The sequence below is a fragment of the Camelus dromedarius genome, chromosome 29 (genome assembly GCF_036321535.1).
Source record: "Camelus dromedarius isolate mCamDro1 chromosome 29, mCamDro1.pat, whole genome shotgun sequence".
Lineage (NCBI taxonomy): Eukaryota > Metazoa > Chordata > Mammalia > Artiodactyla > Camelidae > Camelus > Camelus dromedarius.
The window spans coordinates 26,846,408-26,959,412 of NC_087464.1; the positions used below are offsets into that span (position 1 = coordinate 26,846,408).

General features: G+C 52.5%; 2 protein-coding genes and 3 long non-coding RNA genes across 11 annotated transcripts; 3 read left to right on the forward strand and 2 right to left on the reverse strand.

Moving 5' to 3' along the window:
• The first annotated feature begins 38,452 nt into the window (after positions 1 to 38,452).
• On the forward strand, positions 38,453 to 68,622 carry LOC105087303 (uncharacterized). The gene is made up of 3 exons (XR_837004.3): positions 38,453 to 38,580; positions 55,751 to 55,881; positions 67,806 to 68,622. It is a non-coding gene; the product is annotated as an uncharacterized LOC105087303 (long non-coding RNA).
• Positions 68,623 to 70,676: 2,054 nt separating this feature from the next.
• On the forward strand, positions 70,677 to 72,762 carry LOC135319585 (uncharacterized). Its single transcript, XR_010378362.1, has 2 exons — positions 70,677 to 71,110; positions 71,896 to 72,762. It is a non-coding gene; the product is annotated as an uncharacterized LOC135319585 (long non-coding RNA).
• A 1,984-nt stretch (positions 72,763 to 74,746) lies between these two features.
• Positions 74,747 to 76,692, reverse strand: RPLP1 (ribosomal protein lateral stalk subunit P1). Its single transcript, XM_031440930.2, has 3 exons — positions 76,490 to 76,692; positions 75,927 to 76,001; positions 74,747 to 74,987 (listed from the first exon to the last, which is right to left on the reverse strand). Exons 1-3 carry the CDS (start codon positions 76,559 to 76,561, stop codon positions 74,787 to 74,789), a joined length of 348 nt encoding a protein of 115 aa, XP_031296790.1. The 5' UTR covers positions 76,562 to 76,692; the 3' UTR covers positions 74,747 to 74,786.
• A 367-nt stretch (positions 76,693 to 77,059) lies between these two features.
• LOC116149404 (uncharacterized) lies at positions 77,060 to 93,768 on the forward strand. Its single transcript, XR_004133018.2, has 3 exons — positions 77,060 to 77,198; positions 88,607 to 91,500; positions 93,641 to 93,768. It is a non-coding gene; the product is annotated as an uncharacterized LOC116149404 (long non-coding RNA).
• On the reverse strand, positions 84,788 to 112,023 carry KIF23 (kinesin family member 23). 7 transcript variants are annotated; one of them, XM_031440927.2, is made up of 24 exons: positions 111,875 to 112,007; positions 110,218 to 110,287; positions 109,086 to 109,214; positions 105,394 to 105,499; positions 105,021 to 105,157; positions 104,695 to 104,804; positions 104,113 to 104,283; positions 102,781 to 102,822; positions 101,981 to 102,093; positions 101,701 to 101,822; positions 100,376 to 100,478; positions 97,158 to 97,237; positions 96,956 to 97,075; positions 96,611 to 96,737; positions 96,126 to 96,284; positions 94,950 to 95,107; positions 94,162 to 94,335; positions 93,705 to 93,884; positions 93,110 to 93,421; positions 90,108 to 90,338; positions 89,085 to 89,167; positions 88,820 to 88,898; positions 88,135 to 88,205; positions 84,788 to 87,534 (listed from the first exon to the last, which is right to left on the reverse strand). In XM_031440927.2, the coding sequence occupies exons 1-24, from the start codon at positions 111,883 to 111,885 to the stop codon at positions 87,519 to 87,521; spliced, it is 2,904 nt and encodes a 967-aa protein (XP_031296787.2). In that variant the 5' UTR covers positions 111,886 to 112,007; the 3' UTR covers positions 84,788 to 87,518. The 7 variants fall into 7 exon arrangements, with proteins under 7 accessions (XP_031296787.2, XP_064336841.1, XP_064336840.1 ...); XM_064480771.1 differs by lacking the exon at positions 90,108 to 90,338 and having other exon boundaries at positions 111,875 to 112,023; XM_064480770.1 differs by lacking the exon at positions 109,086 to 109,214.
• Between the last annotated feature and the right edge of the window lie 982 nt (positions 112,024 to 113,005).

Here is a 113,005-nt window from a genome sequence, read left to right on the forward strand (position 1 = left end):
GGAACGGCGCCTGGGAAGCGGAGCAGAGGCAGATTCCAGGGCCGAGGCGGGGGCGAGCCGCTCCTTTCCACAGAAGCTGCTGAGTGCTGAGCGCCGGAGTCAGGCTCAGCGTCAGCAATCTGACAGTCACGGACAGTTCTGCCGCCAGCACCGCTGTGCAAAGCCACAGGGAAACTGAAATTTAAAAAACAAATCCACAGTCCTACGGCAAATGAGTCGTTCAGCGAATTGATCATTTGGCAAATTGGCTTTTAGCAAATTGATTTGGGGCGTCCAGGCCTGCTCCCGGAAGGCTGTCCACTAGCCAGCAGAGTGTGCAGAGTCTGGTGAATGAGAACACAGGTCCCGGCCAGCAGGCCTCTCCCCTCCGCCCCGCAATGAGAAGAGCCCCGGCCACAGCAGGGGTCCAGCAAGGAGCCGCAGGGAAGACTTTCAGGGCTGCCTTAGGTCTGAGTCCACGGGAAGCACGTCTCCGCCCACATAATGGACCTTGAAGTCATTTATGGGTAGTTAAACCTCGAAGCTTAATCTGTAAAACCCAAAGATCCTCCTTTCATCTGCTGGCCCACCCAGATCTGAACTCTGCATGGATGCCTGCTGATGGATGGGGTGCATCTGTGCGGGCCCTGCACTTTAACCCCTCCGGGCCTGGCCGCCAGATTCGCTGCAGGGCAGAGGGCTGGCAGGGTCGCCCTCACACCGGCGGGCGCCATCTGGGTGATTTTTTATCCACCTGTTCTTTCCAGCCAGAACGCACGCTCCCCAAGGCCTCCTCCTGCTCTGATGTTTGATTCTGAGGTCCAGAATCCTTTGGGTTACGACCTCCATAAATTGTAATAAAATGGAGTCACGACAGTAAGTCGGCAAATCCTGACCAGCAAGCCAGACACTCCGCGGTCATTTAGAGCCACAGGAGGATAAGCAGGGACACACTTTGGTGGATGCCCTACAGTTTGAGACACGTTACAGTGGGCCCCTCAGAAGAAGGGAGGGTAGGATGGAGCCCAGAATGGTGGGCTGACGATGGTGACGTTGAGACACAATTCATATCCCATGCAACGGTGATGGCTTGGGTGTCCACCTGCTTGACTTTCTGGAAGACAGGCCTGACCAGGGCTCCAAGGACCTGGCCAGACCCCCTGCCCAGGTGGGAGGGAGCCAGCGCTGGGAGGCTCAGGAGGCTGAGAGCAGCGCCCAGAGGAGGCGGGAGGGATGGGGCGGGAGACTCGGGTACCCTGGCAGCCTCTTCTGTTTGACTCTGGGCCATCCAAGCTCGGGTGTAACGGTCTGACCTGACCTCAGTCTTTCTGGATCTGGAGCACCGTGAACGCTGAAGCACACGCCAGCACCAAAGACCGAGGGCTGCAGCATCCAGCCGTTCCCGGCAAATGTCCCATCAGCTAGTGACCCTCGGGGGCCCCAGTGCCCCCTGGCCTGCACCCTTCTCCCTTCTGGTAGCCCCCCCCCCGGGCCCGGCTGTCCCCCAATTCCTGAGTAGCAAAACCTGCTCCCGAAAGCCTTGCTCCTGAAGCTGGAAAGGGCTCAGGCTTGGCGGGCCCAACCCTCGCTTTCGAGGGGAGGAAACTGAGGCCCAGGGAGGGAAGGGGGCTTGGAAGCGTCACACGGCCGCCGGCCTCCCAGGACCACGCTCTTGGTGCGCTGTGACGTCAGTCGAGGGGACAGCTGCTGGGAACCCTGCCCCCGCCAATCTCCCTCCCACCCTCCCCTCAAGAAGAGAAACGGGGCTGCATTTAAACACAAACAAAAGCTTGTGCTAAATGGATGGAAGTCGGATGGGGGATGTGAGACATGAGGAGCAGAAGCCTTGGGGAGGCCTGAGCTCACCTGCCCTGGGCCGGTGTGAGCGGCGCCCATTATGCTCTGTCCTGGCTCCCAGCTGTCCCTTCCAGCCCTACCCCGGGTCTGACGGATGACAACTGAAGAAAAAGTGAAAGGCAGGCCTGCTCTTTGGTGGGGCCCCTCAGCTCCTGGTCCCCGACGTCCCCTGAAGCCTACTGAGGGGTGAGGCTGCATCTTACAGACACTTGCCCACAGCTGCAGTGACACCAAAGAGGAAGAGGACAGGCCCTGAGGTCCCTCCCTGCTCAAAGCCCGAGTGCCACCCTCCTCCAGCACCGCTCCACCAGCACGGGGTGACGGCACCACGGTGGGTCCAGAGACGCAGGCCTCTGGTGCCCTCTGCTGTTCGGCGCTCCTGTCCCACGGCCTGAGGGACGGCGCTGAGCCTGGCGGGGAAACGCAAGGAACGTCACCTGGCTAGTTGCAGCCCCTCCACTTTCCCAAAGGAGCCATCCCCTTCTTCCACTCACCCCTTTTTTCCTCTCAGGCCCCCATTGGACACAATCCCAGGTCCTGATTGCCTGAGCTGGATCACAGTCCAGACTTACCTGTTGCCTCTCCCTGGAAAATTTGCATTTGTAATAGAGAACTCTTGGAGTCTGGACAACCAAAGAAATAAATCTCTAATCGTGAAATGTAAGGCAGGAAGAGAGAAGAAAGGGGGAAGTGTTTTGGTGGAAGGGAGGGAGGAGAGACAGGACACCTGAGATCACCTAGCTATGCAGCCTGCTCTCTGTTGCTGACTCCATTTCCTCCTTCGTGGGAGGAGCGGGTCAAGGCCTAACCTGAACGACAGCTCTTGTTACCAGAGGCCTCGGGTCATTCTCGGTGGTAGACGTGCCTTTGAGCTGTGTGCAGGCGTGGTGCCCACATAGCTGTGTACTCTACCACCCTGTCCCCTGTCTTCTAAATTCCACCCAGAATGATTCAGGCGCAGTTTTGATGATGGCAAAACTATTACAGCCCGCATCTCTCAGCCTCAGGGAGTGAGGTCCTGGGGTTTCCCTCCAGAAACCTCTGCCTTTCCTCCATCTGTGGGAGTCCAATGATCTGATGAGTATGTTTATTTCACCCTGTTTCCAAAGCAGAAGTCACGTGGCAGCAATGACTTACCCGATCCGTGTGTCCTTGCACTCAAAGCCCCAACACGGATTTTGGTAAACATCTTTTTAGGGTATATAAAAAAAAATAGCTAATGTTGGTACAATGCTTTTCAGTCTATAAAACATAGCCACATTTATTATTTCATTTAAAATTACTGAGAGCTCCATAAGGGTAATAATTTTACAGAAGTAGAAACTGGGGCTCAGAGAGGTTAAGTGACTTGGCAAAGGGCACACAGCGAGTAAAAAAATAACAATTGAGATTAAAATTCAGATATTCAGACCATGTGCCCCTTCCACCTAACCAGACGGTGTCTCTCCTGCACCCCTGGCTGATGACCACATTCCATATCCCCCAGTGAGAGCACCTTTCATGCCGGAGTCAGCAAGAACAGATTTAGGGTGTAACCCTCCCCTCACTTCCCTGGGAAAGGGGACAGAGGGTCACAGAGAATCACCACGAAATGAGTTGCCTTGGACCTTAGTGAACTGTAAGAAAAGGGGAAAAAACGATTTGAAAGCCTGTCCCATCCCTGGCCGGGGTCTCTGTGGAGCAGCTGGGCAGATTCTAATTTGCAAGGCCAATGAGTGGCTCCCTGCCCCCACACAGGGACAGACCATGGCCCCCTGGGGCCGATGCCTGCAGGTCTCTCCTCCCAGCGCTCCGTTCCTGATTGGCCACAGTCAGAAGCTAGTTGCACCCGTCTCTGCACCTCGGTTTCTCTCTCTGTAAAACGGGAACCATCTCCGCTTTCCTGTCACCAGTCTCCAGTAGGAGTGGTGAGGAGGACCCGAGGGCACGAGCCGCTGTTGCTTCCAGGGCTTTGGTCTTTTTATACAGGGGACATTTGAGTAAATGACCAGAGCAAGAGTGGCCTCCATGCTACCTGGTAAGAGGGGTCCAGAGGAGAACCTGAGCCCGGCACGCTCTGGGGAACAGCACTTCCTAGGCGATCAGAAGCTCCTTTGATTCCAACTCTTGTGGCTGCAAACCCTTCTGCTACTACAGAGAGAGAGCCTTGCAGGGCCATGGCTGGAGGTGGCTCTGCTGCCGTGGGTCCTGCCCGGGGCCACGCTGCCCGGGGCGGGCCCAGGGGTGGCCCTGGAGCCCGGACGGACTGGGAGCAGCGCAGCTGAGTCCACAGTTCCTTCACTCTTTGGTTCTTTCTCAAAGGGTCAGGTATGGTTAAAAGAAAACCCCAGCTATGCGGGGCAGTAATTCATTTTATCACGGCCACAGAAACTGTGCTGAAAAGTGTGTGAATAACGGCTGTTATTTCCATGGGTGACTCTTCCTGGTCACCGCGATCCAGCACCTCTGCCACTTTGATGCAAAGCTCTCAGAGACGTGCTTTCCCCGCCTGTACAATCAAAGCGCTGCTGCGCTTCCTGGTCCTGGAGGTCCCTTCCACAGCGAATGCTTGCTTGGAATAATCAAACAAAGACTTCGGGGAAAGAGGTTCCAGGCTTAGCGGGAGGAGGTGATGCAGTCTGGCTGAACCATCCCCCACCCCGTCCCCTGCCCTCTTGACCCCTTTGGGAGTCCTCACCGTTGCCACTGCTCACACAGAAACTGGTTCCCGCATTGGCACCCCTCTCCGTTCATCGTCGGCTCCCGTGCTGTCATCCCCAGTAACATGCTAACATGTGAGCTTCCTGAAGGAAGGGACCTCATCTCCAACTGTACTAGCCAGAGTTCTCTAGACAAACAAATGAATAGGCAATAGGATGGAAAGATGACAGATAGACAGACAGACAGACAGACACATATACATGTAAATATGTATGTCTGTATGTATACTGGGGGCTGGGGAAGCAAGGGAGGGACAAAGTGAGAGAGAGAATTAGATTTACTTTAAGGAATCGTTTCATACAATTGGTTCATACAGTTGCAAGTCCAAAATCTATAGGGAAGGCTGACAGGCTGGAAACGTAGGTACGAGTTAATGCTGCAGCCTCGAGTTTAAGTTCCACAGGGTAGCAGGCTGGAAACTCATTTCTGTGGTGCAGTCTTGAGGAGAATTCTCTCTTCTTTGAGAAACATAATCTTTGCTCTGTCGGCCTTCAACTGATTGGATAAGGCCCACCCACCTAATGGGAGCGTTTAATCCCTGAGAGTGAGTTCCGTGGCTGTGAAGTGGGGGTTTTGTGAGACCGATGGGGCGGAGCACGCGACGTGCGCAGCTCAGTGTCTGCTGTGAATGAAGCCCCCATCATCTTAGTAATGGTTATTTTATTGCTTCTTTACACACAATTAAAACTCACTAACTCAGACCTATCAGAGAGGGCAGTCAGTGGCTGGAAAGTCCACATTAAAAAATCATTTAAAAATAATGTCATTTTATTACTTTAAAATATATTACTCAATCCGGGCTAATAAAGTGGTGCATGGCGAGCCCTTAGGGAACTTATGTTAATGAACAAATAGGAACAATTTGAGGTTAGTCTATCAATTATTGGTGTGGAAAAGGGTGTCTTGGAAAGTCCTTGAAAATGCCTGCAAACAGCATATTCTCTGTACATTGTCTCCCCTGCGAGCATCTTAATGCATTTTGTCAATTCAGTAGCTTCTCACCACCTTGAGACTGAGAGTGCCCCAGGCAGCGTGGGCACCGGCTGCCTGGGCTTCCTCATGTTCTGACTCGGCGGTGACTGAGTGCGAGACGTTTCACTGGGTCAGGTCGGGACCTTTACTTTACATTCCTTCCTTTTCTTAGAAGCCTGTTTCGGGGTGGCCACCTTGGCCGGAAACTCCCAGACGTAGAACTGTTTCCATCAAAGAGCAAAGATGCTGGTCTTTGGAGCCTGGGCTCTGGACTCAGGTAGAGCTGGGTTCAAATCCCAGCTTTCGCTCTTTCAAGCTGTGTGACCTCGGGCAAGCCACTTACCTTCTCTGAGCCCCAGTAAAGTGGAGATAAGGCGACCTCCCTCACAGGATTGCTGTGGGGTTCAGTTAGGTGACACGTGGAAAGGAGCTGGTACAGCCGCCGCTCGAGATGAACCAGGAGGTCACGGGCGTGGTCCGAACCAGGCTCTGTGGGCAGGGGTGCCGAAACGATTGCTCCACGTGCCCGCCAGTCCTTGGGAGAGTGACTGAGGCTGCCTATACACAGACTAAGCTCTCAGGGCAGGAGCCCAGGAAGCACTGTCATTATTACCAGCACCAAAGATGACAGTTTACAGTTTACAAGAGCTATCTGGCACCTCTCAAAAGCGCCACCGAGACAATTTATATTAGAGAAAGTTCGTGCAAGGGCCACGGAATTCGCTCCTCTAGGCATCCGGAGTCTGGACTGCGTTCACTCACCAGAGAACCACGTCCCCGAATGAGCCGCGCCCTCAGAGGGCCTTCCCTGAGTGGGGGTGCGTGCTAGGCCCTTGGCTGCACCGTGCGTCAGGGCCAAGAACCACCAAGGAAGGGGAGTCTCGGGGGAGCCCCCAGGGGCACAACGTTGGCCACCATCTATTAAGCACTTCGTCTGGGAGGGGCAGGAGCTCTACGGTCACCTCTCTGTCCTCACTCCACCTGGTTGGACTAGTGCCCCCCACCCCAGTCCCTCAGAGTGAGGAGCTGAGTCCCAGGGCCAGGAGGACCAGCTCAAGGTCACAGAGGACTTGCTCAAGGTCACAGAGCTGGTGAGTGGCGGTTCTAGGGTAGGTGCACAGCCTGCTGCCTCACAGAACGTTCCCTCTCTTCCCGTCTCAGATCCTACAAAGGCCCCCAGCCTTCTGGAGACCCCCGGGGCATAGTTCCCCCGGCTCCTTTAACTGCCCGGAGAGCAACCCTCCTGCCTCTCTTCCAGCTGCCTCTGCCCTTCCTCCAAATCGCTCAGGGATGTCATGGCCCCCGTCCACCCTCGTGAGGGCAGCCTGGGTCTTGTCTGATCTTGCTGCCACGTGGCGGCCAGCACAAGGCCTGGGCCTAATGATGGCACTTAATACGCATTTGTTGACGGTGTTGACAGAATTAATGAGAAACCCCCAGCAGGCCTGTGGAGACACTTGGGGCCCATTTGCCTCTTTTAGGTGACCCCACTCTAACAGCTGCCAGAAAACAGGTGCAGGGGCCGCTGGGCAACCCCAGGGACTGGTGACACTCCCCGGGTCCCCCTGTCCCCTCGGGGCCAGGCCTCGGGAGAGGATGGGACACCCAGTGGACAGGACACCGGGCAGCCCGGCACCACCGACTTGAGTCAGGCTACATGGGTGCTGCTCCTCACAACCGAAGAGCCCAGAGGTCCCCTCTCAGGGGAGTGGGAGGCAGTTAAGGAAGAGGGTCTGGGGGGAGGGTGTAGCCCAGCGGTGGAGCGCATGGTCAGCACGCAAGAGGTGCCAGGTTCAGTCCCCGGCACCTCCATTAAAATACATCAACCAACCAACCAACCAAACAACCAACCAACCAAATTACCTTCCCCCTAAAAATATAAAAAATAAATTTAAAAACAAAAAAAGGAAGAAGGTCTGATGGTAACTGACTTTGCCCCAGCGTGGCCCTGACCGAGCCCCCACCCAGCCCGCCCGGCCCGAGGTGGCAAACCAGGGGTGCAACTAGGCTGCCTGAACGCGGGAGATGTGTTTTTTAGCTCGCGCCTCCTTCCACACCACGAGATTCCTTTCTGCAAACATCAGGAACGGCAGCGCAGAGCCGCAGCAGGGCAGAGCCGCAGCAGGGCGCCCGGCCGCGCGACGCCACGTGCCTCCGGGAGCGGCGCCCTGCGCTCCGCCGCGGCCCTCCCCGCCGCCGCCTCGCGCTTCCCGGTCAGGCTCCGTGGGGCCGCGTCGGCTCGGCGGCCCGGCTGCCCCGCCTGGAACCTCTCCAGACCTTCAGGAAAATCACGGCCCCGCTGCCGTTTCCGCAGTGACGCCAGGCACTGCGCGTGGCTCCGGATTCCTACACGACAACGAGGCACAGTTATTTGCACAGTGGTTTTCACACGTGCCTCATCGGTCGAACTTTGGTCCTTTCGCGTGTTATCTGACATAATAATAATAATTATGTAAATAATTACCCAGTAACCAATAAGATTTTAAGACAACCGACGTGTCAGCAAGCTCCGGTTTATTGATAAGTCCGCTTTGGGAATGTTGCTCTGTCTTTTTAAAACAAAAGATAAGCTTCCATTTAAAAAATCGTAAAATTCACTAAAATATTTCCAGTGCGAACAAAAACATGCACTTACTGAAAAAAATATTACACATCGCAGTCCAGCCTCTGGCACCGTTTTAAATTTCAAACAAAAATAAACGCCAGTGGTCACCCCGAACGGCGGACTCAGAGAACTCAGGTTAGCTTTTTCCGCCTTGACGATCACCGCACTAACATTGTTCATTTCAGATCTACTTTTTTAAGCGCAAGAACGTGCGCTCCCACAGGGCGGTGAGACCCACCTGCACGGGAGAGAGCGCAGACCCTTCCGCAGCCCGACGAATCACGCTGAGAGCAGACGCGTGGGGGAGGTAGGTCCTCGCTGGGGAAGCCAGCTCTATTCCTAGTTCTCCAAGTTAACGTCCGTGCACGGTGGAATGTTTATTCAAAGCTAAGTAATAAAAGTGTCCTAATGTGGAGCATATAATAATCATAATTATTATTATTGTTGTTATTATTATTAAACTCCATGGCATGACCACAGCTGTTTACACCTTAGGCCAGGGAAAGATTTTTCATGGAGGAGAACTTTGTTTGGTTGCTGACACTGTCACAGCTTCCAGCACGCGGTTGTGGTGAAAGCAGACCAATCTCAGTCAGATGTGTTGTTTTTTAACCCCCCTGCACCTGCGTGTTGCCCGCACCAGAGGACGGTGCCCACAGCCCGACCCTCAGTACACAGGTCACGGTGCCCTAAATGCAGCCCCGAAAGGACATGTGCTGGGTGTGATTCTCTGCTGGCGCCATCTTGGAGTTCTTTTTAATTCCTTTCAACAAGTCACCTAGACTATCAGGTGACAGTGGCGAGATGGCCACTGCAGGCTCCCTGTTCACGGTGCCTTTGGTGTGCAGGGGACGCCTTGCGCCGGCAAGTCTCCGGGAGGCGCCAGGCACAGACCCCGGGTCCTCCTCCCAGACCCTTAGCAGCAGAGGGCTCTGGTGTCACTGATGCCCTAGGCGGCCTGAGCTCTGCTCTGGATGGTCACCACAGCAACCAGAGGCTGGCCTCAGCCACTGAATGAATCGGCAAATATTTATCAAGCACTGTGCTGGCAACTGTGGGGGAGAATGAGCCACTCTGCTGGACAGTCCAGTTTTTAAATATTTTTTTTTAGAAATAAATGCTCTAGAGAAGGGGGAGGTAGCATTCGTCAGACCCTTTCTCTCCCGTCCTGGAAGCCACTTAGACACAACGGGCAGTTTCACACGCACAGACGTCGACGCGAGAGACTCTGGGGCTCAAGCCCCAGCACTGTCACCGCCAGCTGCACGTCCTCCCCAGGCCTCAGTTTCTCTATAACACGAGGCCCCCCAACCCGCCCACCACGTACTAGGGCTCTTGCTTCCAGGACAAAGGGAGCTCGTGTGTAACAAAGAGCTTTGTTGACTGTGCAAATGTTAGGTTGTTCTCTCAATAAACATTTATTAAGCGTTTGCTCTGAGCCAGAGCCTGAGTTGGGCACCAGAGCCTCTCAGTGTGAGCGTCCTGGGCGCTTGGGGGATTCACCTTCTTTTCTCCAACGAGGTGAAAGTCATACAAGATAAAAGTAACATTATAAAGCGAACACCCCGGTGGCATTTAGCGCGTTCACAGTGCGGTGAGCCACGCCTCCACCGAGCTGCAGAACAGGACGAGCCTGTCCCGTTACAGCCCCTCTTTCCAGAGTGTGTTTTCTCTCGCCACCGTTTCGTCCTTCCCGGAAGTTGACTTCCTGAACTCAATAATACCCTGGTGTCCCTCTGATCACTATGGCTCCAACCTCAAGCTTCACAAGGTGAAACCCAGTTTCCTTTGCCAGCCTGGGGAGACCAGAGCCCCACGCCTGCCGTTTGCAGTGACCCGGGGCTGGCTGAGCAGGGAATCGCTGTGTGCTTCAGTAAGTCACCGCTCACAAAGGAGCTATCGTGTCTGCTCGTGTGCCCGTCTGTCCCGGAATCAGCTCCCTGTCCGCTGCCATTGTCTCTTCCCAGCATCCCACGCGCTTGGCGAACGCCTGTCCTGTCAAACTGGGGAGAGTCAGGTGCAGGGGGAGGGGGCAGCATTCGGGCAAATATCGGACTTGGCCACACTTGCCGTCCGTATCAGGACCCCGATTGGTGTTATTGATTGACAGATGTGGGGACCAACTGTTTGGAAAGCTGAGCCCCCTCAGATTGGGGTAGGTGTTTCGGCAAACAGCCCTAATGCTGGGCAAACAGGCCTGCTGGAAGAAGTACCCGGCATGTTAGCAGAGCAAACCAAGCGCTGAGCAAACAGCTTAAAAGAATGTGGCCACCTCCACGTAACCTCAGCCGAGGTATTGATCCCGCTGGAGGCGGGAGAGGGGCTGAGCAGGGAACAGAGAGATACAGACCCCGGCAGAATGTAAATGTTATCTTTAAGCTGCGGCTGTCAGGGCCCTAATGGGCATCTGTTTGGAATTTGTCTTCTTGCAAATCTTTAAATCCAGGTCAGGGCCATGCACAGAATTTAATAACAACTTTTCAAAGAGCTCAGGGCTTGGAACTGATTTCATTTTTCATAAGCCCAGCAGGGACTTTGCATTCTTCTTGGAGGCAGCAACTTCACACGGAAACTTTCTAGGTGCACATCCCAAGCTAGGAAGAGGCAGATCTTCTGAACGTTAGTCAGAAAGTTACTGGAGAGAAGGAAATCCAGAAATAAAGGTTCTCTCTCTGACCCCTGAGCTGGCCATGCATGAGAGCTGGTCGCGCGGAAAGAACCCTGGACTTGGCGCCAAGAAGCTGGGCCTTGTTGCAGCTGCCAGCCCCACCTGGCCAGGTCTTCCGTCACCACCTCCCCAGGCCTCAGCTTCTGCGTCTCCCAAGCGGAGGAAGCAGACCAGGCCAGGCACACGCATGGGCTCGGCGCAGACACGCCCACTGAGGGGCGGGAGTGCACTCCCGCCAGGGTCAGGGGGTGGGCTGCTTGCAGGGAGAGCCTGAGGAGGGCCCCTCCTGGGCCTTGGGCCCGCTGACGCCACCATGCGGCAGTGCCACCGGCCGCAGCTGTTCTAGACAAGCGGCCACCTGATTCTGGGCATCTTTTCCTAGAAGCTGGACGGGAGGGAGAGAACACACGACGCCGCACGTTTCTTGAACATCTGAAACCCCATGCTTGCGTGCCTTATAATATTTCTGTCAAAGAACAGAGTGAAAAACACTGGCTTCTCAGTGTCCAAATAGCGCTAAGAAGGTAGTGATCAGATGTCCCCGCTCGCCCAAGACTTCTCCCTGAGAAAAGCCCTGGAAAGGAAGGAGCCTTGCCCTCGCCCCCTTCCCCAGCCTGGCCGGGCCCCCGGAGGCCGGGCGCGTCTCAGCCACGCAGCCCTCGGAAGGAGGGGCAAACCCGTGCTGGGTCTTGGCCTGTTCAGAGGACCGAGTCCCGCCTGCGGCGGAGGCTGTGAGTGAGCGGTGTGGGCAGCCCCGTGGTACTGCTTTGCCCTGGGTTCTGTAAGAGTACAGGGAGCTCGTAAGCCGTCTGGCCATCTCTGACTTTGAGCGTTTGGTCTTGTGGTGCCGAGGCAGCGAAGGCTGTGGCTCAGAGAAGGGGGTGTTCCTGAGCTCCAGGGCTCTCCAACAGGCACTTCCTAGAAAGACGCAGGCAAAGTGGTTCAGCGTGCACGTGGGCTTCAGAGCCGAGCGCCCGGGGGACTCCCAGCCCTGCCGCCCACTAGCCGTGTGACCTTGAGCAAGTTAACCTAGCTCCTCTGAACGTAGCCCTCCTCCCTGTAGAACGGAAACAGTGATGCGCTCCAAAAGGACTGTCTTGAGGGTGAAATGGCTTCTGTGTGTTGGGCCCTCAGTCCAGCCCCTCGTCCGTGGCAACCCCTCGGGAAATAGTAGAGACCCCTTACTTCCGAGGGACGGGCATGAGAGACCCCGGTGAGAGCACATTGTCCCTGCCCGCATGTGGCCGTCGAGGGACGCCCCGCTCCCAGCGAGGAAGCCCAGCGGTCTGGCCTAGAAAACCGACTGTCGGGCCGGGATCAGCACGGAGGTTTTGCCAGGAAAGCCGGGAAAGGCCCTGAGTTTCTAAGAGCCCAGCCTGTGCACACTCTTCAGGTGGACCTCCCCCCAGAGGGCACACCAAGGCCTCCCGCTCCCGTGCCCTCCGCCGGGCCTGGGCGCCAGGCGGCCAGAAGGTGGCACGCAGCAGACACAGAGTTTCCCCAGGAGAGGTGGGCCGCTCTTTTGCCCCCCGCAGAGATGGGGCAGAGGGAGCCCTAAGAATGGGGAGGACCTGGCCAAGGTCGCAGAGGTCAGCTGCCCAGCAGGTTGTGGCAATGAGGAAACGGGTGGTGAGACTGAGCCTGCTACCTCACGAGCACTGACAGGCCGTCAGGGAGGAGCTACAGCCGGCCTGGGGGGAGGAGTGCACGGTGACCTGCGTCAGTCCCCTCCCCAGAAGGTTCTTAATTCATTAGGGCTCCTGGGCTGCAGTTAGAAACACAGAGGTAAACTATCCCTGGGCTGGCCCTCCTGCCCTCAGCCTGGTGACTGACCCGCCCTCAGCGGCCCGTCCGTCCCCACGCAGGCTGTCTCCAAGCCATCTGCTCTGGGGACAGGAGAGTGGACACGCAGACACTCTAACGCCGGGGTGACCCCGACGCGCGTCTAGCACAGATAAGTACATCCCCACAGCTGCAAGGCCTGCCATCTGGACGAGTACAGAAGCCCCCTCAAGGAGAAGGCTCTTAGCCAAAGGCATGCATTGGTCAGAGTCCCCACAGCCATCCTACCTCCTGGGTCTTGGGCGCCCCCACTGCCCTGGGGGCCCCAGAGCTCAGGCTGGGGCCCCTGCTGGACCCCTGCCTTCCCTCCTGGCTCTCCCCTCAGCTCCTTAGAACCATGACATGGTTAAAAGTGAAAAGGGGAAACTTGTTAAATAAAGCCATTGCTGTTTTCCAAGGTCCAGGCAGCCTGCCCTCACCGGCCTAGGGGTCGGAAAGCAGGGCACATGCCTGCCACCCCCTTCTCTGACCATCCTTGGCTCCAGACCTTACTCCCACTTCTGCTGGACAAAGTCCTCTTTTCTTGCCTGGGGAGATGCCAGCTTCTCTCAGACCTGGCGGAGATCCTGCCTGGGGGCAGGAGTGGGCATGGCAGCCCCTGGACCGGGCGTCCCTCAGGTGGAGGGTTCGGGAGGCAGAAGCCCCGCGAGCATGCACTTGGTGAGGGTTTCCGGGCGCCTTGGCCTGGAGAGGGTTCAGGAGAAGGCGGAGACGGCTCAGAGGGTCTCCAACCCCTCTTCCACCCATGCTGGGGCGTGGAAACCCAGAAAGCCTTTATCAAGACCCGCTTTGCCTCACCTGCAGGGACCACCCCCTCCAGAAGCCTGGACCACGAGGTAGTGACACCCTCCACCCTGACCCTGCTGGGGCCACAGCGCCCTGCACGAGCCAGGGTCCGGCCGTTGCAGGAGACGCAGGCCTGGGAACAGGAGCCTCATGCCCTCCCACACCCCCACCTTCTCCCTGCAGCGCTGGGAGACCGAGTGTTCACAGCAAAGACAATGAGACTGAATCTCCGATGGAAGGGGTAATTATAACAAGCCGGGAAGAGAGGGACTTACTGCGACCTGACCCCCGTCAACCTGGATGCGTGGTAACTGGCACTGATTTTGAAAACACTCAGGTTAGAGGAAGGGTTTTCACTTGAGAAGCCCCAGCTAATTACAGCCATGACGGGCCCCACACAGCAGTGCTGCTGATGAATCACGGAGAAGGCTGAGTGGCGCTGAGAAGGCTCAGCCGGTGACCCACCTCCGCACGCACACACCTGCACGGCCCGGCGCCCGGCTCCGGCCACGGCGCTGAAACGCCGCCCTGCTTGAACTGCTGGCTCCTCCCCACAGGCTCTGAGCGTCTTCAGAACCAGGACCTGCCTCCCGGGTCCCATGATCCCCGCAGCCACTCGGGCCCGCGCTGAGAAGGGCCCCTCACGTGGTTTAATGCTCTGCCGTCACTCTCCTGACATTTGTAGCAACTTCTGAGCCGGGGCCCCCCCATGTTTTCTGACTTTGCCCAGAGACCTGCAAATGATGTCACCAGTCTTTCACCAAACTCTGAAAGAAAAAACAAAGTGATGCTAATAAGCGAGTGAAACACGGGAATCCATAGGTCAAGCCTCTTTGCCCTCATTTGAATCAAAACGTTCCATTCTTCAAAAATTCTGGGGGTGGGGTAATAGCTCAGAGGTGGAGCACATGCTTAGCATGCATGGGGTTCTGGGTTCAATCTCCAGTACCTCTGTTAAAAAAAAAATGAACATATAAACAAATGAAATAAAATTACTTCCTTTAAACAACAACAAAAAAAGAAATTTAAAAAATATATAAATTTTTAAAATTCTGAGCAAGAGAAGCCCTGAGATGCAGAAGCTTTCGAGAACGACGGATCCAGTAGAAATCTGTAATGCGTGGGCCTGACCCTGGCCTCTAAGCTAAGCCCTCCCTCCCAACCAGCAGTGGTCAGAAAAGCACCTTTCTGATCTATTGTAGCTGCAAATTGAGGTCAGGGAGAGTCAGGCTTTCCTAGTCTGCTTCCCAGTTGTTCAAAAACGTTCGCCCAGAGTCTTTATAGCAAAAACAAGTTTGGGAAACTCTAGGTCAAATAAAGTTAGTGTTCTGATGTGCAGGACTTCTCAGAACCTTCACGGAGTTCCTGGGAGCGCGACTCCCCAAGACTGTGCTGGCAGCACTCCCCTACTTATTTGACTGCATCACCCACCCGCCCACCTCAGGGGAGTTGTAATCGGCAGACTCGTGGAACTTAAACTTCCGAGCCTCTCACCTGCCTGGATCATTCTAAGGCTCAAGAAGGCCCCTATCAAAGCATTCATCTGGCCGTATGTTTGTGCAGCCTTTGGAAAAGTAAGGTCTGGCTGTGTCTTTATTCTTAAAGAGTGCCCCAGAAATCGCACGAGCTTTGGACCCACAAGACGTGCACCCTCCACTGTCCCCACTCCCACACCTGAGGCCCCACCCCCACATTATGCCAAATGCACCCACAAACCCCTCCGCGTTTACTGTGATTTATAAATGACTCTCGCAGTCGAGTTGGAGCCACAAAAAGTCATTTGTTTAGGAGACTTTTAATTAAACATTCTTTCATGTTGGTTTTTCTCAGCTGCAAGGAACGTTAATATCAGAGGCAACGTTCTTTACATTTCCACGTGGTGACGCGTTTCCTAGCCCTGGGCACCAGACCAGGACTCCTGCACGGCGGCGAAGGTGGGGCTGCACTCCCCAGCCCCGACAGTCCGAGGAACACTGCCCCAAGTTATTTTCTTAGTCCTTTCCGATTCGGAGGAAGTGTCTGCCTCACACCTCGTTCAGGCTAAAGAGACACTGGAGGGGTGAGGACGAGGGTCCGGATGACAGACGCCGAACAGCTCGAACAGGACTCGAGCTGGGTTAACAAGGCGCTGCCTAACAGGGCCCGAGGGGCTGCTCAGACGGCAGGAGGAGGTCGCTGTGCAGTTAGCCGCTCACCTCTGTGTGCGGGAATGAAGGCTTTTAAAGCCCTCGAAACCGGCTCTGTGCCCCCCGCCCCATGCTCTTCAGTCTCTCCTGCTTGGACACGGCTTCCTTTAACTAAGCGTGAATAGAAGTTCACCTCGTGTGAAGCACCGGGCCCAGCGGGTGAGATCTGAGTAAGACCCAGGCCCTGCCCTCCGTCAGCCTGCTGTCAGACCAGGAGGCGGCAGCCTTTTTCTGCAAAGGGCCAGGTAGGTAACTATTTCCGGCTTCACAGACCATCTCTGCAAGAAGCCAGCTGCGGCCTTCTGGCACGAAAGCAGCCAGAGACAAGGGACAGATGAGTGAGCGCGGCCACGTTCCAATAAACTATCATTTACGAAGACCCCCCCGGGCACGGGGCGCTGAGCCCTGGTCTAACAGGAGACCGATGCATAAGGAATTTACTGCGAAGGCAAAGCCTAGTTCTGGGGACGGACGACAGAAGGGCTGGCCACGGGCTGTGGGCTGCAGAGAGGACGGGAGATCAACTGATTGCCCGGGGAAGGAGAGAGGGCTTCCCGGAAGAGGTGCCCGAGCTAATGAAGCCACGGGGTCTCGGTTCAGAGCTTTGTTGGCCCCTGGCTGCTGCGTTCTTGCCTGAGTTCCTCCTGGCACTTCTGAGACCTGGCATCCTCTTGCATCATTCCCGGGGCTTAGCTAAAATAGGGGCGTGTGTCCCGCCTACAGATTCTAAGTCAGCAACCTGTCAAGGACAGTGAACGTTGTAAGAGGGAAACTCCGACGCCAGGCTCTCTCCCCCAGGCTTCGGGTAACCATTTCTGGTTTGGGAAACCAAACCGCGTGCGCCTTGGGGGAGGAATTAGGCAAGCTGCTCCTGCCCGACACCTCGGCTGTGGTTCCTCTACTACTCCCGAGACACCTTCTCTGTGTTTGCTCGATGTCCAGAGCCATGCAGTTTGCGGTGACTTGTTTGCTGGAGGCTGGGCAAGCCAAAGAACAGAGCAGGCTGTGAGCCTCGCCCCAGCCTCTGCTCTCTCCTGCTCTCACTGTGAGCCCGGCGGCCGTCCGCATCCCGTCCCCTTTCAGGCCGAGGCCCAAGGTGGCTTGAGATGTGGGACGAGGACAATGAGGCAGGAGACCAGGCCCTTTCTGAAAGGGACCTCTCGGCTCCACCAGGAACTGGGAAATGGTGACCCCCGGCAACAACGGCAGGTGAACGGCCGACTCTCCCCATAAGAGGGACGGGGACCCAGAGTCTCACCAAGACATGGCCGAGGAGGGCTAGTCCCTGCAGCCTCTCCATCAGCCCCTCCGAAGCCTCTGCAAGTCACTTCAGACCTACCTGGGGGTGCAGTGTGCCGGCTGCACCCCAGACCAGGACCACCCTGAGCTCCTTCTCTAGGGACACTCTGGAGCCGCGCCGTCCAGGTGTACGCCTGGGGGAAGCAATGCTCACCTGTGTGGCTCCCCCTCCAACGCATGTGTGATTCCCCAGGAAGTCAGAGGAGGTCACACCAGAAAATGCTGGATCCCAAGTGTGCCTCCTTTCAGCATATCAAATGCAGTTAGCACCTGCAAGCCCCCTGCTGGCCCCCAGAGCTGCAGCCTCTCATCTGCAAATGAGGAACGGTCCTCCAGCTTCTCCTCCAGTTTCGAGCCCGGCCCCCAGGCTGTGGTGAGATGTTAACTGAGCGGCCAGCACAGGTCAGGACTGAAGGGGACTCCCTCTCCCATCAAACCCTGCGCGTGGTCAGCTTTCCACAGAGAAATCTCCCTGCCTGGACTGCCCCCTGCTTCCTCGCCCCCTGTGCAGGCGCTGCCCACCTTCAAGTTCCGGCTGCAGGCTGACTCTTCCAGGAAGCCTTCCCCCATCACCCTAACTCTCCCACACCGTCCCCTTCTTCGCACCCCTCCCCCTCTCCGCACCCCTCCCCTGCTTTCAGGCAGGCTCACACCAGTCGAGTTCAATAACACACTGTCCAGTCCGGCAGCCTCGCGCCTCTGCACGCGTTCGTTATCCCCCACAGCGCGAGCTCGCTGGCTGGAGAACGTGCCTTCACTTTCACCCCTGTGTGCGCCGCACAGGGCTGGACGGGGCAGCGGGCGCCCAGTAAAGACCTGCTGATATAAATTCCGAAGATTCAGAGGGCCCCAGTCCAGCTTCCTCCTCTTTTGAAAGGCACAACCACAGCCGTAACCAGGACCTGCAAGGCGCTGCGTGTGTGAAAGACGTGCCATGCTCATTATCTCGGTCAGCCACCCAGGGAGGTGGGTGGCATTGAGCCCATAAGGCAGATGTGGAAACTGACAGCCAGTGCGAGTCGGGGACTGGCCTGAGAGCCCAGCTAGTGAGTGGTGGAGTCACAGTTTGAACTTAGGTCTTATGACCCCAAGCCCATTCTGGGTTTTTCCCATCATATGGGGCTGTGAGCCTTAAGGACCCAGAGAGGACTCCAGGGATGGCTGGCAGTTCTGCTATAAAGAGAACGGCAGCCCTCATGACAGGGAGCAGAGAGGGCGAGGTTCCACCAGACCTTGAGGAAGAGATAGACTGGATAGAAAGAGTCGGGGGCGAAGCAGCCGGAGCTCAGGCGCAGAGCGGGGAGAGAAGAGGCAGCCGGCGCAGAGCGGGGCGGACGGGGGAGCTGTAACGAGAAGGCAAAGCCAGAAGCGAGCCAAACTGTAGCAATGCCTCGATTCCCAGGAAGAAGTTTGTGCGGACAATGTGAGCAGAGGAGACGCAGGGTGGGAGGCACCCGTGAGCGACCTCTCTGCAGGACCCGGGAGGGACTCGATGGGGAGCGGGGGCGAGTGAGAATCCGCAAGGTCATTCCCCGCCCCGGAGCCTGGGAGATGGCTAAAATGCAGGTGCCTTAACCGACACGGGGGGCGGGGGGAGGGGGGCGTGCCGGTACCCGATGCGGGGGTGGGGGGGGCGAGACACCCACTGACTCTGACTGGGAAGGAAGCAGGCAGCACCACGCAATGTCAGGTTTAATAACGTCCTGTCGCCGGGCACTGTGTCATCGTCCACACATGTCCATTACCTCCCCAGACTGGGTGCTCACTGGCTTTTGGAAACCATGTCGTCTCTTTCAGCCTCCACAGCAGCCTGGGCAGGGCTTTCCTGCAAGCTCCCGGCCGCAGCAGCCGGAGGCCCCCACACAGCCCGATCATGGAGCGCTGCCCCTCAAGGCGGAGAGCGCCCCGCCACGCGAGGTATCCAAGCGGAAACCAGGCAGTCGTCAGAGGCTCCGTGAAAGGAGTCCCTGCCTGGGGAGGGACACCAGACAGACAGCTCCTCAGCCCCCTCCGTCTCCCAGACGCTATGGTTCAAACACGCTGTGAATTCGATCTCCGGTTCCCTTGGCATGTCCCATTCAGAAATAGCCAGACTGGCTTAAAAAAAGAACTCTCCATGCCTCTTTCTATTTCTTTCAAACCCTTTAAATGTCAAGTTCCAGACCACTGCTCTGCATTGCCGGGTGGTTGGATACCAAACCCATGAGCCTGGGTTTAGAATAGCAGGCCCGGCGTGGCCAGAGGAGGGGTCTGACTTCACGCATTCCTAACGCACGTCTATTTTTACAGCCATGAGACATGTCGCCTTCCTTCGCTGTTCACATCAATATCACACAGGGACGCTGACACAGGGCCATCTGTCCCCGCAGACGCATTTTGGGGGGAGAGGAGGAAGGGAGAACTGGAGGGAGGCAGATATGCATTTTTGTTCAAGTCTGAACGTTGAACTGGAATATGGTAGCTCCCAGACTCAAGCTGGCCAGAGACACCTTTTGCCAATACCTCTTGGGAACAGAGTGTCTTATTTTGTTACCTCCTTCTGAAGTTCAGTACGGCCAGACCCCCAACACTGACCTATTCATTCGCCCGAGCAGGCCAGCTCTGGGCCCCATAGGCTTGACTCCCGGTTAGGGGACGCTGCAGGGAGAGTGTATTCCTGGTGCCACGTGTGAGTCGGCTGTTCTGGTCCCGCTGTCCTCAATGGGAACTCTGTTGTACCTTCTGAATGAAATTTGTGAAAATGAAGCACAATTGGAAATGGAAAAATCCCTGGCCAGAGCAGCTCAGTTTCCAACAGCTCAGGACATCCAAGCGGCCCCAGTACCTGGGGACTGCGAAAGCACTCTAAATAAAACAGACATCCAACTCCAGCAGTTCATTTCCTTAACAGAGATTAGAGCAAGCCGAGAAATGACACTGAGAAATCTATTTTCCAGACAAAGATTGGAAAACTAAGAGAAAATGAATTTCCATCCCTTCAATCTGCAAATTGAAGCTTTTCAACGGCCTGGCCAAATGCAATGGCACTTGAGTCCGCACATCCCACAGCCAGGTCAGGTTAGCTGAGCTCCCCTCCAGAGCAGTCAGCCTGCCCCGGGAGTCCCCAGGCTCTTGCTGGCCCAAGGAGGGTCTGGGGTGCTTTGATTCACAAAAGATAGTTCTCTGGGACAATCCTTTGGAGTTTCTCTGGAAATGCTGGCCCCTGTCACAGACCTTTCTCTCCCAATAGCATCCACAGAGTCTGACACCACTCCAGGGCCTTCTGCCAAGGGGAAGCCACTCACCACCTCCTATCAGATGAAGAAGGGCTGGACACATAATAACCAACTCCACTCTAGTTTTTAAAACATATTGATTCTCTAAACTATGCACATGATCTTACTCAGCCACATCCCAAGAGCCAGCAACACCCTCCTGGGTTTTGTTAGTTTGTATTAGCTAGGCACCACTGCATAACAAAAAGCCTCAAATTATAATAAACGTCCATGATCTCAGGTGCTGTACCTCAGGGGTTTGGGAGCAGTTTTGCTGGGTGCTTCTGGCTTGCATGAGTTTGTTGGGAAGACATTACTTAGGGCTCAGTCATCTGAAGGCTGAAGGACTTGGCTCCAAGGCAACCCCCTACAGGGAGAGCAAGGCTGCGCTAGTTGCTGAGGGGATGCCTGCTTCTCCCCACGTGGATCTGGAGCCATAGGGTTGCTGGAGGGCACTCCCAACATGGCAGCTGCTGTCCCCAGAGTGAGGATGTCTGAAATCGCATTTATGACCTCACCTTGGAAGTCCTATTCCAGCCTTTCTGCAATATCCTTCTGGTTACCCAGCCCTGTTCAGCGAGGGAGGGTGTGAATTCCAGGGGAGAAGAAATACTGGGCTGTCCTGTAGGTTGATGATGACATAGGCCCACATCCCACAGAAATCCTCAGCTGACGCAGGCAAGGATGCTCACCACACGGCTACACGGGGTGGCCAGGAGCGGAAGTGCTCCCGGCAGAGGGGGCATGGGGGACACCCACAAAGGAGGCTGCACTGCAGGGAAAGCAAAGGGATTGAATGAACACGCGGCAACACGGAGGCATCTTAAAAAGCCAAGTGCTTTGTGAAGAACGTGAACTATAGAGTGAGTTCTGAGCACCTTCTCCTTTACATCAGTTAAAGATACATGCACGTAAAACAGCAAAACGTTTTGCAGGAACACATGAAAACAGCAAGGCACCTGCTAAACCCAGTAGGATGGCTGCCTGGGGCACAGTGTGGGAAAGGGGGATGGAGATCAACGGGAATAAATAACAAACGTAAACGAATGCATGGAGACCAGTAAGACTGGAGCACCACGGCCTGTGGCGTAAAGTAACTCAATTCTCTGTACCTGAGACTCAAAAGCATGCTTGCACAAGGAAGCAGGCCCCTTCCCCTACAGCTGGGCCACCTGCAGTGACCACCTGCCGCACAGCTCCCTTGTGGCTGGCTCCTTGTGGTGGCTGGTTGGCTGGTTTCGTTTTGCATCTAAACCCTTGTCTCCAACTCTCTTTTGTCTGGAATTCCAGGCTCCGTTCCCACCTGGGTGTTGCACAAACTGAATTCACTGCCTACCCTCCAGATCGACCCTCCTGTGGCTTCTGTCTCCAGGCAGGGCCGCCCCACCCCCCACAGCCATGCCGTCAGAAACTGCCTTATCCACCACCCTCCCGCCCCCTCGCTCAGCCCCACATCGGGTGCAGCGCCCTGTGGATGCCAGCTCAACCTGCCAGCATCCCCTGCTTACCAGACAGGCTGTCCTGGCTGCACCGTGAGAATGAGCCCTTGCACCAGCTAGGACACTCTGAGCCGCAAGTAGCACGCGGGCAGACAGCGCAGACTGGTTCCAGCAAAAATAAGCAGGCATGTCACCAGGCCCTGCTTTCTACCTTCAGGCTCAGCTCTGCTCTCCACCCTGGGAACATCACCTACCCACGGCTCTGAGAGGCCCCCTCTCCTGGTCACAAGCTGGAGACAGCGACTCCTGCTCCTACATCCCCTCGCTTCACAGCCCTGGGGGAGCAGTAAGCTCTCGTCCCCAGGCCTGACCGGCTCTCCCTGGGTCACGTGGCCAGCCCACAGCCAACCACCAGGGCAGGGAAGGACTCTGACGGGGCAGGCCTGGGTCACATGTCACACCTCTGCCCGGTGGGGGGGGGGGGCTCACCCACAGAAGCACAAGGAACGAGAATGGGGCAAGGGCGGGTCCCTGGTGGGAACAAGGTGACCAGCTGAAGGGCGAATGGAACGCGGGTGGCTGCATGTTTGATGAGCACGAGACCTCACGGGGTGTCACGAGGATGCAGTGAGAGGCTGCGTCTGGCTCTTGCTGGCACCTGTGTCAGTACCATTATTAACCTGGGTTCATCTATGAGCAGACTGGTAGTTTTAAAAGCTAGAAATTCCAAAACTTGGCCGCACAGAGACATGCAAACCCTTACAACCTTTAAGACTTCTTAGCAACCTCAGATGAGGGCCAGTCAGGACCACCCACAATTTTATTTTGCTTCTGGAAATTAAAAGCTTTTACATGTCACCACTTTCTAAAGAGTGCATGCGCTATCGCAGGGAGCAATCTGTGATCTCAACTTAAACATGCTATCCGGGGAATCAAAGTCCTGGGGAGAAGCAGCAGCCCCACTTATCAGCGCTCCTGCCACTCTTCTGGCTGGTTCCGCAGACACAGCTCGGGCCCAGGATCTCATCTCACTCGTCAAGTCTTTTCTATGTCGCAGTCTTCCCACCTCAACTAACATGTGGGCTTCTAGGAGCTGAGAGCTTCCGTACATCTCCCCAAGGCCCCTAAAACCGCCTCTTCGGGTGAAGACTCTGAGCGGGCTGGCGGGCTGGCGGGCGGGCCGGCCCGCTGTCTGGCCGTCGGGCTGACTGACAGGGCAGCCTGGATCCCGGGAGCTGGCAGAATTCCCATCTGTCTGCACAGCCCACACACCCCCGGCCCCGCTGCCAGCCAGGGCTTAGGCCCCGGCCATTAGAGGCTCCATTTGTGCCATTAACGGGAACTTCAGCAACAGCTGCCGGCAGCAGGTGCAAAGCCAAACAGAGCCCGGCTCTGGAGAGAAATCTTTGCTCGTCAAGCCAGCTGTAGAGTCAGTGAGGAGAAGTGGGAGGGGGGACGGTTCTTTCTGAAAGCCAGCTCAGAGCAGGGAAAGTTTGGTCCAGGCCACTTCCATGACTGAGTCAATCAGTTGGCTGGGCCAGCTGGATGGCCGCCCAGTCACACCAGAGCTGAGTGCCCCCCGTCACGGACACTGGGATCGGCCCACCTGCTCCTCTCACTTCCAAGGACTCCTTGCCCCACCTCCAAATCCAGACAAGAGAGGAGGGGGCATGTGGGGGAGAAGCCAAGGGACCGCCGTGTGGCACCTCTAGCCCTGGACCAGCGGAGCCCCGGACATGTGCCCCTGAGAAGTGCAGCCACTCAGTCCCCACCCCAGACCTCCTGGGGCAGAGTCTGCAGTTCACCATTGCCCCAGGGGACTCGCGGGCGCATCCAAGTCTGAGAAGCTGGCTGGCTTGAGCACTCATTTAGCCCTGCAATAATTTTCACCGAGCGTCCCCTCTGTGCCTGGCAGTGCTGTAGGTTCCGGGGCACCTCAGTGACCAAGGAGAGAAGACAGCCCACTTTCCAGTGGAGAGAAACACGGTGACTGAGATCCGTAAAGCAGACAGGGTGCCAGTGGGCGACAGCTTCTGAGAGGAAAGACTAAATGGGGAGGGGAATGAGGTGTGAGCTGAGGAGGGAGCAGCTGCAAAGAGGGCGACTTGCTGAGAGGTGAGGACCCAGGAGGAAGTGGACCTGAGGGCCTGGAGGGGGCAGGGGCGGGGCACACAGGACTGCCAATTTTAAAGCCAGGGCAAACAGGGACAGCCGGTCACCCTGGAAGGAGGGCAAAGGTGGAAGCAGCGGCACCACCCTGGACCCTCACTGCTCGCAGCGTGGTCCTCAGCTCCGCGGTGCCACATGGGGGGAGGTACAGGGGTGGAGGGAGGGAGGTTGTGAGGAATGCAGACTCTCAGGCCCTGCCCCGGACCTCCTGAATCAGAATCTGCATTTTCATAAGATCCCGCAGGGGTCCAGGTGCATATCTGCTCCTTCTAGACCTTTATAAGGACTCTGGCCTTTCTGTTACCAACCCAGGTCCTCGGACTCCTTAATCAATAGAAATTGATAAGAGGCCAGGCAGGGAATTTAGGCAAGACTCTACTGGGACTCGTGCAGCACGAAGGAGCAAAAATGAGTAACAGCTTCCCCTGCTTGCTCCGGGAGGGCAGGGGTGGTGTGGGTGGGGGGCAGCTGGTTCCTTAAATGGGGCGGGCCCATGGGGTGGGCAGGAGGGGCAGCTTAGGTGGTCCGCCCACCCCCTTGGTGGTGCTGTGTGCAGGGATCATGCCCAGTACCCTGCTTTTGCTCAGAGCACCTCAGAAGTGGTGGTGGGTTTGTGGCTTTTTTGTACCTTATTGTTCGTAACTGCCCCAACTGCGCGTGCGTGCAGTTATTTTCAGTCCCTTACAGTTTCCTTGTAGTCTGTTGCCCAACAAGACAGTTTGTCCAGGTGCATGCACTCCAGCAAAGGGTCCCAGGTCCCAGCCTCTCTCATTTTCTTTGCGTGAGATGGGAAACCATCACAGATGACCTGATCTAGCGCTTAACAGGCTGCTGGGCTGAAAACAGACTGCGAGGGGAGGGGAACCAATCAGGAGAGGCCTGAAATGGTACAGGTGAGCAAAGGTGGAGCAAAGGTGGAGGCTGCTGGCCTCGGGCTGGTTCCGAGAGAGGCTGTGAAAGCGGTCAGATTCCAGATGTATTTTTAAAGGTGAGGCGGGGTTGAAGCGTGGAAACCAAGCCTCTGCGAGGTGAGTGCATGAGCTACTTTTCACAACATGCTTTCTCTTAGGTCCGCCTCCCTGGGATTTCTTGCAGTAACTTCCTTCCCTCCACCAGCATTCTTGGTGCCTGGTTTCTGGAAGTCCGTGTGCTGGAGGAATGAGACCTGGTCCCTGTGATGAAGAAAACCCCAGGGGATCCGGGTACCAAGGGAAGAAACACTCCATCTAGGTGGGGGTGGGGGTTCCAGGAAAGGTTACCCCAAAGGACTTGTCCTCACAGCAAGGCTAGATCTCAAGGGGCCTGAGATGAGGCCTGTTGCAGACTCGGGAAGCAGCTCCTGCGAGTACCTGAGGGCGGGCGAGGGAGCATTCCCGGATGCGGGAATCAGTGGGGTCACTGTGGACCTGGGTCCTCCGATCCCCCAGGGCTCCACATGGCCCACAGGAACAAGCCCACACTCTGTAGCCTGAAGTTCAATGCCATCATCATTCAAGCCCAAATATGCTTTCAATTTTATTTCCCAGCTCTCCCCTCCAAATCTGAGTCTCCTCTGCCACCCCAGCAGGGCTCGTCCGCTCCTGGCTCCCCACCACTACCAGCCCCAGATCTGGGCAAGAAGGCTGCTGCTCTGGACCCAGCTCTTTCTGGGGCCCCTCTTCTGGCCACACCCCCGTCCTGGGAGTGAGCAGTCTGGGCCACAAGGAAGTGCCCGCGCGGAACCCGCACGCCCCCTCAACACGGTCACCAGCCCGGGAGCTTGGACTTCCGGTCAATAGAAATTGATAAGCGCTCCTGCTGTGTCCTCCCCCCCAGTAACCACAGGTTCGTTTTCTGTGTCTGGGAGTCTGTTTCTCTTTTGCATAGAAGTTCATTTGTGTCATTCTTTGTAGATTTCGCAAGTAAGTGGTATCGAAAGGAGCTTGTCTTTCTCTTTCTGACTTCACTTCCTGTGACTGACCACTACATAAAATAGATTTAAAAAGGTCCCACTGTGAGGCACAGGGCGCTGTCATGGAACAGCGCATGAAATGGAACGAACATGCACAGCTGAGTCACCGTGCTGGACGACGGAAACCAGCACAGTGCTGGAAATCTTAAAAATGGAAAAGAGGCTAGACAAGCAGTTCAGACGAGGCCTGACCGGGACCCGGGAGGTAGCACGAGGGAGCGAAAACACGGCAGCCGTGCCCTGGCCACCGAGGGGCGGGCTGCTGGCTTTAGCGGAGCGAACGGGGCGGGGGAGGGGGGCTGGCTTCAGTGGCCCGCCCACCCCCACGGGGCTGCTGTGCGCAGGGCCCTGCTTTTGCTCGCGGCGCCTCAGAAATGGCCGCTGGTTTGTGGCCTCTTGTGTCTCACTCATAATTTGCCCCAACTGCACATGCGTGCTGTCAGTTTTGTCCCTTAGAGGTTTTTGTATTCTGTTGCTGGAGGAGGCATTTGTCCACGGGCAAGCACTCGGGTAAAGGTCTCAGGTCCCAGCCTGTCCCAATGCTGCGCTCCAGCAACTGGAACCACAGAATTCACTGCTCAGACGGCCCAGCCCCCTTCCACGCCGGCACAGCCCTCCTCCAGGCCGGTCCCCCTGAAGGTGAACAGGGCCAGCATGTGCACCCCAGGCCAGTGGTTGGCAAGGGCTCTGAGGCTGGACATGTGTGCTGAGGTGTCCACGAGGAAGGGTCAGGCTGCAGGCTCTCCCCGCTCCACCTCATTCCAGCGCAAAATTCCAAGGATGCTGAAAATTCTGAATGGGAACCTGCCATCAGGTCATTACGAAGACTCATGCGTCCAGACGAGCAGAGAAACGTATTTTACTGAACAGATTGCTAGTGTGAGTTGCAGCTCTTTAATGTTCAGACACGTGGTCTGTGGCCTCCGTTTGGGCTCTTGCCCTCAGCTCCGTAGAGGTTCTGGCCAGGCCGGTGGCGCAGCTTCGACCCTGCAGTTCTCCTTGGAGTGGTCCTCCCCTCCTCCGGTCTGAACTTAAAACGCAGTCAAGGCCCCTGTGAAGGTCGTTTGTCATTTCTGCCTGCCACGGCTCCTACCTCCTTCAGCTGGTGCCTGTGAGATGGGCTGGGACCTGGGACCCTTCACCTCTGTGCTTAATCCTGGACTAAGGTCCCTCTGAGCAACAGACCACAAAGAAACCTGAGGGGTTAAACATAACTGCACACGTGCGTAGTTGGAGCAATTATGAGCAGTAAGGTACAAAAAGCCCACTAACCTGCTGCCACTTCTGAGGTGCCAGGAGCAAACCCTTTGAGGGAGGAATGTCACCTCCCTCACCGTGAAGCCCTGCGCGGTGGGCGGGGCACCACTCCCAGCACGTGGCGGGCACGGGATGAGCCCCTGCTAATTTACCAGTCAGAGGCCTTGACGCTCGATTGGCTAAACCCAGCCTCCTTTTCCACCCAACGTGCCGGCCGGCTCTGAGTCGATGTTTCTCCCCGGCAAGACTTTTTCAATTCGACAGGCTACTTCCCAGGCCATTAGGAGGAACTGCAACCAGAGCAGGAATATTTTGCTGCTTTTTTTCCCCCTCCATTTCCTTTTGTTTTCAATTTTCTGCCTGTGGAGGTTTTTTCTTCCTCCCTTCTTCTCTAACAGCCCGAGTTGCTAAATTGCACATCGCCAGCAGCTCCTGTGAGTTTAGTCCCTAAGTGTTAAATTTCTGTAACAGATACTCCAAAAAGCAGCACTTATCTTCAGGAGGGGGCTGGTGAGCCCGCTAAAATTACATTTCCATTTCTGTTCCTATGTTTTTAAGCTGTTATTTTAGCATTTCTGACTAGTTCACAGTTGACACCTACTGATGGAAAATTAAATGAAACTTAGCCAAGGAGCCTTCCCTCTCCCCCCGAGGCTGAGAACCAGCTCCTTTTTATAACGAGACGCAGCTGCGGAGGCGCAGGAAGGCTCCTCAATTCGGAAATGGGAGACCTGCTGTGCGGCCCCAGCTCTGCGGCCACCTAGCTCCTGGACGGGGGGAAAGCCACCGAAGCCCTCGGAAGCTCCTCCGTCTTCTCTGTCAAACAGGAATCATTCCTGCAGGATGTGGGGTTACTGCAGGTTTTATATTGTGTAAAAACGTCTGGCCAGACGCTGGCCACACGAATCCTAGGCCATGACAGTTCTTGGCACATAGTAGGTGAGTTGTGAGCTCTTAGTCCTTCTTTCTCAGCTGTTCGATAGCCTTTGGATTGGTTTGTGCTCCAAACCGGTTAAGTGATTTAAATATGGGAATTATGGGATTCCGCGCCTTCTCAGTGAAATTAGCAGACCATGCCCCCAAGTACAGGCTACACTAAGGCCCTGGGGTCCGCTCTCCACTCTCCCTTCAGCAGCGCCCTATTTAAAAAAAAATTGGAAGGGGGAGGAGACGAGGTTTGTTTATTTATTTATTTTAATGGAGGTGCCAGGGACTGAACCCAGGACCTCGTGCGTGCTAAGCGCACGCTCTTCCCCTGAGCCGCACCCTCCCCACCAGCAGCACCCCATTGTTCTGGGCCCTCCCCAAGCCTAGACTCCACAGCACTACTTACTGCACGAGGCGGCTCCCACCTTCCTCTTCATCTCCTGCCGTGTCCCCACCTGGAATCCCTGGCCATACACTTCCATCTGCCTGGAGAACTCCCCTTCAAACCGCGAGGCAGCTTCATCACATCCTGTCTTTGGGCTGCCTCCATCACGCAGCCCAGACTCGTTCTGCTCACCGCACGACAGGCCAGTAAATGGGAGAGGAGGTGATGGGGCAAGGAGGTACGACTGTATTCGGAAAGCTGGCACACCCAGAAGATAGCAGACGAGTGTCCTGGAGAACCATCTTCCCTGGGTCAGAACTCACGCTCCTTTTAGACTAAAGAGGGGAGGGGGTGCGGTTGGTTGTTGCAGACTTCTTGGTGTCAGAATCCTTTGTTCCTGCATCTGTCCACGGGGGTCAGGTCACGATGAGCCTGCAAACCTCCAGCAAGACGAGTGGCATTTTCTCTTCCGCAGCTCCTACCTCTATATGAAAGGGAACGTGCCACACCCTTACAGGGAGGAGCCCGGAGCACAGGCTCTCCTGTGTCTTTCAGGCTCTGGGCAACATGCTTTCGCAAAAGGTACAGAAGCAGCGTGACCGAGCCCAGGGTTAGAGCCAGAGGAACAGCTCCAACATGGAGTCAGGTCTGCGCTTCCCGTTACTTCGCCGGGCCTGCGACACCCGCTGGGACCGCGACCAGTGGTCTTGTTCGTCTCCCACTAGACTGGGAGCCTGGCTGGCACGGACAGTGCCCTGTTATCTCTGATCTTTAGGGCGAGCAAAAATACGGAAGGAGCTCAAAATCTATTTCTTAAAAGTAAAAGAGGATTAATCCATGAAAAGTCTACAAGAGGAGGTTTCCAGGTGTCAAGTCAGAAATCCTCCTTCAATTAAAATAGAACTTCAGTGTAATTCCAACCCATATTCCGATGGGATTTTTCGGAAACTTGAGCAACTAGTTCTAAAGTTTGTCTAAAGAGTAAATTCGTCTGGAAAAGCAGATTAAGCTTGAAAACCTGCTCTACAAAACATCAAAATATGTCCTAAAGCTTTATCAATTAAAATAGGGATTTGGGTCCAACAGGCCCATGGTTTGATGGATGGGACTCAAGATACACACCTGTGTATATAATGGGGATTGGACAGTGACAAGTGCAGCATCTTATATCAGCAGGGAAAGATGGGCCATTTCAAAAAAATGGAAAGTCAATCACCAGCTGCCCACATGGAAAAAAGCAAAGGTCTCAGCCAGGACAGGCGATGCTGTGCTGTGGCGATAAACTGCCCCCGAACAAAAGGCTGACTTCTGGCTCCGGGCACACGTGCGTTAGCAGGTTGGTGGGGTGGCTCTGCTCATTCAGGTCACACAGGAACCAGTGACGGAGCAGCCACCATCTCAGACGTTGCCATGGAAGGTCTGGGCATGGACTGGAAGGTCTTGTGTTAGAAGTAAATGCTTGGTCCTGAAGCGACCTCATCAGTTCCGCTCACAATTCAGGCTACAGCCAGCTGCATGGCCCACTGGACCATGAAGCTACAGGAGGTGAGATCCTACCACACGCTGTGAGTGGAGAGGACCACAGGGTGTCGGGGCAGCGAGCACTGTGCCTGCCCTCCCCAGGTCATGCCCTGACCCCCCAAAAGGCAGCTTTCACTTTTTTCAAGCCAAAAGAAAATATCAGGTAAACTTTTTTTTATAATCTTCGAGAAGATGGCTTCCTAGTCAAGGCATTAAACCCAGAACCCATAAAAGAAAAGAATTACAGATTTAATTGGATAAAAATGCAAACATGTTTTGCACAGCAAAGTAATCTGTAAGTGAAGAGATGAGTAACAGACCGGAGGAAATAGTTGCGCCGCCATGCATGGCCGGCAGCGAGCGAACGTCCACGGAAGAGACTGCAGAGGGCTCCTGGAAGTCGGGAGGAAGAGCCGGTGCGGGGACTGACGGCGCAGGACAGGCAGGCTTGCGTAGAGGGTTTGGGGAAGCAGACCTGTTCGTACACTCGTGAGGAGTAAGCTGATTTTCCCTTTTTTTATTTTTTGAGAGTAATTTGAAAGTACCTCTCACCAGGGCAAACGCAAACACAAAAGCAGTTCCTCCAAGCCTTCATGCGAAATACCGTCCGCGGTGGGAGCGCGCAGCCGAGTCGCAGAGTGCCTGTTTGGCACGCCCGAGGCCCCGGGTCGACCCCCGGAACCAATAAAATAAATAAATAAAAACAACCCTGATTGCCTCCTCTCCCAAGAAATTAAAGGAAAAAAGAATTTTAATATAAAAATAATCTTAAGAAAGAAATACTGTCTGTAAATGTACGATGCACAGTGTTATCACGCAAAATATCACCTGCGAGTGCGTGTGCGCCATGTTAGTCGTTACAGAATTACTGGTAATGGCCAAAAACAGTGTTGCTTTTAAAGAGAAAAAAGGACTACTGTATCGCTTTCACACAAATGTGGCTCGTGTGTGCTTTGGCATCTACGCCGTCATTACGAAGGGTGAGGTGGCGCCACAAGCACGGATGGACGTGAGAGATGCTCAGGACGCTCCTGTGTGCGGCTGCGGCGCTGCCTGGGCCCCGCCCTGCCCTCCGATTTCTAACGTGCTTATAATGACCCCCAAGAACCAAGTCAGGTCAGCGTCATCGACGACGAGCAGGACGAGGGGCATCAGTGAAAAGTCCGCCACGTCCGCGGGCCCAGACCGGACTCTTCACAAGGTAGAAGTCCATTTGGCTTTTTGTGAAGTCTGTGTAATTGCAGTACTAATTCTCCTGGGATTTTTAAGCAGAGAAAGAAAAGCGCTCCAGGAGCCACTCGGCCTGGGTATGCAATGACACAGTTAGCCAGCTGGCCCGGGGCGCCCACCAGGGGGTGGCGGGCAGGTGACAGCAGGACAGCGCTGTGGAGGTACCCCGGCATTAAGCCGAGTCGCCAGGGAGCTGCGTTCCTGGGGTCAAGCCTTGAGTGTCCACCCTCCAAGCGCATCTCTGATTCTAACACTGCGACTGGCCTTCAGCACTGTTACCTCTGCTCTTGGTCTAAAAACCGAAGCCAAAGAGGTCCCTCGTGCCGGTCCGCGTGCCCCCTGGGGAGACGGCGCCACGGCCCTGGACTCGTCCCTGCTGCGCAGGCGGGCCCTTCCCCACGGTAGTAAGAATGCCGGGACCCCCGGTGTCCTCCCCCGACTGCCTCCTTCCTTAGGAAGCGCAGAAGCACATTTTGCCTTTCCCAGCCGAACTTCCCCACGGTCAGTTATGCGACGCAGTCCCCTCTCAACTGCCTCTTGCTCACTACGTGCTGCTCTTTCCTCCGCCTGTGAGCGCCAAGCCCACGGTCCCTGTATTTCATGGCTCCCCCACGTGGCCTAGGCAGCCGGGGCTGAAGCCCAGCTCACGAGACCTGGGAAAGTTCAGTTCTCTTTGCCTCAGTTTCCCTGTCTGTTCAGTGGGAGTGGGAGTCCCTGATCTCACGTGGGTTCATACTGCGCATAAACTGCGCCTGTGCACAGAAGGCGCTCCACAGAGGTCAAACGTCACCGTTTTATTCCAGAATGGCTGAATATGACAGTTTCACGTGGTTCAACCTAACAGGTTTTCGGCAAAAGTCAGCGGGCTGTAAATAACTGTGACGCCCTTTCTCACCCCATCCGTCCACCGTTGGACATTGGGACGGTTTCCTATTTGGTAACTCTGGAGCCCTGGCACGCCTTGCAGTGGCCTGGGGTGGGAAGCAGGGGCAGCCAGAGGGCCGCTGAGAGCCCAGGGACAGGAGAGAGGAGCCTCTGGAGGGACACTGGGGAGTGGCAGAGGACAACTTTCTGGGCTCAGGTTTTGCCCAAACACAGCCCAGACCCTGGGCCTCCCTCTGCTCCAGCTGTTCCCAAAGCCTGCCCGAATCCCACCTGGTCTTCAAAAGGTGGCCTGCCAGGCCACGATCAGCCTTGCCACTCACCAGACGTGTGCCACGCTCCTCTCTGCATGGCTTTGCAAGGAGCCCTGGTGTCAGGCCCCTGACAAACGCGCCTGCCTCCCCGTGATGGTGAACTAGGCCAGGCAGGCCCTGTCTGCAGCCCATGCAGCCCCGTAAGGCTTAGCGCGGTGCCTGGGACCGGGCAAGGTCTTAGGAAATGATTGCTGAAATGAAACTTCACTGAGCTCACAGCCTCCCCTGGGGGCCAGTCTCATCCTCCTTGTGGGATATTAATCTTGTAAAGCTGTTCTGCTTGGGAGGAAGGGAGGGAGCGGGGAAGGGGGGATGAAAGAACTCCTGTAGGCAGGCGCCAGGGGCAGCTCAGAAATTTCTTCCCAGAGGAGCTGCGGGGCACTCCAAGCCAGGAAGCGGGTTGCTTAGAACTTGTCTTAAAGCAGCACTGACACAGCAAGCTGACTGATTTAACTTAGATGGTGGGTTTATTTGGGGTAGCTTGGAGGCCAGCTGGAGCCCCCAACCCTTCCCCCAGCCACCCAAGCTCACCACCTGAATAGCCCTCTTTCCCTACCAGATATAAATACAAATTTAAATATAATCCATTCCCAGGTACAGGCCTCTGCTTGATTTCAGATCACCAGCAGCCATCTTCAGTGGTAAACTGGGCTTTGTCTCAGCCCCGCAGTGCTGGGTGACCTTGGCAAACCCACCTCACCCCTGGGAGCTCAATTTCCCCAGCTAGAAATTAGCTCAACTTCCCTGCCCCCCCCACCCCTCCCTTCTCCGCATCTTGAGCCCCGGAATCCTGCAGCCCACCTCCCTGGAAGCATCACAAAAGGCAGCGATTTAGAACTGGAGCCCTGGTCTGAGGTATCAGGGACGGGAGGCAGCCTCCCGTCCCCGCAAGCGAGCGAGCAGGCGCAGGCTGCAGCTGGGGATTACAGGGCCGCCTCCGGGCCACCACCCCAGCGCCGCCTGCCTGCCCGAGAGGCCCCACTCTTGTCGGAATATTAACACCCTGGATGCATTTGTGTGTTACTCTTGATTGCGACCGTGGTTCCAAAAGGATTATGCGGCATGCATATTTATGAGGCAAGCCCAGACAAAGACGACCACGTTTTAAAAGACGCAATTATCTCTAAAAAGTTCAGCTTTATTTTCATGCTAATGAATACAATGTTTTTAAGCAAACCTAATTGGTTTGCCTGGGCTCGCATAAAAGCGCTCAACTCTTTAGAGCTCGAGGTCCCCTTCAGAAGGGGCCTCAGAGGGAGCCTGGGGGCCGGGGAGGGGCTGGCACCCAGGCAGCCTGTTTTCAGAACTTTTCAGCCCATGCGTGCTGCTGTCCCCGCCCTCTCCCCTTCCAAGCCCTCGGCTGGATGACGGGGAGGCCTTTCAAGAGAGGCCACCCCAGGAGTCCGGGCCCTGGGAATGTGGGGGCATCCGGGGAAACCGAGGGCCAAGGGGGGTGTCCTCCCTTCTCTCTGCAGTGGAAGCAAGGCCAGTGTCCCCACCCCACCGTGCCCCCAGCACTCACCAGTGTCACAAAAGCTCTGGCTTCCTGATGGATGCTGGAGTTCCACCCAGAAACAGGGTCTTCAGCCAGGCCGCCAGCCCTGGCCTTGGGCTCGGGGCGGAGGGGAGGGGCTCCTTGGACCCTAAGCCCCCCTCCCAGGTACCCCTGCGCTCTGACGTCTGGTCATTCGCTCTGACATCACAGCTCTCGGATTTCGCCTTCTGCTTCTGAAGCACATCCACACCTGTTTCCTCATGAGCTGCCCTTGTAAGTTGCATGTTGTTTTCACCGTCTTACAAATGAGGGAACTGAGGCCGGAAGCTACAAAGTGGGTTTGTGCCCCTGTGCAGGCTCCAGAGGCCGCCCCCAGCCGCCGCCGCCAGGACAAGCCGGACACGGGGCTCTCTGGGGGGAGGGCTGTCCTCTTTCCTGCCTGAGCTCTTGCTCTGATTCTGTCTCCACCACCTCCCTGCAGCTTAAGCTGGGTCTTTATTTCACATGCCAGCGTACCCTCTGGTTCCTGGCCCCAGGGCACAGTGAGCAGCTGTGTGGGCTGTGCACTGTGCAATACCAGGGGACGGTGCGGTCTATGAATGGCGCCCCCTGGAGTTGCGCAGCACTGCGCCCGCCTCAGCGTCCTTACCTCCCACTGGCTTCCCGCGGGGCCATCTGGGCATCTTGGGCCTGCAAGTAGCACAGGAAAGATTTGGGGATACAATGAGCTTTTCTGCTTGAAAATCTTCCCTCGATTGCCTCCTCGGGGCTGAAGTCCAGGCAGCTGGATTCCAGAGTGTTGTTCAGGAAATGACCAGCAGACTCAGTGGGGGGCAAAGGACAGTACAGGCTGGGGTGAGTTCCAGCCTGGAAGCGAGGAGACGAGGGACAGGCCTGGCCCCGCCACTAAGGGTCTCTGGGCTTCCGTGTCCCCGTCCGTGAGCGAGGACGGGAACTGCTGGGCTCTGAGGGCCCATCCAGAGGAGGCGTCTTTTGATCCTCCTGCAGGTTTTTCAAAGACTCACTACAAGAAGCGATGGCATAATATTCACGTTTCAAGTCTTGTAAGCTACACACGGGAGGTGTGATTCCACGGACCTACCCCCACTCCTGGCTGGGGACACAGCCCCCAGGCCAGGCTCGGGGATAAGGCTCGGGGCCAGCAGAGCGAGTGGGACAAGCATATGGGAAGGAGGGCGTGGGCTGAGACTTACAGCCCAGCCAGCCAGCGGGAGAGGGGCGGCAGGGTGTTCCAGAAAGGGCTTGCGGCTCCAGCAGCAAGGGAGCCCAGAATGGTGGTGAGCTGAGTGGCCAGGCTGCAGAAGCCGGCCAGCTGGTCAGGAGGGGAGAGGGCAGAGGGAGGCCTCAGCGGGGTCTGCGGTTTACAGAGCACAGGAGTCCTCCTCTCCTGCCATCCTCACAGCCCCCGAGAAGGAAACGACTGTTTCCCACTTTCTCGGGGAGTAAATGGAAGCCCCAACAGGTGAAGGTGTCCGCTGAAAGCACCCAGCCTGGGCCTGAGACCTCAGTCTCCTGACCCCTGATTTGGTTACCAGTTCCCCCAAGTGACCACGAGGTCAGATTCGCAGGGCCTTGAACAATAAGGTTAAGGTTTGGGATAGTGGGTTGTGGGTGACAGGGAGGCCCTGAAAGCCTTTGAGGGAGAAATGACCTGGATACCCCGAGTCCAGGAGTGAGCGTGCAGGGCTGGACGGGTGAGGCTGGAGAGAAATGGCGGCGGGCCTCCTTAGGAGGAGCAATGCTTCGGACTTAGCGGGAGGTCCACCCACGGCCCTGCGCGTCTTGTCTTGGAGAGGCGGAGCTCCACGCTCTCCACTGGGCCTTCAAGAGGTCCCCGGGGGCATGGCCCAGAGGGCTCGGGAACTGAGCTCCCGCCCCAGGACATCACTGCAGGGACCCAAGCCAAGCTCAGAGCCAAACCCCTGCAGCCCAGTCTCTATGCCACCTAATTGGCTTAGATTTATCAAACTAATTTTTAAGGGGGAATTTTATATGAAGGTAATTACGCTCAGCTGAACTAATTTTATTAAACAATGCTGCCTTAATGACTAACAAATCCGTTATTAATTTGTAACCAAGCAGCTATTTCATTCAATTTGTAGCATCAGTAATGGGTCCTGTGGCCAGAACAGCCCAGGAGCACCCCCTCCTGAGGGAGGCAGCCTGACCTCAGGCCAGCGTCCGAGACCCGGCGCGGCTCTGCCGTGGCCCTGGTGTGACTCCGGCCGGCCCGCTCCTCTCTGGGCTGCGTCTCTCCGTGACGTCTTCCTCTGGGGCTGGGCACGTTTCTGCCCTAACACACGTGCGTTTCCAGGGGCCATGAATTCGAGGAGGGGCTGCTGGGCCAGCAGGCGGGGGTGTCTATGTCTTGTTTGATGAAACGGGCGAAGAGGGAGAGGAAGACGGCGAGGCCCGGCCACTGTGTTAACTGCTTACCTCATCGTCAGCCAAACACGCGTCAGTCCCAGATGCGCCCTAAGGAGGAGTTACTTACTTTGGTCCAGGTTTTGCCCCTGGGGGCGGCGTGGCCTCAGGTGCAGAGGGCCTGGCATGGAGCCCCCGCTCCACTACAGGGGCTGCGCGAGCAGGGACACAGGGCTCCTGCGGGCCCGGGGCGGGCCCTGTCACCCTCCTGGTGCCTTGGTTTCCCACTCTGTGCGAAGGGATGAACGCTCTGCTTCCCGGTGTTCCAGGGACTCGCCAAATGTGCCTTGTCACCTGTCAGGTGTCAGGCCTGTGAACGTTCTGATCGCTGCCATTTGCCCCAGGTTTGGGATGAGAGGCCAGATACCACCAGAGGTTTTTTTTTTTTTTTTGTCCCCTCTTTCTTTCCATCTCTAATTGCCGACACACAGTGCTCAGCCAAAAAGAGGAGAACCGGGCACCGAGGCCAAATCCCCAGCCCAGAAACAGTGGTGCCATTGTAGCCGCCTCCAGCCGCGCACCCCACCCAGCCGAGGAAGCCTCGCTCCCAGCCCCGCTCAGCAGCACACAGCCTGATTTAATATGAGCAGCTGATCTCATTGCTTCCATAGCAAGTTTAATTTGCTGGGAAAGCGAGTTGGTGAAGTTCTAATAACGCAGAGCTGCAAATAATACCAAGGAGAGTTTGCATTATGATAACTTTCCAATTAAAATGGATTAATGGAGGAGAGACAGCGGCAGTGGTGTCTAGACAACATATTACCAAACCCTTGGAGAGGGAGATGGAAAGGAGTTGGGGGACCAAGGAGACATAAAGCAAATGGGAACTCGGCGCCTCGGAGGCACCCTTGTAGGGCGCGGCAGGAGGGACCAGGAGTGGGCGCCTTATCGCTGATGCCCCATCTGCTTCGGTGCCTCCAATTTCCATCGTTTGGGAGAATCAGTCTTTTAGGACTCAAAGGCCTTTGGTCTCTGGACATCCTTTATTAAAATGGAAAGAGCACCTTCAGCATCCTTGGCCGGCCATCCCCAGGATCAGGCTGCAGCTACCTGGGAGTGCCGTGTGCGACAGAGCAAAGGCCCGGCTGAGAGTCACGGGACCAGCAGAGGCCAGGTGTGCACCCCTGTGCCCAGGCTTCCCTGCAGGACCTGAAGCAATTCCTCCTCATCTGCACTGTGACGCTGACCCCTGACCTCGGCTGAGGGATCCAGGCAGGTCCATTCAGAACCTCTCTCCTGGGAACCTGGGTTTTAAACCTGAGAGATACAAGGCCTGGGAGGAGCTTGGTCGGTCAGGCAGGCGCCTCCAGGAGAGGGAGGGCCACCACCTGCTGCTGTGGTTCTTAAGAAGCCCCGGGGCCCCCCTCTTCTGGGCCAAGGCAGCCAATTCTCTTGCCATTCTGCAAGATGTCCCAGGATCCACAATCCTCCCCTTGGCTTAAGCTAACTAGTCATTTCTCTTGCCTGCAAACAGAAGAAATGTGCCTAATTATCACTTCCTATCTGCGGGACCTAGAAAGTCACTTCACCTGGCTGAGCCTCTGTCTTCCCTTCTGTCGGATGGGGGACACACGCACACCTGCCCCGCCAGGTTGCAGTGATGTGTTCGAGGTAGAGCTCCCTCTCGGTCCCTCTCAGGTCTGAAGCTGGGAGGTTTTATAAGTGGGTCCTTGAGGTTGGCTGGAACCACAGGGACCTGGAGACCGGGAAGCCCAGGACCCCGGTTTTACCAGCATCACTGCCTTGCAGGGCATAGTCAAGAGCACCTCCACACCAGAACTGAGGCTCCCTGCAGAAACCCCAATGTCCCCCATGCCGGGAAAGGAGCCGACTCCTCGCAAAGCCCGGGAGCCCCCAAGCCAGCCCCCTTCACTCACGGGTGGAGAACTAGCCAGGTGCTGCCCCCTGCAGGCCTCCGCTTCTCACCGGCTGGGCAAAGGAAAAGCCCACGCGACGCAACACAGTCGCCTGGGCGGCGTTTGGGGTCACCCGCTCAGCCGCCCCCGCTTCGCCCGCATCCTCCCGAGTCCTTCGCCGGCTCCAGGTGGGTGTGAAGCCGCCGCTGAAACAGACAGTCCTGAGGATGAGGGGGGGCAGGAGGCGAGAGGCTGTGAGGGCGAAGGTCACCGCTCGCCTCACACCCGGAGACGCTCCCCCCCGCCCCCTGCGCACACGCACGCGCACACGCACGCGCGCGCACGCACACCCACGCACGGACGCGCACCCGCGCGCGCACGGGGTCGGCGCCGAGTCTGGGGCAGCCCTGAGGCGTCGCGGGAGCGGGCGTCACGGCCGCCGCGCGTGCTCCGTCCTCTCGTTGCTGTCGCGCTCTTTCAGGACAGCTGACACCAGCGCCCACTTTACAGACGGTGAGACTGCGGCTCAGGGCAGCTCGCGCGCCCGGCGTCAAGCAGCCGGTAAGCATGCGGGGGCCAGAGGCTCCCGTCTTCACCGGCGGTTTTCAGCCTTCTACGTAGGAGCTGTGCGCACACGTGGAAGCCTTGGGCCAGAGTGTGAAGGAAACAGCGGAAAAGCGGAGCTCCCTGCCGGACCGTGTTGGCGGCCGTGCAGCGGGGTGCGGAGCTTTGCAGCCCCGCCGCCCGGCCTGTCTCCCCCCAGTGCCTCCCCCCAGGCGGGCTTTGTTAGAGGCCCGAGCGCAAACCAACACGGGTTCCCAGTTAACCGAGAAGAGAGAACTCAACCTTCGGGGGTCTCCGGGGATGCTGGTTCTGCCGCCCGCTAGCTGCGCAGGGCTCTCGCTCCTCTGAGCTTCCTCCGCAAGCTCCAGGCCGGCACCACCCAACACAGCCGCAGTGCGAGCCACACGCTTGGTTGGGCGTTTTCCAACAGCCTCATTAAAGAGAGGGCTAAAAGGTAAAAAGGTGAAATGAACGTTAAAATATTTTTATTTAACCCGATACATTCAAAGCACTATTATGTCAACATGTAATCAGTCTGTATGATTATTAACCAGCGCCTCTGCCCTCCGCATGGTAAGTCTTGGAAATGTGATGCGTGTCTTACCCTTGCTCTCACTCCTCCTGGGTGCGTGTACCCGGCGTGGAATCGCTGAGTCCCGCGAGAATCCTGTTCTTCACGCTGGCCGCACCACTTTGCGTTCCCACCTGCCGCGGGCGTGGGTGCCAACTTCCCCACGCCCTTGTCAACGCTTACTTTCTGGCTTTGTTTAATATATAAACCTGCCACTCTAACAGACACGTAACACGCGGGTTTGATGTGTATTTCCCCAGTAACGCGGGATGTTGAGGATTTTCCACGTGTCTGTTGGTCATTTGTACGTCTTCTGTGAAGACACATCTATTCAAGGCCTTTGCCCATTTAATGTAGCGCGTGGGTTGTAGGAATTCTTTACACATTGTGGATGTTAATCCTTATTAAATATGCGACTTGCAAATATTTTCTCCCATTCCGTGGGCTGCCTTTTCACCCTGTTGGCAGTGTCCTTTGATGCCCAAAATGTTTAATTTTGATGAAGTCCACCTTACCTACTTTTGTCTTTTATTGCCTGTGATTTTGGTGTCATAGCCAAGAAACCTTTGCCAAATCCAATGTCTGGTAACTTTTCTTCCTTGCTTTTTTTTCTACAAGCGTTATAGTTTTAGATTTCACATTTAGATCTTACCCTGTTTTGATTTAATTTTTGTAGGTGGTGTAAGGTGAAAGGGCAGCTTCATTCTTTTGCATGTGGATAGCCAACGTCCCTTGTCAAAAATCATTTGACTGTATCCCCCAGAGTTTTTTTCTGGGCTTCCTATTCTAGACCATCAGTCTATGTGCCTGCCTTTACGCCAGCACCACACATGCTTTGAAGTAAGTTTTGGAATCAGACGGTGTGAGATCTCCAACTTTGTTCCTCTTTTTCAAGATTGTTTGGGCTATTTGGGGTCCCCCCAGAGATTCTATTTAAATTTTAGGTTGGCTTTTTCTGTTTCTGCAAAAGGCCATCATTGGGACTTTGGTAGGAATTGCACTGAATCTACAGGGCACTTTGGGTGGTGGTGACATTTTAACAGTAATGCTGAGTCTCCTAGCGCGTGAACGTGGGACGCCTCTGTATTTACTGACACCTCCTTTAATGTCTCTCAGCTAGGTTTTGTTGTTTTCAGAATATGAGTCTTTTGCTCCTGGTTAAGTTTGTTCCTAAGCATTTTATTCCTTTTGATGCTGTTTTAAAGAAATTGTGTCCTTATTTTCTTTCCGGATTGTTCATTGAGCGGGTACAAGTGCAACTGGTTTTTCGCTTGTCGGTTATGTGTCCCGAGACTTTGCTGCATTCGTTTTTTCCTGTTTGTCTCTACGCTGGGTGGTGGGTATATGGTTTTGCGTGTCTAGAATATTTTACTAAAAGACAAATACCCTGAGCCCTAGACATGTTCTCACTAAAGTAACTCCCCTCCAGCTACAGTTGGAGGAGGGAGCAGCCCTTGGGCTCTTACTGGGCTTCTCGGCCCCACAGAGAGCCCAGCTCTTTTCTGTACCCTGGGAGATGCCAGCTTCCCAAAACGTAAAGCAATGCTTTGTGAAGCTGAGTAGAACCGCCAGGGAACTGTCTAAAGAGGCAGAGGGGCCCCTGCCTAGACCCTGGGTGGGAGGCTGGGCTCTGTCACTGGTGCTGGAGGGACCCTGGCCAGGTCTGTAAAGCAAGTGGGTGAGACTTGATGCCCTCCCGGGCCCTGCGAGTGCGGAGGAAGTCGGAGGCTGGGCAGGCGGTGGGGACGTGGCGGAGTCACCGGGCTCTGGCGGCATGAGGGTGGACCCTCTGCAGCCTCCTTGCTCACCCAAGGAGAACGCTCCAGGATTTTCTGCAACTTGTCACTCCTTTAGTCAACCTTTGTGAGTTTAAAACAACAGTAAAGTACTTGTACGATAATTATTACAATAGTAACCCCTTGCGCTGCAGTTTGTAAAGTGCTTTCACAACCGTTGCTCCTTTTACAAATGAGGAAACCGAATCCCAGAGGGTGGGGTGTTCCTCGCCCCTAGCTAGGCTAGTAAGTGGCACACCTGGTCTGGATTTAAAAGAATCCCTGAAGTTTAGCTGCCCAGAGTGCTGGGCGGCCACCCTGAACAGTGAGGCAGTTACAGACGAGGGAACGAGAGAGCAGGGAAAACACTGGGAAAGCCCCGTCACCTGCTGCTGTGCTGCGGTTAGTTTTCCGTAGCATCTGTCGGAGAGGGCACATCCAGGGGTGGACTCAGAATGTAATCAAGTAACGCACAAACACGTACAGGAGTCCTGACCCGGTTTTAGAAGGGGAGCCAGCCCCACCCTCCTCTGCCACCCCCGCCCCGCGTCCCCTCTGCCTCTCTGTGCCAGAGCACCCGGCTGGCAAGTGCCAGCCTCAGTCCTCCCTCACCATCCGTCTCTGCGTCTGGCTGGCAGCTTTCCCCGGCCACAGCCACATCCCATCGTTTCCCTTCCACGTGGAACGCTGGCGTCAATGACAATGGGGACGGTAATTGTGAGTCCGTGAGATGTGAGCGAGGTGGAGACGGGGAGGCAGAGAAACAGGAAGAGACAAAGACTGACGCAGAAGTTTTACAAGGGTGCCAAGGCCGGTCAGTGGGGGAGAGTGGGCTCTTCAACAAGTGGTCCCGGGACAACTGGGTGTCCACGTGCAGAAGAGGGAGGCTGGACCCCTACCTCACGCCACATTCAAAAATTAACTCAAATAGATTGACAACCTCAATGTAAGGCCAGAACTTTATAAAGCCAGCAGAAGAAAGCACAGGGGAACTCTTCATGGCACTGGATCTGGCAATGGAAATACAAACCCTCGTAACATGGCTTGGGGCGTGGGTTGTGAAATGGTCCAGCGTCTGTGGAAAAGAGCATGGCAGCTCCTCAGAAGGTTAAACGTAGAACTGACATAGGACCCAGCACTTCACTCTTAGTGTAGACCCAAGAGGAATGAAGACCTATGTCCACATAACACATGCATGTTCACAGCAGCATCAATTATAACAGCCAAAAGGTGGAAACAACCCAGTGTCCATCTGCAGATGAATTTATAAGCACATTGTGGCACATCCATACAATGGGATACTATTCAGCCATAAACTGAAACGGAGCACTGATGCAAGTCACAGTTTGGACAGATCTTGAAAACATGAGTGAAAGAAGCCAGACACAGAAGGTCGTATGTTACACGATTCCCTTGATATGAAATATCCGAGCAGATCCGCAGAGACAGAGAGCAGATTAGTGGTCACCAGGAGACAAAAGGGGAAAGGCGTGCGGGAGAGACGGCTTCACGTGTCCGGGGAGTTCTGCTGCGGGAGGAACTGGAGAGGGCTGGTGGTCGCACAGCATGGTGAATGTGCTAAATGCCGCTGAATTCACATGTTAAAATGGTCAAGTGTATGTTGTGTGAAATTCACCACAATTTTTTAGAAATGGCATAGAGACAGTTCGGCCAAGACAGAGGCAGGGCCCTGGAGAGGACTGGAGAGAGCAGAGACGGAGAAACCGCGACAAGCCCCCCATCACAAGAAATCTACCAGCACCATCCCGCCCGCCGGTTGCCAGCTAAATTTAACGTAGATCTATATTCGAGGAAATGCCTCTTTTGACATAATGAATATTTAATCACACCTTGGTCGGGCAATTTCACAGGAGTAATTGAAAGCAGTCTTTTATTTATTACTCCAGAATGATAGTGACCCACAGCCCGGAGCTTCTGACACAGTCATATCCTGGAAACGTCACCTGCTGACATATGCTGTTGAAGAGGAATGTGGGGGCGCTTTCTGCCCCTCCCCTTAAAGCTCACTCGCTGCCAAGCCCCCTCCCCCCGCCGCTGTCATGCGGAGCACAGCTCCAAGGGGAGGCTGCCTCCTGGGCATAACCTCCACCCACATCCCCTCCCCACTCAGGGAGCTGTACTTGTCAGGGCTTGTGGATTGAATGGTGTCCCCCCAAAAGATACGCTGAGGTCCTAACCACCCCCAAACCTCAGAACGTGACCTTATTTGGAAACAGGGTCATTGCAGGTGCTATGGGTTGAGGTAGGTCACACTGGAGCAGGGTGACCATTACTCTAATACGACAGGTGTCCTTACAAGAAGAGGGGAGGGGACGTGGAGACACAGCAGGCGAAGACGGCTCTGTGCCGAGGGAGGCAGAGGCTGAAGGCCAAGGAGACCCAGGGATCGCCGGCAAACCCCCTAAGAGCAGGGGACGGGTCCTTGCCTAGATCTTCAGAGAAGGTGTGGTCCTGCCGACACCTTGATTTTGGACTTCCAGCCTCCAGAGCTGTGAGAGAATCCACGTTAAGCCCTCTTGGTTCGTGGCGCCCTGTTACAGCAGCCCTAGGAATTGGCCACCCTCCTCCAGGCAGCCCCCTCCCGAGGGACACTCCCGAGACCTTCTTGCTCCAGCTCCCGGAGCAGCGGCACCAGCGTGGACGACACAGCCGGCCGAGCGAGGGAGACGAGGCAGGACCAGGGCCGTGCGCGTGGGGAGCGACGGGGCTGAGCAAGAGTTTCCGGCCACCAGCCCGGAGCACCAGCAGGAAAGGCCAGGGGAAGGCCGTGACTGCAGCAGGCCGGTCGGGACCTGAAATCAGCCTGCCGTGCTCAGGGAGGCACAGAGTCCTCCCTCTGGCCCAGGCTCCGAGGAGGCTCTGGACCAAGTCTCAAGATCCAGCCACTCCCCATGGTAGTTGGAGCCGCCTTTGGCCCCAAGCCATCTAAGTGCTGGGCTGCACAGGGACCCTTGCACCTGGCGCCCAGGTAGAAGCCCACAGTCCTGTTCATTCAGAGCCCACAGCCGGGGCACTGTGGGCCGACACATGGAGTCAGCGCCAGCCGGGGGCACCATACGCCTGACCTTTCTGTTCACGGCTCTCCCGGCAGCTGGGCTGAGCGTAATTGAGGTGTGTGAACAAAGAAGACGCCAGCTACGTGAGCCAGAGGGACTTTGACGTGCGATGCCAGAGTGCTCAGGGCAGCGAGCAGGTAGCACGCCTCACCAGCAGGGCCTGCCCTCAGTCCCGTTGTCCTCAAGATGAAAATGAAAGAGATCAAGTCAGTTATCTCAAAGGCCTTTTCTGCCTCCGTTTTCTCTAACTACAGGGACCACACACCCTGCCAGGGGCCTTGCACTCCCGTGCCCTCTTCTGACTTCCCAGCCCTTCATCCACGGCTGCAGACCCCCCACCCCTAATCTCATCATTACAGCCTGCTGGCCCCTGCCCCAGCCTGGGTTCTGTTCTGCTGTGGAAATTCTGCAACAGCCAGAAATCCATCACACTAATCAGGTCATGAAAGAGGGCATGGGCAGCCCGCTCTGCAGGCTTTTACAACTAGAAAGAGGCAGCAGGGGCCATGGATCCTTTCATTCACCAACCACAGATCTGACCGGCTGCAGGTACTCCATAAGTGTTTGTTGAATGAATGAATGAATGAATAAATGCGAATCTCAGTCTCTGAAAAAGAGAGTGCAAGGCTGGGATGGGGACTGGCAGAGGCCTTCCTGGGACCCTTCAGCTCAAACTTTCAGACACAGGATCTGCTCTGTCTGCAGACCGGGAGACGATCATCCAGCCTGTTAATGCTCCAAAGGGCTGGGAGGATGCCGCCCGCACACCAAGATCAACCCGAAACAAGGGGCCGGGCTTGGGTGGCTGCACGCAGCGCAGATTTTCTTAACCGCCTGGGGCTAAATACCAAGCAATGAAAATGAAAGGAGGTGGGGAGGGAGACTCGCTGAAAGGAGAAACCAGAGAGGAACAGCCCCAGCTTGTGTGCAGCGATAAGCAGGGTGATCACAAAGCAGACTAGAGGCGAGTTTCCTGGAAGGAGAAGACAGAGGGGAAAAACACTGTGATTGGTTCCCTCTGCTCTGAAGTTGCAGCACCTGCCCCCCAGCTGCACCAGGGAAGTGGCCAGAGGTCGGGGGGAGGATTTACCAACTCTTCCAGGCTGTCTCAGAATGCACACGTGCGCACACGCACACGCCATCCACGTGCAATTTAAAATGCAAAGTTTTAGTACTTAGAGGCCGACGCCGGGACCCATCCTCCCATCCCTCAGTTTGTACTCAGACTTCAGTTCCCTGAAAGGAGAGTTCAGGGGTGAGGTGCACTGACCCTCCAGCAGGCAGTGATCGGCTGTGAAGCATGGAGCAAATGATTTGTTACTGACCATAAGGTGTCAAAGTTTGGGAATGGTTTATTTAGTTGTACAGATTGGAGAGAATTCAGGGTTACACCTATAGCGTCATCGCTTTGTTTTTTAATTGAAGGACAGTTGATTTGCAGTGTTGTGTTTCAGGTGTACAGCAAGGTGATTCAGTTATACATGTGTATTTTTTCAGATGGTTTTCCATTATAGGTTATTGCAAGACATTGAACATAGTTCTCTGGGTTACACAGTAAACCCTGTTGCTTCTCTGCTTTCTGTGCAGTAGTCTGGGTCTGTTAATCCCCCAGCTCGTCCCTCCCTGCCTCCCTTTCCTCTTTGGTCACCGTAGGTCTGTCTTCTATGCCTGTGAGCCTGTTTCTTCCTCGCAGACACTCCCTTCTGCTTTCTCACAGGACAGGCCGGGCGGAGCCGACCAGCAGCACAAGAACGTGCGATACTCTGAGCACTGCCGACCGTCTCTTGTCCAGAATGTGGACCCGGAAGGCAGGCAGAGTCGAAGACACATCCCAGAGAGCAGATTTGGTCTGTCAGCAACCACCACATTCAGTGCGTCGAATGGCCAGGGCCAAGTGCTTGCAGGATCAGACGGCCGAAATGTGAGAGAAATAAAGTCAGAGGGAGCAGGAGACAGAGAGACAGAGAGGTGGGGAGGTGGGGAGGGGCCCGGACACTGCTGGCTTCAGGCCTTTGTGAAAGTCCGCAGCCCTGCGCTGCCCGACCCGCCCGCTCTGCTCCCTCAACCAGGTCGCCGTCCTGCTCAGGCCAGTTTAGTGGAGCCCTGTTACTAGCAGAGAAGGGGCCCGGCCGAGGCCCGGCCCACGGGTCACCAACTGCAGGCGGCAGGCAGGAGGCCGCAGGAGGCGGGGAGCGCGGAGCAAGGCCCCAGGCCCAGCTGTTCTCTCTCGCAGCTCGAGCTTGGTTTGAACCAGAGCTCCCCCGGCTCTGCTGCTCTGTGAAACCCGCGGGCGCAGAACGAGGCCGGAGGTGGAGGCGGCCGCACCACCCGCTCATCCCACGTCAGGGAGTGGAGGGCAGGCCCAGATGCGGCCGCCTAGGCCGGGCCTGCGCTGAAGGCTCCCTGGGAGCTTTGAAGGCGGCGCAGGGTGGTGCGGGGCCGCGGGGGAGAGGGCGCCCCGGCCAGGCCCCCACCTGGCAGGCAGGGCAGGCCCCTGGGCCGTCTCCACAGATGGGAGCCCTGGGGCCACAGGACCACATCGCCGGCCTCAGGCGCGGAGCCCGAGGCAGTGCGAAGGCCCCTGGCAGCGGTGAGAGGCCTGCATGGAGACCCCGCAGGGCCCCCACGACGCAGGGTGGGCCCCCCGGTGGAGCGCAGCCTGAGGGGTTCTGCCCCAGAGGAGCCTTCAGAGCCCTGCTGATCCAGCACCCATTTCTAGAACAGGAGACTGAGGGCCTGGGAGGGACGCACTTGCCTAAGGCCACACAGTGAGTAACTTGTCACCCGACCCCTTCCTTGGGATAATGTCCCCTAAGAGCCAGTGGGGTCCTTCCCTAGGTCACTGGTGCTAAGTGTCCAAAGACCCGAGTCCCTTCTTCCAAAAGGTTGCGGGGCACTCTCAGCCCCTCGTCCCCCAGCTCTGGAGTCCGTGGGCCGACACCGGAGCCTGGTCTAGGACTTGGCAGCCAGTCTGTCCCACAGGACATCATGGGGCAGGAGAAAGCACTAGGACTGTGTCCAAAGCTGTCTTTGACTTGACCCCTCTGTGTCGCCTCAGAGACATCACGAACCTCTGATTCCCAGTCTCATTTGTTGAGTGAGATGGTACATTGTGTCCTGCTGGCTTCTCAGGCCATGAGGACTCAGCAGGGTGGAGTCTGGGACCAGGATGGCCACACGGGTGTCAAGGATAGGCGATCACCCTGCTCCCGCAGCGGAGCCCTCTGCTCGCCGGCTGGTGAGGCCTTCCTGGGACCGCGCCCATCTCACGTGGAACTCACTTAAAGCAACTCACCGCCTTTCCGCAGTACCCAACAAGGGCCCTATGCGCCAGCGTTCAGAACACCCTTGTCTTGTTTTTATGAGAAAAGGGGGCTCGGGAAGCATCTTAGTGAAGGCTTCTGAACATGGGGTTCCACGCTGCCAGGGACCCACGCATGTGGCCTGGCACCTCCAGGCTGTTGCCAGGATTTCAGGAAGTCTAGTGGGAGCTGTCTCCCCGGGTGAACGCGAAGGCTCGTTTTCTCTGCTTCGCGCCGGAACGTTCTTGCAGAGTGCAGGACCGACACACCACTGCCTCGTGTTAGCCGGAGCGCTGCTTGCTGACACCCATGTTTCTGACTAATGTAGACACGCACCCTGATGAACGGCTATACGATAAACAAGGTCGGTTCGGTAGGAAGACTTCTTTTCAAAATTTACAATCCTCAGCAATTCCACTTCTAGGTATTTCGACTAAGAAATAATTATGAACACATGCAGCGACTTACAGACGAGGCTAGGTGTTGATACGTTGTGTACAAACCTTTTTAAGGCCCAACGGTTGGTTAGGTTATGGTGCATTCAAATGATGAGGTTATGTGCAGTTGCTTAAAATTATCTTGTAGAATAATATTCAATAACACTGAGAAATATTTATTGAGGTATAGTCAGCAGAAATATTATTTGCCTATTAAGCAGAGAAGACAAGCTTCCAAAACAGTACAAACAGTATGACTTTTAATTTTGTGCAGTAAAGATTATACACACCAGTATTAAAAACGGTTATGAGGTCAAAAGTGACTTCTGTTGTACTTTTCAAGTTTTCTACAAATTATATGTATGATTTTTATAATTGTGGGAGGAAAGGTCAGTGGCAGTAAAAGTCATTTTGGGGTTATCTGCAAGAATAAAGTCTCTAGAATAAAATTAAAATATAGAATTTTTAATAAATTTATATATCTATATAAAATTAAAATACAGAATAGAATTAAAAAATAAAATAAAAATTATAGAAAAATAAAAAGAATAAAGAAAATATATATGTGTATATATGTATAACTGAATCACTTTGCTGTACACCTGAAACTAACATTGTAAATCAACTACACTTTAACAAAGAAACTTTTAAAAAAAAAGAATAGTCTATAAAAGGGTCTGGAAAGTTGAGAGTTCAAGGAGACCCCAAGGGCAGGGCCCAGCAAGCTCTCCTCCTCCCCGACTTGTAACGTAGCAACAGTTGGTTTTCACAGCTTCCGTACCTCCGTTTGTCAAAGTCTCAGGCCCCCAAGTGTTGGTGAGGACGTGGCTCCATGGCGTCTCTTGCACAGTTCAGGGGAGTGAAGACTGGCACAACCACTCTGCAGAACCCTTGACTTTATCTCCTAAAGCTGAACGTTCACATACTTAACACTCAGCAGTGAACACGTGTTCGTCAGTGGACCCTGCAGGAGCCATCACAGCAGCACTGTTCACAACAGGGAACCCTGGAGGGGCCCCCTGCTGTCCATCAACACAGGAATGAATGGGTGACGGGGCCGTGCTCCCGCAGCAGAGTCAAAGCAAACTGACTGGTGTCTCAGCTTGAGAAGGTGCAAAAGCTCTGGATTTGGATGGTGGTGACGGTTGCCCAACACTGTGAATGTACTTAAATGCCACTGGATCTGTACACTTTAAATGGTAAATATCACACAATATATAACCATATTAAAAATCAAATTAATTACAGTGGCCACAATAATATAGATGTAACTTAATCATGATAGTATTAAGAAAAGAAAGTTTCCAAAGATGACACACAGCATACTGTCCTCTTCATAAAGTTAAAAGGACTAAAATCTAAAATATGCTTTTTTTAAAATTGAAGTATAGTTTAGCTACAGTGTTGTGTTTCTGGGGTACAGCATAGTGATTCAGTCATATATACATATATACATTCATTTTCGTATTCTTTTTCGTTATAGGTTATTACAAGATACTGAATGTAGTTCCCTGTGCTGTACAGTAGGACCTTGTTGTTTTCCTATTTTATACATAATAGTTTGAAGCCACTAATCCCAAACTCCTAATTTATCCCTCCCCCGACATTCCCTTTGGTGACCATAAGTTTGTCTTCTATGTCTGTGAGTCTCTTTCTGTCCTGTAAATAAGTTTCATTTGTATCATTTTTTTTAGATTCCACACATAAGTGATAGCATGATATTTGTCTTTCTGTCTGACTTACCTAGCATGACCATCTCCAGGTCCATCCATGTTGCTGCAGATAGCACGATTTTATTCTTTTTTATGGCTGAGTAGTATTCCACTGTATAAACATACTACAGCTTCTTTATCCAGTCATCTGTCGATGGACATTCAGGTTGTTCCCATGTCTTGGCTACTGTAAATAGTGCTGCTGTGAACACTGGGGTGCATGTGTCTTTTCAAATTAGAGTTCCCTCTGGATATATGCCCAGGAGTGGGATTGCTGGGTCTTATGATAACTTTTAAAATAGGCTTTTTGGGAAAACAAATCAAATATAGGACAACCAAATATGCCAGCAAGAGAGCAGGTAACACAGATCTCAGGGTGACTGTTACCTGGATTAGGGAGCAGAGCTTGACGTGGGCTGTTACCAAGGTCCTGCCTGTGGTTGGCTGGTGGGGTCACAGGTGCTTTTTACATTAAAGGAAAGAAAATGGAAGAAGGAGAAGAAAGGAAGGGAGGACAGAGGGGAGGAGGAGAGGGGAGAGAAAGGCGTTGTGCATGGGCCAGAGAGGAGGGTGTGTCAGGAAGCAAGGGTTTTGATCAATCCAATTCTGGTCACCTGGGGTCCTTTAAAACAAAGTGCTAAATGGAGCTTCTGTTGTGTAATAGACAAGTGAAAGGCGCTTGTGAAAAGTAAGTGGATGATTTGGGGGGAGGTGTCCCAGAGCACCTGTGCACATAGTAGGGGCTCAATAAACGTTTGTTGTTTGTTGCGGGAGAAAGTAAAGGAGTGCTTAGCAGAACAGTTAGGGTCCAGAGACCACGAGCAGATGCTGGTGCCAAAGGCTTCACCCAAACAGGACGCCACAGCACGGCGCCGGTGAGCGAGCCCGGCTCTGTGCAGGCAGCTGGCGGGTGCCGGCCCTGGGCGGGGCTGCTACCAGGGCCCAGGTGGAGAGGCCTGGAAGAAAGCGGGTGTCTTTGGAGATGGGCGTGGAGGCAGGTGCTTCCCCTTCCCCTCAGACCCAGTGAGAGGTGCTCGACGAGGACCAGTCAGAGGACTCGAGGGGCTCCAAGGACTGCGGGAGGTCACACAGGCTCACGTGTCCCTGGAAGACCTACAGACAAGGCCCAGTGAGCCGCCGGGCAGCAGAGTGGAGAGTGAGGAGCAGGCTCTGTCCAGGGCCAGCGGAGGGGCTGAGGGGGGTGGCATCTGCTCTCTGCGGGACAGGAACAAACAGACAAGAGTCTGGTGGAGTAGACCAGAGCCAGCTGGAGGCAAGAGGTCAGCACGCTGTCGGCGTTGCAGCTGGAGGGCCCAACAGAGCGGACGGGCTGCGAGAAAATCCAAGTAGAGAAAGAGCCGGCTTTAGATTCAAGAAGCCCGGAAGGCACCAACGCCTCGTAAATGCCGGTCTTCTAGCCCCGTCTCTGCAACGGCGCCCTTTCCCTGGGAGACCCGGCCCAGACAGCCCTAGAGTGATGGTGACGAGTGTGACACGGTTGCGAAGGGCGTAAAGGGAGGCTGCCATCTTACATCCGTAGACGGCAGGGCTCCACGTCTTAAAAATAGTGACTCTCCCCAAATTCTGCCTGTGGATTTGATGCCGCTCCCACTGAAATCCCACAGGGCCTTTTCACAGGACTCGATAAGATGATCTTAAAGTTAATGAGGGAGGAAAGAGCCGAGAAGAGCCAAGGAATCTTGAAATGAAAGAACAAAAGTGGGAGATTTGCCTCGACGGGTATAAGGAATCGTTACAAAGCTGTTATAATTAAAAACAGGGTGGTTTTGCTCCAGGAATAGTTAAATAAACCACAGAATAGAATATAAATCCATAAACACAGCTTATACGTAGCAGAGAGAGAATTACAAATCAGTGTAATGAATTGTTCTAAAAATAATGAATATAAATAATAAATGGACGAATCATTCTATAAATGGTACTGGGAAAGTTGGCTAGCCGTGTAGAAAAAAAGTAAAATTTAGCCTTTTCCTCACACTGACTCACACACACAATCCAAGGAGATCAAAATCTAAATGTGAAAAATCATTTTCTAATTTTCAGAAAAAAACAAATACAGACGAGTATTTTATAGCATCAGTATAGAAAAAATTTTATCAAGCTGTATTAACTACAAACTATAAAGGAGAATTTTGTCACCTCAGAATAGATTGAAATTTAAAACTTCTGCCTAGCAAAGACTCTTACAAATGAAATGGAAAAGAGTAGTCAGATTGAGAAAAGATACTTTAAACATCAAAAAATTAGTATCCAGAATATATAAAGAACTCCAATAAATCAGTAAGAAAAAAACCCACCTGAAGTGGGCCAAGCACGTGAACAGGAAATTCACGGAGAAGAAAACAGGGCAGTGAGTAACCACGAAGAAACAGGCTTAATCTCACAGTAACCAGGGAACCAGACTGCAGAAGAGGGGCGTCCACGTCACACTGGTCAGACTGGCAGGATCTGCCAAGTCTGGTAACGGGTTCTCAGCAGCGGGGGGAGGAACAGCTGTACTTGCGGATGGGGGGTGCCGGTGACGGCCACTGCGTGGGGGCGTTTGAGCATGGCCAGCAGGTCGGGAGAGGGTCAGCCCGCACCACACAGCGCAGCCACTTCTAAGGAGCCACTCGAGAGAGAGTCACGGGCGCACAGGGAGGCAGGCACTAAGCTGTCTGTTGCTGTGCCATTCGTAACAGTGAGTAAGTGGAAATGACCATCATTAGCAAAATGGAGACCTAAAGATGTGGCTGATGCACCCAGTGGAGTATCACGCAGCAGTTAAAATGGGCTAGATGTATACGCATCGCCTCTCACACCTGCTCCCTGCACACTACAGGTTCTCTTTGACACATAGAATCTATTCGCTCCCATCCACCACCCCAACGATGCTCTGCCACCATTGTTGCTTGGATGATGCAACCGACGCCTAACTGGACCCGCTACTCCACATTGGCCACGGGCAGCTGGCCGGCACCCAAAGGCATCTTTCTAAGAGCACCTGACATTGTCACTTGCCTGCCTAAAACCCTCCAAGGACTGCGGCTTACAGAACGAAACCCAGATGCCTCAGCAGATCTCACAAAGGCATCATCTTTCACCTCGCCAGCGCTTCCAGCCCAGCCTCTCGGAATTGTCCACGTCCACCCACCAGGCCAGCTGCTCCGTCACCTGGCCTGACCCCATGACCTGCTCCCTCCGCCTGGAGTGAGCTCTCCTTTAACTCAGCCCCTTCCCACCCGCACTGATCTACCTGCAAGGGGATCAGCTGGCGAGCATCCACTCTCAAAACTCGCTCGAGAACCCGTGTGAGGAATTTGCCAGGTGCCGACACGCCCACAGACCCCTCTCCCCACACTTTGCTTTCTCTTGCGACTCCCCGGCCCACCTCAAGGCACAAGACCAAGCTCTCTTCTCCGTGGGAAGCAAAGCAAGTCATTTCCCACTCTGAGCAGGAGCTCGCTGCCCATTTGTTCCAGCTTCTCAGGTGGCCGGCGCCGCCAGGGGGCCTGGGCGGAGGGGACGGGCCGCTTCTCACCGGGGCACCGCTGCCCTCCCCGGCCTTGTCAGACGCGCCACTTCCCTGCTTCTTTCCCTCCTTCCCTCCTCCTCGTGCCTGCAGCCAGCTCACACTCGGGAGAGTCATTGGTGGGCCCGAAGACCTCCGGACTGGCGGGGCTCATCGCGGGAGAGCTGCTCCCCGGGGAGGACCCCCACGCAGACCCGCCCCAGGAGGATCCCCGTGAGTGACGCTCACGGCTGAACTCCCGCGTCCTCCTCTGCTTCCCACACACCTGGTCCAGAAAACCCGCGAAGGAGGAGGAAGAGGAACCTGGCTCGCGGGGGAAGGACAGCCGCGAGCACACGGTTGGACACAGCCAGGGAGGCAGGAGCCGTGTCAGATGCTGGCCAAGCTTCTCCGGGGTGGGGCTGCCTGGGAGGCGGCGCAGGGCGAGCCTGCGGACGGAGGACTGGAAGCACGTAGCATGGTCACCCCAGTTCTGCCCAAGTGGCATAGGGCTGCAGCCTCCTAAAACCTTTTAAAATTCTTTATGACGACACTTCCTTTCTGGAGAAAGTTGGTCCTGTTCAGTGGAAGTCTTTCTGCCTGGCGAGCACCCTGACAGGTTTGGTGTGTGCACTTGGAGTCCGGAGCAGCTGAGTGCTGGAACCGCTCTGCAAAAGAGAAGGAAAAGAATTCGGACATCCAGGGGACGGAGGCGAGGAGCATCAGAAAAGGAAAGAGGGAAAGAGAGGGAGGAATGAGTAAGTGGGGAGGTCGGGCAGTTGGGGGTGAGGAGGTGAGTCAGCATTTTAACGTCAGAAAGACCACTCGTGATTCTAACTCGCGTGCTGGGGGATAGTCCGCGGGCGGGTGCGAAGCTGCCATACTCACGGAGCTTGGAGCTGTGCATCTCTGGGGTGTGGCGACGGAGTGATGGGGCATGTGGCGTGAGAGGGGTTCTGGGATCTGCACCTTAAGAGCCTGGGGTCCCTTGGGGATCCGTGGAATTCTTCGCCGACGTGGAAGGGGCTTCAGAATTGGAATTGAAGACATGCTGATCTGGATCTTAAGTGCCTTCAGCTGACATCTGGATTGCGTTGGTAACTGCACAGCATCTGATAAACCTGGAGAACACTGTGCACCTTCCCAAAGGCCATCCAAGGCCTCCAGCGGCATTTCTGCAGGAATAAATGGACAGGTGTGTGCGTCTCCCAAGTTACCCTCGCACTTGGCCGAGGACCACAGTCGCTCAGAGTTGTGGAGGCAGGAGAGGACCCAGGTGAAAACCTGTTGGAAGACTGGGCAGTGGAGGCCCAGAGAGGGAGGGCGACTTTCTCAAGACCACACAGCTAATGGACAGAGCTAGGGCTTATTTTTCCGCCCCCAGCTTTGGGCTTCCCCCCTTCCTCCCCAAATCCTGCAGCTGCTGTGAGCTAGCATGGAGCCAATTCGGGTTTGAGGGCGATTCATGAAAAACGTCCCGGGAGTCAAAGCAGAAGACACGGAGGCCTTGTGTTCTAAGGGAAGCTCCCAGGACGCCGAGCTCCAAACACGTTCCTGAGTCTTTGCCACCACATTTAAAACCAGAGGAGGAAAGCTACAAACGGGCTTTTTCTCTCTACAGATAAGAGAACCGCAGGATGTTAGGTCTGCGAGAGACGGGCTGGGGCGTCTCCCTGCCCAGACCCCCTGCAGCCCAAGAGCTGGAATCCTCCTCATGCACACTCAGAGTTGCATCAGCAGAGCTGTGTGTCTTCAGTAGCTTCTCACTGAGCGCATCACATTAAATGATTCGCAAAGTTCTAATTTGTCGAGCCTGTCAAGAGTCTGTTGACAAACCAAGGAAGCTGGGCTCTGGACACGTGGAGGGGGAGGATTCACGATGCCAGTCTCTTTGTTTTTATGCATGTTTTCAAAACTCCATAATAAAAATTTTAAAATATATGTATTTTTCAAAGTCTGCTTCTTAAATTAGTATCAGAAGTAAAAACTTCCATGGTGAACATTTTGCATATTGCCTAAAACAAAAGCCAAGCTGCTATCAACAGACTCCATCCAGTCCGTCGACCTGTGCCTGTATCAAAGCTCTCATGTTAGAGGGGAAATTCAAAGTGCTTAGTTTGAAGTGGAAATTAGGACGCAGTGCCACTGGGGACACTGTATCACCCACGCCGTAATAGTAACGTCTCACTGCTCCGTGTCACGACTGTGTCACACTTGTGGGCACACACAACCACACACCACCACCAGCGGTATGTGGATGGAGCCGGTGTTGACCGCTTACATGCCCAAACTCGCTGCCTTCCCAGCAGAAGCAGGTGCCCCCAGGGCACTAACCTGTACCTGCCGGAGGCTTTTAGAGTTCCCTACTACTGTAGGGGCAGGTTGGGAGGGGCGGCATAGCTCAGTGGTAGGATGCATGTTTACCATGCATGAAATCCTGGGTTCAATCCCCAAAATTTTTTAAAAAAAGGAGTTCCTTACTACTCCTCTGCTCCCCCAGCTACTTTCTGAGCTCCTTGAAGGCAAGGATAAGGCTGGCCCTCCTCTGGGTCCTGGGCTGGGACCCTGCCCCACAGAGTCGCGGCTCAATAGATATTAGATAACTTAAAAGTCAAATTGTGTATCTTTCTGGGCTTGGAGTAGACAGCAAGGAGAAAGACAAGAGAGAAGAGACCTGGGACACAGAGCAAGAGCTGGGCTCCTCATCTCAGCTGCACTGCTGATTATCGTGGGACCTCAGTCTCTCCATCAACAAAGTGGGAATAATAAACTTTACTTGCAGAGTCGTGGTGAAGAAGAGAGATGATGGATGTGAGGTGTCTGGCACGTAACAGGAGCCCCATCAACGGCTGCAGCAAACAAAACGACGACCCCAGGATGAAAGTGACGTCCGACACAGAGCTTGGGACAGAGGTGAGTGTTTTAAGCAGGGGCAGTGAAGGGTTACCAGGCTGATGTTAGCCAAACAGTCCAAGATCTTTTCTTTTTAATTGAAGTAGAGTTGACTTACAATGTCTGGTTTCTGGTGTGCAACACAGTAATTCAAGTTATACACACACACATTTATTCTTTTTCATACTCTTTTTCATTATAGGCTGTTATAAGATACTGAATAGAGTTCCTTATGCTACACGGTGGGACCTTGTTTATCTGTTTTGTACACAGTAGTTTGTATCTGCCAATCCTAAACTCCCTATTTAACACCCCCACCCCACTCCCCCAGTAGCCATAAGTTTCTTTTCTATGTCTGTGAGTCTCTTTCTGTTTTGTAAATAAGCTCATTTGCATCATTGTTTAGATTCCACATATAAGTGACATCGTATATTTGTCTTTGTCTGTCTTACTTCACTTAATATGAAAATTTCTAGGTCCATCCATGTTGCTACAAATGGCATGATTTCATTCTTTTTTATAGCTGAGTCATATTCCTCTGTGTGTGTGTGTGTGTGTGTGTGTGTGTGTGTGTGTGTGTGTGTGTGTGTGTGTGTGTGTAAGGTTGCTTCCATGTCCAAAAGTCCAAGATCCTTTAGTAAAAGTCAGACAGGAGAGAGTTCACAGGCATTGGTGGCTTTACATGCCATGACTTTAACTAATCCTCATGTCAACCTGTGAAGTGAGTGGTTTGTGCCCAAGTCCCCGGGAGGGAAGGAGGAAGCTGTAACCCAGGCGGTGTGGCCGCTCCCCCAAGCTCTCGGGGGGGGGGGGATTTCTGGCATCTGGGGCAGGAAGTGTTTATAGGCTCCTGGTACTCTCCCTCGTCCCTTTAAACCAAATCAAATCCTGAAGCACCTCAAAGCTCACGTCTCTGAGGCTCTGTCCTGGACCTTTGTTTAACAGCAAACACGGATTCATTCCAGGCTCCCCTAGTTCAGGTTGACCTGGGCGGGGCTGCGCTGCCTGGGAGGGGGACAGGCTCCTTGGTCCCTCCCCACTGCCCCGTCAGAGGACACGACCTGCTCCGTCCTCCGGCCTGGAACCCTGCTTGCTTCTTCTGTAAAGCACAGGGAACTACATTCAATGTCTTGTATTATCCTATAGTGAAGAAGAATATGAAAAGGAATATATGCATGTAAAAAAGAAAAAGAAGCTTAAAAATAAACTCTGGGAAAATTCAAGAAAAAAACAAAGATAAGCTTCAGGCCCCACAAAGCCGGGTCTGCCCCACCCCCAGCGGCCAGGAAAGGCCTTTCTGAGGTGACATTTGAGCAGAGACCTGAGTGAATAGGAAGGAGCCGTTAACATGAGCAAAACAAAATTCTTGGCCCGTGGGAGCCAGTGATTCTAAAAAGGCCCTCATCTATCCGCTTTGCTGAGTTGAAAGGCTGCATTTGAAATTCCATCTCAGGCCAGGTCTGCAAAACAGGCTGAGCCAGAAAGTCTCCCTGTCTCCCCAGAAGCCACCAACCCCCACCCCTCCACCAGGCTGCTGGCCTGAGCTGGGCCTGGGAAGCAGGGCAGAGAGGGCAGGGGCGCGGATCGGCAGGCCCTGGGGCTCTGGGGACGGAGACCAGCAGGAGGAAGGAAGCCAGACAGACAACAGCAAGTGCAACGAGTCGGTGGCACCTGGGACCTTGTGTGCTCCCGGGGGAACATAGACTGGGTCAGCAGCCTTGGGGAGCAGCGCAGTGGTGTCTTCCAAAGTCAAACACAGTCAACCTTCGAACAACACAGATTTGATTTGAGCGGCAGGTGGGGGGCCCACTTATCCGTGGATTTTTTTTCCATGGTAAATGTGACAGGACTACACGACCCGCGATCCAGTTTGTTGAATCTGCAGATGCAGAGGAATCGTGGATACGAAGGGCTGACTGCAAGTTACATGCTTGGCTATGCGGCGGGCTGGCGCCCCAAACCCTCACACTGTTCAGGAGCCAACTGTGTTTAGGGTAAGACTCAGCAGTGCCCTCCCTGGGACTCGCTCCAGAGAAGTGAAACCTGATGTTCACGCCAGAACTCGTGCACAGGAGCCTCATTCACTGTGGCCCAAAACAGCCCAGACGCCCCGCAGCAGGCGAGCGGACGGACAAGACCGTGGTACGTGCCTGCAGCAGAAACTCCTCCGTTTCATGGAGGCACAGGCCGCTGATACACCGGACGCCACGCGTGAATCTCCCAGACATGCAGATTTCTAGAGGGAAGAATTTACCTGTGGGATTCCACTGTATGATGTTCCAGCTGTAAGAACAGAAAGCAGGTGACTGTGAAAGGGACACGCGGGCACTTCCTGGGGAGAGTGAAATGGGTCTGGATTGTGACGTGTGCACCTGTCAAAACTCATTGGACTGTGTACTTAGAACGGATGGGCACGTCTTATTACATAGAAGTGACAGCTTCCTTAGGGTACAGCTTAATAAAATTGACATAAAAACCACATCACAGCACACTGTCCACTGGAAAAACACTCCCTGAGGTCCATCTTCCACCCCCTTCACTTTACACATCAGGAGTCGGAGGCCCAGACAGGGGAGTGACTTTCCCAAGGTCACACTGTGAGTCGGGACTGCTAACAAGGGGCAGCTGAACGGCTCGCTGGAGTTCACAGGGCGCTTCCCCGCCGCCTCTGGCTTGGTGCTCACTGCGGCTTTGTCAGGCAGCAGGGCCACTAGGCCCAGCTTACAGACGAGCACACTGAGGCCCGAGGTCACACAGCCAGCTTCACCACAACTGAGCCAGCCGGGGCAGCGACAGTGGAGCGGGAAGGCCAACCCAGGGCCTCAACGCCCAGCTCTTTCCTCTTCCCCACACATCCGCCTCCGCGCAGAGGGACATGAGCTGGAGACCCTTCGCTGAAGCCGAGCGCCCAGAGCCCAGCCCCGGGGCCGGGCCAGGAGGGGAAGCAGAGCCTGGAGCACTTGTAAGCCTCCCTGGTGGGGCTGCAGGCTGGGGGGCGCTTCTGCTCCGGGAGGGGAGCCACCCAGGCCGCACTCAGATCCGGTTTCCCCTGGACGCTCTCTCCCGGCCTGCCAGGAGAGGTGAAGATTGCAGAGAGCCAGCAACACGACGCCCTGGGGAGAGAGATTAGTGGGTTCCGGGGTGTTTGTCTCCCCAAGAAAGGCGGCTTGTTTGGGATCTGACTCCAAGCCGCAGATGATGCCATGCCAGGCCCACTGGAGCTGAAAGGAGGAGAGAGAAGGCCCACAGAACAGAACTGGGGCCTCCAGAACCCCAACAGGGCCGTGGAGGCCGCTCTGCGTCCCCCAGAAAGTGCACTCCAGTGCCTCCTGCAGGACAGGCTCCGTCCCAGGCGGACCCCTGGGTCTGCTGAGGACACATGTGGCCTTCACCCTGTGGGGCCGGTGTGGAGCCGAGGAGCCTCGTTTTTTTCCTCCGGGGCGGGAGGGCCTGGACCCGGGGCGGGGGCTGGTCCCGAGAGTGGGGAGGGGAAGAAGAGCCAGTTAGCACGGAAGCCGGCAGAACTTCTAAACACTGAAATGCGCGAGACGAAATATTACTGAGGCTGCTGCTCATGGAGGACAAGGAGGCATGTCCTGGTGACCCAAGGACCCTCAGTGAGGTTTCGGGAATGCAGGCTGGGACCCCCCAGTCAGGATGCATCTGCGTGGCTGCAGCGGGGGCTGCCTCCACCTCCCCATCTCCAGCAACACCTGCTCCAGCGGGCTTTTCTGACCCCGGGCCCAGCCTCTCTGCCCGGCCGCCCCGCCCCTGACTCGACCGTTGGATCACGCGCGCTCATCCCCGTGCTCAGGGCTGTCTATAGCCAGGCGTGTATTCACCCAGAGCACGCGGACCCCTACGTCCAGCGGCAGGGCTGGCTTGGGGCATCCCTTACTTGGTGTTTGGAGGCTCCTTGTTCAAAGGCAAATTAACTGATCCCCCAAACCTGTCGAGCAGCCTGTACCTCCACAGGCCACTCCAAGCCAGACGTCCTGGTGCAGAACTCAGACCCACTGCCCGGGTGCCAGGAGTCTGGGCTCCCAACCAAATTCTGCCACGGGCTCCTTGCAATCCTAGACAAGTCTCCGGGTTCCTTGGCCTCTTCCTTGTGGACTGAAGGAGGAGAGACATTCTCCAGGGTCCTTCGAGCTCCCACCGGAGAGTCCCGCTCCCTCCGTTGCCCAGGGAAGATCAAGCCGGGTCTGCCCTGCACACCGCGTCCCCAGTTAGCCTTCTTCCCGTAGAGCGCTCCCTTATACAACATGTGTGTCCCCAGTGGAGTGCTTCTGGGCTGATGTTTACATGGGAAGACAGAAAAGTATGTGTATGTCTCCAAAATTTAATACAACATTTTTAATGAAACAGGGAGCAGGGAAAGAATCAAGATACATTCCAAGTACAGTTAGTGGATGGTCTGAATCCAGTTGTGTTTTGAAAAATACGAAAGTCACGGTGAAGCACGTGGAGCCTCCTGGCCGTCGCTGGCACTAGGGCAGACTCCTGTGTGCAGAGGGCACACTGCTCGTCAATGTCCCTGTTGGTTGTGGGGTGACCAGAAGCAGAGCTTTAAGCATCTTACAACCTAACATGGCCATTTGTTGCACATGTAGGCATTTTACTGTATTTTAGTGAGAGCTGGCAAATTGGTTAAGGGATTGGGGGTGACAGCAATACAGTGTTTCCTCTTTAAAACTAAAGGAAATACAGAGGAAAGGACAAGAAAGGTGTTCCCAGAAGCATCTGCATATAGAACATCTCATCTGCAAGAACAGATCGCTGACATTAAGCAGGAGATGCTGCACAGCCCCCCCCCCCCAGCTCACACAGTGGTGGTGTTCCTGAGAAGTTCAGTGTGTGTTAAACCCTTGCAAATATACTTGGTGTTTATTACATAAAGTAGAGTTTGGTTTGGAGCTCAGATAATCACCTACATCAATGTCCTGAGAGACACGTGGAGGGCAAGGCAGTTCTTCATCGTGAGCTGGTCCCCAGCATTGCACAATGCCCAGCATGCCGGGCTCAACCCCCCCGCCCAGTGACAGCAGTGCTCCCCTCAGCACTGGGACCGCCAGTGCTGGGACCCCTTATGTTTTCAGTGGCCATTGGAGCATTCCCACCTTCATGGAGAAATTACCCTTAAATAGTATAAATTACTATTTTAGCATATTGATAAAGTGGGCAACCATCAACCACTAGTTCCAGAACACCTTCATCACCCCAAAACTGAAACCTTGTGCAGTTAGTTGTCGCTCCCCAGCCTCCCTCCCCAGCAGCCGCTCGCCTACCTTCCAGCCCTGAGTCTGCCTAGTCTGGGCATTTCATGTAAACAGTATCATACAGCGTGTGGGTCTTTCGCTTTAAGTAGTGTTTTCTAGGTTCGCTAAGGCCACCGCTGAGTCGGCACCTCGTTCCTTTCCATGGCTGAATAGTATTTCATTAGCTGGATCTACCACAGTTCATCGACTCGTCTGTTGAGTTGCTTCCTCTTTTCGCTATGATGAGCAGCACTGCTACGAACACTCACGTATACATGTTCCTCTCCCGGTTGTGCTGAGATGGAATCGACAGGCCGCACCGCGCGAGCGAGGGTGTGCAGCGCGATGACGTGACTCACGCGCATCATGAAAGGCTGGACGCGATGCGTCCAGGGGCCATCCGTCATCTCACCTGGGCACAAAATTAAAGAAAGAGGAAAAGGTCTTCCGGTGATGAGAACCCTTAGGGCTGACTCTCCCGACAGCTCCCCTGGACAGCAGGCAGCCGTGCTCGCTCCGTTGCCGTGCTGTGCGCGGCATCTCTGGCGCTCGTGGCGGGCGTGTGCCTGTGGCCGCCCCCGCCCGCATCGCGTGTGTTTGGTTCGCTCTCTTGTGTGTCCACCTGGAAGCCGCTGGGTCGTCCGGGCACCTGATGCCTGACTTTTTAAGGGAGTCGCTGTCTTATTTAAGACCCCAACAGCGAAGAGCAGGGGTCCCAGCTTCCCCACATGTGTGTCAGCGCTTGTCCCTGTCTTTTTGAGAGCAGTGGTCCGAGTGGGAGTGAGGTGGCACCGCGTGAGGGCTCTGAGTTGCATCTTCCTGGTGACCGAAGGCGTGGCGCATCTTGCCACCGCTCATTGGCCGTTTACACATCTTCTCTGGAGACGTGTCTGTTCAAGTCTTCTGCTTGCTTTTAAGCTGGGTCATTTGCCTTTTGGGTGGTGTGTGGTAAGGGTTCTTTGTATATTCTGGATACGAGTTCCTTCTCAGACGTGTAATTTGCAATTTTCTCCCATTCTGTGGGCTGTCTTTCCACTGTCTTGATGATGTCCACTGAAGCGCAAAAGGTTTTTGCTATGACGGAATCCAGTTCCCCTCTCGTCCTTTGATCGCTGTGTGCCGTGGGCTTGGAACTGTGGTCCCAGCAGCTCCCCCTACGGCCGAGGCCGGGAAGTGGAGGCTGCGGTCATTTGAAGGGAGGCAGCGTCCTTCTGGCCTCAGAGGCTCTTGCTAGGATTCCAGGCACAGGGTTTAACTTCTCTGGGTTAAAAACGTTTTCCTGCCCAAGTCGAATGGCACCAGGCCCCCAGGCATCCGTCCCTGACAGCAAACTGGTCTTGGGACCCGCCTCTAAGAGCAGACCATGCTGGGCGGGGGAGAGAACGTGGGGGCCCTGAGCCCTGGCTGGGCACCACGTGGGTAGAGGGACAAGGAGAGGTCAGCGGGACATGAGGAAGGCCGGGGTCGCCTCTTGGCTGAGGAAAGTCGCCACCAGCCGTCTCCTCCATGGGCATCAGCTAGAGCCTCCCCGTCCCCTACCTTGGGCCACACTTTGGGTTTCGCAGTAAAGGGCCTGCTGAAACGTGAATGTGTCTGCAGGATGGGGACACGTCCTAGATGGCTGATGGCAGACAAAGAGGAACCCCGATGCTCATCTCCTGCAGGGCCTCCAGCTGTGCATGGAGAAAGGGAGGCCCAGAGAGGGCAAGGGACTTACAGCGAATGCACAGCAGGGCAGGGACCACACGCCCTTCCTCTCCCCCCACCCCCGCTGTCCCTGGGCAAGCCCGACGGCAGCAAGCAGTGTCCTCGCGGCACAGGCAGTCTGCGCGGGCGGGAAGGGGCAGGTCCGTGTCCCAGAGGGTGAGCGCCCAAGGGCCCCAGCCCTCGGAGGGCAGGGCCTCACCTCTCTGGGACTACCCTGCAGATCACGTCTCTCAGTAACAGTGACAGCTGCCACCCACAGAGCGTCCGCGAGGCCAGGCGCCACACTAAGAAACATCCCTGCCTCGTCACGTTCATTCCCCAACAGCCCCGTGAGAAGGGCATCTGTTTTTTTTTTTAATGAGGCCACTGAGGCACCAGGAGGCTAAGCGACTCACCCAGGATCACATAACTCGAAGGAGCTGAGCAGGCTTTCCAGTCCAGGTCCTCCAGCTCCGAATCAGCGCTCACAAGGCCCGTGCTGACTGATTTCCCGAGACCCGGCCAGCCCTCGGCCCTCAGGAGGAAGATGTGCAGCGCGTCCTGCCCTGGTGTCGCCCACGTAGCTTCGCCCAGGGGCAGGCGGAGCCCTGGTCTGTTCCCAGGGAGGCCGGGCGCCCCGCTGCTGACCGCACTCTCTTCCACAGGACCGCTCAATGCCAAGGGGCTGCCTGTGAACAGACTCTGGGGGTTCCCCAAACAGGAGCCCCAGCCTCTCACTAACAGCCCTGTCTTCTTGGAAGTCTTCTAGGTTTGGGGCAACTCAGAGAGAGAAGTGTGTATGTATTGCTGGGGCCTAGAAAACCTCGCATTGTCCCACTCTCCTGTCACAAATCAGACAGAGGAACTCTGGGCGTGGTGTCAGGCACCAGAGGTCAGCAGCCTAGCTCCAGATCTTCGTGGCCCTGCAGACGTGAGTAAGCTGAGTCTCAGTTCCTCATCTGCCAGCTGGAGACCAGAGTGCCCACCTCGCTGCTAGGGGACGTCTGGGGTCTGGTACGTGGCCAGTCCCCAGAACCTGAGCTCCTGAGCCTCAGTTTCCTCCCCTGCTGCTGCTTACTGGCCACCTGGCCTTCACTTACATTACCTCACTCAACGACCACAGTAATACTTTGGTAGAATAAAGAAATCCAGGCTCAGAGGAGTCAAGCAAGTTGCCCGAAGTCACACAGCTAGCAAGACATGGAGCCAGGATTCCAACCCAGGCAGCATGGCTCCAGGTTCCAGGCTCGCAGCCACTGTGTCACAGTGCCTTCCAGTGGCAGGACGCCTTATAGGCTATGAAACGTGCAGAGTCTGTGCATGGCTGGGGAGATGTGGAGCAGGAAGAAATTAGGAAAAAAACAGCAATTACAAAAATGTGGGAAGACTCCTGGGGTTTGCCTCCATCTCAGCAGACTTCCTGGAGGAGGTGGGGGCTGAGCCCGATCTCACCATGTCGCAGGGTGCAGAGTGACTGGTGGAAAGGGGCCTGGCTGCCCATCTGGGACGGAGAGGGAGCAAGGTGTGACGGGACTGCCGTGACAGTGAGCACCAGGCGCTCTGCTAGGTGCTTTCTGTGGGTTCTCTCCCCTAACCCCCCGAGAGCCCTGTGGGGAAGGTACCGTGAACGTGGCCCCTTGCCACTTGGAGAAGCTGACTTTCCGGGAGACTGAGTGGCTTTGCCAAGGTCTCACAGCAACTGAGGGGAGGAAGCAAGATTCCAGCCCAGGCTCAGAGCGCTGAGCCCCATGCCCAAGTCAGGGTGACACTTCCCCAGGAAGAAAGCCCCTGCCCGGGGTCCTCGCTTCCCTGCCATCTGCACGTGGCCCTTCTCTCTGGTGACACTTCGGTCAGCTGAGCCGAGCAGAAGGAAGAAGGACCTCCTTTCCCCTATGTCCCAGCCCCCAGAAGCCGTCAAGTGGAGGATGCCTGGAGAACGAACTGGCCTTGCTTGGGGACGGACGCTTAGCTGTGTCTCTGTCGCCCCCTGCTGCCCCAACCGGGAACTTCACAGGACCGCAGCCCTCGGGGAGCAGCCCAGTGCGGGCTGGACAGCTGGCCAGAGCACTGCTTCCTGAGACGTCATCCTTGGAGAAGGACTAAGCTGTCGTTTTAGGGTTTTTTTTTCCCAACCTCCAGTCTTTCATGGACCAATACTTTGTGAAAATGCAATAAAAATGAATTAGTTTAAAAATGAAATGCCGCTTGAATGACATGGCAACGTCAAATTGCTGTAAAAGCTTCTACATGCTTCCCCTACGTCCTCAGTAAGTGCTCCCTGTGCCTGCCTCCAGGTGCCAACTGTCCAGGAGCCAGCACAGTCCGGGGACCACACCAAGAGTGGCACTGGTCCAAACGGCCATGGGCAAAGGTTGGCCTGCGGTCACGTGGCTAGTGATGAGGAATCCATCCCCCGGGGCACGGCCTCAGCCGAGGGCAAGGACTCTGCGCCATCCTGAGACTCGGGTCCAGCTGCTGGCCCGGGGGCATCTCTGGACTTGCAGCTGGAACAGAAGGAGAGCTGAGGCCTGAGAGAGCCCCAGGGGCAGGGCCCCGAAGACAGTGCCCAGAAGCCGGGTCCTGGGTTCTGCCGTCCCCGGCTGTGGGACAGAGGGGCAGAAAGCTGAGGCCGTCAGGGCCCAGGAGGCCTTTGGAAGGCGGACCCTCCCCCCGGCAAGCTGGAGGTGGGGTGGGCGCCTTAGCCTGACATGGGGCACAGGGGTGACAGGGCTTAGGTCCAGAGTCGGATGGCCAGGCCACCTTGCCACTCCGAGGTTCCTCTCCCACAGATGCTCTCTGGGATCCCTCCTAAGTCTGACGCCCTGCGCCTGTCCCTGGAGGTGGGCCGCCGGCCCTCAGGGTGGGCAGCAAGGCTCCTGCACTGCCCGGAGGAGACGGCAGACCCAGCGGACTGGAAACGGCAGCAGCTGTGCATCGCAGGCTGTCCCCGAGGGCGAGGCGGGTCCGGGCTGGGTGCGACGGGGTGCCGCGGAAGGCAGAGGTGCCACGAGCCGCTGCGCGAAGGCACTTGCCGGAACCAGGAGCCTTGAGGGAAGTCAGGGCAGCCCTGTCCACGGTGCCTGGCCGCCATGCACAGGCCGCGCGCTCCACCCGCCCAACCTCAGAGGAAAGAAACCCAACAGCTTCAAAGAGAGCAAACAGCGGCCGAGCAAGGAGCAGGCTTCCCACCCCTTCCCGGCCAAGGTGAACAGGCTGCAAGTCTGTTGACAGAAAAGAGTCATCAATTTTTCATCACCCAGCGAAGGCAACAGAACGTCTCGGGATGTCAACAGTTTCCAAGCAACAAAGACAAACCAAATATGCAGTCCCCTCATCCGAAAAGACGTTTCCTCTACAAGCGGCAGCTTGGATGGGCGCGGGGGCGGGGGGGCGGAGGCCAGTCACGCCCCTTGGCGGCCGCACCGGCTGACCCAGACCTCCGTGGTCTGCGGCTGTCTGCAGCGACCCCGTTAGCAGATCTGGTCAGACGATGACTCAAGGCCAAGCCGGTCCTTGGGGAGGATTCGGGCACCAGAATTAAGGCCGGAGGGATCAGCTGGCGTGTCTTATTCACCTATTTATTCAATAAACATTTTTGAGGGCTCTTAAGGCCTGTGTTCAGGCCTGGGGCTGAGTCTGGCTGGGGAGAGGAGCCAGGATGAACCACTTTCCCTCGCCTTGTGGATGAGAAAACGGAGAGCCAGAGAGAGGACGCAGCTGTCCCAAGATCACAGGGCCACCTAGGGGCCAGGGTGTACTTGAACCCCTAGCCCGGTACTTGGTGGCCATGCCAAGGTCCCTAGGTGGCCCAGGACTCTGTGCCTGGAAGGAGGCTGGCACGGACGGAGTCTCGTCCAGAGTGAACGCAGCAAGCTTTCTAGAGACCTTTAGCAAAAGTGTTCAGATACCAAATCTAAAAACCGAAGCGGAGATGGTTCGGCTCCCACGGGCGGCACGGGGCTGCTATTTCTACCTCTGAGGTGGTTGTCACCGAAGCAGCCGGATGGCCCTTCCAGAGCACGTCCTCGGGCCTGAGGCTCCCAGGACGTCTCCTCGTGCTTGCGTTAACGTTTCCCAGTGAATGTCAATGGAGACTCAAGAATAAGTCAACACAGGTCCTCACAGTAAACGGCAGGGCTTGTTAGCAGAGTAAACCGTGTGCTTAGCCCGTCTTAAGAGAATCTTCACTGAGTAAGCAGAAGGAAGGCTTTGCTTGAGAGTAAACAGAGCTGGGAGCTGAGGTGCGCCTGAGGGCTGGAAGGTGACTCCTTCCTGGGCTGGGAGCTGTCCCCGGGGTCCTGGGAGGGAGCTGGCCTTGGCTGTGGTGCAAGGGCCAGAGCGCCCTGGGAAGACCTTCCTGCCAGGAGGCATGGGGATGGGAGGCCAGAGGGGTCAAGGGACTCAGTGACGGTCACACATCAGCTGAAGCAGAGGCAGACCTCTCTTGCCCAACGGGCTCTGCCCTCCCAAGGAGCTGATTCTTTTGTGGAGAAGGCAAAACTCCAGCCTCTGAGAGACTCTCCAAGAGGAGAATCTGGGGGTCCGTCTCATTTGCTGTGAGGCATCCGGGTGTCAACCTTCCCGGGGCGACTTTTACACTTAAACACAAAGCAAGGAACTGCGGCCCTTATGAAGACAGTGGTGGGAAGATATTTGGGGCCCAAACAGGTGACCAGCTTTCTGTTCCCCAGCATTAACACTGATACAGTCTTACCCTTCGTGGCAGTGGCTGCGGAAACAAACCTCAATGGCTTCTGGGCCTTTGCCCACACCTCACAACTTCCTTGACGGCCTTATTTACAGGGGCTTCTCATTTTCCCAAGTTAAAAAAAAAAATTTAGGTCTAAAATCTTTGAGCCATAAACTTTTTAGTCTCAAAAACCCAAGTGCAAATGCTGACTTTAAATCATCTCAAATAACTTTTCACCAGAAAAAAAGAACCCAACCTGAAACACTCCACTTCTTGTTTAATTTATGGATTCCTTTCCTCTTTCTTGACAGGATCTAAGAACACAGATCAAAGCACAAGTGGCAGTGAAGTCATCACAAGAACCACAAAAAGAAGTTGTTTTAGCTAGTGCCGAGGAGAGGCTGGGGGAGCCAGCCGCCGCCCAGCGAGGGCAGCTCAGCAGACGCGAGGCGGCCAGCTCGGGCCGGCGGCAGCGGGGCTGGGCGGCGGGCGCGCTAGGTCACAGGGCCCTGGTTACTATGAAGGGGACGTGGCTCCCCTTCCCAGAGGTGACAGACTGTCTCCTGGCCCTAAATGTTTCACCCAAGACCTTATTTAGGAGACAGTAACAACATGGCCCTTCCACGAGCTTCACAGCCGACGCACAGTGGTCTTCCCGTGGCCGGGCCGTCCAGCCACCGTGCAGGTGAGCCCAGGGCACGCCGGGCCACACGGCAGCTCAGGAACGTCCTGCCTTGTTTTCAGATGAGAAATGAGCCTACGCGTATTTAGAGGGAAAGTCAGACGTGCTGAGCAAATTGCACAGGAGGCAAGACCATATTCAAGGGCACTTGGTTTCCTCTTGACTGGGTCACTGGTGGGCACACAAACATGCCTTCCCTTTCAAATGTGTGGACTGACGCGCTCGCCCCTGGGCCACCAGCCCCGCCACCGCTGCCTGCTTCACACCCCAGCCCACCCAGGCTCCCCCATCACAAGGCGAACTTATCCGAGTAGCTATCCCTAGGACCGACCACTCGGGGGCAGCACTGAGCCTGCAGCGGGGAAAAAAAGGTCCAAAATTTTCTTTGTAGGCAAAACCGTCCAGTATAAGTGCAATTCTAACAATCTACTAACTCCGTGAATCCTGAAAACCCAAAATATGGCTGTTCCCATAAATATTTAAAGGGTGTAAAAATAAAACAGCCACTCCAGCGGTAGGAATGATTTCTCAGATTCCCTTAATTTTTTAAGTGTCAATCCATCATGCGAGATAGCAAAGAAATGCTAAGTTTTTTTTTCAACAGGAACTGTGCTAAGTGCTTAACATGCACCATCTCATTTAATCCTACAAGAACTCTCTGAGGTAGGTACCATCATTAGCCCCACCATGCACATGAAGAAACTGAGACACAGAGAGGTTAGACAACTCACCTAAGGTCACACAGCCCTATTTATTGGCAGAGTGGCATTTGAGTCAACCCAGGTGGCCTGACATCAGGGTGCTTAACCCTGTATACCAAAATACCTATGCGATCTCATGGCTGGACGAGCTGTCTAGTCCACATTTGTTCCCTCAACAGACATTGTTTTCCTTATCCCAGCCTCAGCCTAATGTCCAGAAAAGTTTCTCCTTATTTTCCTTATTTTGAGCTAAAACTCCGAATTGGTCAGGGTTTTTCCCTCCAGAGCTGCTTCGAATAAAGTGAGTTTCTCTTCCATACTAAAACCCCTACAATTTTTGAAAAATTAATAACAACATTCATTGTTGCTCCCCAACCCTCAAACAGCCCTACAGCAGGAACGAGGTCATTAGTCCCTGTTTACAAAAATGTCCCTTTCCACTCCTGCTGGCTAGCGAAAGTGCTGAACAACTCTCGACGCGGAGGTTTCACAGCAGACGAGTTGCCTTCATCCACCAGCCGATGCCCAAGACCACACTGCTGTTACTAAACCAGACTTAAGAGCTACTAAAGGTAGTGCATGGTTGTGGTTTTTAGAAATGCAAGCAATATGGAAGAGGATAGACTGGAACAGGAAAGCCTCTCTCCCACCCTGTCCAGTCTCCTCTCAGAGGGAACCCGTGTAGCTGCTTTTGAATTCCAGGAATTCCCTTTGCACATACAAACGTGCGTGTGAGTCTTTTAGGGTCACGTTATGTACACCGATTTGCTTTCACCTGCGGTCCCCCAGATGCCTTTCACTAGAGCACTCCTGTTAATGGCTACATGAAAACCTCCCTTCATGTACCTTTCCCCGTCTCCTATAATGCTTCGGTGAAACCGTACATGTATTTTTGGACGGCTTCCTAGAAGTGAAATTCCTGGGTGGGAGGTACGAGCACTCTTAAGTCTGAGAGACAGAACCCAATCACACTCTTTAAAGAGCTGTCGTGATCTTCGCTCAAAGTCACAGTCCATGTGCAAGTATTGGCATGATTTGTAATTCAACTGCTGAATCGTCCTTCGCTATCCGAAGGCAGCCGCTAACCCAGCCGTTCTTTCAAGCCGCGCGCCAGCGTGCCAGGCGCTGTGGGGGTCTGTGGGGGTCTGTGGGGGTCCGGGCTGCCCCGGCCGGCGCTCCGCAGCGGAGCCGGTCAGAAGGCTCTGGGCCCGGGGGCGGCTTGCTCGTCGGCTTCCCTCGGTGTCTCGTTTCGTCTCGCGGCTTCCCAGGTGCCTCGGCCCATGACAGGCAGTCGCAAGCAGGGCGTGCTTTCCTGCCTCTTTCTCCGGGCCGAGAGCGCTCTCCGGAGCCGCAGGCGCTGGGCACAGCCCAGACCCACCCCCGAAGTGGAGCCCAGGGGGCCGACTCCGGCCAACTAGCCACGCCCGGACGCCCGGACCCGCCGCGGCTCCCGCCTCCCCGCCACACACAGGCTTGAGGCGGGAATGGGCCTACAGATAGGCCCCATCTCACTCCTGTCGGCCAATTAAAGTGCAGGGGTCTCCAGACCGAGAGGCTTCACGACAGACTAGTTGCCCTGATCCAGGAACCAGCTGCCCAGACCGCGATGCCGCCACCAAAGGGACAGGCGGGACGGATGCTACTGGGCATGCGCGAAAGCCCGAGGCGGCTCGCGCACCCCTGGCGGTCGCTGGGCCTCAGTGCAGGTGCGGCGCTCGGCTCCCCTCCCCGGCCACGCTCGGCTTCTGGCCCCGCCCCTTCCTCCGCGCGGTGTTGATTGACGGGAGGCGGGGCTCGAGCGCAGGTGCGTGAAGCTGTCATCAGCGCCACTACGGAGTGTGGGTCCTCCCGAAGGCACAGAGAGGCGAGCCGGCCTGGCCTCGGTCTCCGAGCTCTCCTGCGCCTTCTCTCCCACTCTAGGCCACGTGAACGCGACGAGATAGGTAACGGGTCACCGTGTCCAGGAGGAAGTTTGCGGGCTGCGGGCGCCACGCAGGCTTCAGCCGTCCCACCTGCTGAGAATTCCACGTTTATCAACAAGGCGTCACCTGCGGTGGGGGGATGCCGGGACGCCCTCGCCTTGCGCCAGCGGACCCGGGGCCTGCGGGTTCCCGGATTAAGAATGTGTAAAGCCAGACCCGGTACCAGCGTCTGCGCCTTCCGTCCTCATCTGGGCCTGTGGGCCCCCACCTCAGCTCCTGAACACCCACACCTGAACCTGGCCACCTGGAAGGTGCGTGCTAAGTGTGAACTGAGTGCAGAAGGCTGGTGGGAGGGGGCAGGCCTGCCGCGGTGGGAAGAGCACTCGCTGGTCCTGAGGCTCGGTTTCCCGTTCTGGCTCAGCTAATCACTGGTGCGGAGCAAGTTCCTCCTCCTGTCTGGGCCTTGATTTCCTCCCGTGTGAAAGGAGAGGGTTGGACTCTGATAAGTACACAGTAAATGCAAGCAACGAGCCAGGCACTGTGATGAGTACTGGGGATACAGGTGAGCAACACAGGCCTGATCCCCGAATTCACTGTGTGGAGGGAGAAAGATACTGAACACACTACCAAAAATGCAGTTACGCACGCACTTCTAAGTAGTGCACCGGAAACTCAGAGCAGAGACTTCATACGGCCTGGGGTGGGCTTCTGAGGCCAGGAGGAGTAGGGTTAGCTGGGTGGGTAGTCAGTAGCCCAGGCAGAGGGGCGATACTGGAAGGTGAAAGGCACACATATCTTACTTTAATTGATCATAATAACCCTTAAAATACACACGTAAGAGGAGCGGAAGTTTCAGTGAGTTAAACTGAGTAGATCTTGCAGGGTCTTTGGAAGCCCATAACCATTTGAGCAATTCTGTGAAAATAACGTGACGCCCCTTGAGCCAGTGCACTGACATTAGTGTTCCAGAAGATTGTTGGACCTGACCTGAACAGGCCAGGTTCCACGATGCATGCTGTGTGCTATTTGTGCTCTGACTTTGAGACGCGTCCTGGCTGTTTCAGAACTAAAAACATCCATCTTCTGTTGAAAGCAGCCCATGTCAAAAAAAAAAAAAAAGCAGCCAGTGTCCATCTCAAGCTGAAGGGTCCAGGCTTGACTGCAAAGACAGAGATGAGAGGAGCGGCTTGCAAAGTGCAGAGAAAAATCAAGAGCTGGTCACCATACCTTACAAAAGCATGCGTGTGGAGGGGACACCGGGTCTGGTAGAAGAAACGCCGAGATTGACACAACTGAGGTGGCAGCCCCGCGCTGGCTGTACGGACTTGACAAGGCTCTCCAACCATCTGAGCAGCGTCTTGATAAACAGGACTAGTTAAGTTCTCCCGAAGTATTAAGTTCGGAACTGGAGAATGTGTGGAAGTTACTTCTGAACTGTGAAGTGCTATCCTACCAGCTCAGTGACCACCTGGCTCATGTTGTTCCCTCAGCGTTTTACTGTATATACGCCTTCAAAGGCGAGAAAGGATTTGACACATTTTGAATTTGTAGCAATACACCAAATCGTTTTGTTGCATAAACGTTTTTAATTCTTTCAGTTAGGTTTTCTCTTTTCTAAAGGTGGTTTTAAACTTAACTTTTCACATGTGGATCTCTCTCATCACTTTTAGTTGAGAAGGAGCAAAAAACGAGAGTAAAGCAAAAATTAGAGTAAAACAGTTGGCAGGAGTTTCAGATTTTTTTATGTATCCCATCGTGCTGAACACATTCCGTGGTGTTTTGTTGTTGTTGTTGTTTTGAAGTTGTTTTCTTAGCTGATTTGTTAGTGAGCACATCTCTTCCTAAAATTCTCCAGAACATGAGGATTCGAGCCTGTACACCCAACCCTGGCTTCCTGCTAACGCTGGCTTGTTAGAGGAGGTAAGCGAGCTGGCCGTGGACCTAGGTAAGCTTTCAGTGGCTACAGGAGACAAGTGAATAGAATTTTAAGAGCAATGGAATTGTTTAAACAAAGTAACTATGCTTGGTGAACAGTCAAAAGCGTGAAGTCAGTTATGAGAAACCAAAGCTGTTGCGTGATTGGGAAGGATCGGCAGAGAAGGGGTTTGAGGAGACAGGGCTAGACCTGGACGCTGGGACCCCGGGAAACCTTGTGCAGAAGGGAAGTACCATCCGTGTGGCAGCAAGCATTGATGGGTGTGTTCACTTACTCGGTTCAGTCTCCAGTGCGAAGTCAATGTCATCCCCATTTTGCAAAGAGGAAATCAGGTTTCAGAGAACTGAAAGGTGGGTGGAACTGGGCAGGCTTTTTTTTGTTCACTGATAAAATGAATACGCCTGGCATTCCTGGACATGGATGTGGGCCTCCTAATTTGATTAGCAGATCATTCTTTGGAAAGGCTTCTATTTTTAGCTATTACGGTTTTACCGCGTCAAGATTGCTTTTAAAGCTGGGCCAGCCATTAGGCCATGCTGACACCCGAGCTGCTACACTGAACGTCTGCACTGGACTGTGCGGTTTGGGTAGCTGACCTGGTATTTGTTAACACCCCAGCTTACCACTTAGTTTTCAGCTGTTCGGGACACTGTGCTTTCCTTCATTTTGTCAGTATTCTCTATCCCACTCAAAACATTTCTCATTATGTGAAATAGGTACTCCCTCTGACACCGAAGTGCTAAAAGCAAGGGACCCTTTATCTCAACGCTGGGAGGCTGTACTCAGTGCATTACAGATGAGAAAAATCACTGCACGGGGGAGAAAGGAGCACGGGGTGGAGAGCTGTTGACAGGCTTTGGCGTCAGAGCCTCATTTGTCTTTCCATGTACTTAGTAGGAACGCACCTGACACAGGGCCTTACCCCATTACCGTGGGACCGTGGTGCAGAGTGGCATGACACTTGTGTAGCAGTGCTGGCCTTGGGTTAGGTTAGTTGATGGATGAGGAATGAGGAAAAGCACTGGTCTGCAGATCGGACACGTTTTGTGACACATCCCTCAGCACTCCATGACCCTTCTCTATTGTCACAACTCCGAAATCTGAAGTGACATATGTACGTTTCCTTATTATACACCTCCTGCCTCAAAATCCTGAATTATTTACCATCCCTTTATCAGACATGTCTGAATCCACCTTATTTTTGAGCTTTGATAATTTAGGACCACTAATTTTCTGGTTGACAGACCTTTAAGCATTCCCAGAGAAGCATCTTTGTGTCTGTTAACACCCAAAGTGGAACTGCTGGGTTATATGGATTTGACTTTACAGGACACCCCAGCCGTTTGCCCAAGTGGTTCCTGTACACTGGAGTGAGGACATTTGGGGGCTACAAAGTCCAGCTTTTCCATCGAAGCCTCAATCTCATGTCCTCAATGCAAAAGAGCAAGATGTTCCGAGTGTCTGTCACCTACCAGGTGCTGTGAATACAGAATCGTGAAAATCCAGCCCTAGGACGATCCTGGCATTTTGAAAAGTGAACTCACTTCCACTTCACACCACTGGTCACCCCTTCCCCAAAAGCTACCTCATTTTTCAAATACAGGTTTGAAATCTGGTTTCATTCATTCTGTGATAACTAACCTGAATTTCCCCCCGTCAGTCAGTATTGTAGAACTAAACCAGGGATGCAATAGTTAATACTCCCAGCACAGTTCCAAGAATTTTATAGCCAGGCTCATACTTGGAAATTTCAAGTGGCTTTCTAAATCTGAGGTCTGGCTCAGCTCCTCTGCCCCTGCCCAACAGTGACTCTTGCATCTAGAGAACAAACCCTGTAATCATGAAGTCAGGTGGGTAAATCAGAGCGAGGTACCTGCTCTGCACCTTTCTCCTCTCGCCTCCGCATGCAGCTCCCACTTCTGCACCCGGCTAGTCGCAGCAGACAACACAGCCGGCCAGCATTCGTCTTACTGAGCACATCTCCAGAACTGTCAGAAAGAACAGCAGCAGCGAAGAGCTCAGCTTTTTATTGGATGTGTTCCTACAGAGGTTTAGTCAAAAAGACCAAAGCCCATGTCGTCATCAGACTCCTCGGACTCTTCCTTCTTCGCTTCCACTTTCTTCTCCTCAGCCGGGGCGGCGGCGGCGGCGGCTGGCGCGGGGCCTCCTGCGGGGGCAGCCCCGGCGGCGGGGGCGGGCCCACCGGCCCCCACGTTGCAAATGAGGCTCCCGATGCTGACGTTGGCCAGAGCCTGCAACACACGCACGTACAGGTAAACGCTCAGTTCCGTCCTTTTTGTTAGCGCTCCCGTAGAAAAGAGGTACCTCCCTTTTCAAGGCAGTAATCCATTCCCAACGCTTTATATATATTTCTAGTCCTTCTTTGCTGCCATCTACCAGTGACATTATCTGCTACTTGGATTCCATAAAGCCCAGGGCAACCCACAGCTATACGGAAAATAAGCAGTTACAAACACTCCTCAGGCTTTAGGTCTCATCTTGCATTTTAGCAGTAAAGCGCCACTAACTGAACTGCTTCCGTCTGTAGATGACAAGACTGGCCCCACAACGCTGGCTGCCTTGGACACTCAAACCAGGATTCTTTCCACGGCTCATGTCTCCTCCTAACAGGGAATTCCGTTTTTTCAGACTGCTACGTGATTCTAGGACTTCTCCCCAAGGGAATTCAGTAAAGAGGACACAGGGACAGTGTTTTCAACCGTTAAAATCCTCTTGAAGGACACAGGGCGAACAGCTTCACGTGCCCGTAACCCACACAACGGAAGGCGGCCAGCGCCCGGTCCCTCGCGGGGGAACCCTGCCTCCATGCGTCTCTTGGATCCCAGCAACTAAGTGGTCAACAAAGTCCACTGCACCCAATTCCCACTGAAACAGACCGTCCGGATCTACTTCCAACAGCACAGACGGGATAATCTTCTGCATGACCCTTGTAGTAAGGGAGGACCGGGTCATGTATTTATCACGGTTTCAAAATAGAAGGAAAGAGAAACCAGAGCTTGACACCAGAAAGACACAAAGGCATGGCAAACCAAAATTAAAGTAGCTCCGAGAGACGGAACGTGAGGAAGCCCCCTTGGACGAAGTCCAGCGGCGTGCGGGGCGTTCCGCACGCCTGGAAGTCAGCGTCAACGCCGGACTGCACCGGATTCCGAAATTCGCTATCACCTCACCTTTGCAAACAAGCCCGGCCAGAAGGGCTCGACGTTCACTCCGGCCGCTTTAATGAGGGCGTTGATCTTGTCCTCCTGAAACAAGTGAGACGGTGACCCGTCAGACGGAGACGTACAGCTGTCGTGTTCGTCCCCCAAGTACAGAAAGCAGGTCACTCGAAACGTGTCCACAAGCACGGACGTCCCGTCCGAAGGCGCCACCGGCCCCGCCGCGGGGACGGCCGAGGGGGAGGCGCTGCCAGGCGGCGAGCTCACTCGCGCCGCTGATCTCCGCTCGAAGACCGCGCCGGACGCCGAGCGGTGCCAAGCGCTCCGCACTACGCGCGCCGGGCCCGCGAGGCCTGCCGGGAGGGGACAGAGGCCCGGGGACACAGCCAGCCGCGGAGGACGCCGCGCCGCACGTGGACAGGCCCGAGCCGCCCGCCCGCGGCCCACAAAAGGGAGCCCGCCCCGCTCTCCGCCGCCCCGCGCCGCGCGGCTCCGGCCGAAAGCGCCTGCCCGGACGCCCGCGCTGAGGGACCGCTGCCCGCAGGCCGCCCGCCCCGCCGCAGGCCCGCACTCACCGTGACGGTCACCTCATCATCGTGCAGGATAAGGGCCGAGTAGATGCAGGCGAGCTCGGAGACAGAGGCCATGGCGCGGGAGAGCTCCAGGCGGGCGCTGCCGGGCGCGGTGCTAGTCGCCGGATGAAGTGAGGGCCTCACCCCAACGCGGCCTTAGCTCCCTCGGAAGAACCGAGCACCTTGGCGGCAGCTGAGGAAAAAGAACGCTGTGCTTACGCGCAGCCTCTTATATGAGTCACGCGGACCAATCGGCGTCCGCGCTTGCCGGAAGAGGCGGGACGCGCTTGCCGGAAGAGGCGGGACTAGCAAGTCGTACCTGCCGGAAGAGGCGGAGCTAGAAGCGCCGCGCCGACCCACGGGGTGCGCCTGCGCACAGCGGGCAGTGCGCTCGTTTGCTGGCTCGCAGAGCTGCCGGTGGTGCAGGTGCTAGCTGCGTGGTGGGTGACGGCTCAGGGCCCGTGAGCAGTGAAGATGCTGTAGGAGCGTTGCCTCGGCAAGCTGGCGTCCTCCCACCTGCTGTCGCCGTGGGACTCTTTAGGCAGTTACTTGGTGGCGCCGCCACCCCCGGCAGGCGGTGGCGTGTAGAGGCGAGCCCCGCACCCGGCTGCGCGGGTTCCCTGAACGCTCACAGCGCGAGAGGTGAGCACGTCTTCGTCTTGTAGGGGCAAGACGACGTGCAGCCCAGGCAGAGAACGAAGGTGTAGCCCAGGTGAGTGGCCACGATCCCGCAGTTTCCGCGGGCGCAGCCTGGGTGTGCGTCTAGGAAGGTACCCAGTGCTTCGAGCTTGGGCCGCAGAGACGGATGGGCTTGGGGTTTATGAGTAAATGTCTTCTTTCTTTTTCGCAAAGTGTAAGGGATAATATTAGGAATATAAGGGAGCTTTCTACTTCAGCTTTATTTTATATAAGGGACCCCGTGATTGGGCGGAAATGTCTTAAAACCGCACTTGTGATGTTAAAAGACCTCTTAATGCAGCTGTTGTCTGGCGAGGTGCTGTATTGCCATTTTGTGTCCTTTGAAGCTAAAAAAAAAAAAAAACTGGTGGAAGGTTCATACTGACAATATTTCTTTAAATTTCTTTAAAATTGAAGTATGATTAATTGATTAGTTTCAGGTGCACAACATAATGATTTGATATTAGTTCATGCTGGGAAGTGATCGCCACATAAGTCTACTTAACGACCATCACCAAACATAAATAACAGATTTTCTTCTTGTGCTGAAGACTTTTAAGGTCTAGTCTCTCAGCAACTTTTAAATATGCAATGCAATATTATTAACCGTTGTCATCATGCGGTACATCACCATGATTTATTTATAACTGAAAGTCTGTAGCTTTTGATCCTCTTCACTAATTTCACTCACATCCTCCCCCCTCTTCTCCCACCACGGCCAACCACCAGCCTTTTTTCTGTATCTATGAGCTTGTTTGGGTTTTTTGTTCGTTTGGTTCGTTTTTTCGGATTCCATGTATAATGAGCTCCTACTGTATTTGTCTATCTGTCTGACTTATTTCACTTAGTATAATGCCCTCGAAGTCCATCTATGTGGTCTCTAATGGCAAGAGTTCATTTTTTATGACTGAATAGTATTCCACCACAGTTTCTTTATCCATTCACCTGTTGGTGGACACTTAGGTTGTTTCTGTGTCTTGACCGTTGTAAATAATGCTGCAGTGAACATTGGGGTGCAGGGATCTTTTCAAGTTAGTGTTTTTGTTGTCTTTGGTAAACATCCAGAAGTGGAATTTCTGGATCTTACTGTAGTTCTACTTTTAGTTTTTTAAAAAAGCTCAGTACTGTTTTCCATAGTGCTGGCACCAACTTACATTCCCACCGACAGTGCACAAGGGTACCCGTTTCTCCGCATAATCACCGACACTTACCCCTTCTTGATGGTAGCCATTCTGACAGGTGTGAAGAGGTGTCTCAGTGAGGTTTTGCCTTGCCTTTCCCTGACGGTTAGTGATGCTGAACGCCTTTTCACGTAGCTGCTGGCCATCTGTATGTCTTCTTTGGAAAAATGTCTATTCAGATCTGCCGATTTTTTTAATTTGATTTTTTAGGGTTTGTTTTGTTTGCTATTGAGTTGTATGTAGGAGTTTATTATATATTTTGGATATTAACTTCTCGGATGTATGATTTACAAATCCCTTCTCCTGTTCAGTAGGTTGTCCTTTCACTGGGTGGACGGTTCCCTTTGCTGCACAGAAGCTTTTTAGTTTGATGCCGTCCCACTTACTTGTTTTTGTTTTTGTTGCCTTTGCTTTTGGAATCAGGTCCAAAAAATCATCACCAAGACCTATGGCAGGGAGCTTACCAGCTATGATGTCTTCTAGGAGTTTTATGGTTTCAGGCCTTACATTCAGATCTTTAATCCATTTTGAGTTTAATTTTTGTGTATGATAAAAGGTAGTGGTATAGTTTCATTCTTTTGCCTGTGGCTGTCCAGTTTCCCAACACCATTTATTGAAGAGATTGTCCGTTGTGTATTCTTGGCTCTTTTGTCATAAGTTAATTGACCGTATATGCATGAGTTTGTCTCTGGGCTCTATTCTGTTCCAGTGATCTATGTGTGTGTTTTTATGCCGATACCATACTGTTTGATTACTATAGCTTTGTAATATAGTTTGAGATTAAGGAGCTTCTCAAGATTACTTTGGCTTTCCGTGGTCTATTTTGGTTCCATATAAATTTAGGGGTTGTTCTGGTTCTGTGAAAAATGGCATTGGAATTTTGACTGGGATTCCACTGAATCTGTAGATTGCTTTGGATAGTATGGACATTTTAACCATATTCTCCCAGTCGTGAACGTGGAATATCTTTCCATTTATTTGGACCTTCGGTTTCTTTCATCAGTGTCTTAACTTCCTTACTTCTGATACTTCAAATTGTCTGCACGTTTTGTGTTCTCACTTATTACGTATCTGAAACTTTAATTCTAACCATCAGAGATGGTCATCTTTACATTGCATAAGCTATTTCCCTCTTGGAATTTGTGTGGTTTCCTGGAAAGGCAGTTCAGTTTTGTTTCTTTTCCCTCCAGGAACCTGCTTTATTTGGTCACTGCCATCATCTGATGATCGCCCTGACCAGACGTTTCCATTGGGATTCCCCACGTTAGAGCCCCCTTGGATCCACCTTAGCCGCAAATATAAACAGATCTTAACATCCCAAATGTTTTAAAAAGCTTTGAGAAAACTATCAAGCTTTCTAAAAATAAAACTTGTTTTGAGCTTTCATCCAAATCTAGGAAGCAATTATAGTGGAATCTGGGCAGAAGAAAAGGTAAAACTATTGAAAAATTCAAACATTTCCACAGTCAGAATGAGTCAATCAAAACACACTTCCCCAACCAGCGTACTTAGCAAAAAACTGACCTAGTGAATATAAAACATATCAACACACAATAAAACAAAGTCTTGCCCATTTTAAACTATATTAATAAATACTTTTTAAATTAAATTAATATTTTGTTACCCCAGTTTTACAACTGTAGGAACAAAACCTAAACATTAGACTGCAAGGAAGGTAAATTAATAGGCTCTTCTCACTTATGAATGTAAATGTAAAATCTAAAATAAAGCATTAAGATCAATCATATCTCAATAAAGCCCGGGGGGGGGGGAACCCAAAAGATTAATGAACTGAGTCTGTACTGTATATAAAAATCTGGCACATCATGACTGAACGGGATAGTTCAACATAATGAATCCTATTAAAAATAATTCATTAACAAAGAGGAAAATCCACGTGGACATTTTATAGGTTAAAAAAACTACTTGAGAAAAGCAAGTAACCATTCACATAGATCCTAGGAAATTGGAATAGAAGGTGACGTCCATCTCCCGATAAGGTGTCTGCCAGAAATCTACTGCAAACATCACACTTAACGGGGAAACTTCGGGAACACACTCGTTAAACTCAGGGACAGACAAGGATGCCCCCTTTCTCTGCTTCTGTTTCAATGACTATTTTAGAGTTTGGCCATCTCCATAAGACAAGGAAAGGTATGAAAATTGGAAAGGTGTCGACATCATTGCTCATAGATGATATACACTTGTTTACCTGGAGCTCCAAGAGGGTCTGTAGACAAGCAGTTCAGACCAGTAAGTGGTTTGGCGAGACAGCTCACGCCAACACTGGTGCACGGAACCCAGCAGCATTCCGTTGCTCAGTAGAAGTCAATTAGAAGATGCAGTATTAAAAAACATACCTCATACGATAGCCATAAAAGTTATAGGGTTTCTAGGAATAAATCTTAACAAGATGTGCGTGACCGTTATTTTTTAAATTATAAAATTTTATGGAACATCAAAGGCAACCTAAATAGAGTGATAAACCGTATTCACAGATGGAAAGCTCTTCCAGTGGGTAATTCTCTCCAGATTATGTAAGTTTAATCAAAATTCCATTTCAGTGGAATTTGACAAACTGACCTTGAATTTTAATGGAAGGGTCAAAGGTCAGTAATAACTAAGGAAACTGTCTGTTATAAGGGGGCACATACTGCAGTGTAAATCCCACTGAGAGCGTGGACTTCGGTTTCCCTCTGCGCTTGTCCCTGGCACATAGGAGGCACTCAGGTAAACCCGCAGGGAATGAATTAAAAGTACTACCGACATACACACTGGTCAGCAGACCAGAAGGGGGAACCTCTTCTGTGAGCGGGTACGCGGCGAGGTCAGAGGCGTGGCGTTGTAAATGGGAAGGGGAGGTTGGGGGAAGAGCACCTTTTCAGAAAAGCCGTAGTGGATGTGGGGGTGGGGAGAGACTGTTTATTTCCCTCCTCACTCCGTACATAATCTGAAAAGCAAAACTCAAAATAAAAATTTAGAGGAAAACATAGGCTTTTATATGACTGTGTGTGAAATCTTTCTTAAATTATTACTTCATTATCGGAACACCATTGAATTTTGGATACTGATCTTTCATCTAGCAACCTGGCTGTTTTCTTTGTTTTGGGGGGGAATTAGGTTGGTTTGTTCATTTGTTTATTTAACGAAGGTACTGGGGATTGAACCCATGACCTCAAGCACGCACTCTACCACTGAGCTATACCGTCCTCACCCCAAAAATTTCTTCAGGCACAAAACATAAAGGTAAAGATTGATTGTTCGATTACATTAAAACTGAAAACTACAAGCCGAAAGTCTGAAAACCCGTCACAGCCACGAGGAGCCTAAGGAAGCACTGTGACCAAGTGTAATATGGGTCCTGCGTGGGATTCGGGGGAAGACAAAAGACATTAGGTAAAAACGAAGGAAGTCTAAATATAATACAGGCTTCGGTCACTGACAATGTATCAGCATTGGTTTACGAGCTGCAACAAACGCACTGCTGTATTAAAAACAGGGGCAAACAGCTGTGAGATATGTGGGAGCTCTGTACTTTCCTCAATTTTTCTGTAAGTCTTAAACTATTCTAAAAATTAAGTTAATTTTTTAAAATACCATACACAACTTGGGGGGAAAAGTCAGACTGTGAGAAGACACGAGGTCCTCAGTTGCCGCAGGATATAGAGTCCTGCAGATCAGTAAGGGCAGGGTAGCGCCTGGCCCTGTTCTGCAGAACACCAGGAATTACCAGCTGAGGCTGACCAGGGGTAAGAAAGTTTAGTTAAACTACGGAAATGAGACAGCCGTCAGCACAGTGGCTGGAAGCTTTGATGTCAGACCAGGGCTTGAATGTCGGCTTTACCATTTGTGATTTGGGGGGTCCTTGAACATGTCATTAACTCTCGATCTGTTTCTTCTGTAAATTATAAGTAACGTCTTTACAGCACATCAGAGACTGAGCACCCAGTTAACCACAGCTGTTTCTCATAGCTGTTTCGGATGACCTGTTAAGCAAAGCATCAGTGGTCCACGCATTTCCCTTTATTTTGTGCAGTTCAGGGACTTAGTGGATTCAGCATCACTGTTACTGCAGACAAATTCCAGTAAAAACTTCCTATTAAGATGTATTTTCAAAAGACTAAATAATAGACCATTTTAAGAGTTTAAAATACAGTCAAGAAACAGAAATGCTACATACAGCAGCGCCCATGGAAGGAGGAGCCCCACAGCCTCCCAGGAGCATGCTGCTTGCTGCTCTGCTGCTAGCAACACAGCGGGCTTCGTCCGTTTCCTTATCCTTAACCCTGCAATCTGCCTCTGGCCAGAACTAAAATCACACTTCACTACTACTTAAAAAAAGACTGCCATTTTAGTTTAAAAAAAAACAGTTCAACCTCAAAAAAAAAAAAAAAAACTAACTTAATCAGAGAATGTTTATTCACCCAGACACGAACGGATATTTTGCCATGATGTTCGGTAACACTTTTTGTAATTTATTTTGTCCCCAAACCATGTGTTTTATTTAAATGTCTAGAAGACCATACTTAATACATAGACTTTATGGTTGTCACACACACAAAAGACATTGTCAATTTAATGTCAAATTATTTTATATTTTCTATTGCTTGCTTTTTTTTTTTTTTTACAATTGCAAAAACTTACTTTCCATTTTTTACTGAAGTGTGTTTGAGGTGTAATGTGTAAGGTTAAGGAATACAGCACCTTATGGCGCACGACCTGATAGTTTATATGCTGTACTGTGGTTGTCGTCACACAGTCGTTAGCGCCCATGTCGCATTTCCTAATTCTTTCCTTTTAGTAGTTGGAATAACCAGGTTTAGTCTCAGCAGGCTTGGTGTCTGTAATGCAGCTCTTGTCCATGTCCGTGTGCTGAGCAGCGTACCTCCGGGGCTTACCTACACTTGTGAGCAGTGAGCTTCCATGCGTCCTGTCCCCTCACCTCCTGTCCCCGAGTAACCACCATTTTACTCTCTATTTTTACCAGTTTGACTTTTAGAAATTCCACACGTAACGTACACTGGACGGCACCTGTCTGACTTACCTCACTTAGCATAATGCGCTGAAGGTCCACCCGGGTTGTCTCAAGTGGCAGGATTTTACCTTTTCATGGCTGAATAATATTCCACTGTGATCATATATAACACATTTTCTTTGTTCATTCATTCGTTGGTGGACACTTAGGTTGTTTCCATGTCTTGGATAAATAATGCTGCAGGGAGCGTGGGTGTGCAGGCATCTTTTCAAGGCAGTGTTCTCATGGTCCTCAGGTAAGTGCCTGCAGGTGTTTGTGTGTTGTTCATGCTAGAAGCCTTGGGTCATATGGCAGTTCTACTTTCAATTTCTTGAGGAACCTCTATACTGTTTTCCATGGTGCCTGCACCACTTTATGTCCCCACCAACAGCGCATAACTGTTCCCTTCACATCCTTGCCAGCGCTTATCTCTCGTCTCCCTGGTAATAGCCATTCTTGACAGGTGGGAGGTGACAGTGGTTTTGATTTGCATTTCCCAGATGATTAGTGATGGTGAGCATCTCTTTATGTGCCCACTGGCCATTTGAGTGTCGTATTTGAAAGAAGGTCTGTTTAGTTCTTCTACTCTTTTAATTGGATTTTTTTTTTCTTTTCTTTTTTTTCTTTTTGGCTATTGAGTTGTATGACTTTTTCTTTAGTATTTTGGATATTAACCCTTTGATACCTGATTTGCCAAAACTTTCTCATTCTGTAGGTTGGCTTTTCGTTTTGTTAACTGTTCCTTTGCTGTGCAGAAGCTTTTGAGTTTGATGTAGTCCCATTTGTTGACTTTTTGCTTTTGTTGTGTTTTTGTTGTCACATCCAAAAAAAAGTCACTGCCAAAACCAATGTTGAGATTTCTTCCGTATGTTTCCTTCTAGGAGTTTTACAGTACCAGGTTTTATGTTTGGGGCTTTGATCCATTTTAGTTAATTTTTAATCAGCATGATATATTTAATCAGCTTTACAGACTTGCTTAGTATATGTTAGTGATTTGGTGTTGGGTGTGTGTACTTACAGTTGTTGTATCTTCTCGATGTAGTGACCCTTTTATTGTTACAGAACGGCCTTCTTTGTCTCACTTCATTGGCTTGAAGTCTGTCTTGTCTGACACGAGTATGGCTGCACCCACTTCCGTTGGTTTCACGTGCACGGACCAGCCTCTTCCATCTTCACTTGGAGCCTGTGTCAGAGCGGAAGTGAGCTTTCCGCACGCAGCACGTAGCTGCGTCCTGCTTCTCTACCCATCCAGCCACTCTTTGCCTTTCGAGTGGTGAGCGCATTCCATCTGTATCTGCAGTGATCGTTAGCACGTACGACTTAACCTCAGCCGTCTTATCAGTCGCCTTCTGGCAATTTGTTACCTCCTTCCTTTGTCTGTTTCTGTCCACCTTGGCAAAGTGGTGGTTTTCCAGCGATTTGCTCAGTCCCCCCACCCTTTTTTTTTTTTTTTACTGTTCCGTGACTCTAGGCTTACTTTGTGGTTGCCATGTGGCTCACACCATGCACCTCACGGGTACAGCGACCCTTTCCATGCTGATAGCGCCGTGTTTTCATTCGCCGGTGTACTCCTCCCGTCATGTTTCTGATGTCACAATTTACTTTTATGCTGTGAGCTTGTTGAGAAATTACAGTAGCTACAGTTACTTTTAATATTCTTTTCCTTAAGCTTTTACCATATAATTATAACTCCATTCTAATACAGTTACAGTTTTCTAATTTTTTTTTTTTTGCCATAGCTAGAGTATTGTGTACTTTCATCTGTTTTTATATCGTTAATTAGCATCCTTCCATTTGAGGTGGACTCCCTTCAGCATCTCCTGCCAGGCAGGTCTGGTGGTGGGGAACTCCCTCCCGTTTTATTTCCCCTTCGTAACTGGAGGTCAGCTCTGCTGGGCCAGGTGTTCTTGGCTGGCCACGTTTATCTTTCAGCACTTTGAGTGCGTCATCCTCCTGTCTCCTGGCCTGTAGAATTCCTGCTGAGAAACCCACGGAGAGCCTTGTGAGGGCTCCTTTGGAGGTGCCGTCCTCCCCTCCCCTGCCCCCTGGCTGCCTTGGAGACTGTTTGCCGTTGACTTCTGACAGTTCGTTGCAGTGTGCCTCGGAGGTCTGTGTGCACCGAGGTAACAGGATGTTCCGTTAGCTCCTTGGCCTCGGCTGCCCAGCTCCCCTCCCCCCGGGCCTGGGAGGCTCTCAGCTGCTCTGTCTTCAGTGCGCGCTCCCCGCTCCTTCTGGTAGACCCTTCCTCTGATACTTTTGTCTCGTCGTCTTTGCAGCCTCTTATAAGAGGGCTTGTCCACTGTTTAAAAATCCCAGTTCTCTCCTCCAGCATCATTGCTAAATTCCTACCCTCCACGTCACTCATTCCTTAGGCCGTTTCTTCATTTCATTGACTTCAGCTCCAGAATGTCTTTTTTTTTTAAATTTGTTTGGTAAGGAACACATTCTGTTCAGTAATTTTATTCCTAAGTTCACGAAATTGCCTTTGAGTTTTCTTGTGGCTCATCAAACCTCCTTGTGACAAATGTTTTTCATTCTTTACCAGATCGAAGTATTCTGTGCCTTTGTGCAACCATGTATTTCGGTGTGATCACCGGGGTGCAGCGCCCTCTGCTGATGCGTCTGAAGTAGGCGTCGTATTAGTCGTTTGCTGTCACAGCAGGAGCCCTTCTTTTGTTCTCCAGAAGGTGGCGCCGTGGCTCACGTCTCGGTTTCTCCACCTGCGCTGCCGCAGGTGCCCCAGGGAGCACCTGTGAGAAGGCTGGCCGCGCGATGCGGGGATGCAGGGTACGGCTTGGCCCCTGCGGCCCGGCAGGGGGATCCACCTCGGTTATCCCCGGAGGGTCGTGCACGGCCCTCCTGCTGAAATCCAGGGCAGGCAGCAGGGGACCAGACCCTCCACGCCCTCTGCCCTTGTCCACCTCGCCTCTTCCCCTCCTTCCCGGCAGGCCAGGTCCCCGCTGCCGGAGAGGCCTCGCGGCGTGTGGTCAGCCGGTCACTTTAGACCGAGGGAGGCAGCCATCCTCGCTGGCAGTGGAAGCCGGTCTCTGTCCCGCTCCACTCCGAGGGTGCCTGGGTCCCCCGTCGGGCTGGCCGGACCCGCAGGTGTTCCCTCTCCCCGCCCACCCCACTTTGCACTCCCCTCCGCCTTCCTCCCAGGTCCTGCCCACCTACTTCTGAAGCATCTCTCGGGGGAAATCTTTGGATGTTCTGGTGTCATGGAGAGACGCTTCTGTTCAGTTAAGAATGACTAATTGGTTGTAAATAAAAGGGGAGAGAAAAAGAACTCACTGCCATGAAGCTGACATCACCCCCTACTTTTATCTACATATAAGTTAAGTATATCAGTAATTAAGATTTTTCATACCTGAAAATTTTTAGACCGCTCTTGAAGCCCTAAGTCAATTGAATGAAGTAAAAGGAAGATTCCAGGTCAAACACACACAGGAAGGACAGACTGGCCAGGGTGTGGCACACAGAGCCATGCTGGGCTTGGTGGGGGGGTCCGGTTCTCAGCAGGGGCGCAGCCACACCCGCGCGCTGGAGCCGGGTCCCCCGTGACAGCGGCCCGGAGCGGGGCCGGCTGTGTGTTACATTACGGTCGTGCAGCTTTGTATTTCTTGTATCTAAATGTCAGAAGTACATACATACAAAATTCAAACCAACTTCCTAAAATGGTTCTAGTATTGGCCGGTCTGACAGCTTTTGGAGTTTGAATTGTCAAGGATCTAAAGTGCATTCTTGCGGCCAATCAGCAGCTTCTGTTTGCTTATAAACCGTAACATTCAGGCAGGAAGTGGAAAAGGCACAGTGAAAAGCGTGATCTAGACGCCTTCTTCCTTAATCACTCAAGACAGACACGCGCATGCATTAGCTCATAGGTACATAATACACCAAAAATCAGCATTATAAAAAAGTTCATACGGCAAGGAGAAGAGGGTCTTTCTGTGCTATTAATATTTTAAATATGGAAAGGCATGTAATAGAGAGTTTGTAGAATCCTAGGCATCTTTGGAGCCGTGGGGGGTCTTTGCTGCGGGCCCGTGCACCATGCGTCTGAGGTCTGTGATGTTCAGCGAAGCTGGAGTTCTGCATCACCACTCGGGAGCAATCACCAACACAGACCAAAGTGTTCTTTCGTCATTTAGCCTTGGTCAGCTCATGGCTTCTTGCGCCTAAAACGTGCAAGCCAGCATTTAGGGTTGAATCTCTAGGAGGCTTTAAGACAGTCCCTGTTAATCGTGGGAAAAGTTAAAGTCCTTCCAAGAAATTTATAAAATACGCTTATCTAGTATTAAACTTAGAAAGCAGGACTTGCCATCTTTACCCTGTTGGACTGGTTTTCTACATTGCCTAAGGAAAACATGTTAAAACGGGACATATGGGCTTGTACAGGTGAATATTTGAAAGAAGGGGTTTTACTAACATGGACGAAGAATGGGCCAGACTCTCGGGTGTGTGATCAATAGAAGAGGGAAGTGTGCCTCCTGTCCCTACCGTAGATTCCGCCATTCTGCTCTATTTTAGCGGACATTTACTGCTGTAGTAAGAGGCAAGTTAGGAAAGAATGAACTGCAGGCTTCAGCCCCCCTCCCTGTAAGTGACCCCAGTTCAGCCTCTCAAAGCCTTGAGCAGGGGCAGCAGGAGCGAGGGCTCTTCCAGCTCTAACTGCCCTTCCCCGGCCTCTGGGCTCTGGGCACTGCCGCTGTCTGCCGGGGTGGGGGAGGGGGTGCGGGAAAACACGCAGAGAAAGGTGGCAGCCGCTCAGTACTCACTTGGGCTGTGCGTGGTGCTGGTACCCGGGCCCTAGCTGAGATCCTGCTCTCATCTCTACAGCCACAGAGCACTGAGGAAGATCACAGGAGAGGGAGTCAGCTCCTCAGCAGCCTGTAAAGCCCAGGTCTGCCCGGACAGTCACCCAAGGCGAGATCCAACACTGTTCTCCAGCCCAGCACGCCTGTGTTAACCCACCTAGTTAATAACCCACCTAGTTAAAATACCGATCAGGCGCTCTCGGTTCACGTGTCATAGCCACAGAAACAGAGAAGGGGCTTCAGAGGTGGTCCAGGTAAACCTCATTCTCCGTGAGGAGTTCACGAGAACGTCCGGGGCGAGGGCCCCGCTTGGCCTCCTGCCCCCCCTTCCCAGGCTCTTCCTTGGAGCCTCTCCTCAGGAGTAACCGTTCCACAGGGAACTTGGCTTCTGAGAAGATCCCCATCAGTTTGATGTGAGTTCTTATTCTCCTAGGGTGAAGCCCTCGGACATGGCTCTTGGGCCCTACGCTCTGTGCTACAGAGAAGGGCGTGGACGCGAAGAGCTCCAGGAAGACCAGCCCTAAAGAAACATAACTACCTTCTCAGATTCGCTGGGACTCACTGGCCACGAGATCAGACCTGAGCTGTTTCAGAGAGCATGAAAAGCTGCGGCTGCAGGGCTAGAACAGGCATTCCCCACTCCTACCCTTGTCTCCACGTCAGTCCACTCAGACTCCGTCCCGTCGGGCTGGGCTGGCGCTGCTGTGGAAGATCTGCGTTTCCGACTGTGGAAAAGGGAAACGTGGTGCAACAGTTATTTTTGCATCTGAGAATAGGAGAATTAGAAATAGGAAAATACCATATATACGTCGAGAGAATTAAGGATACACTCTGTAGGACAGTCTGTCCCTCAAGCATGGGCAGTGAGACAATGACAGCTCTCTAAAGAAAGGCAGCTGATGGCTACTTACCCAGTTGGTGATTCTTGTTTTACAGTCTCAATATCAGTAAACTGGACGGATTGTCCACCACCCCTTGTTTTAAAAACATCACCCTACAGCCAAGAGAAAAGGTCACCATTACACTTTGATACATCCAGCTGATGTACACAAGTATGTGTCAAATTGCATTTAAGACTCCTGTCTTACGGGAACTCCCACCCACCAAACCAGGCGGCGCCTGGACGGCTGGGTCTGCACCACTCAAGTACATTGAGATTTGCATTCCTGGACGGCTGGGTCTGCACCACTCAAGTACATTGAGATTTGCATTCCCGCCCTTCACTAAACGCAAGTCCAGTGCCGTGTAATCAGCAGCAGTCTTAACTGCAGAAAATAACATTCCTTTTTGTTCAGCCCATTTAAAAACTTAACTAAAGATCAAGAAATCTACCAGCAATTTCGAGATGTTCTAAGGCAGTAAATACACTCTCTCCTCAGACTCAAATGACGGCACAGCCTTATTTGTGACTATAGCTTCTCATAAGAACCATCCCCTAAGATCAATTTGAAATAAATAACTCCCCCCCCCGCACCGGTCTTGTTTCTTACTTTCCTTGAGTATTAACTGACTCTGACCAAAAGAAAATCCAGTTCTGCGGGCAGGGAAAGGGGCTTGGGTAGCTCAATACTAAATCATTTTGACAGGTCAGATTTTAATGTGGGCTTTCTATCTTAACTGACACAAAGCAGAGATAGTTCTTTCGTTTACTGTTTAAGTTGGGGTTAAAACCAACTACATGTTAATTAAAAGTGCAAAATAGATACGAAGTTCCTCTAACAAACCTGAGGCTCTAAGTCTCATTCAATAAAGTAACAGATTCAGCCCCAATTTCGTGGATTCAAAATCCAAGTAGTTAGTTTTCTAAGAAACAAAAAGGTTTTATCAAATACCCATTTATGGTCCATTTGACGCTGCCTGCGGGTCATCAGAGTAAATGGATTTTTGTTAAGCTGACTTTTTGTGTATTTTTTTCCCTTGTGTAAAGTTTTTACCTTAATTAACTTAGTTTCAATCTCCCCATCGGAGGCTAGTTCCTGGTGGGTCAGCATGTACTTCTCACACTTAGCTAGGGCCTTTTCACTTGGAACAGACACAGTGATGGCATGAGGGACATGTGGCTGCATGACTGTCTCAGTCTGCACGTTAGAGGCGGGCTTATGATCTACCCATCTGTCTCCTGCGGAGCGCGACCGTCTGTGTCTCAGACGAATTGGTGGTGCGTTCTGATCAGGTCGGAAGAGGAATCAAGAAACAAGCACAACCCAGAATTAATTTCAGGGTACCATTAGAAGTGCAGCAGGTTTGGCTACAATATCAAGACAAATGCATGAACCTTTCAAAAGCTAAATGTTACTCAAGCAATTTAAATATTCTCTTTGTATTAAACACAAAAGCAACAAACATCTTTTAATACCAGCTGTGTAATTATTATATATTCTACCAGGGAGCTTCCCTTCAAACAAAGAGTGGAAGGAAGGTTCTGCTGGTCTTTGCTGCGTAGGTGGTTTTCAGGGCGAAGAACTGATTCTGCATTCTCCATCAAAAGCCAGTGTTTGTGCCTGCTATTGTGAGGTTACCTATTTTGTCCACAACTATGTTCAAAGCTTCGAAAAGATCAATAAAAGCCCTAAACACACCATAGGCCTCTAAACTAAAGAGAAAATATTCCTTTTACAAAACAGGACCCCCCCCCCCAAAAATGCCGATGGAGCTGCAGAGCACAAAATGCCAAAGAACATGAGGTGTAGTAAGAGTCCCACGAATAAACTGCTAGAAGAATGTAAATGACTAAATAACGTTCTTCTGAGCACTTTAAACACCTCGGAACAGAACTTCCTGAAGAGTTCAAACACAGTAATGGCCAAAACATACCAACTTTCCCCCCAAATATTTAAGGTTCCAAGAACCAGATAAAGAATAGTGTCAAATCAGTCTCTATCGTACAAAAAAAAGCTAGATCCTTCCAGTAAAATGTATGTAAATTTAGGAAAGTTAAATTTAGCACATTCAGCTTAAGAAAAAAAAATTCACATACAGAACATAGTTAACAGTTTGAAGCAATGAGTTTATCTGTGTAACTTTGCAAACGTCTTCTGTTTGCAAAACTGAAAGCAAACGAGACCATCTGCCACAGGTCAGAGCCTGCATAGCTGGTCAGGTGCGAACATCTGACTTCAAAGTGCATCTCTGGAGAACGGAAGAGTTTTCCCTGCACAGTTTCAAGAAACAAATGAAGCAATGGTGACAGAGCATGATACTAAACCACAGGCGATAGTTTGCGCTAAGGATGCCCGAGCCTCAGGACAAGCCGGAAGCTTCCCATTCTGAAAATGGCTCAACTGAACAAGAAAGAAAGGGGCTCTCCTGACCTTCCATGTAGTAAATGTGAGTTTTCTCAAACACAGTTAGCAATAAGTACATTCTGTAACAAGCTACCAAAAGATGACAGTCCTTACACTCTACTATCACGTATGAAATAAATATTTAAAATTTCTTCCTCTCTGAAGTGTAAATTCAGTCTGCCTGACATAATTTTGGAACAGCAATCCTAGATGCACAGATACTAGCCTCAACGTTTCTGCTGCACTTCTAAAGAGATTTTTGATTTCAGAGAAGTTAAAGGATCACCAGCAAATCCTCTTAAATACCCCGGAGCCTAATTAGGTAGATGTCGCCCAAGCGTAAGCAGGCACGAAGAGTTTTCAGTCTACAAACTTGCACGAAGGGGGATTAGAGTTGATCAGAAAGACCAGTCACCATAATTTGCTCCCTAAAAAGGTTTAAAGTAAAGAATTTAAGCAACTTAATTTGCCTTGCTAAATGCCTTGCAATTCATCATCATTCCTTAATAATCAGGAATGCAGGCCACCTAAATCAAACGTTTCTGTACCCTAAATTATACAACAGGAAAATCTAAAGCAAATGTTTACTATAAGATTAATCTGTTTGGAAGAAAAATTCTAAAAGATACATTAAAATTCTACTAAATGTAAAAAATATATACAGTATTAACGTGTCTACTTACTCAGATTCAAAGGACAACCCTACCTCAGTCCTTAGGAAGAATATAGTCATGAATTTGTTTAAACACCCCTGAGTGAGGCAGAGTCCTTGTAAATTAAGATAAAGGTCTTGAGATTAAAAGTAATTACTGGACATGCAAACCTTCCTTCAGCATGTGAAAAACAGCTGGCCTGGACTCTTCAAAAAGTCAGTGTCATGAAAATCACAAAAGGGGAGGGTTTTATATAAGAGGTTAAAGAGAGATAATAACCACATGCAGTGAGTGCATTCACTTGATAGGACCAGATTGGAAAAGAAAGGCCGTTACCGGGACAGCCGGGGGACGTGCGTGAACTCAGTTAGTTTTCTTAGCCGCAATGAGGATTTGGTTATGTAGGTCAGTCCCCCCACGCTTTTTTTTTTTTAAGCAATAAAGTGTCATAAAGTCTATGACTTACTGTCAAAGGTTCAAGAAAGGAAATGTTTACCAGTCTGTTAACAGCTGGTAAACCTCGGTGAGAGGGGAGACGGTGCTGTCCCACGCTCTCAACTCTCCTTTGGGTCTGAAAATTTTCAAAATAAAAGTCTGGGAAAGCAATTTAAAAATAAACGTTCAAAAACAGCAAAAAACCTAACTTGGGGAAGAGGAACCAAAAGAAAATTGGAAAATGTTCCCCGAGACACTCAGTTGCTGATTTTGTGGGCGCTCATCAGTTTGTGCAGCTGAAAGGCACGGAGGACTCTGGGCCATGCCCACTGGCCCGCGTTCCCGGAACACAAGGCAGAGGTTCTGTGCCAGACAGGTTTAGGCTTTTTCAGATGAAGAGTGAAGCCTCAGTTTCAGGGTGATTTAATCTTTCAAATTAACCGAAAAATTTAAACTTTGCTTATACTGGCGTTCACCCGTCTTTCCATCGCACTTTCTGAGCCAAGCCACAAAAGCAACACAAGACTAAAGTCTACTGCTCCGGCGCTGTAAAGGGGCACTGACCCCGCGGCAGCGGTCCTCTTCTACTTCTGTCTCGGTCCTGAGTGAAGGGACCACCTCCCTGCCTTCAGTCCAGCACATCCCTCGCCTTCTGTCTGACACGACACAGGCTTTGCTCTGTCCTGGCTCCTGCTGCCTACGCCTTGCAATGGACGTGGCACCGAGAGGTGAGCTGTACGGAGGCATTTTCTGCTCCCACTCGGAAACACAGGAAGCTACAGAAATGCTGCTGCAGGAGTTAGAGCGCCTGTGCCGCTGGGGCTGGCTCATGAGCTGCTGGCCGTTGGGAACCTGAGCAATATGGTTACTAGAAAGCTAGAAAAATCGAAGAGAAGTTAGTGAGCAAGACTGAAAAACCGGGAGAAACAATTCATTACATTTCTCTAATTTTAGGGCATGAAGACAACATTATTACAAGTTGGACTAAATTATTAATTTCTATACTAAATTTGTGTTTATACTAAATTTTTAAATATTTATAAATAGAAGTTTGAGAAGTGTAAGAAATATAAAGCAAACCATTGATTTTCACAGAAACAGTCACGCCATCTGAACAGACTGCCCACACTACGCGGCCGCACAGCTTCGGACGACTTACCGGGACGGGGGGTGGGGAAGCGGACCTCGGAGTCACCTTCTCTCGATCCCGCTCCCGAGACGGCCTCTCCGGCTTGTCGCTTTTGGGCTCAGTAACAATGGCCTTTAGCTGCTTCAGCTTCTCGTCTTTCACCCAGAGTTTATTCTGCATCTCCAGCTGTTTGGCCGCCACCCGCCGCTCCTACAGACCATCAACGGCAGTGTTACTGTGACTCGGCGACCCCACGCGGCGCCGGCTCCCCGGAGACCGCGGCTCTCGGCTCCTCACAGTGCTAGTCAGTCATGACTCGTAAGGCAGAGAAAGGAAGTCAGAGGAACTGAGCGGGGGCTGCTGGGGGCACCACCGCGGGAGCCCTCCCCCGAGCGAGCGCAGTGCTCCGGAGCGCTGCGGCCTGACGCCACCCGACGCCACCCGCCCCCCCCCCCGCCCCGGAGAGGAGCCCGGCGGGGGCACTCACGCATTCCTTCTCCCACTTCATGGAGGTCTCGGTCACCATGCCCTGCAGCCGGGCCTCCAGCCTGCGCTTGTCGGAAAGCTGCCGCTGGAGCCGCTGGCCCTGGGCCTCCAGCCGCTGCTGCAGCGCGCGCTGGTCCTCCTCGTAGATGGCCGCGGTCTTCTCCAGAACCTCCATCTGGGGACGCAAAGCGTTATGTCCTGCATCTGTAAACCTCCCATGCAGCTCTGAGATAATCTCACAGTCCCCGTACGCAAACATAGTTCTGGAAAGAACCACCATGGAGAAAGCATTTTCCTCTAAAATTTCTGAATGCCTGTCTGCTTCTAGAAATGAGAACTTTTAAACAAGCTCCTCACTGAGGCGAAAGACAAGGTTATAATTGACTTCATATGAAAACTACTTTCCCCTAAAATTAAGGCCTAAAATTTTATTTTTAGCCTATTTTCAGAACAGAGAACCACCGTACTGGGTGAGATTAGCTTCTCTCTAGAATGAGTGTGTACCTTCCCAGTGATCCTCAGTAAATAAGAGAACACACTACACAGTAGTAAGTCAAAAAGAAGCTATAATCAAAGCTAAAGTTCAATTGTTAAAGTCTCATAAAATTAAAGAATGTATTACCTCATTTATGCTTTTCACTCACATTGCCTCTTTTGGGGGATGGGATGAAGATTAGTAAGTAACCACGTGATCACCCCGGGGACCTGCAGGCCCACAGAGAATGGCCAAGGGGGAGAGCAGCGCTCAGCAGCCAGCACACCCCCCGTTATGATGACGCCAGAACCAACCTTATACTCTAAAGTTTTGTTTTTCTTCTCCAGTTGTTCTATTTCCAATTTCTGTCCTGAGATCACCTTTTCTTTTTCATTGAGTTTTCCTTGAATGTAGTTTTCTTTATTTAAAACAGCATTGTCAAATTCTTGCAACAAAGCTTTAAAAGCAATAGCTGAAACAGAAGCACAGGGCCAAGTTCACTCCGATTCCAAAAACAGAAGCAATGAAATCATCTTTTATTAACCAAGACTTATATAAAACGTAGCTCTTCGCCACATCCCTCTGAAAGCCTGTAATCAGAAAACCAGGCTGGAAGGAAATCACGTGATTCTCAGACAGACGCAAACAGGAGTGTCAGGTTTATCACTGAAAAAACACCAAGGCTGACCCGTTCTGCACTGTAGCACCCCCTTCCCAGCCCTCATGGGGCAATGATTTGCTTCAGAACAAATGCAAAGCCTGAAGTTACACCAGATTTAAGAACAGCTACACTCGAGCTGAAACCCCTGGCGCACCGCTCAGTAGTTCCGTGGCGCGGGTAAGCTGTTTAATTTCTCTGAGCACAGCTCATTTCAGAACGGGGGCTCAGACCCCACTTGTCTCTTCCTTCTCACAGAGACGACAGCCGGCGCGTTCACCGAGCACCCCCTGCAGGCCAGGCTGCTCGCTGTCCTGCGCGACTTTCATACACCACCTCACTTACCCTCACAGCGCCCTCTGAGGTGGGGGCAGTTGCAGCCCCCACTTTGCAGACAGGGAAGCTGAGAAACAGAGGACTGAGTCATTGGCCCAGGACACAGTGACCACGATGTGGTGCACGTGAGGGGCCTTGCAAATGAGCAGCAGCAGGAGCGGAAGCAGACGTGCTCCTTGTGCTTTGTGGCCAGCCCCGGCTGGGGGGCTGGTAGTTAGGTTTAGTTCTCTATTTTAATGGAGGGACTGGGACCAAACCCAGGACCCCATACGCGCTAAGCATGCGCCCCACCGCTGAGCTATGCCCACTTAATTTTTAAAAGGGAGAAATTCACACCCACTGTTTTCTTTTGCTTTACTCTTGGAATATAAAATGATGCCTTGAGCACCGCTAAGTACAGAGAAAAGGCAACCCTGACTTGAAGACCGGCGCCACCACAGAACTCGGATTCCCCGCAGACGTCTGGAGCAGCGGCTGCAGGCAGGCCTGCGCTTACCCTGTCTGCTAAACTCGTCGGCCATCATCTGCCGCAGGCGGTGCCGCTTCTCTAGCGCTTCGATCAGCCGGGGGAGAGTCTGCTCGTCATTGACATCCAGGATCTCACAGGACGGCAGCGGCGGAAAGCTCTGTAAAACCACTTCTGAAACCAGTGGTTCTGTATTGAATTATAAAGTCATAAAAAGGTACACAGGCGAGAAGGGGCTTATTCAGATAATGCTAACGCCATGGCAAGAGCCCCAACTAAGTGTCCATGGTGGTCATAATACCTCCTTAAAAGTGAGTTAGAAAAAAGGGAACGTGGAAAAGAAGTGTTCCATATAGTATATAACAAAAGAAGTCTCGTTTATACTTTGGTTCAGATTTTTTCTGCACTTGTTTCTAAGGGGAAAGGAAATTAAACAGCTCTCTTACGTGAAATAGATGTTTTTAAAAAGAGACAGATTAACTAGTGGGCAAATGACATATAGCACCAGCTCATACCGTCTCCAACGGCGCCCCCGCGGGCCTGGTGTCGGTACCGCCTCCCCGGCGTCAGACCACATATGACCTTGTCTACTGGTCTTGCGACTTCAACTTCCTGGGTCACTTCTGCAAACCTCATGACTTGCTAGGACACAAAACAGAGTCTTTACACACCAGCACACCCAGGTCCCCCTTCAGAAGCCAGTCAGTGCGACGGTCACGGACGGGGCAGTAGTTCACGTCTGTCACTAACGGCTCTGTGTCAGGTTTTAAAACGCTCAGAATCCCATTCTTCACATCCAAGTAGTTGTTTTCTCTATAGAGACGTAAAGACTTTATATGGGATAAAGACAATAAAATCACCAAGCTTTCTTCATAGTCCTCGGCCTTCGGATTCACACACACGATCAGGCGCACTTTTCCTTCCCCATCAAAGTAGTTCTTGAACAGGTGGGTCAGCTTTGAGTCTCGGTACGGGACCATCTGTAAATACGTCCAAATCCGAGCACGTCAGGCAGAGCGCACACAGACAAAAGCCCACAGACGCCCAGAGGCTGCCGCTCACCTTGTTGGTCCCGTACATCTGGTTCTCTCTCAGCACCTCCATACACGTTCTCAGCGTCATCAGTGACTGATTAATGTTACCTGATGGAAAAAGGCACAGAAGACATTTAAAGACAACAGTGGAGTAGCTAAAGCGTGGTCTGGTTGCCTGTAAAATCCCTACTTCATGAGACTAGATGGAAATTGCAAATGACAGATTTTAGTGGCTCAGTTTAAAGAGCTGTCCGCATCTGGCAGGTACACACCACCCTTCGGGGATTCTGCCATGAAGACTCTCCACTGAGTGCAACATCATACTTCAGGAGCCATAGTTTCTTCCAGATCTTAAATTCTCTCAGAGTACATTAGATGCAGGTGTTTAATCGCCTCACGGTAAATACTTTCTCGCAAGCACAACCACGGCAGGCCGCAGCTGGCTCCACCCGGATCCTGAGGGCCCCCCGCTCCCACAGGGGCTCCTGTTCCTACGGGCAGGTGTCTCAGGAGCCGGCTGGCCTGTCCCCTCTGTATCTGACAGGGACTTCCTGGGCCGCTCACTTGTTAGTCCTGACTGCTCATTTGAATTCCGGAGTCAAGGCAGGTCTGACAGACCCATCGGGCCTCCAGTATTGGAGGCCCCACCTGCACAGACCCCAAAAGTACACAAACATTGTTTTCATTTTGGGACCTTGATTAAGGTCAGCTAACTCCCCCAGGCTTTCATTCCTGGAGACCTCTCAAAATTCAGAGCTTATCTGTACCTCCCTGATTGTCCATGATTTGTGTTTCCTCTTCCTTGACCCCAGCCCCCAGTGTCCTTCCTCCTTTTCAAACCGCGTTAACAGTCTCCCGTTAACAGACTTCCCACGTCCTCAGACCTCTCAGAGTGACCCGTTTGTCTCTTTCCCTGATGGCCAGGGGTTCCTAGGCTGGGGCCCATGGAGTCCATGGGTGCATTTCAGGGAGTCTGCATGCGTGGACGGGAAATAAATATTTATGTTCATTACTACTTCAAACTTCCCTAGTTGTTAGACATGCTGGTGAGGTTTTAGGGCATTAATAAAGCACACGTTACTATGTAGCAAAGGTTTCACGTGGACTTTTAACAGCGCATTTCAGGCTAATTGGTTTCCTTTTGTACTTCATGTCCCACATTCTAAAATACAGCTCTGAGCAGGTCCGCAGGCTTCACCCGCCCCCGGGGCGGAGCCCTGCCGCCCCACCTCTGTCCCCCAGACGGGAGGCGCTCCCCGCAGCCTTGTTGGGAAGACCTGCTTGTTTCTAAAGCCCGACGTCCTATAAAGTGGAGAGCAGAGGGAGCAGCAGCATTTCCTAGTTCCTCGATGCTGCCCGCAAATAAATGCTCCTGGGACGTGCCAGCTCCTGGCCACTCTGGGGTCTGTGAGCAGGGGTACTCTTCCGTGCCGCCAGAGGGCCTGACCCCCTCGAGCCCAGTCAGCCTTTCTGTCTTTACCACTGTAGCCACACCCTGAGCCTTGGCACGCAGAAGGCTGTCCTGTGCCCAGCCAACGCGCCGCCTCCTCTAGTCTCACCCCCTAACTTCCGGCACCCCCGTTCCTCATCCAGATGGGACACAATAGTCCTTTCTGGTTTTTTCTCCAAAGCGTCAGAACCCTCAGGCTCCCACCCTCCTTCCAATCCAGCTGAGCCGCTTTCCCATCAAGGTTAACCCTTCCTCGTGACCCGGATTCCAGATGCTCGGTCTTCTTAGACACACGTGTAATGTGTGTGTTTAGTCACGTAGCTACAAAGCAGTCACCGCAGGGATTTACTGTCCTCGAGGCTCTGCCCTCAGCTTATCTCCCCCACTGTTTCAGTCACGTCTTTACTGGCAAAACCGAAACCTGTGACCCTCAAGTCAAATCCCTCTCCTTCCTTTGCATCCAGGGACTAGGCACCTGCACTTGAACAAGCTGAAGTACATCCAACACAAAAATCTTCACTGCGCACGCTGCACCTCCAGCTGCTCCTCCATCGAGGTTTCCTTGAGTCGTGTTATCCTCTCCCCCTGACTCTCCACACCCAGGTGGACCTACTTCCTGACTAGCTCTCACTGTGGGCGACCTCTGCCTCCAGGCGACACGGTCGTGCGTCGGAATCACTACAGAAGGCTCCCACTCCTTTCGCACTCTAGACTTGAGACTTGCCTCTGGGAAAATGATCTTTCTAAAAGACCAATCACCCTCGCTGACTTTAAGAGGCTGTGTAACAGCAGAAAGACACAAATTTTGAGAGTCCCACCAGCCTGGGTTTGAATCAGGCTCTAACCGTGGGAAACCTACTTGGGCCTCTCCCGACCCATCTCCTCATCTGAGAAGCGGGTCTGACACAGTCCTGAGAAGCAGACACAAGAAATCAAGCCCACGTGCAGCAGACAGCACGGCGCACACTGGTCCTTTAGTGACTGGCAGCCGCCACTGCTCCTTCAGGAAAAGCTGCAGGCTCAACAACGTCCTCGCGGCTGCGCTCTGCTCTCCTGCCTCCCGGCTCAGCAGCCCACGCCCTCCGCTTCGGCTGCCTGGACGCCACCTTGTCTTCTCAGGGACGATGCCCTTCATCCTGCCCTTCTTCAGACTCACGCCTCAACTGGAGCATCAGCTCCCTGAGCTCTTCCCCGGAGCCCCCCTCGCGCACAGCCCCGGGCTGGACGGGGCGGTCACCCCCCACAACACACTCCGCGCAGACGCCCCGGCTCCCCCCACACGCACTAGCCGGGACGCCAGGGCAGGGCTCTGTCCTTCGTGTCCGTGCTCAGCTCCTGTCACACAGCGGCACTCCACAAACGTTACTAACACACAACATGCCATGAATGGCTGTACTAAGTGAAAAGTTAAGCAAAGCAAAGACCATACAGGTCTCCTTTTGAGTGGTTTTTGTGTTCACTTTTCTTGTCTTCAGAAGCTGGTTTTTACCACTATGAATGTTGGAATAAATGTGAAATCACTTAATTTAAGGGACCCAGTACTGGCTTACTAGCCATAGATATAAAAAACTGCCAATATAACTTATATTTTAGTCACTTTTCCGCATTCTTAAAGACATCAGTGTGTTGTAATGTATCAATACGGAAACAGCGTAACTAAAAAAAAAAGCACTGACCACTCAGCCTCCAAACTGTCAAACTGACGAACAGTCACGCATGAGCCACCCATCGGTGCGCAGACGCACCGGCCCCGCAGGGCCCCAAAGCCGCAGCCTGACGGAGCCGCGCGCGCTCACCGGCCTCGCGTAGTCTGTTCCCTTCCGCTTTTGTCCGGTTAGTTCTCTCACTCCCAGCGAGATCCACCAGGGACAGCTGGCTTATAGTGATTTGTTCTTTTTCCTGAAAGGAAGAGCAGAATGCCAGTAACATAACTGAGTCATAAGTGTCTTTAAATATATTCAAATCAAGTCTTAGGAGTATGTCTGCACAATACAAAACGTACAGGAGGGGCAGAGGACCCGTGACCTGGGGGAGGATCTGCTGAGAGCCCGTGACGCCCGCCCTCATGACAGTGGCGGTTACTTGCCCCTGCCTGGTCTTCCGCGTGAGCCTGTGGGCTCCAGGAGAGAAGGGCCCCTGCCTCTCACCCCTTCATCTCCAGCACCCTGCACCGTGCCTAGCACTCAGCAGGGGCTCGGTGAATGCCTGCCCAACAGTCCACAGCAGGGCTGTCCTAAGTATTTCTATAACCAGAAAGCTAATAATTTTATAATCTAAGAGCTTCCTAATACTATAGTAATTTTTATAAGGAAGTCAAGAGACCATCGCTGACATAACACAAGATGTGACTCAAAGGAAAGCAGATACATGGAGGCTTAACCCACAGGCATTTTCTAGCTGACGTTCCTCGAGTGCTGACTGTAAGCCAAGCACTGGACTAAGCTGTGCGTGCTACCTCCTTCAACCCTCACGGCTCTGCGAGGCGTTTACTGCAGTCAGTGACTGCAATGACTCGGAATCAGAATTCAGACCCTGGCGGTCTTCAGGGCCAGGCTGTGCCCTCTGCTACCCAGAAACCTTCGTGATGTGTTTTAAATGGAGCAACGCTTTAACAGCATAAAGGTATTAAGTGACTATGTTCAGGCTCAAATGCCACTACTGACGACGTGCGCCCTGTGCCAGGACAGCCAGCAGCAAAGCATGAGTGGCAGATGGGAGCCTACTGGCCCGTCCGCCAAGAGAAGAGCGATCCAGGCCTGGCCGCTCCTGGGCTGTGCCGGCCCTGGGGAGTTCGCTGCTGACGTTTTGCAACCACTAACTGAATTTCCACACACAAAACAAGTCTTCAGAGATAAAGCAATGAGTCATAACATATTCTTTTTTAATCACCTCTATTAAATATTTATAAAGGTTTGTAAACCTTTTTCACAGCAAAATTCTAGGTTCTAAGATTTAAAACCAGTTTCTCAAAACTTTCCTAACGAAACAATTTTTAATGTCATCACCTACGCATATATTAATTCTAGAGTAATATTCATTGTAATGAAACCTCCAGGATTTAACCCTAATTCCAAAAATTAAGGATTGAGAACAGGAAAAACTCCGCAAGTTACAAGTTTACCTGTAAGACATTGTCTCCATCTGCATCCAAGGGAGCCTGAACTAACTTAATGTTGAACACGCTGTGGGAACGGCTGGACTCACGATTCAGATGTGTGTTAGCAATTCGTCGCTTTTTCTGGCCTATGGTGGCAGAGAAATCATTGGTCAAACCGGAACCCAGTCATTTCAGTGTACATTCTTTCTACCAAACCAAAAAGTACTGTTGTCAACTTGGAGTGGCAGCTTTCAGGGTTATGTGTATCATCTCAGACATCTGTGGTTCTCGCCCCGCTCCTGACCTCTCCAGAAGACTTCAAAAGCCTCCTCGGTGGATTTCACCTCGACTTCTGTGCACCCTGCAACGTACATGTTATGGTTCTTGTCCTCCCGGAGCAGTTTGGACTGTGGAGGCCTACGGGAGAGAGAAGACACCGATGCTTCCTGAATCACGATACTAATATTGCAACTTAAGACAAGGCAGCGTGACATCCATTCTCATGATGGGAATAAGCCTGAGTGAGACTCCAGGAAGATTACACTTGGACAGGAATAAGGAAATATAGTCAAGATTAGTTACATAACAGGAATCTATTTTGTTTTAAAAGCTTTGCTCTAACTTGTTCTAACAAAGCACACGAAACGACACTTACTAAACAATTAGCGATCAAAGTCGTAGGACAGCACCATCACATGCACAGGGTGAGCATCAAAATCTAGCATTTTCCTGATTTTAACACATCGACAGACAGAGCTAGTTCTGACTTCAGTGTCAACAAAAAGCAAATTCAGAAAGAGTTTGGTATATACCAGGAGTGGCAATCTTTTCACAGTGGCCAGTCAAGTTTTAGTCTGTGTGGTGGGCTAAGGATGGGAAAGGTGCTGCCTGTCTGGCCTCAGCCTGGTGAACGGCGGGGGTAGAGACATCTACAGCCACCAGGACTCCGTAAACGGCGGATCTTCCAGGAAGCAAGGAGGGGCTTAGAGGGAGCAGCCAGGCCAGAGCCAATGAAAAGCCACCTACATGCAGACAAGCCACAGATGCCAACCGCTAGTATAACTGCACCCTTCTCCTTAAGACAAGACCAGCCCCGTCACATACACAAAATCCGTGCTCCTCATGGGCGTGCTGCAGCTGTTCCACCTACCGAGGGAATAAGGGGTCAGTTACTGCCTCCACAGCAGCCATCCCACGGCAACACGCTCAGTCCAGAGTACGTGACAGTGAGTCGTACCCTAGATATCCTCTGCTTGTAATATTTCATTGTATTAAAAAGTAAACCTTAACCAGCTCAAAAAAAGCAGGTTAAATGTGACCCTAACAAATAAACTCTGAATTCAGTGCCAAATAAGCATTCTGTGAGTTTAATCAGGGAGCTACCATAGAGGTTATGAAGCATGCAAGTCACATTTGTAAGTCTTCCTTTGCCTAATAAAACCAAGACAGGTGGTGCCTTAGAAAGTCATCTCATTTAGAGCAAATCGAGCAGAAGCTTGGCACATGTGCAGACATGAAACTAGTAGCAATGAGTGACATCACCAAAGGTTAAGAAAATGGATACAGACAACTGACACTTTGAAACAAATAGGAAAGTAGTTAGTCTATAAATTGTTTAAATAAAAGTGGATACACTGACACCTGCTCTCAGTCTAATGGTTTTCCAAATCTAGCTGTTCCTCTAGTAATATTCAGTTAGATACACGCACAAAAGCTAAATATACAACACAGGATTTCATATTATTTATGTCTTGACAGGCCCTAACGAAGACAACGCTGAAGATCATTTAGCTTAAGAGCAAAACCATCAACTCAGGAACAAGATCCTAGTATTAGAGATTCCAGAATCAGCTCTGGCACAAATGCAGCCTGTGATGCCAGGCTGTCATCGGTCTTCAGTCTCAGCAGGGCAAGACCCAAGGAAACCTAAAGGACAGTCTGTAACGCTGGTGGGACAGCAATACAGATGTCACTCCTTATAACCAGTGACGGAAGGTCTGTGAGTGTGAGTTATGCAGACAATGGCTCTAGGCTCCATTCTGCACAGATCACCGAGACACAGATGAGAGGCTACAAACGCCCCACGTCAAGTGTCAGGTTTTTGACAGGCAGCCCGAGGGCACGTGTAGGGACGCTTCCTGATACAGGTAAGGCCCTTCCCAGAATACAGCACAGAGCCAAGAGGTTACTGAAGCCAAGTCTAAGCTGAATATCCTACTCGTGGTGTCTGAGCCCGCTGGTTTTCCTAACACAGCCACATTTCTAGTAATAACAGAACTACTCTGAGTACCAGCTGCACGACACACAAGTTATACTTCATTTTGAAAACAAAAGCAAGCTTCACCCCCGTTTGTAGTTGAGAAAACTAAGGCTCCCTGATGTGAAGTGACTTCCCCAAAGCAAGGCAGCTGAGGAGGGAGTCTCTTCACTACTTACTTAGGCTTTATGGGGTCAAACAGCGCCTCCTCCAAGAGATCATATATGTAATTATTGTATATTTCAATATAAGAGACAAATACACCGTAGACACTGTCTTCATCAACGTCTTGTGCTTTGCAGAATTCTTGTACATTTATCATATCTGCAAACTCTGGATCTACTTGTCGTCTGCAAACAGGGGGAAAAAAGCCCAAAAGTCTCACCTTATACATTGTAAGTCAACACTAGAAGTCAGTGATCCCAAGGGGAAACCAAACGACCTGCCATTAGAAGCAGAAATGCCCAGAGTGGCTTTGTTCACACTCGTGGCTGGGCCAGCAGCTCTCCCACGTCCTCCCCAACACACAGCTCAGGCTTCACACCCTCTCCCACCCAGGACGGCCCCTTCTCTAAACAGTGATTCCAGGGCAGCACGTGCAAAACCAAACAGAGCATCTGAGCAAAGAAACGTACTTAAGGACGTCCCTCAACTTCGATCTCACTCGAGTCAGCTGTCAGACCAGCTGCTTCACTTCGTGCCCCCCAGTCCCTGAGCCTGAGACCACTGGAGGCCAGTGCTGCACAGACGCAACCACTCACTTGCTAGAGGGGGTCTTTGGGTTGGGCGTGGCTTCTCTCTTCTGCCGCTCTAGTAAGGCGTCGACTTCACACTGTATGTCCATGCTGTTCCTGTCATTAGACTTGAAGACCTGAAGGGGGGGGCAAAATCAGACCGTGACTTTTAGACTTTGACTTAAATAGTAAAAAAAAATATATATATATATTTAAGAAGTAAGAAACAGTTAATATTCAAACATATTAAAGGTTTCAAAACGTATCTGACGCCTTAGTTCTCCCTAATACCGCTTTATCCACAGGCGTCGTGGTCCCTGTGCCCTCCAGGGACTCAGAAGAACCACACTTACGTATCGTTTGGCTTGCAGCGACCCCACGCTGTTGAAGATCATGTCCAGACAGCGCGGAAGGAGTCCTCCTTCCCCTGGAGACCCAGTCATGGTGTGGGTTTTCCCACTTCCCGTCACACCGTATGTGAAGAGGAGACCTACAATGCACAAGTCACCGTCACCTATTCAAAGTCACACAGGGGTCTATCTTAAAGTCTTCCGCTTGTATTTCTTTAGTGTATTAAAAAACACTTGAAATTAACTAGCTCAAAAAGCAGATTTAATACCACCTAGACAAATTAGCCCTGAGTTCAAGGCCAAACATAAACCAAATGTTTAAGTTTTATCGCAGGGGGAGAAAAAGGAAAATTCAACAAAACCCCAAGAATCATACCATTTTTGCCATGGATAAGGTCCTCGACCAGGGGGTTAGCCACAGCATCAAAGAGCTCCTTTTGGGTGGTATGAGTGCCAAATACTTGCTTAAAGGAGTACTGAGTCTGTGGAGAAAAAGATAAGCAGCACACAAATAGGACTCTACTACATCCAGGGTAGAAATACATCTGTTTAAACATATTCAAGTGTTTCTTCTGAACACTTAGATCTAGATATGCAAAGAAAAAATATGAATAGTCTTTAAACTTGGAACCTTTAAAAAAGTCAAAATGGACCTAAATTATACCAATTATAAACTGGTAAATGTTTACAGATATAACTCCTGAAGAGAATATAGAAAGGTCTTAGGTACACCAATGCTTCACAGCTGATTTTGTTTTAATTAAGTGACAAGATTAAAAAGTATTACGATTCAGTCACGAAGTGAAAATCCTCAACCCTAACTTCATACACTCTTACTGCTTTCTGCTGTTTCTTTATAAAGGTGTCATTTAAAATGGCATAGCAATATAAAAGTGTTTGGATGTACTGTTCTCTTAAAACTAGAAATTAACTGTAAATATAATCTCATCTGAGTTAATATGAAATAATTATTTTTAATTGTGACTTTTAAAAAAGCAGTATTTCAATTATCAAGTCTCTTTCAAAATATGACTGTTATAAAGTATAACCATATTATCAAAAATATTACCCAAATCCTACTTGGAAAATAAGATTGGGGGTTGGGGTATATAAAGTACTCCAGGTGTCCAGGGACTGGAGTTCTTTCTTTCTCTGCTGTTTCCTCGTTTTGCTAGGTTGCAGACATTGCAACTGCCCCTGAGGGTTTCCTGAACTTCCTGCAGGTTTTGCTCCACAATGCCTCGGCTAAGTTATTTGGTGCATGAGTACTCGCCAGAATTTATTATGGATTATAGCCTTTGTCATGAGGCCTCCCTTTTTCCTGTTTTACACCCTTTAATTTCAACCTGCTCAGATATCAGTATCATGACCCTTATGTTTTTAAAATTAGCAGTTTCATCCCCAAAGAGAGACATGTGTGGGTTAGGACTTAAATACACAAGAGCAATAACAGCTGACACTTAGCACCAACCACAGCCCAGGCACTGCCTTGGCTTGGCCGTGAGTCATTTCACTTTTACAGCCTCCGATGTAGGCACTGTTAACTACTATGGCTCACTTTATAACTTGTTAAAGACCCCACACCTACTTCAGCTCAGCTCACTCTCACCTTTGCATAATTTTTACTCCAATCCTGTAAACAGCTTTAGAGTTCACAAAAAGAACTGGAAGGACAGACAGGGTGGTGCCGACAGGTCGGTCAGACGACCTTCAAGTCCTCATGAACAGACCCTCCCCTTTTCCAGGTGAAGAAGACTCGGGCAAGCAGGAACTTGCCCCAGCCTGCGGAGCTAATCAGTGTCAAAGCCATTTCCATTCCAACACCCAGCGCCGCCCTGTCACAAGGCGGTGCGAGCTTCGAATCCCCCCAAACCTTGCATACTGCTTATACATCCTTGAAATGAACCCTGGTAAAGAAGTAAAATTCAGTCAGTCAGTTCTCAACTATTTCACATCCTCAGAGGCCTGCTCCTCCGTGAAGCGTCACTCGTTCATGTCTAACGCACGTTTACGAAGTAGTGAACAGGACAGATGAGGTGCGTGTGCCCAGAAGTACCTACGACCCCAGGGAAAGAGACGGCAGACAAGTAGATAAACACACAGACTGCACAAGTGCTATCGAGGGCGCGCAGAGTGGGCAGGCACAGACCAGGAGGGACCTGGGGGGGTGCACGTCTAGGGAGGGTGGTCTGGACACACCGGAAGGAGTGATACTTAAACTGAAACCCACAGACGAGGAGCCATCGTGCTGAGAGCTGAGGGAGGGCCCTAAGGCAGGATTCCAGCCTGTCCAGGGACGCAGAACTGGACGAGCACTATGGGCTGAGGTGGAGGGTGAGACAGCAAGCAGACTGAGCAGGATTTTGCCCATTAAAACCCTGACTCCTCAGAAGGTTCTGAACAGGGAAAAGGTGAGATGTGATTTCTGCTTTACAAGGCAACTCTGGCTGCTCTGTGGAAGCGGTTCAGAGGAGAAGATGCAGAGTGGAAGCAGGGGGTCCAGCTGGCTTCAGCAGCCTTGTCAGCGCCACTGGGAGTGTGGTCAGCAGGCCAGAGCCCCCCGAGAGCTGTCTGTCTCCAGTCCAGGGAGGTTATTACAAGAACGGAGAGCAAATGCTCAGAACCTTTGCAGCCGTGTCACGTGGCGGCGGCATCCCAGCGTGTGACCAGGGGGCTTGTGTCACCGCACAGGGCACAAGCCATCCTGTGTAACTCGCCCGACAGCTGTCGTCCAACAGACCCTTGTGGCAAAGCTGCACAGAAGTATTAGTCACAGTGCATCAGAAATGAAAACCGCTGCTCCTTTACCAGACAGTGTGAGAAGCACTGGTCTCCGTGATTAAGCACAGGCTCAAACGAGGGTGGTGGCAGTGGAGACACAAATAAAGGGATAGTGTCAAGATACACCCTGGAGCAGAAGTGATGGGACCTACTGATGGAGGGAATGTGAGGGGGACAAGAGAAAGATAGGGACAAGGTTCTGGGCTTGAGCAGACAGACAGGTGATGGTGTTACCTACTGCGAAGAAAAGACAAGGGAGGAAGTGATCTAGAGGGGAAAAAATCAAGAGTTCTTTTGGACATGTAAAATTTGAGATGCCTACATAACATCCAAGGAGTGGATGTTCAAGCCTAGAGTGAGAGGAAAGTTTAGGCTGGAGATTAAAATTCCAGCGTTATTACCATAGAAACGTTTAAAGCCACGGAAAAGAACACATAGAGAAGAGCGCCCTGGGTGTAGCCCACCCCGGTGTCTAGAGGCTGGAAGAGGAGACAGAACCGCAGAGGCCGGCCAGTGAAAGAACGCGAGCTGGAGGGGAGAGCAGACTGCTGCTGAGAAACAGACCATAATGAGGACAAGGAATGTCCATCACATTTAGCAGCAAAGAGGCCACTGCTGGGCTGTTGTCTGGCAGCCTCTCCGGAGCAATGTGCACAAGAGTGAAGGCAGCGCGAAAGGAGAGGACAGCCTGGATGAGTCCTTTCTTCTGCACTCAGAGTCCTCTGCTTTAAGCACACCTGTCCTTCTGTCTTACTTATGACGGCTACTTGTTTAGCATCTGTGTCGTAAGGTCCACAAAGGCAAGGAAGGACTGTGTCTCACTCGTTTTTGAAAATCTCCTCCCACGCTCCAGCTTAGCACATGTTTGTTGAATTGAACTCTTTTTGCTTAACATTTTACTACAAATAAAAACACTTCATCAGAGATTGATACATGTATGGAGTGCCTATTAAATGTGATTTCTGTCTCCATATATGAAACTACATACGTATGTAACTGACTAGCAGTCACATATCATTCCACAACAAGCTATTCCTAACATATGCTCTAAGAAGCAGTAAATATCCAGTGCAGGAAGTCCTCTGAAAGCAGTCTTCTACTCCAGAACACCAAAGGTGTGTCTGCACGACCCAGAAATTAGAAACACTTTAGATATGGTAGTTACAGTGAAGTAAATAAGTCTTTCAAAAAAGTGGAAACACACAAATTTTGTTAAATTTAAAAAGTGGAAGAACCATTCAGCAAAGAACCTATCAAGTGACAACAGTTGGTTCCAACAGGAATTACCTCCTTATAGTCTCCATTTCGGTTGAGTCTATAGCCCTCAGGGGTGTGAAGCTGAACGGTTGTGCTACTGATCACCTCTATGCAGCACTCTTGATCGGGAATGCTCAGCGGGCGCACCCTACAGTACACCTGAAAATACAAGAAGGTGCTCCAGGAGCAAAGTTTGACTTTCTCCGACTCTTCATTCATTCATTCAACAAACATTTGGCCTCTAAATTGAAGAGATCTACATATAAGCTTAGAGCTATGAAAGCCAAAACCTGCTACCCAGTTTGTTCATGGTCAAATGCAAACAGGTGTTAGATATGAGAGAATTTTAAATGCACATAAAATTAAAACTCTCTCTAAAAATCAGTAACGTATCACACAATGAGAATTACTTGAAAAGCTGTTAGGATTCTTTGGAACTGGATGTCAATTAAAACTTGACAGCTTAACACTTAATAAGTAAGAGGCAGGTCTGCCGTGCGGTGCAGTCTTCTTCATCAGTGAGAGTTGGAGACCTGTTCAGCTGTGTGTGCAGCGCACCTGGCTCCCTCAGCGCAGCCCAGACATACTTCAGTGTGAGTGAGGGGAGGCCCGGAGGACCCCAGGGCAGACCAGCCTTCTTCTGTTTGCCATTTGCTTTTAAAAGTCCCCAAGCCTGAAACTAGTGGAGCGCATGCGACTGAGTAGTCGTGATATGAGTTAAACTGTTCTGTGCCAGAGTCTCTGTGAAACGTGGTCCCCAAGAGCATGGAGTCTGGGCTCTCCTCAAGAAGCATGCCCTGAGCCACTAGACAACTGTCCTAGACAGGAGAGGGTGTTTATCCAAGCAGGTTCCCCCCAGCCCAGAGAGGATGAACGATTCCCCAAGACAGTCAAAGAATATGCTGCATCATCTAACTTTCCACATTATGAGCAGTCACAGAAGTATGCAGGCGACAACCAAAGACTTCCTCTTACTGGACCGATGAACCCTGCATGGAAACAAGACCTCAAAGCTGGAGCCAGGCCTCCAGAATTTAGTGCAGGCCTTTTAGCTCAATGTTCTTTGATTCCATTTCCACATCTCCCTCCCTTCCAAGCACATGCACAAGACATAAGAGGATTAAAGAGAGCACACACACACACATTCACAGGGAGCCCTTACCCCGACGGGGTCCTTCAGACTTGTCTGGGATCCTTTTTTCACTGGTAGTTTCCTAGGTGTCTTAGTTCTCCTGGTCATAGACATAGACAGACACGTTTCAGTGCATCACTAACGTACAAAAACCTCACCTACTATTCAGAGAAAACCCTCCTAGGGTTTATAAAATTATTCTTTAGTGGCTCCCAACCACCATACCCCAAATAACACGAGTGAGAATAAACTGCAGTAGTAGAAGAGTTCGTGGCATGTGTAATCCAAAAGTAATGAAAATTTGGCTTAGGAGGTGCTCTTGGTACTATAGGTACCTGTTAAGGCTTTGTTAAAAGAGACAACAGGCTAAACTGGAATCACCTGGGCTAAGCCCCAGGTCATCAGACTTAGTACCTCAATCCACCTCCCCTGGGAGGAGAAACTTAGATCAGTCTGGAATCACCTGGTCAGCGCTAGTGAGGCAATCTGCCTGACAGGCCCCTGCCATCCACTAACGGATGCTCACCTGGCCACTAGCGATCTCCTCCTTGCTAGTGTAACTCCCACGTCCCACCCCCTTCTGGCTAGAAAAGTCTTCCATTTTTACGGCTCTTCAGCTCATCTCTCTACCTGCTGGATGGGAGGCTGCCCGATTCATGAATTGTTAAATAAAGCCAGTAAGATCTTTAAAATTTGCTCAGTTGCATTCTGGTTTTTTTAAACATCTATTTATAGTTCTATATGGAAAACAGCTTCCTTATTTTCTTGAGCAACAATTTTACAGAGACTGCAAATCTGAAAACTCCACAGGTAACTGATCACGCCCATCTCGAAAGGCATCTACGTAGGCGTGCCAGCAGTCCATCACCAAGGCAGACTGACAAGGGGTTAATGAATGATTAAAATGCAGATGGAGGAATGCATTCTTTCACCAAGATTTACGTCTTTACTTTCAAGAAACAAGTGATTACTGCATTCTCAAAACTGTCATCCTTTGTCCCCAAGCAGAATGTGGTCCCCAAACTGCAATTCCTTGCTCTTAAGTCGGGACAGTAGAAAAAGGTAACTTTATTTCACCGTTTCCCTAGCATGCCACACCCCCTTCCTCCCATCTATCTGGACTAGACAAACACGTAGCACCGAAATTAAGTGAAATTATTGGCTTGGACTGGAAATTAAAATACTCTCCCATACTTCACCAGATAAAACAAGCTCAGTATTATGGTAGGTTTACTTAAATTCAACATTTCCCCCCCCCCCAAAGATAAAGACTTCGACTTTGGCCTGTTGCAAACAACTAGCGACGTGACGGTGATAATCACGACGACGTCACCCATGGCTCTGCGCGCCTACCTCGCCCCCGGCCGCAGGCGAGGGGCCGGGAGAGCGGCCGCGCGTCTGCGCCCGGAGGACCGGGAGCGTCCGGGGCGCCGCGCCTGAGCCGCGGAACCGGGCGAAGGAGACAGGCCCGCGCGGGGGTGGCCGCGCCCCAGGCCGCCGGGGCTGCGGAAGGCGGGCAGCGCGCGGGCGCCGGGGGTCCCCGGGCCGAGGCCGCCGCCCCGCTCACCCGAGCCGGGTCCTCTCCCGACTCGGGGCCGACTCCCCGGCCCAGGAGGCCCGACTTCGGCAGCGGGCGCCGGGCGGGGTCTCCGCCGGCGGGCTCCCTCTACTCCCGCCCCGTACTCACGCCGGCTTCATGGCGGCGGCTCCGCGCTGCCCAGACGCGCGGGACGCCGGGCTCGGCGGGCTGGCGACGACGGCGGACGCGGGGAACCGGACGCGGCGGCTCAGCGTGGCGCTCCGTGAAGCCCGGAGACGCCGCGGCGGCCCAGGTGAGCTCGCGCCCGGCGCATTTCAAACGGGCCAATCAGCGCCCGCCGCGGGGGAAGGGGCGGGGCCTCGGAGGTGAGGGGCGGGGCCTTGGGGATGCGCCCGCTCCGCCGGAATTGGCGCTCGTCTCCTAGGCGACCGACGCTGGAAGGGCGCGGGCAGTCTGAGCCGCGGGGCTGCGGGCTTGCGCAGGGCAGCCGGGCTCCAATATTAGGACACAGAGCCCTTCCATTTCCGATGGGGAGACTGCGGGTTTCCTTGCCCACAGCGCAGGAAGCCCAGTGGAGGCGCGAGGCCGGGGTTGGCTCCGCGCTGAGCAATGCCGTCCCGGCGCCCCGCGCGGTCTCAGGCTCGCCGGCTTCCAGGCCGTCGCAGCGCCTCGGCGTCCCGCCTCTCCCCGTCGCCTGTCCTGGGACCTGCCTCTCTGATTCCGCCAGCTCTTTCCTCGATACGCATTGCTTCACCAAAGCCTTCACAGTGCTTGATGCTGAGTAAAATGCGGTGCTTGTCCTTGAGGAGCCATGTCCCGAACTACTCTTTTCACAGATGAACTGATTCTGTCTCACTTCGACCTCTGCCCCGAAGTGATGACTATCCAATACTCACCGACGTCTGTGCTCTCATGGAACGCTAGTCCCATCTCCTCTACTTCCTGCAGGACCACACACCAGTAAGGATGGACGTAATTAGTATCTCCTACCCATACTGTTCAACATAAAGATGCTTCCAGTCTTTGCAGCTACAAACATGGTTACAGTGAATAAACTTGGAAACTCATCCTCTTACACAGAATTGCTGTGTCAAAGAGTATATGCATGCATAGTATTTCATGGGTATTGCCAAATATAAAGGTCCGAATGTACCATCACACCAGCCACGTATGAGAGCACGTGTTTCTCTACCATTCTCAGACAGCAAAGTGCTACCAAACTTTTCTGTAGATGTTGATCTAATAGAGGAAAACACATCACTAATTTTTTTCCTCTTA

Coding starts and splice junctions, on each gene's coding strand:
- RPLP1 (XM_031440930.2), bottom strand. CDS start 76,561: ATGGCCTCTGTCTCCGAGCTCGCCTGCATCTACTCGGCCCTTATCCTG. Junction 76,002..76,489: donor ATGATGAGGTGACCGTCACG/GTGAGTGCGGGC, acceptor CACTTGTTTCAG/GAGGACAAGATCAACGCCCT. Junction 74,988..75,926: donor GGCCGGGCTTGTTTGCAAAG/GTGAGGTGATAG, acceptor CGTGTGTTGCAG/GCTCTGGCCAACGTCAGCAT.
- KIF23 (XM_031440927.2), bottom strand. Junction 96,285..96,610: donor CGGGGGCGCCGTTGGAGACG/GTATGAGCTGGT, acceptor AATTCAATACAG/AACCACTGGTTTCAGAAGTG. Junction 88,206..88,819: donor GGACTGACGTGGAGACAAGG/GTAGGAGTGGGG, acceptor GATCTTCCTCAG/TGCTCTGTGGCTGTAGAGAT.